The sequence below is a fragment of the Gossypium hirsutum genome, chromosome A11, assembly GCF_007990345.1.
Source record: "Gossypium hirsutum isolate 1008001.06 chromosome A11, Gossypium_hirsutum_v2.1, whole genome shotgun sequence".
NCBI classification, from domain to species: Eukaryota; Viridiplantae; Streptophyta; class Magnoliopsida; order Malvales; family Malvaceae; genus Gossypium; species Gossypium hirsutum.
In genome coordinates this window covers 7,677,089-7,795,038 of record NC_053434.1, presented here as the reverse complement: position 1 = coordinate 7,795,038, position 117,950 = coordinate 7,677,089, and the positions used below count along the sequence as shown (strand labels likewise).

General features: G+C 33.1%; 10 protein-coding genes and 4 pseudogenes across 14 annotated transcripts; 5 read left to right on the top strand and 9 right to left on the bottom strand.

Moving 5' to 3' along the window:
* Positions 1-538: 538 nt before the first annotated feature.
* On the top strand, positions 539-3,875 carry LOC107941747 (Golgi SNAP receptor complex member 1-2-like; annotated as a pseudogene).
* A 7,115-nt stretch (positions 3,876-10,990) lies between these two features.
* On the top strand, positions 10,991-13,266 carry LOC107911900 (axial regulator YABBY 1). The gene is made up of 7 exons (XM_016839882.2): positions 10,991-11,436; positions 11,565-11,720; positions 11,828-11,951; positions 12,383-12,431; positions 12,563-12,638; positions 12,760-12,840; positions 12,926-13,266. Exons 1-7 carry the CDS (start codon positions 11,341-11,343, stop codon positions 12,992-12,994), a joined length of 651 nt encoding a protein of 216 aa, XP_016695371.1. The 5' UTR covers positions 10,991-11,340; the 3' UTR covers positions 12,995-13,266.
* Positions 13,267-18,691: 5,425 nt separating this feature from the next.
* On the top strand, positions 18,692-20,485 carry LOC121209708 (alpha-galactosidase 1-like). Its single transcript, XM_041080890.1, has 9 exons — positions 18,692-18,782; positions 18,870-18,928; positions 19,004-19,069; positions 19,174-19,257; positions 19,335-19,399; positions 19,481-19,563; positions 19,651-19,741; positions 19,832-19,881; positions 19,973-20,485. The coding sequence occupies exons 3-9, from the start codon at positions 19,014-19,016 to the stop codon at positions 20,126-20,128; spliced, it is 585 nt and encodes a 194-aa protein (XP_040936824.1). The 5' UTR covers positions 18,692-18,782; positions 18,870-18,928; positions 19,004-19,013; the 3' UTR covers positions 20,129-20,485.
* Positions 20,486-23,480: 2,995 nt separating this feature from the next.
* On the top strand, positions 23,481-25,531 carry LOC107911898 (protein RGF1 INDUCIBLE TRANSCRIPTION FACTOR 1). Its single transcript, XM_016839879.2, has 5 exons — positions 23,481-24,016; positions 24,117-24,293; positions 24,371-24,445; positions 24,685-24,825; positions 24,917-25,531. Exons 1-5 carry the CDS (start codon positions 24,014-24,016, stop codon positions 25,247-25,249), a joined length of 729 nt encoding a protein of 242 aa, XP_016695368.1. The 5' UTR covers positions 23,481-24,013; the 3' UTR covers positions 25,250-25,531.
* A 1,417-nt stretch (positions 25,532-26,948) lies between these two features.
* On the bottom strand, positions 26,949-29,284 carry LOC107911897 (flavin-containing monooxygenase FMO GS-OX5). The gene is made up of 7 exons (XM_016839878.2): positions 28,666-29,284; positions 28,423-28,493; positions 28,187-28,336; positions 28,012-28,094; positions 27,799-27,934; positions 27,401-27,574; positions 26,949-27,324 (listed from the first exon to the last, which is right to left on the bottom strand). The coding sequence occupies exons 1-7, from the start codon at positions 29,201-29,203 to the stop codon at positions 27,157-27,159; spliced, it is 1,320 nt and encodes a 439-aa protein (XP_016695367.1). The 5' UTR covers positions 29,204-29,284; the 3' UTR covers positions 26,949-27,156.
* Positions 29,285-40,500: 11,216 nt separating this feature from the next.
* Positions 40,501-41,710, bottom strand: LOC107910882 (flavin-containing monooxygenase FMO GS-OX-like 3; annotated as a pseudogene).
* Positions 41,711-44,089: 2,379 nt separating this feature from the next.
* LOC107911896 (flavin-containing monooxygenase FMO GS-OX-like 3) lies at positions 44,090-48,480 on the bottom strand (annotated as a pseudogene).
* A 13,720-nt stretch (positions 48,481-62,200) lies between these two features.
* LOC107911894 (uncharacterized protein DDB_G0283697) lies at positions 62,201-65,288 on the top strand. Of its 4 annotated transcripts, none has more exons than XM_016839873.2 (6): positions 62,201-63,446; positions 63,620-63,718; positions 63,860-63,976; positions 64,085-64,145; positions 64,621-64,745; positions 65,038-65,288. In XM_016839873.2, exons 1-6 carry the CDS (start codon positions 63,039-63,041, stop codon positions 65,104-65,106), a joined length of 879 nt encoding a protein of 292 aa, XP_016695362.1. In that variant the 5' UTR covers positions 62,201-63,038; the 3' UTR covers positions 65,107-65,288. The 4 variants fall into 4 exon arrangements, 2 of the variants coding, with proteins under 2 accessions (XP_016695362.1, XP_016695363.1); XR_001688028.2 differs by having other exon boundaries at positions 62,204-63,446; positions 64,605-64,745; positions 65,042-65,224; XR_001688027.2 differs by having other exon boundaries at positions 62,204-63,446; positions 64,605-64,745; positions 65,038-65,061.
* A 60-nt stretch (positions 65,289-65,348) lies between these two features.
* Positions 65,349-68,378, bottom strand: LOC107911895 (vesicle-associated protein 1-2). Of its 2 annotated transcripts, none has more exons than XM_016839876.2 (8): positions 68,118-68,376; positions 67,913-67,983; positions 67,724-67,805; positions 67,436-67,551; positions 67,199-67,357; positions 67,036-67,086; positions 66,171-66,248; positions 65,349-65,802 (listed from the first exon to the last, which is right to left on the bottom strand). In XM_016839876.2, the coding sequence occupies exons 1-8, from the start codon at positions 68,167-68,169 to the stop codon at positions 65,692-65,694; spliced, it is 720 nt and encodes a 239-aa protein (XP_016695365.1). In that variant the 5' UTR covers positions 68,170-68,376; the 3' UTR covers positions 65,349-65,691. The 2 variants fall into 2 exon arrangements, 1 of the variants encoding a protein (XP_016695365.1); XR_001688029.2 differs by having other exon boundaries at positions 65,705-65,802; positions 66,171-66,551; positions 68,118-68,378.
* A 4,519-nt stretch (positions 68,379-72,897) lies between these two features.
* On the bottom strand, positions 72,898-75,127 carry LOC107911892 (uncharacterized). The gene is made up of 2 exons (XM_016839869.2): positions 74,941-75,127; positions 72,898-74,106 (listed from the first exon to the last, which is right to left on the bottom strand). The coding sequence occupies exon 2, from the start codon at positions 74,056-74,058 to the stop codon at positions 73,039-73,041; it is 1,020 nt and encodes a 339-aa protein (XP_016695358.2). The 5' UTR covers positions 74,059-74,106; positions 74,941-75,127; the 3' UTR covers positions 72,898-73,038.
* Positions 75,128-75,819: 692 nt separating this feature from the next.
* Positions 75,820-77,824, bottom strand: LOC107911893 (SPX domain-containing protein 3). The gene is made up of 3 exons (XM_016839872.2): positions 77,168-77,824; positions 76,582-76,747; positions 75,820-76,490 (listed from the first exon to the last, which is right to left on the bottom strand). The coding sequence occupies exons 1-3, from the start codon at positions 77,405-77,407 to the stop codon at positions 76,114-76,116; spliced, it is 783 nt and encodes a 260-aa protein (XP_016695361.2). The 5' UTR covers positions 77,408-77,824; the 3' UTR covers positions 75,820-76,113.
* Positions 77,825-78,336: 512 nt separating this feature from the next.
* On the bottom strand, positions 78,337-89,703 carry LOC107911891 (uncharacterized; annotated as a pseudogene).
* A 12,614-nt stretch (positions 89,704-102,317) lies between these two features.
* Positions 102,318-104,294, bottom strand: LOC107911257 (zinc finger protein ZAT9). Its single transcript, XM_016839130.2, has one exon. The coding sequence runs from the start codon at positions 103,931-103,933 to the stop codon at positions 102,560-102,562; it is 1,374 nt and encodes a 457-aa protein (XP_016694619.2). The 5' UTR covers positions 103,934-104,294; the 3' UTR covers positions 102,318-102,559.
* Positions 104,295-113,513: 9,219 nt separating this feature from the next.
* Positions 113,514-114,672, bottom strand: LOC107911890 (cyclin-U2-1). The gene is made up of 2 exons (XM_016839867.2): positions 113,973-114,672; positions 113,514-113,870 (listed from the first exon to the last, which is right to left on the bottom strand). The coding sequence occupies exons 1-2, from the start codon at positions 114,380-114,382 to the stop codon at positions 113,606-113,608; spliced, it is 675 nt and encodes a 224-aa protein (XP_016695356.2). The 5' UTR covers positions 114,383-114,672; the 3' UTR covers positions 113,514-113,605.
* Between the last annotated feature and the right edge of the window lie 3,278 nt (positions 114,673-117,950).

The window sequence follows — 117,950 nt, the reverse complement described above, 5'->3', positions numbered from 1 at the left end:
TAAATAATAAAAAAATTTAGAACATTTTTATAAAAAATCCCAAAATGGATTTATAGATATGGAAAGTTTTTTTTAATAGTATATATAGAAAGTTAATATGGGAGTAATGTTATTCCGTACTGCAAGGTCATATAGTATAGTAGGCTATGGTATTCAGTACAGTTTGAGAAATTCAAAAACAGAAAAATGAAATGGTGATGTGGATGAATTTCCACAACTAACACGTATAATCACTAATCAAAAGACGACTACTGAAAAGAAAAGACAAAATCATATGTCATCTCTTTTTATCTCTCCAATTTTCTGTTTTTTTTATTTGTTTACTTAAAAATTAAATTAGTGAGAGAGAGATGTTGAAAATCTCATAAACCATAGAATAAAACCAAATGAAAACATATTTCAAATAATTTTTTCCCTTATTGCAAAAGACACTCCTTATTTGAAAGGATTTGAATTGTGATAAGATATATAATCTATAATTCAAATTTAGGGATGAATTTAATTACACTAAAATAATATTTAATATTTATATACAAATTAGAAAAAATCAGTGTCGCGGGAAGGAGAACCGAGTTTCCACTAAAATTTGGGCTATGAGGAGATACAAACAGGCTAGATCCAAGAATTGCATCCTATTATCCCTTCAACTTCTGCAGTCCTTAATACAATCACTACAATATGCTCTGTACGGGTACCCCTAGAACATCCTCTGCCTCTCTTTCTCTATCAGGTTGAGGCTGAAGCTGATTGAATCAGAACCGGACAACAAAATTATAGAAATCCAAGTCATCAAAGCTAAGCAGCGAAAAGAAGAGGAATGAAAAGAACAACGCACTCAACGGCATTTTCATGTATCCAATTGAATGGTCATTAACTGTAATCTCCATCACTGGACTTACATTACAACTCAGCGCCAGGGAAATTGAACTACCGACATCCAAATGACGGATCCAAATCTGGATCTACAAGAATCGGGTTGGGAGGAACTGAGGAAAGATGCTCGAAAGATCGAAGGCGATCTCGATGTTAAACTCTCTTCATATGCTAAGCTAGGTGCTAGGTTCACCCAAGGAGGTTTCCCCCTTTCATTTAGCTGTATCTCTTTAGAATTTTGTTCCAGACTTCAATTGTTTTTTTCTACGATGTGCATTGCTTATATATTAGTAGATTAATGAAATTAAGAACAAATCTGTTGAAAAATCTAAACATACTCTAAAAGTTTAATAAGATTTGTTTAATTAGTTTCGTTTTTCTATTTAGGAGTTCGTAGCCTTAGGAATAGGGTGATCTTTCCTTTTATTCATGATGATGTTTACCTACATTGAGGTTATGTAGATACTGGGTCGCCAACGCTTGGGTCAAGTAGATCATGGAAGTCTATGGAAATTGAAATTCAATCATTGCTTGAGAAGCTGCTAGACATAAATGATGCTATGAGTAGATGTGCTGCATCTGCTGCACCAACTACTTCGGTAACCCAGAAACTTGCAAGTCCTATGTTACTGTTGATAGGTAAACTGTAAATACTTTTAGCAGTCATGTTTCTTCTAGGACTTATCTACATTTGTTACTTCCATGTTTATTGGCCACGGGTTTAAAGTTTGAACCGATCAACTTACTAAAAATTTCACCATAAGCTGATTCTGAGGAGACAAGCTCTAGCACGCTTATATCATATGCTTGGTTGGTCGGTTTTGACAATCCTTGGTATGATATCTGTACTTTCATTTGGACTAAAGTATAATTCTGGCATTTTATTTCTTAAGTATGTAAGAGTTCATGGTCCTTGATTATTACTTGCCTGGCAATTTTACCTTAATTGGAGAAGAATTCAGTATAAGCAACGAGTAGCATTTGGTGCAAATACTTAAACTAGAACTGTTTTTTAAAATAGCAATACATGAGTATAAACATTTTATTATTTTTATTATTGCTTTTTGCTTTTTGCTTTTCGTTTGGAAAAGTGGATTATTATTTCTATCCATTCGAAGTAATGCTATAAAATTTTGTTAGGAATTTAGGAGAATTAAGGGAAATATAAGCTCAATGAGCGAACAGGCAGAGCTTCTGAGTTCTGTCAGAGATGATATGAGTGAGTTTAAGGTAGTCATTTTCTTAAATTTGTTACTCTAATTCCCAATACTATGTTGTTTCCCAAAGTTTACTATATTTGCTTTCATCTAGGCATCTGGGGGTATGTCACCGAGAATGCAATTACTTAGAGAGCGAGCGGCCATCCACGGGAACATAGCTCATGTAAGATTGAATTTGTTTTGATCAGTGTATTTCTTTGTGCATGCTTTGTTGCAAGAAATTTCCCCTTCTGTTTCCTGTCATTATATTGCAATTACTTATCAGCTTGGAGAGGATCCTGAAATATATGTGTTACGCACTTAACGAACTAAACGAATGAATCTATTGGTCAAAGGTAAAAAAACCTCAAACTGGTGGTTTGGTATGTAGAACCCAAAAATATAAATGGCCAAAATCACTAGTTTCAACCCTCAAGTCTCTGTGATATAGACCTCAAATCCAAATCTCAATAACCAAATGTTAGCTCAAAGCACGAAATACGTAATTCTAAAATCAAGCCCATAGAAATGAAATGAACCCCCACAAAATCCTATTTCCTAAATTTTTGCCTAAAATGAGTATACCTTCAATCAGATGATGGCCTTCCATCATTTTGGTTTTGATTACTTGATGTATACCCTTTTACCTCTTGATTGTCACCGCTGTATCTAAATGAAGTCCTAATTTCTTTCTTGCCATAGAAGGAACTATTTTAAACTTGAAACACTATGTAATAGACTTGTGGCTTCTTAACATTAATTCTTCTTGGTGCTGCTACCTGCTATCATAGTGGGGAAGCCATGGTTTCTGCATCGTATTTATTTTAAGCTGTGGCAAAGGATGGTATCCGACTAAGTTGTAATTTTTCATCCAAAAAAGATACTTTTGTAGCTGGGTTTTTTTTTGGGGGGGGGGGGGAATGAGGAACTCAATGTCCAAACTGATTGTAGAAAGATATATTAATGAGAATTTTAATGGACCTCTCTAAGACATAGAAAAACATGTGCATGCTCGCACAGAAACAAACAATTGTTCACGTGTTTCTTAAAAACAAATTTCTCTAGCTTTTTCTACAGGTAATTTAGGAATCTGACAAGTGCCATACTTCCATTTTTGCTTGACAAGATTGATGTGGCATACAGAAAACGCTCTAAGCTTCCAATTTGTATCATAATATTTTTGTTTACTAGATTTAGCACCCTGTAACGAGATAAACCTGTATTTTTTTAATTGTTGGTGGTTTGCCCTTTTGCCTATTTATGGAAGCGTCCATTTTCCTTACCGCTATGTTTGTTTGCTATAGATAGATGATGTGATTAATCAAGCTCAAACGACAAGGGCTGTGTTGGGCTCTCAAAGAGCTTTGTTTGGAGATGTCCAAGGCAAAGTAAAAGTTCTAAGTGACAAGTTCCCCGTTATCCGTGGCTTGCTTGGTACTTAATTGTGCATCTTTATTACAGAGCTTTTATTAATTATGAAATTATTTTGTATACTAAATAAAATTCCCCTATATTCTAGGTTCCATCAGAAGGAGGCGTTAAAGAGACACACTTATTTTATCAGCAGTAATTGCTGGTTGTACGTTGTTCCTTATTATCTATTGGCTCTCAAAGTAACTAGAGATACGAGTTATTAATAGCGTAATGTTCAAAGTGGAAGGTTTTGCTTTGCTGAGAGAATTTTGCAGTATAATTTGTTAGAACCGATCACATTCTCTGTTAAGCTTGAGGTACCTTCTTTTTGGTGCCATTACACAGAAAATCACATTTTTATTTAATGTGCAAGTCAGTTGCATTGCTCTATCATAGACGGGTGCTAAACCAGGGGGCTCAGATCGAGTTTTTTTCGAATTCAGATTTTTTTGGGCTCAAATCCTTTTGGATTCGATTGATTCGGGCTTGAACTTTTTAGATTTAGATCAGTTCAAGCTAGGTGGGTTCTGATGGATTCAAATAATCTTCAATTTTCTAAGTTATAAATATTTTAATTTTGAATCTAATAATTCAATTTATTTTTTATATTTGATAACACAATTACCCTATTAAAGACATAAGCTTATATATAACATAGATCATGCTAATCGGTATCGTACCAGTTAGTATGTATCAACCATTTTGATGTGTTTTGGCTCGTTTCGGCCAACATCGACTTGTATTGGTGCATATCGGCTTGGTACAAAATTTTGATATTTTAAACTTAACTTTTATTTTTATCTTAAATATTTTTAAGTTATTGAACTTAATTAATAATTTTAAAACTTATATTTGCATATAAATATATTTGTATTAATGTAACTTATTAAGAACCTAAAAAATAAAAATGCAGATATATTTGCATGTATATTATATATAACTAGTTTCTTTCTTGTGCAATGCACAAGTTGATTGGTCAAATTATGTATATATGTTGAAAAAAAAATCTTAGTTGAATAATTATGTTGAAATCTTAAAAATTTATTAATCTACACTATTTTTTGTAAGAGAAAGGAAAATGCTTCTTACAAAGTGTATTTTCACATCAGTGAAAACTTATCATGTAGGACGCATTTTTAGCTTCGGACAAGTATTACAAGCAAAATGGGGATTCAGAGAAGAATTTTGAGCTTCAAATGTAGATTCTTTCGTCATTGAAACCTGCTAGACATGTCATTTTAAAGATCAAGCGGGACAACAATCCGGAGCAAGTGATCGAATGCCATTGCTATAGTGGGAATGTTGTGCTAGAGTCGTATATCGACTTCGTCGAGGAGGATGAAGATGGCCCGAGCTCACAAACACCCTTTCCACCAAATCCTGGACTCACTGAAGAACTTGAAAGTCCCATCACAGGGTTGTGTAGTGGAATGACATCATTGCTACAAAGCTCATACCAAGACCCACCAGAATCATCATCAATGATGAGGCATTCATCGGTTTCGCCCCTCGATCATTGGGGTGGAGGATAGTCGGGGGTAATTGGTCACCGGGCTTACAACACACTCGCTCAACATTCTGTTAGTGCCTTTGATTTTAATTTCGGCACGCCAATATTAAACAACAATAACACTTAGATGGGCACGCAACTAAGTTATTGTGGTGGGTCAAACAGAAGTGGTTTGGGGTTGGTTGTGGGTTTACAAGAAGGATAATCTATTCTCGACAACATCGACTAGCGAGCGCACATCCAACCCTGGATCTGCACAAGGGGTTGATAATGAAAAGGAGAAGAGAATGAATAGGTTGAAGAGGACGATTAAACAAATAGCGACAGAATAGAGGAGGCAGGGCCTTATGGAGTAAAAATTACAGTAATTTCGGAATCGAATCTCATTCCCAGTGAAGTTGAGGATGGTGGATTTGACAGTGAAGCTACGAAGATTGCTCGATGGGATGACCCGGATTTCACAGCTTACCAACCACTACCACACATGCGAACTCTTGATATTGCTGCTGCGGGAGGTTTAGAATTCCCAACGCTTCCTCATAGAAGACTAAGGAACGAGTCTTTGTCAACAACTTTCGAGAATTTAGAGGTTGAGATGAATTTGACACCAAATATGCTTTTCAAGCTGTTGTCAAGCGGTATAGCATATAACCTGGTGTCAACTTCATTGTTACGTGCATTCAGTCAGAGAAATATGAGGTGAAGTGCACAATGCACACGACAAGATGTCTATGGAAAATCATAGCATCTGTGAGAAAGAAGAAGTTATTCTAGACGGTCCGAAAGTTTATCGTGTCCCATACATGTGTTGTAGCTGGTATATACCATGGTTACCAATATCGATTAGATTTCTGACATTTTTTCCCTACATTATACTACGTATTGTGACCCAATTTATGGTGTCAAGTACTGAAGCAGTGTGTACCAGGTTCCGTAACCAAGCTACAAATGAAGCCTGCATATTATGGCAATTGCTTGGTCCTTGAAAAAAGAGTTTTCCACTGTTTTTTTCTAGACTTTCAAGCAGTGCATAACTGCATTCCGATACTATAAGCTACTTGTTCAAATTGACGACACATTCATGTATGAGAGATATGAGCATAAGTTGATAATAGCTGTTGCACATGATGGTAACCGAAGAATCATGCCAATAGCTTTTGCAATAACTCCAGAAGAATCCGGTGATGATTGAGGTTTCTTCTTAACTGACGTGAGAAGGCATGTTGTGTCGCAGCCTGATCTGTACATCATTTTCGACAAGTGCACCAGAATATAGAGCCGCGTCCTACATGTCGCGTTTTCACTGATGTCGCAATGAAAACACTTCTTGTACAATGCGTTTTTCTTTCTCTCTCTAAAAACAACATAAATCGGTAAATTTGTAAAATTTCAACCTACTTTCTAAAATAAATTTTTTTCAGCATATTCTTATAATTTAACCCAAGTTGGTTGTATGTTAAAAACAAAGAAATTAAAATATTATTCTTTAAAATAATTTTATACAATAATTATGCACGTTTATGTAGATTTTTTCAGAATTTTTAAAACTTAAAATTTTATATATCTAATTATCTTAAATTTAAATTAATAACACGTATTTTAGGATAACTTTTAAATTTCATGACATAATTAAAAATATTTTAAAAAAATAAATTTAAATTAAATTATAATGATAATGTTAATGTTAATTTTTTTAAAAAAATCTAATGATAACAAATTTAAATATTAAGATAAATATTTATATTTATGATAATTTTATTTATATTTAAAATAATTTTATACATAAAATTTTGATTTAATTCAATTTTTAAAAATTATTAATAACATTATCGAATTAATACTGTTTATGTTGATATATTGCATATACAGACAATTATATTAATCTAATATAAAAATAAATGTATGTATTAATTTCTTTAAATGCATACATTTGAATCAAAATTAAAATTTTATATAAACACATGAAGTGCAATTTAATTTTAATATGTAGCACCGAATCAAAATTTATATCTTAGATTATATATTTAACCAAAATTTATATAAATATAATATTTATCTATTATATTATTGAATGTGATAAATTATTAAATATTTACAGAATAGAGGGAAAGAAAAGTACAAATTCTGGTTAGGGAGAAATATACTGACACTACAGTTTTATGCCATGTTTATTTGGCTTGTTCCATTGGTCAAAATGAGTTATTTATAAAGGGTGATTTATATTTAAAGTCAATCTTTTGAATTGTCTACCTAATTTTGTACTTATAATAATAAATTTTTATTCAAAAAGTCAAATTAATTTATAAGTAAAATATTATTACCTAATATATCAATTTTATAAAAATCGTGTCAATAGATTGATTATTCTGATTTTTTTAAACATAATTCTGATACTTTGAATAAATTTATAAGTGAACAGAATTTATTATAATTGTTTTAATTTATCAATTAAATTTATTATTTATAAAATATATATAAGCGGATGGATTAATTTAAATATTAAAATTATTTTCATAAAATAAGTAATTATCATTTATTTTTTAATATTTTAAGTAATATAATATAATTCTATTAATTATTAATGTTTGATTGTTGAATTATAAATTTAATTTTTTTCAAAGGAACCAAATCGTTTTAAGACTCGAATCCTTATAAATTGAGATTCTATCGGATTCGGATTATTGTTTGGAGCTTCTATGTTGAGTGTTTGCGGTGGGTTTTGAACCTAGTGTTCTGTTGGCCTACATACATATCCGACATTTTAAACAACGTTACCATACATTAAACCCTTTCTTTGTTCGTAAAATTTATTATTTGCATAGGAGATTCATCGATTTATGTATTTACATTAGAATCGGAATTTGTGAAAAGATCCCCAGAACCATTCCCATTCTGAGATGAAGATTACTTATCAGAACTAGATTGCTTGGAAATCTTAGGGAGCTACTGCTATACCAACAGAGGTTGACTATGTTGAAATGAATCACATGGTCATAACCTCGTGCATGGAAGAATGTTGGCAAACGTGCCTGGAGTAGAGGGCACAGCCCGAATAAGAAGAGTCTAGCTATGGTTTGAGGCTTCTATTGCAGTACGAACTAAGTACTTTTAAAAAAAAAAAAATTTACAATGAAAATGGAACTGTTCAATCTACTAGTCAATGGCTACTATGGTCCAGGCAGCAACCCGAGTACTTAGATGCCGAAGAGGCTATAAATTATAGTCTATCTTTATTGGACTTCTAAGATCTAACCGCAACAGGCGGCCCCCGGGATACGTATATTCCACTCTCTAGTCTCTACGCTACTTAATGTATACATGCCAGCTGCTAAATGATAGCTAAATGGTAGATGAAAGAATATTAACAAGAATATGAGACGGAATTTAAAAGGTTGGCCTCTCCTTGCTAGATTCAGACTGATTAATACAATCATCCTTAAAACTTTTGTATATGCAAGTTGATTTATATATGTATGAATTTGTTAGTTTTTCTCCTGATTGCATCTTTACATCAATCATCTATACCATAATTTTCAAAATTATTAGGTTCATCTTCAGGGCAATCGATCAGCCACCGGTGCAGTAGATTAATTAAAAGCTAGCTCTACCGGTTCAAAATCACATCACCCCAAATGAAAGTGTATACATGGGAAAACTAGAGTAGTTTAATGGACAATCAATGGTGAAAAAGCTGATTAGAAGCAGCGAATGGCGGTGCCTCTACTACGGGCAGACATTCAAAGTTGGCCGTGGCATATGTAATACAAGAGCCACTGTTATTTGTAACAAAGCGACTTGAAATATTGCCTTAATAGGAAGAAAAGGAAAGGCAGTTTGCACACATGGGGGATGGGGATGGGCATAGTATAGTTTTGAAGAAATGTTAAAGAGAGATGACAGCTGCCATCTTTTTCAGCAAAGTTAGGGTTACTTTGCAACAAAAAGTAAAACCCACCACAGATATATAGCAGTTGCCTGCAGTGTAGTGTAGGTAGAGAGTCCCGCCTAACTAAATTAGCCAAACACTAGACAACTCCTCCATCAATGCAAAGACAAAATAGGTAGTAATTTCGATTCAAAGATCTCTGTCTTCTGTTATCACTGACAACTACGTATCTCTGTATGAGAGAGAAATCTAAGTGTGTGTGTGGTCAAATCCATATTTCAAAAGCTTTTTCTTGTAAATACCTTTTTGTTTCATTTACTTCCTCAACTCAACTCAAATCCTTCCTCCTCATTACATTTTTATAATCTCTCTTTTTCTCGTAAATACCTGAAAACCAGTTCCTCTACCTATTATCACCATTCACCGCCTCCCTTATGTAGCCGCTTTACCCTATTCTAAGAGCTGCCACCCACTACACTCTAATTACTCGTTTATTTTAGCCTGTAAATTAAGGGTTTTTGGATCCTTTAGAGCCTCTGTTTCACGGCTTTCAAAGCAATTATTTATTTCACTCAAGTATGTAAATCCAATCTTTAATTATTTAATAAAAAATTACATTTTATTAAATAATTTATTATAATATAAACACTAACTTTCTATTCAAAGAAAGGCTAAATGTAATCTAAGTTAAATAAATGCACAATAATGAGGTAACAATATCAGAAATAAATAACCAACTGATATTTAATCTTCCTTGGCTTTTCTTTGTTGTTGAAATTCAGAGTCCCATTTTCGGCTGTTTGTCAAAGCCACAGTGGCTTTTACCTTTCGGCCATGGCCGCTTAGCTTCACAAGAAGCCAAATACCAATATTTATTAGGCTGTGTTTGGTTCACGTAAATTAACATTTTATCTCGTAATCTCTCATTTTGGATCAACATTTTTTCATTTGGATTTGAAGTATTCTCATCATCATCTAATCTCAATTTCTCAAATAGGATAAATACTTTGAATACCAAACAAATTTGCCCTTTATTCTTATAATTTTAATTAATTTCACCCGTTTTACTCAAAATAAAGTTTAAACTTCAAATTTAATCTTCTTTCTTTAATGGTGAACTAATAGATGCCATACTTTATAATTATAATTACTGTATTTATTCAAATTATTTTTATTATAATTATAATTTATAAATTATGGTAGATGATGCAATCACTTTTAATGAGTTATTATAAATTTATTTTCACATCATATATTTTCTTATTAATATATAAATTATAATAAAAAATAAAAAGAATGATCATAATTTTATTAAAATTGAGATTAAAAAAATTGAAGGGACTAAACATGGTAAAAACCCAATTCTATAACAAGGATAATTTAATAAAATATGCTTGTAGATAACCATGCATTTCATCAATCAATCAGACACTAAAACCTTTTATTTTAGCCAAACAAACCAGCCATATATAACATAACATATTTGATATTTCATATTATAATCTTACATTATCATAATCATATGACTAAAGATAATCTCACATTTCTTAAATCAAATATGCCATAAATTTGTCCCACCTTTGACATATCAAACAGAAAGAAAGAAACCAAGATCATGGAGGAGGACAGACGAATTCCACAGTAGAGTGAGGTGGGTAGGTTGGATTAAGGTTAAACAAATTAGAGATAAAGATGAAATTAAAATCTATAAAGGATACATAGTTACATGGCAATAGGGTTTTAATTGATATATAACACTAAAGATGGAGTTAGAAAGACTTGATATATAGTATGGTGGGCAGAATTGATTGGTATGTAAGTAATATGCGTAGTCGAAAATCCTATCATGTAATCATAAATAAATTATATGCATAAAATGGCAGGGTCGGGAATTTGAGAGAACCGAGAAAAGCTACAGCTTTGGCACCCACCTCTGAAGTATGAAAAGAACAGGTGATGAGCCAAATTAAGTTAATCAGCTCCCATGCAAACGTCCCTTTCTTACTTTGCTCTCCCCCACTTCTGCCGCCTCTGTTCTCTCTCTCTCATACATCGTAAAAGCCAACCATTAATTTTTCTTTTTGCCCTTTATCCTATGCCCTTCATTAAATTTCTTTCGCTTATTTTTCTTTTCTATCTATCTGGTCCCGTTTGCAATGCCTCCACTCCACAAGCTGTACAAAACTATTCAAACTACAACCCTTGAAGCAAATTACCTATTCTTACATTTACAATACAGCAAGTGCAAAAAGAGAGAGAAGCAAAACACATTGAGTCTGAGTTCCATTACTTAGCAGTATCTCTAAACTCTCTCATCTTCTTATCTTTTAGCACAACTCAACAATCAAGAAGATCAGAGATCAAGGAGTTAGAAACCTATCAAAATCCACCCATCAGTCATTCTATCAATCAATCAATCAATTCAAAAGCTCATAAAAATTTCCCCCAAAAAAGAAAGGATGTCGTCCTCATCAGTTTCATTTTCATCGGACCACCTCTCTCCCGCGGACCAGCTCTGTTACGTCCATTGCAACTTTTGCGACACTGTTCTAGCTGTAAACCTTTTCTTTTGTCCCCATTGTGTTTCATCTTCTTCTTTTTCCTCGAAAACCCTTTCTGGGCTTTTTATTTATTGTGTTATAGTATTTAAGAATGCATTCTCTTTGCTTTTGTATCATCTCAGGTGAGTGTTCCTTGCAGTAGCTTGTTCAACAACACAGTTATGGTTCGATGCGGCCACTGCACAAATCTTTTGTCAGTCGACATGCGTGGCTTGCTTCTTCCCACAGCTAATCAGCTTCACCTTGCCCATTCTTTCTTTACCCCACAGAATCTCCTGGTATATACATATTAAGTAGTTTCGTTTCTGATATGAAATTAGGGTATTATGTCAACAAACAAACACTGTAACTATGTTTTCCTCTATCACTACAAAATTCTTCACAGGAAGAGATCCGAAGTTGTGCACCACCAAATATGGTGATGATCAATCACCCAAACCCAAATGACACTGTTATTCGTGGAGCAGCTGAGCTTGAGGAGATAGCCAAACCTCCTGTGGTCAACAGACGTGAGATTCTTCACATTTTATTATTTATTTATTAGTAGCAAGAAAATTATAAGACAAAGTTTCACAATATACCTTATATAGTTGAAGTAGCCTTTTCTTGAAAAAATGAGTTTGTTTTCCAGCTAAAATGAAGGCTAAGGCAAGAAGTGAAGGTTCAAGGCCCTATGCTTTACATGCCTACTTAAATTAGTGCTTTCATTTCCTCTATGTCCCCCCAAACCCTAGGTTTCATGTTGTCAATGTACATTAAATTAGTTAAAAAAGAAATTGTCCTAAATTTCTATTTTCCCCTCCCCAAATATAGATCTAAATAAGAATCCATGCAAAGCAAGATAGATAGATGTGTATGAGAAAAGTGAGGGAGGTGATTTTTTAAAATGTTTAATGCATTTGTCTCTTTGTTTGTCTGAGATGGATGTGTGTATGTGCAGCTCCGGAGAAGAGACAGAGAGTGCCGTCTGCCTACAATCGCTTCATCAAGTAAGCTAATTAACTTAAAATTAATTTACCCTTTTTTAACTTAATGGTTCATCTTATCGTCCAACTTACAAATCTTATTTGAATGGCAAACACACAATGAAACAAATGCTTCTAATCTATCAACTCTACAGGGAAGAAATCCAACGTATCAAAGCTGGGAATCCTGATATAAGTCACAGAGACGCCTTCAGTGCTGCTGCCAAGAATGTAACTCCCCTTTTTTTCTTGAACTTTAAAAATCACTCAAGTACTGCACAATCTAATTTGCTCAGCAACCATAAAATAAAAGATAGGGTTCTAATTTTCATTTTTTTTCCCCGTATTCTAGTGGGCCCACTTCCCGCGCATACATTTCGGACAAATGCCTGATCAAGCTGTTATGAAAATGAAAAATAACGTACGCCAGCAGGTATTTCAATTCAAACCCTAAAGGCGCACTGTTTAGTCCTTGTGTTTTTCTTTATATTCTTTTTGATTCGGGATAATGTGTGTAGGAAGGAGAGGAGGCGGTGGTGAAAGATGGGTTCTTTGTGCCTACCAACGTCGGCGTCTCTCCCTACTAATATAATAAACCAAAGTCAAACTTTTAGGGTTTACTTGTTTCCTCTCCCTCTAGTTTTGTTTGTAGCTGCAGTGATTAGGGTTCGTATTAATCTTACAATATGTTTTCTTAGAAGACAGGTCCAAACTTTGGGTTTCTAATATTATGTTGTTAGTAACTATGGGAATTGATCTGTGAAATTTAAACCTAGTTTAACATTTGTACATTTATGCTGATGAACAGCCTTACCTCATAACTCTTCTTCAAATGCATGGCGAATCCTATTTAATCTTACCTTTATTTTTAGTTTCTATGTTCAATTTGTTCTTTAAACTTAACTAATATACACACATAAAAAACTCCCTAAGAATGAAGATATATATACCATGGGCGGAGGTAGAATTTTTGGGATCAAACCAAATATATATCTAAATTTAATTATTTTAATGAAGGGGCGAAGGCTATTGAAATGATATAAGTATTTGTGTATCAAAATCTTCTACATGTGTGCATACTTTTATTTTTTTAATTTTTAATATTCTTTCAGTCGGATCGATGTTGTATAATCCTTTGAAGTTATAATCTTTTATATGTAAAAAAAACCTTAGAAAAGCCTTACAAATACTTATAATATATGGTAAGCTTTTTGTTAATGCATAAATTGTGGATTTAATCATTATACTTTTTAAATTATGAAGTTCTAGTTCTGACTCGAACGATAACAGTTAAACTCGCTAAATCAAGTTTTGCTACTAGTTTTGTACTATACATAAGTTATGAATTTAATACATGTTCTCCAATTTGATTATTTTCAATCATTGCACTTTTGAAATTTGAAATTTGTAATTTTAACAATGATTTTAAATTAATTAACTAAAACAACGTGATTTTTTTTGCAAGTGTTATGTAAAAACAACTTGGCATAGCTTTATACACACAATAATATGCTTGTAGAACAAGTTTTTAAGAATAGCAAAAGTTAACGCCACACATTTGACGTATATTGTTTGTTCAAGATTGAAATTTCAATATTCAAAAGTACATAAACTAAAACTGAATAAATTAAAATACATAAATGTTGATACAAAATTTCAACAAGGGAGAGGATAAGGAGGAAAAGGTGGTGGAGATAAGAGGGCGATTCACCTATGATAGGTGAAGGAGATGGCTAAGGAAACACTTAGGTTTTTCTTGGGGGAGAAGGCGAGATCCCTTGCCTCTCGCACTCAGAGGTATATATAGGGGTATCTCCTGGCCTCTCGTTTTGTCATGTAGCTAACAATACAAAGGTAAGCCTACCTGTGTGGTCGGTCAGGTGGCAAGGCCTTTATAGGTTAATTGTCACCATATGTGATATTGTGTTGGTAATGTTGTGACATTCTCCTTGTTAAGGTTGTGTGAAGTTATTGTGTCCCAATGGTCTCTTAGTGTGGTCCTCATGGAGAGTCCATAGCAAATCATTTGTAAAGTAGATTAAAGAGGATTCGTTGAAAATTACTCACAGACAATTCTCAACGGAAGGTTGGTATAAAGGGTACCCTCCGAAAGGGTTATTCTCTTGAGTTATTCCCAATGAAAGGTCACTAACATATTACCCCTTACTCTCCACACGTCTTTATTAAGGTAGGAAGTATAACAATATATTAAATCTACAATTTACATATAATACATTAACTAGATTTAAATTTAGTCCACTTTGATTTTTCAAAAATATATATATATTCCACTTTGAATGCAGTTCAATTCAGCACTTCACATTTTTCCCTTTTAAGTAAACTATTGAAATTATTTAATTGATTACATATTGTTTTATTTTTCGCCGTCTGGAGGGAGAGATTGATGTGAAAGGAAATTGAGAGGCGGAGACCCAATAGGGCCACATTAAACCTAGCCCAAGTATCTGAAATTGGCCCACATCACGCATTCCTTGTAGCCCAATGCCAAGTCCAGCAACAAAGCTAGAACTTGTTTTAGGTAGGAATTGAGCCAACCTGGACTTTACATCTCAAATGTCCTACTTCACTCCCATTAATCCTTTGGGGGGGGGGGGAATGGAGTGACATTTTCTCCATTCATCATTATCTATTTGCTATGTTTTATCCATAATTAAAAAACCAAGTTACGTAGAAAAAACACATTATAAAGTTAAAAATGTAAACACTTCAATGGAGTATTGGTTGAGGCTTTGTTTGTAAAGAACAAATATTTATATTTTAAAAATATCGTATAGACTTTTGAACTAGCCCAGAAGCTTTATATTAAATAATTCTGAAAAAACTTTATATTAATGGTTAATCCTTTAGGTTGTAGTTTTCCAAGTCAAAGATTTTGATACCCTCTTCGTACCGCTTTTCGGTGTGCTTAACGACATTTTATTGAGAGTTAGTCTAAAGCATAACCTCAAAATCTTTAGCTTTGCCTTTTCGGATAACAAAAACCACACGATGACCATCTTTTATTTCTATTCATAAGTTTTAACTGGAAAGAAAATAACTCGTTTAAATGTGTTGGAATTTATAAAAATAATGTTACTGCAATTAATGAAATTGGATATTACTTTTTTATGAGTCAGAGAAAATTAATTAATATTATGTTTGTTTCACTTAAAAGAATTTTTGAAAAATGATTTTTAAAAGATTGATTGATTTTTTGAAAATTTTGATATTTTCTTATGGTCTAGAGTCTTGGGTTAGTATTTTAGTATTTATTTATGATTAAATATTATTTAAAAGTCTTCCACTGTGTTTATTGTTTTATTTAATGAAGATGTATTATATTATATTATTAAATATAAATAATTAAATATATGTTTAATAATACTGAATATTACAATATTTGATTTATGTTCATTTGTAAATAAAATTAGTCATAAATAAGTTTTTTTTGGAAAATAATTTATGCTTTATAAAGGGTAAGTAAATTTACGGAAACTCAAGATTAATTTATCATTGAAGTTGAAAAGTATTTTTGAAAAATGGGGTGAAAATAAATTTTTAAAAAGTGATTTTGAAAATTTTGATAATGTTTACTGGGAAAAAAATATTTTTAAAGACATAAAATGTTAATTTTAAACATATTGTAAAGTGATAGATTTAATGTGAGATAAAAAGATAATTTTATTAAAAAGCATTTTTCCAAAAATTAAAAATTTTAATTTTAAACCTAGGTTAAAATCTCAATTTATTTATTTTTTGATCTGAAATGAATGTTTGGGTTGAAAGCCATATTTCTCGTTTACTTGTAAATTTACTTTTTGATCAAAAAATTATTTTCTAGAAAACAAACATAAAAAATATAGATAAAAAAAAGTCGATAAATAAAATTTCCTAAAATAAACGCACTCTAAATCCAGACGAGTAACGGTTCACATAATCATAACCTGATTTGAAACTTCGCTGTCCTGGTTTTGTCTTTTTTTTATTGAAGTCCTTGGATTTCTAGTTTTAAACCTTTCCCATCACTTGCATTGTTTGTTGGTTTGTTGTTTTGCCTGCCTGGATACCCCTCTAAAATCTAAAAGTCTCTTAATTCATTGCTGTCCCTTGTGCAGCTGTTTCCTGGAAGCTGGAACTTGTTCCCAATTTAACTTCCATTTTTTCTTCTTCTTTTTTTATTTCCCAACTTTCACATACTTGAATTGTGGCCTCACTATTTGTCACCCAAAAAGAAAGAAAGGAGTTTCGGCCTGTCTTTTAATTTTTTGAAGATTGGGAGTGCTTGTCGCCAATATATTATATCATGGCTTGATTTGAGTATGAAAAACGGTGAAACCAGGCTTCACTTTCGGCCTATAACTCAGCTACCTACTACCCTAACGTCATTAACCAAATCTTCTGCGGTTCAAATTAATGCCTTCTTTTCTATGGTGTATTTTCATCATTTTTTATTTGAAAATAGATTATACTCTTAAAATTAGCTACTTTAGTCACCGATATATTAAAAAATTCATTTAAAATGGATAAATAGATTTAATAAAGAAGGATATGATTTGGGCGTGAATGGGTTTCGGGTTTGGCATAGTGGGTGCTGTTGCTGTCGCTTACGTTTTTGATGCCATGTCTCAAGTCCTAACCCCCTCTTTGCCTGCGACTGCAACCGTATTTCTTTCGCCTACTTTTCTCGTGTTATGAAATGTCTTAAATCACCCTTAAATTGATAGATAACTAAGCGAAGATATTGTCTATTGCAACTTGCGAGTAAAGGACATTTATTGTATCATCTGACTGCGATTTGGTTCTTTTTTGACTAGCCCATGCCAACTGTGATTTAAGGCATGAAAAATAACCGGAGTTCATTACTCTATTACACCTATGTTCTCGGACCAAAGTTCTTTTGTTTATTATCTATTGCCATTATGACCAAACCTCTTTTCGTTTGAGCTAAATCCCAGTAATTAGCCGATGATTAAATTAGTGAATACTATATCAAAACATGAATTTTGCTGACTTGATATAAATATAATTAAATATAAAATAAAAAATTCAAAACTTGAAAATTAAGAGAATATATATTGATCACAAAATTTAAAATCATTTTATATTCTAAACAACAGTAATTCTCAACCAGGAGTTAAAATAAGTGTCATCTTTACCACCTATAATTCTACTTTTTTTTAACTAATAATGTTTTATATTAGTATTCAAGGATGGTGAATGAAACTCATAAAATAGTGTATGTATAGAGTTCTTGCTCTAAACAAATTCCACGTTGATTTGACCAGTAAGAACTCGAAGCTAGTTCGAATGCAACTCCATTTCGGTTTAATGTCTGAGGCATCCTTCACTAATTGAGCAATGAGCAGGAATTTGATTGGGATCAGTGACGTAGAAGGAAGCCACGAATTTACCCAACACAACTTCTAGTCTTCATCCACTTGTACTAAAGTTGTGGAGCAGCTGATCCAGCAGAGTTTTCGAAAAATGTTTTGCGTAAACTACTTGGGTAATTATGTCTAAAATTTTGTTTTTATTACTTAATTAAGAAATATATAATTTATTAAGCAGAATATCTTTTAGGATATGTTTGGTTCAGTGTATTACCTAATACAATACAGGTCGAATACGCGCGTATTACATGACGCCTCTAATCCGGCGTTTGGTTCGCTGTAATAGGCATTACGGGCGTAAACCAATCCCGACCTAATCCCCTTTTTCGCTGCTTTTGTAATCCCTTCCCAAATCCCTGTAATACCTATTACGTCCGCCTTCCGTCCCCTGCTCTCTGTTTTACCCTCCCTCCCTACCCGACCCTCTCATATTTTGTCCTCAAAATTTCTCCTTCCATCTCCCACCGTTTTTGTTTATTATTCTGTCCACATCGTTTCTTCAGTCTCTGTCTCCTCCCATTTCCTCCCAACCCTATCTGCAACTCTCTACTGCTCTTCAATATTTTCACAAAATTGGAAATACCTGATAGCTGAATCCAGTGAATCCTTTGAAAGTGAAGCGTTTTTCGGGTCATCACCTCTAATCCAATATCGGGTGAGTTTTATTTCGGACCGAAATTAATCTGCCAATTCTTTTGTTCGACAATCTTTTATCAAATATTTTTGCATGGTTATGAATCTTTAGTCTTCAGTAGTTTCTGTTGAAATTGCTATTTTATTTTATGAAATTGTTGCTGATTTCATTGGAATTATTGTATAATTGCACTTGTGGCTTTTTATTCTTCAGTAGTTTAATGTTGATTTCATGGTTATGAATCTTTTACTCTTCTGTAGTTTTAGTTAACGAAAGTTTTTCTGGGTTTAATATCCCTTGCCTGGTTCACTCGGTTTCGAAGAACAGGATGCTAAAACCTTTGCTTCCTGGGTATGATTTTCAGTGATCATTTCCCTTGTTTTAATTGAACCTAAAGCTTAATCAAGTTGGTTCGTGCGATAATTGTTTTGTATGCAGGGTATTGATTATTTGAAGTATGATAACTGTCACCATGATGGATCAAAGCCAATTGAAAGGTGGTGTAGTTGTCTTCTTTGTTTTGATTTGCAGCCATATTATATGCTTATATATTGCTTTAATTTTTCGTGTAGATATCCTGTTATGTCTAAAGCTTTGAAGAAGGCTGGCCGCCCCATATTCTTTTCTCTGTGTGAATGGTACTGTCTAAATCACAGTTTGATTTAAGCTTTTAATTTAAGTAACGATTTTCTGATTCTTTTTTTTTTTTACTTTGCCATGTGTTTGATTTTTTGTTTCTTAGGGGAGAAATGCACCCTGCTGAATGGGGTTTCCATGTAGGAAATAGCTGGAGGACAACTTGTGACATAACTGATACATGGGAAAGGTAAAGATTTGTTAACGTATTTGGAGGATGTTAGGGTCGGCCTAGAGTATAACTTACAATATTTTGTTGCCTGGCAGTATGATTTCGAGAGCTGATCAAAATGAATTGTATGCTCAATATGCAAGGCCCGGTGGTTGGAATGGTTAGAGTTTTCTTCTAGTTCTGCAATTTTTTTTGAACCATATTAAATGTTTTGTGATTACAATTCTTGTTATATCGATAGATCCGGACATGCTTGAGATCGGGAATGGAGGGATGACGAAAGATGAATATATAGTACATTTCAGCTTATGGGCTATTTCCAAGGTATTACAATTGATATTCACCTTTTTTATGTTTGTTGATATGCATGATGTTGCATATCTGGTCTGAAAAACATGAATGCTATTGCAGGCTCCTCTTCTTCTCGGCTGCGACATAAGGAATATGACACAAGAGACTATAGAGATCATTTCAAACAAAGAGGTCATTGCTGTTAACCAAGGTACATAATTAGAAGTACAGTTCTTCAAAAACGCTTTAATGCATCAATAGTTATCGAACTTTTTTAACTTAATGCGATCTTCTGCATTAGATTCTTATGGTATTCAAGCTAGGAAGGCTAGGATGCACGGTGATGAAGAGGTGAAACCTATGCAACAACCCCTTTTGCTTAACCATATGATCATATAACATGCTCGGATTGGTCACTTACCTTTTCGGTGCCTTGTAACAGATTTGGGTTGCGCCACTTTCCAGCTATAGGACAGTAGTTGTCATTCTCAATAGGGGTTCAGTTCGCTATTCTGTAACCGCGTTCTGGGAGGATATGGGACTAGACCCCAACACTGTAGTTGAAGCTAGGGACCTTTGGGATGTACTCAAATTATAGCTACAAGCTTTATAGTATATCCTACTGTCATTTTCCATTGCTTTAGTTCACTTATTCATGCACATATATGAATCTCTTGCAGCATAAAACACTGAAGAACCGATTTGTGGGCAATATTACAACAATGTTGAACCCTCATTCATGCAAAATGTATGTGTTGAAACCAATTTCTTGAACTTAGTGATTCTTGAATTGGGTCACTTTCTTTTCTTTTTTTCTTTTGGATTAGCATTTTGGAATTATGAATTAGTTCTTTAATAATATTTGATGAAGAAAGCTTTCCTCTTTAATGTAGTTGGATTAGCACTTGTAATTAGTTTCTTAATAATATGAATGAAGTAAGCTTTTTTACTCCAATGTCAGATGTGGTTGCTGTACTCTTGCAGATTTTTTTCATATTTATTCATTAGATTCAAGTCATTGAAGATGATAAAAACAGAAATGAATTGGACTTAATTACTACAAATCCAGGTCTCCAAATTGTATTATATATTATGGTTTGAGTAAATTCATATAAGAATATTAATTATTAAGAATTTTATTAAATTATATATTTAATTAAAATATATTTAATAATAATTATGTTTAAATATGATTAAATTATTTATTATTGATATTAATCTTATTAAAATTTAAATAAAATAATTTACCAAAACAAATTTCTGCTAATTATTAAGAATTTTATTAAATTATATATTTTAATTAAAATATATTAAATAATAATTATGTTTAAATATGATTAAATTATTTATTATTGATATTAATCTTATTAAAATTTAAATAAAATAATTTACCAAAACAAATTTCTGCTAATTATTAAGAATTTTATTAAATTATATATTTTAATTAAAATATATTAAATAATAATTATGTTTAAATATGATTAAATTATTTATTTTTGATAATAAATAATCTTATTAAAATTTAAATAACAATAACAATAATCATTTACCAAAACAAATTTATGCTAAGGGTATTCTGGTCATTTTAGTTTTCTCCATTATGCTATTACACCTCTATTACATTCAACCAAACACAGTTTTACTATTACGCCTCTATTCCATTACATTCAACCAAACAGTTGATTTGCTATTACACCTCTATTCCATTACACCTCTAATCCAATCCAATACACCTCTAATCCAATACAGCGAACCAAACGTGCTCTTATAAATCTACAATTAAATTATATATTTTTATAATAGAAAAAAGTAATTTTATAATTTTAATAGGTTATATTTTTATAATTTTTAAAATATTAAACTAAAGTTGTATTACTTTTAAAATATTAAATTGTAATTTTACTATTATAAATTTAAAATTTTATAAATTATTAAATTATAAAATGATGTAAATAAAAAATATATTTTAAAAGAGTTAAGTCCAATCAATCTCCTGACTCCGTCACGAACCTTATTTGAGATTATTTTCTTTGTCACCTCATCATTAAATGATTAACGAATAGATGATGCCACATTTTTTAAATTAATATAATAAAATTAGTCATTAATTTTTATTTTTATTTGTCAATTTTATCCTATTCTATATAAAAATTATAAAAATAAAGATTCTTTAAAAACAAAAAATTATTAAGTTATAAAATGTATATAATATATAAATACATAAAAAATGTACTACATAAATACGTAAAAGTAAAGGTAAACTACAAAAATGATCACTTTTGTTTGCTTCAGATTGCATTTTAGTCACCTATATTTTAAATGTTACTTTTTAGTCACTTATGTCATCATTTTGCTAAGTGGTCACTCTATTGTTAAGCTCTGTTCCCTCCCTAACCGGCGGTTCTACGTGGCAATCCAAATGGGTTTTAAATGTCAACTTAGATGTCCAGTTGTTGGGATGAAAATAGATTTTTAATTAAATAAATTTAATTTGGACTGCCACATAGAATATCCAAGTTGGCATTTAAAACCTATTTAGACTGTCATGTAGGATCGTCATTAGGGAGGTAATGGAGTTTAACGGTAGAGTGACCACTTCATAACAAGACGATAAGGTAAGTGATTAAAACATAACATTTCAAAAATAAAATAGTGACCACTTCATAACAAGACGATAAGATAAGTGATTAAAACATAATATTTCAAAAATAAAATATTAAAATATAATTTGAGGCAAATAAAAGTGACTATTTTTATAGTTTACTTTAATGTAAATAGATAAAAATTAAAAATATATATACATAAAATATTAAAATATAGAAGACATGAATGGTCAAGGAGATAGAGGAATCGGGATCAAAGGGGTGGAGGGAGAGAAAGAGGCGATGATAGGTGCAAAGGTCATAGGCTGCTGGTTGGCAACATGTGTGCAAAGTGGCTAAAGGAAGCATTGAGCCGTCTGCAAGGTGCGGGTAAGGTGGTCACGTGAGGCACTAAGGGTGGCTGAGTGGGCATAGGAGAGTTGGTGAAGGTGATTGTTTTTGTTTCTGAGAGATGTTTGGTGGCTGTGAGCTACTAAGTTGGGGCGATAAGAAGGCTGGCTATTATATGGTGTGATCTTGGTGCTTGATTAGTGTGCTGACTAAAGTGAGAAATTTTCTTTAGACAAATTTGAATTATAATATTTTATTTAACTCAAGATGCAAATTTACTATTATATTAATTTATAATTTTATATTTCTTAAAATGATTAAATTAAAATTTTATAATATTAATTAATATATAAAACTATAAATTTAAAAGGACTAAAAACAAAAAATATAATTTTAATGAGTCTAAGGCTCTTGCTTGTCCAATAAGAGCAATGTCGTGGCTGGTCGGTGGGGTGAGGATGGTGATGGTGCGAAGGTGTGGCGTTAGGGAGGCGGGTGTTTGTTGGGGGTAGGTTCAGCAAAGGATTGGTGTTTGATTGAAAAAGAAGAGGATTGAAGGTAAGAGAAAAAAAAAAAAGAAGGTAAGTTTTAACTGGGTAAAGGCTTTGGTGATTTGAGAATTTAATTGGTAAATTCATTTTACTTGGACAAAGGGTGCGAACCACAAAAAGACGTAAACTTAGTTTTTTTTTAAAAAAAAATTTTATATAGTTTATAATTTTCAATTTATAATATTTTTTATAGTTTTGATGGTAAAATTGATAAAAAAAATAAAAAAATTGAAGATATATTTTATTATTACATTTACGCCACATCATCATTTTATTATTTACTTAATTGTTGGGACTAAAACAATAATTTCAAAAACATTGTTGATTAAATTATAATTTATTTTTAAATAACTGATCAAAATGAAAACTTGTATATAATGAAGTGACTGATGATATAGTTTATCCAAAGTTTTTGTATAGAACCGTAATTCCACTATAAAGAGGCCATTTTCTTAATTACAGCGCCACTTGCGACTTTTCTTTTCCGTTTTCCACCGAGAACTGAGAAAAGGCACTGTTTCTCGTCTTGTCATTATGCAGTTAGCACAGAAGAGAGAGAGAGAGAGAGAGAGAGAACCAAAGGGCCAGGGTTTAAACTTTAAAGGGTTTTGGGGACATGAGCTCTTAGTAAACAGCAAAATAGTATAGGAGAAGGAAAGAAATTTATCTTTGCCTTCGCTTTCCATCACTATTCTATTACTTTCTTCCTTTTAATCTCCAGCCCCCTGTAATTAATAAATCCATTTATTTCTCAAATATACGTGAGAAGATAGAACAGGTCTTTAAAAAAGGCCAAGCCCTCTCCTTCCCTCTCCTTTTCTTTCTCTTGTTATTTCATTGGTAACTGCAAGACCGCCAGCCGCAGTTGCCAGGCGCCGTTTCTCTTTTCTTGAGCTTTCATCTCATGTCCTCTCTCTCCTCAATAATGGTTTGTCCACCATTATATTCTTAAGCCTTGACCAGACTAATATCTCCTTTTTAATTTCAAGCAGGTAAATCATGGTAAGTCTTCTTTTTCTCCTTTTTTTAAATTTTCTTCTTTCTTTCTGCTTTCTCTATCGTTTGTGAAAGCTAAATGAGTTTATGGTTTTTTTTTTAATAGTTGTTTTCTTCATATGTACCTCGTTGGCTTCAAGTTCTTCTGACGGAGAAATTCTTCAACGCTTGTATAATTCATGAAGATGCGAGGAAAAACGAGAAGAATATATATTGCTTGGATTGTTGTATCAGTATATGCCCTCACTGCCTGGCTCCTCACAGTTCCCACAGGCTCTTACAGGTTCCCCCTTGCACCTTGTAATTCTCTTGATGTCGTATGATTTCAAGTGTTTTACTCTATTTTTCTCATGTTCTCAGGTAAGAAGATATGTCTACCATGATGTTATAAGGTTGGATGATGCAACAAAATTAATGGACTGTGCCTTTGTTCAAGTAAGTCATCACCCTTTGCTCCTTAATTCAACTTCAATTCCAACAAACATAGAAGACAAAACATGTTTTAGTTTCAAATTTAGCTTTTTGTGAGTAATTTAATTGCTCTTTGTCGTGTCTAATACTTTCGGCATGCTTAGTAAAAAGAGCTGACATTGCCATAAAGCCAAATGTCTGAGTTATGAAACAAGCCTTCAATGCTGTACTCACTGTCTTTCTTTGTTTTGTTGTTCCATTAGTCATACATAACAAATAGCGCAAAAGTGATATTTATCAACCAAAGGCCACAAACAAGGCATTTCAGAGGCTCCGGCAATTTCTGCACCATCTGCGGCAGAAGCCTGCAAGACCCTTATCTCTTTTGCTCTCTTTCCTGCAAGGTTACTTTTTCCTTTATTATTATTTTATTGCCTTTTTATTCCGAGTAGTACATTTTTTCAACAATTTCAACTACCATTTTCTTCATAGCAGATAGATTATCTGTCAAGAACAGAAGATGGGCTTTCCAAGTTCCTGTTTGAGTGCAATTATTTGCCTTTACCTGATTCTGGTCTGGATGATGGTTTGGTGACGCCCGACTCGGTCCTTGAGCCGTCTTGTTCCACCAAAACGTCTTCTGGGTCTGGTGGATACGATGAAGTGTGGTGCCGGGCACTTGCTTGCACCGCTACAACGTCGGAGATTGTGAGGAAGAAAAGGACAAGCTTAACAGCATGTCGTCCGACATGTCCTCCGGTATCCGAAGTTTCAGGAAATTTAATGAACCGGAGAAAGAAAGCTCCACAACGAGCTCCACTGTATTGAAACTTGATTTCATCTATGGAAGTGAGAGAGGTAAGGGGAGATTGTGACATTGTTGGTATTTATTTATATATATATTTCATTTTCAGTTAATTTACGGATGAAATCTCCCAGTTTTGTTTATGTACTGCCCTCTCCTCTCCCATAGCATAGTTATTTTCATCATAAAAAACCTATTCTTTCTCTCTTCCATATATAGTCATAGGGAGTAATAGTAATACTGACAGAAACTGCTGTATTATTATCATCTGTTATGGGGTTATATATGATTTATATTTCCCAACCTATATGCTTCACTGTTTTATTTTTTATTGTTTAACTTGAACAATATCATGTTATTAAGTTTCATATCACGAAGATGAAAGATGACGATATCAAAATATCAATTATCATCTTTGTAGATTGATCCCAATCCTTACACACAGGGTAATTCAATTATTCATCGGTTTCCTTTCCTTTGAGAAAGGTAATATAATAATGGCTTTTTTGTATTTCAATATTCTAGTCGTAAAATTTCCCATAATGTTTTGTACAAGGAAGAATTTTAAGGTGAAGTATTCTGTATGTTCCGATTAATGCAAATTGTTTATAATATTATGTATTTGTGGAATTACATAATATTATTATAATTTTTATAACATTTTTTTCTTACAAAATTATATATTTAAAATCAAACATTATAGTATTTTAATTTTTAAAGTTTAACATTGGGTAAAATTGGTTTAGTGTTTTAAGCATGTACATTTTTAAATTTCATTTTCTCATCAAATTGTTTCATCCAAACATCCTTGGACTGCTGGGATGTTCATCGTCATTAGATTTTCACTTCTCTCCACCGTTAAGAGTTAAGACATCATCAACCCCATTGTAAATCTCAATAATACTATTAGTATTTGTTTAAGTTGTGAAAAATAAGGGAGGGAGATGAAGTGTGAAGAGGTAATTAAAGGTTTGTCGAGTAAGTGAGAAACAACCTTTTGAAATAAGGCTTTGGTCACCTGATGCAGGGACAAGTGTTGGGCATGTATTGACCCGCTCTGCTCTGGGTTTCCGCCACGTGTCTAAACATGTATTGCCTTCTTCTTTCGTATCTGTACATAAAATACGAAGTTTTTGTACCCTTCACAACAGCATTGAAGGAGCATGCCGACGTTTTTTTAAGAAGCAAAGCTAAAATTGCGGTCACAGTCCTGGTTTTTTCTTTTTTTCGAGATAAATGGGACCACGACGCTCTTGCTCAAAGCCATTGCTTGCACAAATAATAGGAGTTAATTTGGCGTGAAACTCCATCAATTTGTAGCAAAATTTTATGTGCATTTTGCTTGTGCAATATATCTGACAGGAAAAAGTGAAGAGCGAGATGGATTTATATACACGAATCTAAAGTGGGTCCAGGAATTACAGTAAGGTTGCATTCGCATCGACTGCCGTGTTTACACTATGGAAAGGAGTCGGGTAAATGCATTCACTGTAAATTTATAGCCCAATTTCACAAACTCCCCACATGCTGAATGTTCATACAAAAAGTACCTATCAGTTGCTAAAACCTCCAAAACTAAAATGTTGGCCTTGGCCCAAATCCTTGGCAAAGAAGAGGTCCTTTCTTCCTCACAGCAATATGAGAAATTCAATCTTTTGATCATAATTTTGTGTTTTGAGCAGGTTGAACAAAGGTGATACAGACAAGCATTGACATACATAATTTCAGATGAAATTCTACTGTATTTCTGTTTTTTATTGTCTCTGACATGTAAAGCTGGATAAGTGTGTGAGACAGGGAAGTAAGCCCATCTCACTTTCAAATGATAAAAGAACAATTTAGGAATAAAACCTCTGCATGTAAATATAGTATATCTGACATGCAAGGAGTATATATGATGTTGATATACATGATTTATGGTATGAGCAAGTTAATCAGAAGATTCTATTTCTTGTATCCATTTGTCAACATCCCATGTATCTCGAAAATTTTCACCATGAGCGAATATGCCTTTCACGAAGCTGAAAAACCTTAGTTCCTCCCACGATTTCGGGGGCCTGATGTCCAACTGAGCAGCAAGCCAACTTACATACTCGCCCTGCCATCACCCAAACAAAACAAAATCAACAGTAAGCAGACAGAGATATGGCTATGTGAAAGTGGAGAGTTGAAACCTCATCATTCTGAAGGCTATGAGTATGATATTTGGGCAATCCGGCCTTCTCCATCTGCTCGTAAAATTCTTCAACAGAAGCTGCCATTGCTTCTTGTGTTGGCAGCTTCACCTTGCCGGACAAAACTTTTGCTACCCATATTGCTTGTAATTCTATTACTCTAAACACCAATGCCTGATTGTTTAAACATCCAATTCCAATATCAGAACTTGAAACACAGTTTTGAAATATACCATTAAAAATCAATCCATTCAATACTTGGCTAAGCAAAAGCATTGGCTATTAAACTAACATTTGAGCAAAACTCAGATGGACGGCTCATAGCATTAGGACTTGAAACTGCAAGTAACATTTAATTCCCATGACACGTTCTGATCAAATGGAAGATAAAAGCTTACCCTGTAATTTATTCCCACAAAAGAAAGCCCAGGGGCTAAGCTCGGTGGAAATATATGTTTATACAGAGGTCCGACACGGTTATCGTCCACGGTAACTATCCCATTTGACTTGAGAAATGGTAAGTGTAATTTGTACCTGCAACAGATGATTTTCCCTCGGGATGATTGAAAAGCGTTTTTAAATATAAAAAAGGACAATGTATTTGAAAATACCCAGTGCAATGAATAATGACTTCTGCCTCAACAATTGATCCATCTTGAAATACCACTTTACCATCTTCGTGAGCGCATTCAATCTGCATAAAATGTCGCTCTATCAGCCAAAAAAAAAAAAAAAAAGAGACCAGCTTAAACAAACTTAATTAATTGACAAAAATGAATAAGAAACCGGTGAGTGTGGCCAGGCGTTATCATAATTTTTCAGATTTATCAACATGATATCGGATCCTCTGAAAGCCAAATGAACTTGTTTTGCAAGAGGGGAGATATCTTTCAAAATGTCTGTGGCACTTGGTCCGTTCCCGATGAGCACCACTATCTGTCGGTAATAACCCAGAATCATTGTAGGAATTGCGTGGATAGAATTGAAATGTACCATAAATTTATGATAGTATATTTAAATACCTTATTTTCAAACTGTTCTGGAGTTCGATAATTATGACTATGCATTTGTAATCCTGGCCAAGTATCCCTGCCTAATGAAAATAATTATACATATGTATTAGAAACAGACAATTATTACAACATAACAGTTGAATTCGAGATGTGATGACATTTGCCAACAACTGCCGCATAGAGAAACAATATTCATGTATTTGGAAGCAGTAGTAGCTACAGAAAGCTGATGTAACGGCATTAATGAAATACCTGGAAATTCTGCAACTTTTGGCTCTGCGTGTTTACCATTGCAAATAACCACAGCCTCAAAAACCTCTTCTTTGGATTCCCATCTTGACTCGGTCTCTCGAGTCCTAGACTCAACAACCCACTCGTGACTCACCTCATCAACTAGCTCCACCCGAATCACTTCATGCCCAAATCGAATCAACTCCATCAACCCAAAGTCCCGAGCAAAGTCTTGGAGAAACCTGAGCACCTCTTCATGACCCGGAAAAGGCCTTCTATCTCCACTTTCTCTCTTCACAAATGGATAGTCCATGAAACTCATAACCTGCCTAGGAAGGTTAGTTCGAAGGGATTTGTAGAGGCTACTATGAACTATTTCCCGATTCGGGTCGAGGCCTAATAGGTCAGATTCCACCCGTGAATCATAGAGCCATGTACCGCCAACTTTGTTGGCCTTTTCAAATACAGTGACACGGTGACCTTCTCTTTGAAGCTCTCTGGCCGTAACAAGCCCTGCAGCGCCAGCACCGATGACCGCTATGTTATAAGATTGTCCCATTTTCCGCTATCACGATCGACGGTGTACCTCTTCAGTTTTCAAGATCTATTTGGTAGGCCAGGTTTCGATTCTCTTAAATCAAAACTTATTGTTTATTTATATATAATGCTATATTTTGGTCAAACACTCAAAATGGTCAATATAGTTCAGAATTACAAACTTCGACAAAACCGGATTGGTTTACATTAGATAAAAGTCAAGAGTGTTATTTACATCATTGCGGACGTATTTGGTTTAAACAGAGGGGTTTGACAATCCCCTTCATTTTTTATTTAATGAAAGAGCTTCCCACATTTTAATTCTCATCTTATTGAACTCAATTATGAAATTCTTAAAAGGTGATTAAGATTATAAATTATGAGTTTATTTGTATTTTCTACATAAAATCTAAAAAAATACGAGATTTATTATTATTTTTATTTCAATTAGAATCACATTTTACATAAATTTTTTTACTCAGTCATATATTAGATTATATGTAAAGAGTGGGGTCAAACCCTTTTAATTTAATTAGATTATGTGAGCAGAAAAAAAATTATGTGATACATTTATTTATTAAAAATTTATATAAGAATTAAATGATGTTTTTGTTGAAATGATAAAGTTGAAAGTTTAGAAATTATCGTGGTCTTGATTCAAAATTTCTCAATAGAATATTATGGCTTGTTGACAACTGACTTTATCACAACTCAAGCATGACATATTTGGAATGATTGCAAACACTTAGTACGATAAGAAAGTTAGCCCCAGATGGTCCAAAGCGATTAGGCAAAAATCGGCAAAAGAATTGAGCAACTAAACTAGAGAGGATGGTGACAAAACTATCTTTAAAATCACATTCAAAAGCAAGACTACATGCATAAGTAAGAGTAGGCAAAAACTTATAAAAGTAATGACTTATTAAACAATGGAAAAAGAAAACATATAAAACTTAAGACAACATAGGTCTAAACTGACTCATGAAATCATTTATTATTTTGAAAATTTTTCAAACTGAAATAAATTAAGAAACTAACGAAGAGCCACCCACTTTCCAAAAAAAACTGTTGTTGGCCCGTGAAGTTTTAGCTAAGATAAACACTGTCATCTGTCCATCACAACTTGTGAGAACAACAAAGATATCCATAAAATAAATCTACAAGTTGAAGAGAGAGAAGACATATAGTGCGAATGAGATAAAGAAATGATGAAAGAGAGGGTTTATGGGAGGGAGAAAATGCGGGTGATAGTCAGCTTGAAGACTAACATCGCCGCCAAACAAAACAGAAGACACATAGAGTGAATGAGATAAAGAAATGAAGAAAGAGAGAGTTTATGGGAGGGAGAAAAATGCAGGTGATAGTCAGCTCGAAAAGTAACATCGCCGCCAAACAAAACAAAAGAAAAGAAATAAACAACTTGAAAGAAAAAAGAAGAAGGAATTTTTAGGGTTTCCAATCTATCTTTTACATTATGTGTACATTTTTATTGACATAAAAATATAAAAAATAAAAATACCTTTATAATAATAAATTTTTATAAACAGATTGAGTTTTGTATGATTTTTTAATTAAGTTGGATTTAATTAATATGTAACATCAATTCTATTATTAAAATAAAGATAGAGAAACCTTTGATTTTTTATTTTTTTTAATTTAGGCCAATGGTGTGAGAAGGAAGAAAAGTTATCTTGAAAGTTATCTTGTTTCTAGAATATATATATATATATATATAAGAAATTGTATATTATACATACTTTTCAATTATATAAATGCGAAACTATGAGTAAAAATGTGATTGAAACACCTTTGATTTTAAATCAATTGACTTGACATTAATAAAACAAATTGTTGGGATTCAAGAGAAACAAAGTGTTAACAAGTTTTTGATTGAGTTATTTATTTATAAACAATAATTTTAGCTATTGGATGTTACCAAATTGGGTTATGATGAATATGCAACCCCAAGGTCTTAGATCCAAGAATCCTTCACTTTTACCCACACCCGCTTCATTCCTTTATGATCAAAATTTGTTCCGTAAGAATATTTGGTGTTAGACGGTAACTTGAAGGTTTTCTCGCCAACCACATCACCAAGCTGACAAAATTTTAAAGAACTTGACGAGGAACTAGACAAATGGATCCACCAATGAGTCATGCTAACATGTGCGCTTAGAGAATTAGTAATAATATTTTAAAATTCTAATCATTTATAAACTTATATATTAATTAAAATCTATTTTAATATTTCATTTAAATCAAATGTAAAGAAAGAATATAATACTATTAATGAATAAATTTAAAAAACTCGTTTAAGATTTCATTTAAAATTCATTTTTTTTATTTTTTTGTTGTCCAGTGATTGTGCGAGCCTTCAGGTTGGTTACTACCCACCTTTTTCTCCCTCCCACTAACTATTTCTTTCTTTCTTCTTCTCATTCATTCATCATGTCTTCTCTCTTTTTCAGTTTGCAGATTTATTTTGTGAGTATATTTGTTATCTTCACAAGTTGTAATAGACAGATGACGGTGTTTGTCGTTCGTTAAAACTCCATCGGCCACCAGTAATATTTCTTGGAAAATGGGTAGCTCTTCGTTCGCTTCTTCATCTGTTTTTGTTTTGAGAATATTTTAAAATAATAAATGATTTCACGAGTCGATTTGGACTCGTGTTGTTTCAAGTTTTATATATTTTTTGTTTGTTTTTCTATTGTTTAATAAGTCTTCAGTTCTAGAAGTTTTTGTCTGCTATTGTAACACGTTTTTTAGTCCTGCTTGTGCATGTAATATTAGTTTTACAAGTGATTTTAGGGATGATTTTGTTGTCGTCCTCTCTAGTTTGGTGAATACTCGATTCTTTTATCAATTTTTGCTCACTGTTTTGGACCATCCAGGGTTAATTTTCTTATTGTATTAAGTGCTTGCAATTACTCTAGATATTTTGTGCTTGAGTTGTGACAAAACCAATTGTCAACGTGTCATAATATTCTATTGATGTTGAGCTTAAGCCTTTGTTGTGTTGATGGATTTTGGCCTTCATCATTTACAATGAGTGTTTGCTATTTCCCCTTTAAATTGTATGGTTCCATTAATTGAATGAATTAATGAATTTACCTTTCAAAAAAACATAATTGTCTTAATTAATTCCAAAAACTTAGCATGACTTCGTATGAACCTGTAATTAAATGAAATGAGATTTTAAATTTTATGAATGCTTGTGAATTATTTTATTAAATGATTTATTTGTGAGTCACTTTGATAATATAATGTGATGTCACACACTTGGATCTGGTAACGAGTCGAGTGCTGAGTGTCACATAAATTTATTATATCTCCAAAAGGAGAATTGAGCATCTTGTGTCTGACGATATTTATAATCTTTTTTATTTTTCAAATACTTTAAAAAATTTTAACCTCACAAATTTTATGATCCCACTAAAGCTATTTTATTAAAACAAATAATGCTCGTTCTTTGAGAAGGTTGAGTTTGCGGGGGAGAAAAGAACTAGGGACATTGTCTTTGAAGAAGAATATGTTGATATTCCTTAAAACATTATTTTAATTGTTATTGATAAAGATTAAGAACAATTTATTATACATGATATTATTCAAATAGAAACTCTGGTTCAAGATAATGTTGTTAAACCTCCTGATCAAGAAACAAACTTTACAACCTCAAGAACTAATACTATTAAAGAGGTCCACTGGAGAAAAGTTATAATAATGTAACATCTCGATTTTGGGACTAGTCGGAATAGTGGTTTCGAGACCATAAATTCAAAGTAGAAATATTTGTTTTATGATTTTTTGAGGTCTATGACATGTATGCGTGATTGTGTGAAAGTTTCATGAAGAAATTTTATGAATAAGTGTCCAATTCAACTTTTAGGACTAAATTGTAAAAGTTGAAAAATATGAGATTCTAGAAGCTTTAAGTATGAAATAGCTTTGAATTATTAATTAGAAATCCTTAAATAGCAATTTGACTAATTTCTATATTTTTGGACAAAAATGGGCATGAATAGGAAAAGTTTGAAAGAAATGCCTTAAAGGTATTTTTGTCATTTGGTTAATAAAAGAATAAAAAGGGAAAATAAGTCAAAATTTGTGTCCATCTTCCTCCCCTATTGCCAAAATTTCTAAGGAGCCATAGCTAGGGTTTTGTTCATTCTTTCAAGCTCAACAGTAAGTGCATCCCAGCCTCGTTTTTAATGTTCTTTGTATTTTTGAAGTTCTCATCAACCGATCTAGCTATTTCTACCATTTATTTGAGCTAAGGTTCATGTTCAAAAATCTACCCATGTATGATATGCATGAATCTTGATGTTTCATGGTAGATTATGAAAGTTTGATGTGTGTTTAACATTTTTTACTAAGCGATTTTTGATGGAAATGCATAAAAATGATTTATTTGTAAAAGACGTAAAATATGTAGTAAAAATCTGATTTTGATGAAAAATGTGGGCTGATATGAGCATATGTGTAAGTCAGCTAGGCTTGAGTAATAAAGAAAATGAGTACATTTCATTTTACGGGCCTAAGGACTAATTTGTAAATATATGAAAGTTTAGGAGTAAAAAGGTAATTTTGTAAAAGTATAAGTTATGGGCTGGATTGAATAATGTGTGTATTAAATAAGCTAAGTTTGGTATTATAGAGTAAGAAAAACAAGGAGCGGACTTTGATTGGGGGAAAAACAAGGTGTACGACGATTAGGTCCGTTTTTACTATTTTTGTACCGACGTAAGTTCATGTGTAAATAATGCAATGTTGTATCATGTTTTAATACTTTATTAATGTATGAATTTCTACGTTTAATTGTTATAATAGGCGTATGAACGATATTATGGTTAATGAGAATGACATTGTGAACGAGTTCGACGAAGATGTGACATCGAGAAAATCCCGTTTGAACCTTAGGAATAGATTAGGATACGAGTGACATGTCACTAGGAATTATGTAATGTGATCTGGGTGCTGGTCTTGTACGTCTACCAGTGGCTGGGTAGCCCGGCATGTGTTGCGGGTACCTGTTAGCTTATGTGAGCAGCCTGTGTAGTTACGTCCTAACTGTCAACTTGTGTGAGTAGGCCCGTGATTAGCTCGAGAGCGAGCAATGCGTGATATGTGATATGAGGTAGCATGTGGCTACGTATGAAGCACTATGTGCAAGCTTTCCATGTATCTGATAGTATTCCAAGTGTTTAACGGGTAAATCAGTGGGTTATTCGACAAGTAAGTCAATGATGAGGAATTATGAGAATGTGTTAGGAGTTGGTACAGGTATGTACGAAAAACTCATATGAATGAGCTCGGTATGTGATGAACTTTTGGTAATATTGAAAATGAGTTAGTTATGTCTATGAAACTATGATGACATATATGTAAATTATGTTATGTTAATTGTATAATATTCATTATTATGTTACTATTTATTTGCATGTAAACTTACTAAGCTTTATACTTACTCCTTTCTCTTTTCTATTTTTTTATAGTATTGCCAAGCTAACTTAAGGATCGAAGGACGTCGGAGACTCGATCACACTATCAATTGGACATTTGGGTATAATTAGTCTTAACATTTTGAGTATGACATGTATAGGGACTTGGTCTTTTTATTATATGTCATATTGGTTTAACCAAATGTGTTGGCTTATGATTATATTTGATTTATTTTGTGTATGACCATGAGGTATGGCTTACAATGATTATTGGGTTGTAAGCCTATTTATTCAAGCATGCATGTACTCATGCAATTGTGATGTGGTTAATGGTTGTGTATATGTGATGATATGTGTTGTGGCTATGAATGCTTGAAGATTTGATTGGGATTTGTTTAATATGATGATAACTATGACTTAAGTGATAATTGGTAAGATGGGCTTGATAAAGTATGGTGTATTGTGCATGTATAAGCTAACATGATAATGCCATAATCATGTTTTGTTTGTGTATGTTTAAGTGCTCAATTATGCCATGTCAAGTGCCCTTGAAGTCATGTATGTGTTTGTACAAATAAGGGTGGCAATTAGCTTTGAAAATAGCCTCAAAGTTGTCTACATTGGTAGACACATGGGCATGTGTCTAGGCCGTGTGTGACACACGGTCTGCCCTATGGGCGTGTGATCCGGCCGTGTGTCCCCTGCACCCTAATTAGGTAAAATAGAATGCCTAATAGTAAACATACGGGCAGAGACACGCCCGTGTGTCTCAGCCATGTGAAGGACACGGCCTCAGGGCATGGGCGTGTGCCCTAGTCGTATGAAGTTTGCACCTGATTTTTGGAATTTAATTCGCCACATGGCCTAAGCACACGGGCGTGTGACTTGGCCGTGTGACCCTGTTTTGTTGATGACGTCATAAACAGAGAGTTACACGGGTTGAGGACACGAGCGTGTTCCAAGCCACACGGACGTGTGTGACCATACGGCCTACCTACACGGGCGTGTAACCTTCAAAATAAGAAAATTTTTTAAGTTTTGTATAAGTTCCGAAAGTTCACAGTTTAATCTCGAACCACACCCATTGTATGTTTTGGGCCTCGAGGGCCCATATAAAGGACGATATGTATGTTAATGAATGGTTTTAATCTAGACGAAATTATGGCTCGTTTTGTATGAATGTTTATGTTGAGTCTGGTAATGCCTCGGACTCTGTCCTGGTGTCGGATACGGGTAAGGGGTGTTACAAATAAATTTGGTGGCATAAATTGACATTGAGCTCCATTAGATGGATGTCAAGACTGTATTTCTCAATGGTAACATTGATGAGACGATTTATATGGTACAACCAGAAAGCTTTTTGTTCTGTAATGCAAAGTCAATGGTTTACAAATTAAAGAAATTCATATATGGGCTTAAGCAAGCCTCTCATTAGTGGTATTATAATATTTACCAATTGATTATCTCATCCGGTTTCGAAATGGCTTTAGCTAATGGTTGTATATATCACAAGTTCAGTGGGAATAAGAATAGTCCCAACCAATGCCCCAATAATGATTTTGAGATTACGAAAATGCATAAGATTCCCTACATTTCAGTTGTGGGAAGTCTAATGTATGCCCAGATTTGTACGCATTCAGATATTGCATACATTGTTGGGATGTTGTGCAAATATTTGAGCAATTCAGATATGGATAATTGGAAAACAACCACACGATTCATACATTATCTTCAGAAAACAAAACATTACATGCTCACATATTAGAGGTCTAATAAGTTAGAGATTGTCAGATATACAAACTCTGATTTTATAGAATATGGATGCAAAATTTTGTTGCTAAGGCGCAAATTGTGACAATAAAAATAAATGCCAGTCCTTTATTCCAATAACAATAGGAGCAAACCAAAGTCAAAGCACATAGGTTTTAAAATTCTAGTTGTTAAAGTAAGAGTTCAAAGTGGTGAGATGTCTATAAAGCATACTGAGACAAACACTATGATTGCAAATATGCTTACTAAGGGATTAGCACCCAAGGTTTTGATGAGCACACTTCTCATATAGATGTAATGTCATTTCAATATATTCTGTTTTAGTGGGAGTTTGTAATTTTAAATGGTTTTTTGTTATAAACACATTTTTAATTATTTCAATTTATGATTTTTTAAGGTTATTTTCTATAGAAATAAAATTTATTTTATTTATTCACACTTTGATTTTGGTAAGGTTTGATATCACAAAGGTTTAAGGAGGACTAATCGGAAATAGACATGTTTAGATCACATTGTATGTAATTTCCATGCTACATATCCATACTTGATCTAAGTCATTTGGTTGTGTTAATATACGTGATCAGGAATGGATTTAGTTACGATACACGTAACGAAAATCACTTTAGTTCTATGTTAACATAATTTAATGGAAAGATTGTTTGGAATACCTTTTGGATATGATAGTAAAGTTTTGAGCTTATAAGGTTATATAATGGCATGTAGTTATGGAGTCATTAGTATATATTTATGTCGTCCACGTGGAAGATTATTGGATAATATAGACATCACATAGATATAATAAGAAAATTATATGTTAGGCATAATTGCAAAAAAAGCCCTCAACCTTTGGGGGCATTTGGATATATGCCCCTAACCTTTTTATTTTTTAAAATTGGCCCTTAATGTAACGGATTTTTCAGACATCAACCCAGTTCAGACGATAACCGTTAGCTGACCGTTAGTCAACAACCGGTCAAAAAATTGGTCTATGTGGCATTCCAGTTGACTGGTAACGTGGCAGACATTAAAATAAAAATGCTGACGTAGCAAAAAAATTAAACAAATTTAATAAACATAAAACAAAAAAAAATCCTAAATTCTCAAATTCAATAATCCTCCAAATCCATAACCTCTAAAATCTTCATTGAATCCCCAAATCTCTAAATCGTGAATTCCCAACTTTTTTTTTCTCATTCTCAAGCTATTTAAGGATTAAAGCAATTTGAATTTGGTTCTGTTGTTTTATCTATTTGGGATTTTGGGTATTTTTCTTTGTTCTTCCTTTCCCCCAATTTGTTCATAGTTGTAAGTTGTCTAATGCTCTTCGTTTTTCTTTTAATTTTTTTTCCTTCTTTTAGTAAGCGTTTGATTTTCTTACTGGGTTTTTTTCCTTTTCTTTTTCACCCTATTTGTTTTTTCTGCTATTTTTATATATCTTGGATAGTTTATTTTTATAAATTTCTCTTATTAGATTTGATGAAATATTAAATTTTTGAATACTGGAAGAAACGCTAATTAGATCCAATCTTAAAGGTTTAGAAAGCTCATATCTTATCTCAACAACTACAGTTATCAACAGAATGGTCTATTTTACTTATTCACTATCGTCTTCTTCTTCTTTTATTATTATTATTATTTTCTTCCTTACATTCGTTTAATACTATGATTTTCACTTAGATATTATGTTATATGATGTTAAAATAATGAATATGTTTGGCCATTGCAGGGTTCTTGAATTGGTTGTTTAGAAGAAAAAAGGAAGTGTGGCGATTTTCATTGAAGAAAGAACAGTATGCGGTGGTGGTTTTTGTAGGGATAGTTTTTGTAGTGACATTTGAGTTTTTGATTGACCTGAATTGTGGATTTTAGTGCGTGCGTGCGTGAGATTCTTGTAGATAAAATGAGCCAACCATATGTTTTGAAAAAGAAAAATGGTGTTTGGCATGAGAGAAAAAAAATGGCAGCAACCATGTGTTTTGAAGAAAAAAAAAGTGGTGTTCGGCAAGAGAGAAAATGAGAGAATTTTTTTTAATAGATGACGTCATGCGCTTATGTGGCATGTCACATAGGCTATTATGTTGACCTACAATTTTATTAATGGTCAAATCACGTTGACCGTTAAAATTGGACTAATTTCTTAAAAAATCGTAACGTTAAGGGTGTCAATCAAAAAATAAAAAGGTCAAGGGCACAAAACCAAAAGCCCCTAAACGTTGAGGGTTTTTTTGCAATTATGCCTATATGTTATTATTTACTATTATAAAAATGTTAACCTAAATTAGAAGTCTCTAATTTGGTTAAAGTTTATTGGTCTTAAATTATTAAATAAAGTATGAGGTTAATATGTAACTTGGACAAAAAGAAACGAAGTGACTTAGACAAATCTTTTTTGTCGATAACCTCAGACCAATCAATCGGATATTGATTAATACGTAATCGATCGAACATTACTTGAAAACAACTCTTCTGCTCAGAAACGAAATGTTCCAAATGCTCCTGGAAATTTTTTGCTCCCATTGGACCATTTGTATCTATATGCATTAGGATCCCGATTCATGGATCTCTCGGTCCGAGAAATCAAAATAAGAGGATCGAACCATTTCTTCTGACTCTTTTTCAAATTCGATAAATGTTGGTTGATCATATATTTCATTATAGTTCTACGATTCAGAGTATTATTTCCTATTTGATCCCTTTGAATTCCATATTCGAAGTTGCGATCGGATCGATTCTTTTTAATGAATCGATTCAATACATTTCTTATGTACCCATAGGTGCTATATTGGATTTGAATCAGATTTCGGATCAATCTATCTTGATTGACTGCCTCCATTATGTTGTTGCTAGCAAATACCACTATTTTTGGTTTTGGATCTTCCAAATCATTCCCGCAAGAGATCCGGACCCATTTTTTTCTGATCCTTCGATAAAAAGATTCATTTTCTTCATAAAAAATAGGAGGTAGAGCCAATAAAGATTTCTTTTTCGATTCATCCCTGGAGTTGAATACCTCATTCAAGAATTGTTTTTGATCCAATCCATAAGAATCAATAGGAAAGGAAAATCCCTTATAATACACCAGATCCGGCTCGGTTATTGATAGAGTGAATAGATCTGCCATTTCTTGAAATCTCTCTTCTGATTCAAAATCATGGTGTAACGTGTATCCCCTCATGTTCTGGTCATGGAATAGATGAAATAAATCAAAAAATTAATTTTTGTTCAAGAATGAAATCTTATTGGAACTGCCCAGTTCATCTTTCGGAACCATATCACATCCCGGATCTGATGAAATAGGATGAATTGAGGCGGTATTTTGTAAATACGTAATTTTCTTGAATATATTAACTATTTCTTTATTTTCCAATCGCCTGGAAGGGACAAAAGAAACATCTTGTTCTTTCTTCAACAATTTTTGATCTCTAGTGGACCTCTTAGTAGGGTTCGAACCCAGATGAAGTTCTGACCATCTATCAGAGAAAAAAGAACGAATGGATCTTGTAGGATTCCCAAGAAATTCTTCGGTTTCTTCCGGAAGCAGATGATTATTCATCCGCCCTTATAATACACCAGATCCGGCTCGGTTATTGATAGAGTGAATAGATCTGCCATTTCTTGAAATCTCTCTTCTAATTCAAAATCGTGGTGTAACGTGTATCCCTTCCTGTTCTGGTCATGGAATAGATGAAATAAATCAAAAAATGGATTTTTGTTCAAGAATGAAATCTTCTTGGAACTGCCCAGTTCATCCTTCGGAACCATATCACATCCCGGATCTGATGAAATAGGATGAATTGAGACGGTATTTTGTAAATACATAATTATCTTGAATATAGTAACTAACTTCTAATTGATGATGAGCTAAGTAGAAATTAATGTTAATGTGCAAAAGTTATATATTAGGGTTATGGTCCCCAAATTATACATACGTAACTTTTTTGATGTCCCATCTTAAAAAAAAGAGGGAGTCACCATTCTCCAAAATACTCGTGTGTTAACTTAGAATATCAAAACCATAAGATTTTTGATATCTCAGTTACCTAATAAATGGAAAATAATATTTGTATAGAATTATTTCCCCTTTAGAGGGACAAATTATTTAAAAAGATTAAATTATATCTCCTAATAAATACCCAGTGCAATGAAGAATAACATTTGCGTTGACAATTGATCCACTTTGAAATAACACCTTACAATCTTTATGTGTACAGTCAATCTGTAAAAAAAAATCACAATTTATTACAGAGAAAAAATTGACGAGTCTAAAGTGCAACTTAATTAAATGATAAAATAATTAAAAAACCATTGAAAGTTTCCAAACGTTATCATGATTTTCCAGTCTTTTCAACTGGAGATTAGGTCCTGATGAACTTGTTTCGCAACAGAAGCGATCTGTTTTAGAATGTCATGGGCACTTGCTGAATTTCCGATGAGCAGTACCACCTGTCAACTAGAACCAATAATTATTCTAGCAATTTGTGTCTTTTCTAGGTTGATACTGAAGTTTTAAAAACAAATTACAGCAGGGTGATTGTTATCAATATTGAATTCCAATTGTACATGGCACAATACCTTATTTTCAAATTGTTCTAGGGTTCTGTAATTATGGCTATGCATTTGCAATCCTGGCCAAATGTCTCTGCCTAAAACTTGACAAGTTACTACCCAATAGAGAGATTATTATACAAGTAAACAGAAATCGAGTTATCTGTTATAGTGCAATGCGGTTGATGAAAAATCTTTAAGATGGCATTTTGCAAAAGTAGTTATGGCGGTGACAAACTACTACAATGCGAAAGAATTTTTTTGGCATGAATGAAATAACTGAAAATTCTGCAATTCTGGGCTCTGTGTATTTACCATTACAAATAACTACAGCCTCAAACACCTCCTCCCATCTTGGCTCGGTCTCTCGAGTCCTAAACTCAACGACCCACTTGTGATTCGTCTCATCAACTCGCTCCACCCGAACCACTTCATGCCCAAATCGAATCAACTCCAAAAACCCAAAGTCCCTTTCAAAATCCTCAAGAAACCTGAGCACCTCTTCATGACCCGGAAAAGACCTCGGATCCCCACCTTCTTTCTTCACAAATGGATAATCCATGAAGCCCATAATAGTTCGAAGGGATCTGTAAAGGCTACTATGAACTATTTCCCGATTCGGGTCAAGGCCTAATAGGTCGGATTCCACCTGTGAATTATAGAACCATGTACTGGGGCGCCCACTTTGTTGACCTTTTCAAATACAGTGACATGGTGACCTTCTCTTTGAAGCTACCTGCGACCGACGACCGCTACCTTATAAGATTGCCCATTTTTCAGCATTATAGCCATCAAAGGCTTACCCCTTCAGTTTAAATTTCAATTGTCAACAATCTGCTACATGATTAATGCTGGGTAAAGAGACTTAATTAAAGCTACCTTCTACCCAGTATTTGCAATGGTTATTAATTAATTCATTGTGAAAGACATAGAATAGAATTATAATATATTTGTCAGACAATGATATTATATTATTTTCTAATTTTTCACTCAGTGTTCTATGATCTACTTTGTCAGCTTATAAGCACTATCAACTATCAAGTAATTGTTATAACAAAACTTTCTAAAAAATATAATGATTGTATGACAACGGCTTCATGTATAAAAATTAATAGGATCAAATTTCCAACAATTTTTTTTTATATTTTTTTAACAAGCCGACGGCTGCCAGAAAAGAAAAATGAAGGACAATATATATATTTTTCAACAAGCCAACGGCTGCTATAATATAATAATTAGTAAGATAAAATTCCCCTTACTTTTTCTTTTATCCAAGTAAAATGGCTTTTTTATAAAAATAATATTAAAAAATTAATTAATTACAAAAACCAGATTGAGAATAAATTAATTAAGAAAATTGAGTTTTGTTACAGTAATTTTTTTAAATATCGTCTGACACATTGGTGACAGCTGTAAACTTTTTAAAAAAACTGAAAAAAAAAGGAGATTGTTTTATAGTTCGAGACAATAGCCTTTTCTCTTCATTTAATGTCTTAATAACTTTTCATTGCATTTAATGTCTTAATGTTTTTTCTATACGTTTAATTCCTAAAATTATAATTTTTTAATTTAATTAAAGGGGTGTCACCTGACACATTAGCAACACTAATTAAAATATTTTTTCCGCTATATTTTTCTGTCAATTTTTTTTCTTCTAAAAGTTTATTAGTGCTGCTAATGTATAAGGGACACCCAAAATTACTATAACAAACACCCCATTTTTATAATTAATTTGTTGTCCACCATATTTTTGTAATTAATTAATTTTTAATGTTATTTTAATAAAAAAGTAAAGTCAAGTAAAATAAATTAAATAGGGTTAAAGAATTAATATTTTTTTTATGTAACATCAAGATTAGAAAAGTTGTAACTTTCTGTTGAATTAAAAAAATAAGAATAAGTAAATGAAATTTGGAATAATTATTTTTTTTGTAAGAATTATTTTTATTGGATGAAACTTGTATGTGTTCTACAAAACATGTTAGTGAATAAATATATAAATATAAATAAATAAATATTTCTATATAAAATAAAATAAATTGAATAATTTATATTTAAATTATGAGATACAAAAAATCAATAAATAACATAACGAAAATTAGAAATCAAAAAGAACAATTGAGTTTTACTAGATGTTGAGACTTGTTTTACACAATTTCCTTAAGACAAATTCGACCATTCCTACGATATTTGGAGAAACGTTGGTTAGCTTTCCCCTAAGATACAACAACACGATAATCGAAGCAGTAGTATCTTTGCAGTGATTAAAGAACAAGAGTTGCCTTTTTTTATCACCAAAACATTAGAAAATATGGAGAGGAAAAGAGAAGAATTTTGGAGAGTAAAATAAACTTGGTGTGAGAAAATGTGATTGTCCCAAAAAATTCTGAATAATTCTTAGGCTTTTGTAGACATTCAATATCAATGAATTTTAGAAATATCCATGAATAAGGATACAAAATCTGCTTTAAAGGAACGATTAAATCAATTTGATTAAAATCAAATCAAATTGATTGAAATCAAATAAAATCAGGATATATATCCTTTCAAATCAGATTTTGTATATTTGCTAAGATTTTTTTTTTTGGTACAAGTACTAAGTTGTCACAAGATTAACACGATTTTTTCTAATGCATAGGTAAAAGCTAGACCGGCTCATCTCATCACCTCTTCAAGCTTGGCAAAGAGTATGGTTAACATTTTAGTTTTTGTCTTGGCATGTACGTAGGTAATATTAGTTATAAATGAAATGTTTTAATGGACCTAAATGTAGAACTTAGATTTTTTTTAACCTTAAAATCTTAGCCTTAAATGAGTTTGATGAATTATGTGACTTGAAATTGAAGTTGAGTTTATGCAATTGAATTGTGAATTGGATTGATTGAATTTTTAGTTTTTGTACAAAAACTTCAGTTATACTTCGACAAGATTTTTCTCTTAAATTTTCAAACTTCGAACTATAAAATGATATGGATACTTTTTATTTTTGCTAAAATTTTCCGAATATCGAACCTCAAATTAATATGGATACCAGGAAGGGGTATTAATACTTGGGCCAAGATATTGATACCCTATAAAAAGGTGCCGATACTTTAATTCCAAAAAGTAATTTTATACTCAATAAAATGATTTGAAACAAATTGTTACTCGAATTTTTACTGGGATGAATTCAATTCAGAAGATTAATTGAGAATTCTAAGTTTGTTACATCGCAACATTTATTAAATAAAACAAGACTACTAGAATGCGTCTATTGTCGCTCTAGCAATAAATGTAGCGCTCCGAAACTTTGACCCAATAGTCGGATCATGGGCTGTTATATATAGGATGTGGAGTTTAATTGGAACAATCTACTTCTTGTATCCATTTGTCAACATCCCATGCATCCCGATACTTCTCACCATAATATGATTTTATTTTCTCCATAGAGAAAAACATTATTTCCTTCCACCTTTCCGGGGGCCTTATGTCCAACTGAGTGGCAAGCCAATTTTCATATTCGAACTGCCAACAGACAACAAAACAATATAAGCAAAGAGACAGTGAAAGAGAGATTTGGCTTTGGAAAATGAAAAACCTTGTCCTGCTAAAGCGTATGAGTAAGATGCTTGGGTCGTCCACTCTTCTCCATCAGACGGTAAAGCACTTCAACAGAATCTGCCATCTCAGCTTGGGTTGGCAGCTTTACCTTGCCAGACAGAACTTTTGCCACCCATTTTCCTTGTAATTCCATCACTATATAGGGCACTGCCTGATTATGTAAACACCAATATACTGTGTTAAAATTTGAAATTCAGTTTGAAGAATATTACTTTTCAATTCTTGGCCATGCAAATTCCCAAGATTAGTCTCTATATAAGATATGCCAGAGCCAAGAAAATTTGGCTTTGAATCTTTGACAGGGCACAGGAAACAAGAAAATATGTGACAATTAATCAACATTTGAGGAAAACTTAGAATGACTCATAAAGAATCAAGACTTTGACTGCAATTTATTGTCTAGAAACATTTAATGCCTTCAAAATATTTTAATCAGATGGAAGAAAAAAAGTTTACCTTGTAAGGTAGTGCCACAAAAGAAAGCCAAGGGGCTAAGCTTGGTGGAAATACATGTTTATATAGAGGTCCAACACGGTTGTCATCCACAGTAACTGTCCCATTGGACCTAAGAAATGGGAAATGGAATTTGTACCTGCAATAGATTTATTTTTCCCAAGATGTTTGGAATGCATGCTAAATCTATAAGGATAAAGTATTTACGAGATTAAAGCATTTCTCTGGTTTGATAAAAGATAGCTAAAAAGATTCAAGTATTTTTAGAAATACCCGGTGCAATGAATAATGACATCTGGATCAACGATTGATCCATCTTGAAATACCACCTTACCATCTTTACGAGCGCATTCAATCTGTTGATAAGTCACATTCTGTCAGGAAAAAAGACGACCAGCTTAACGTTCAACTTTAAACCAAATTGAGAAAATGAAATAGAAACCATAGAATGTTGCCAAGCGTTATCATGATTTTCCAGCCTTTTCAATTGGGAACCAGGTCCTCTAATAGCCTGATGAACTTGACTCGCAAGAGGGGAGATCTCTTTCAAGATGTCATTGGCACTTGATCCATTCCCTATAAGCACCACTATTTGTCAGCCAAAACCCAGAATCATCTTAGAAACCTATGTGTTCTCTTGGTTGAGATGTATGGATTGATGAAATTAAAAATTCATCAAGTTCAGAAACATATTATCAAGTTTGCAGCTTCATGTAGAGGACTGCAGAGTAATTATAAGTAAAAATACTGCAGATAGGTTGTACTTGTATGTGATCAAATACCTTATTTTCAAACTGTTCTGGAGTCCGGTAGCTATGGCTATGCATTTGCAATCCTGGCCAAGCATCCCTGCCTAATATATGACAAATATCATTATAGCTAAAGATAAAAGTTAAGCATTATTAGCCTGGTTTGTGCAAACAGTAAACTTGTTTGCATTTTTGAGAAAGAATATTCCTGGATTTAGAAGCTTTTAAATAGCAATAGTGATGAAAGTATTGCATTTTTATTCTATATTTCTGAAGCAATTTCTTTATTTAATAAAGTTGATTCAATGATTTCCAATGGCATCAAAGAAATACCTGGAAATTCTACAATTTTTGGCTCCGTGTGTTTACCATTGCAAATAACCACAGCCTCAAACACCTCCTCCTTCGATTCCCATCTCGATTCCGTCTCTCGAGTCCTAGACTCAACAACCCACTTGTGACGCGCCTCATCAGTTAGCTCAACCCGAACCACTTCATGCCCAAATCGAATCAACTCCATCAACCTAAAGTCCCGGGCAAAATCCTCAAGAAACTTGAGTACCTCTTCATGACCCGGAAAAGTCCTCGGATCCCCACATTCTTTCTTCATAAATGAATAATCCATGAAACACATAATCTGCCTAGGAAGGTTAACTCTAAGGGATCTGTAAAGGCTACTATGAACTATTTCCCGATTCGGATCAAGGCCTAATAGGTCAGTATCCACCCGTGAATTAAAGAGCCATATGCTATCAACATGGTTGGCATTTTCAAATACGGTGACTAGGAGAGCTTCTCTTTTAAGCTCCCTGGCTGTGACTAGGCCTGCAAAGCCACTACCGACGACCGCTACTTTATAAGAATGTCTCATTTTAAGAACAATAACGATCGACGGCTTACCGCTTTTCTTAAGAAGCTGGGTTTCACCGTTTGGGTAGCGAGATTTCGATTCTTTTAGGCCAGCTCCAGAATTAAAATGTTAGTTTATCTAAGGAAATAGTAGCATATTTTAATGATAAACAGTTCGCTTGTCCTGGTCTAAGTCCAGCACCCTTTTTTTCTCTCTCTCGTATTTTCAAATAATTTAATCTTTACTTGGTGGGCCAAGCTTCACTGCCTCAATGCTTAGGTCGTGGTTGTGTGGCCAAGATCAAATTTTATCCAAGTTGAAATCAGTTAATATCCATGAAAACAAGATCTACTATCTTACAGTAATAACCCAGTGATAGTTAAAAATTACATTAAAAGAAAAAGAGAGAAAGAAACCGTAACCCTTTTAACAAGAAATAAATTTCCCATTTCTCCTACTGATCTGATTCTGAAATGTTAAAGATGATGGTAAATCATTTGGAAACGTCGACAGCGTCATCGTTGGAGCTAGTGGTAGCGGAGGGTTTGCGGTAGTTTTCTTCAATGTGTTGGGCTATAACAAGGCCGGAGTTGAGGAGCTTTCCGATGTTGGGAACGTTATAGTTCTGAGCTAGATAAACCCCAAAAAGAGTTCCAGCCATGAGAGAAAAGGCACTCCTTATTACACCCATCCCTTTCGATGTAGCTGTTAATTCCCCGTTCCCAATAGCTCTGCTGATTCACTGTTGTGATTTGGGTGGAGGATGGGCAAATTTATACCATGGTTGAACTGGCTCAATTGTCGTGAGGCCCAAGTCTATCTTTCATTTTATTTTTTCAATTGAAGTAACCCCCTACCCAAAGGGTAAAATCTCACGCTCTTGAGTCCCAAGTAAAAAGCAGGTATTTCTTAAATCAAATCTAAAAGATAACTTGATCAACTACGTAACTAGGCTGGATCAATGCAAAAAAAGTCAGCAGTCTGTGTAAACAGGCCAATTTGTCCAGCCCATTAGAAACCCAAAAAAATATAAAATAAATAAATAAATCAATAACCCACAGTCCATTTAATGTCCTTTTACAAACTAAAACCCTATACAAGCCCAAGCCAATGACCCAACACCCAAAAAAAGGCCTAATAAGGCTAATGCCTAAACCAAGAAACCCTAGCAGCTTCTGCTTGCGCCGCAGCAACCCCTGCAGCCTCCAGGCACCGTACAACGCCTCCAGCAACCACGCCAAGCCTCCGTACGCCAACACGGCTCCCGTACACACGCCAACGCGCACTCCGTACCTACAAACAGACAAAACAACAGCAGCACATGCCCAATGCGAAAAAAGAAAGAATTTTGTACTTTTTATTTATTTATTTCTACCATTTTCGACTATAAAGCCATAATTTTAATCTTTGTAAAGGGTTACGCATACGGAGACAATAGAAAGCAATCAAAAATAGAAGGTGATTCCCACTTTCGACTTCTATAATCTTTTTTTCTTTTTCTTACTGATTTTTACTCAAATCTTTCGGCATTGTTTTTTTAAAGAAACAAAAAGAGAGAAAAAGGGGCTATACCATGTGATTTGGCCGACGATCCTCCCTTGCTTTGTCGAAATCGAAGTTAAAAGGGGAGGATTTTGAGGCCAAAGAGCAGTAAATCGGAGCAAGACGCTCCAGACGCCGTTTTTTATGGCGGTTTGGTGCTTGAAAAGTGAGAACCTAGGGTTCGGCCGAGTGGAGAAGGGGGCGTTTAGCTTCTTTTTTCTTTCGGTTCCAAAAGAACCAAGAATATTAGCCCTAGGGTTTTCCTTTTTTTTTTTAGTTTTAATGGCAGACACAAAAACGGTGCCGTTTAGGCTAAACCGTCTCGACCCGACTCGATGGCCCCTGGGATCCGCGCGTTTTCGCCGTGAGGGGATATTTTCAACATCAGTCCCTCTCCTTTCGCGCCTCAGTTCAATCAGCTCACATTTGTGTTTCATTTTTTAAAATTACCCCTGCAATTCGCGTGAGTTTGCATTTTAATCTGCGCTTGTGAGCTGCGTTTTGGGGGCTTGGATTATTTCCAGACTTGGTCCCTGTGCCTTTGCGCATGATGCACGCAGGTCCCTTGTTTTATTTTAGTAGTTCATTTCATTTATAATTTGTCCCTCCTATTTTAATTCTATTTTAATTGAGTCTCCTTTTCTATTTTCTTTTATTCTATTTTTTTTATCTTATGATTCATTATTGCTTTAAAGGCACATTCGACATCGTTATCTTGGTTTTACGTTTTATATTTTAAGTTGTTTTAAGGCTTTTATTTTGTTTCTCTTTTTTTAAATTACTATTATATTGTTTGTTCTTTTTATATCATATTATTACAACACTTTGCATAATATTTCGTAAATGTCCTTGTTTACTTATTTTTTACATCTTGAGTTGTTTTAATGATTTTATTTCGTTTTTTTAATCGCTATTATAATGTTTTTACATACGCTATTACACATATATATATAGTTCATAATAAAGTTAATTTTTATTGCATGCATTCCATTGACCTTATATTATTCTACGCACATGATTCCTTTTTAAATTTATTCTCGTATTGTATCATATAATCCTATGTAATATTTTTTTAAGCTATTATCATTATATGTACATACATTTGTGAACATCCGTATTTAACCTATACATTATTAAACCCATGTATTTTATAACAAAGTTATTTCTATTTCATGCATATCATTAATATTATATTATATACATATAATTTCCTTTAAACATTTTCTTATATTATATTATATAATTCTTATAATATATCTTTTAAATCATCGTTATGCAAGTGTATATATATTTATCGATACCTACCTTTGATCTCTATATATTACTAAATCCATGTATTTTAATATATATTTTTGCTATTCAAATATGCTTTGTATATATGTTTTAAATAAACAAGTTATTTTATATTCATTTACATTAGTACATGTTTTTGATTTACACATACATTATCAAACCTACATTTTATATACATAGTCTTCTTTATATATATAAGTATGCTTTGAAGTCCATCATGACTTATAATATAAATAATTCAATCTTGAGTACGTTTCTATGGTATTTTTTTTTACAAGCAATGATTTCTAGTTTATTTATATACAAATATATATACATAATTTATGATAAAATCAATCCAATTTTTTTATATAATTCATATTTTAATTCCATGTTATTTTGTATATAATTGCTTCAAAATTCACTCATACGTATATATATATATATTTAATTTTTCTTTTATAAATTATTTCAAACTCTAGCATATATTATTTGATTGTTAGTCCATTATTTTTGTCTCGTGTTGATCCTATATCGTTTGGTATCCCATGTGTTAATTATCTTCATGATATTTCTTGTATATTTGCTATATCGTGCTTGCTCATTTTTATATGTTATCACATCAATTATTCTCCATGCATGATTGTAGTCGGATTATATTCCTTAGGTTAGTTATATTTAATCTTTTTTAGGGTCCGTTAATCGATTGTATCTCATACACATATTGCCCCATATCATCGTTTTCCACTTGGTTTATGAAATGTGGTTTTATAAAATCCAAACTTTTATGATCAATTTCGTCTTATTTCAAGTCGAATTAATACGTTTTAAACTAGTTTTATAATTATTCATTTAAAAATTCTTTAAAACGAAGACGAGATTTGATATTTGGCAATTCGCGGAATCGTGGCCTAACGTGCTGGGTTGCAATTTCACGTTTGCTCAAAATAATCGAATACCCCTTCAAAATTTCACCCATGTCTTTTAAAAATTCTTTAAAACGAATGCGATGTTTGATATTTGGCAATTCGTGGAATCGTGCCCTAACGTGTTGGGTTGCAATTTCTCGTTTTCTCAAAATGATCGAATATCTCTTCAAAATTTCATTCATGTCTTCTAAAAACAATCCTTTAAAACGAAGGCGATGTTCGATATTTGACAATTCGCGGAATCGTGCCCTAACGTGCTGGGTTACAATTTCTCGTTTGCTCAAAATAATCAATTATCCCTTTAGAATTTTGTTCATGTTTTCTAAAAACTCTTTAAAACGAAGGTAATACTCGATGTTTGGCAATTCGGGAGTCGTGCCCTATCGTGCTGGGTTGCGATTTCCCGTTCGTTCAAGGATCGAAGATTCCTTTAGAATTTCACTCATACTCTCTAAATTCTATGTTAAATAAGACTCCTATTTTCAGTCAAATTTGAAAAATAATCTTTCAGTTAAACTCTGTTTACTTGTTTCAATCAAACACTGATTAGTTTAGATTATTTTAGCCTATAAATAGGCTCTTTTACAACATTAGAAAATACACCCATTAGAGATTAGAACTCATAACACATTTAGAGAATTTTGTGTTTACGTTTTGTGGGTTCTTTGTTTTCGGGGTTTAGTTTTTATCTCCATCTTTTGTACTCTTCGTTCTTTTTCTATTATAGTAAAATTATCTTTGCCCGTGGTTTTTTTATCCTCTTTGGAGGGGTTTTTCCACGTTAAATTTGTGTGTTCAATTTCTCAATTTATTCTGCTATTTTCTTGTTCGTTACTTAATCGGGTTCAAATCCTAACATTCTAAAATAAGACAATGTCTAACGTCTAGAAATTCGGGAGTCGTGCCCTACAGTGGTGGGTTTCGATTTTCTCGTTGGATCGAATAATTGGGCATCCTTTTGCGGTTTTCAACTTACAAATTTTTGGAAGTCAGAATTAATCATATTTTCGAGGGCATAAAGGATCATGCCCTATCGTGCTGGATGTGGTGCTATATTCCTCTTAAGTAAGAGAATTTTGATAACTAACTCGGGTTATTCAAATGTTATCGAAAAGGAACCACATTTCAAAAACATTTTACATAAGGACAACATTTAATCGATTTGGTATCAATTTTGGGCGTAGTGAGGGTGCTAATCCTTCCTCATGCGTAACCGACTCCCGAACCCGTTTTCTCAAAAATTCGTAGACCAAAATCGTTGTTTTAGTAAACCAAAAATGTTTTATTAAAATAACCTAATTCTTAGGTGATCTGATCACACCAAAACAAAAAGATAGGTGGCGACTCCAAGTTCCGTGTTTTATTTTCAAAAAGTCGATCCTCCCTATTTTTTTCATTAAACCTAAAATTTTAAATAAAAAAAAGGATGGTTTCAACCGTCTGTATAAGGACAAAATTGAGTGGCCTTTTAACTTGTTTGTATTGCATTGGTTATTTCACTTTCAAAGTAGTTGACCATTAGCAATGACTTAACAGCTTGGTTGAAAAGTAGACTAGACTCCGTCCATGAATATTTGTATTTCTTTTTATAGATTTTGAGATTTAATTCATGTAGTTTAAAATCTAAAAATTAAGTGTTCCTATTTTATTACATTAAAAATCTTGATTCAGTCACTAAAATAAATATTTTCTTTCAAAATTTATTAAATTTGATTTACTTATCCTCATATAACCTAATGTAATTTTGGCACGATGATAATTATTGGATTAAAATTTTTAAATTAAAAAAATAAAATTATTGAATTTTTAATTTTAAAATATAGATATTAAATCTAAATTTTATACAAGTACATATATTAACAACATATTTTAATCTTTCCATTGCTTTAACAATATATTTTAATCTTTCCATTGCTATCTTTATAATATTGTACTCGGTTTAATTTACTTTAAATTTAGATCGATTATTTGGCAAAAATTTATATTATTTAAAGACTCACACTTAAAAATATTTTAATATCACAAAATTATTGAAAAAGTGGAATACCATTAAAAATAATATTTGTTGTTATAAAATGGGGGTGAAATTTTGTAATGTATATTACTTTTTATTAAAAGGCTAAACATAAAAGATGGTGTATATACATGAAAACAGAGAACTTGAGTTTTTGGGGTTCAAATGTTATTCAACATGTATGCATGTCTGCTCAAATTATTTTTAAATTGAGTAAAACCCATAAGGAATTTCAAGTACAGTATAAAAAGGACAGTTAAAAAGTAAAAACACACATCAGGCCGAATGAAGCTCGACCCTACATGACCCTCTTCAAACATAATACGATGTACAAAGCAAAACACACCCATGTCTTCAATCACGAGCCAACAAGCGTTGCTTCCGATTGCTACTCCACTTGGGGACTTGGGTTGGCATCAGCAGGTTTGTTTTGAGTTGGTTTGGTGCGAGGGCAGCGCCTGTTTTCTCCCCTGCTACCGCTACTGCTTGTTTCTTTAAGATGGCGGCAGCGATTGAATCCTCCAGTTAAAAGGACACCGAACATAGCCCCCAGGAGAAACGTCGCACCTAGCTTCATACTCATTTATTACCGATTATCACCTTTTTTCACTTTCTGTGAACCACTAAGTTGAATACAAAATTTTAGAAGCGAGATTCGAATGCAACTGAAATCTGTTCCAAGGCTTCTTACAACTCTCCATCATTTATAGTGAAAAGAGTTTACATAAGGTTAACCCCTTCCCCACGGGTCAACCCAATCAGCAGTCAAATGACAATAATAATTTCACATGTGTAATTATTTATTATATTTAAAAAATTATTCAATATAGGTTTTTTTTTAATATGGTAAGAAGTTTGGAATAAAAAAAAATTCATATATTTTGTTAATCTCTCCAAAAGCCTCGTTGCAGAATAGAAAGTATTAGACTATATGAAGTATAAAACTTGATTATGGAAATAAAAGTTTTGATTAATTTTATTTTATATAAAATTTAAAACGAAAATTATATAATTTTTAATAATTATAATAATACAAGATAATGCCACAAGCTGCTGAGCAACGTCTGTGACCAAATCTCACAGAATCTCCCAAGAAAGTCAATTGATTAAATTTGACTCATTTTACTCACTTGGACCGACTCGATTCGTAGAACATAAAAAACAGCTCATCTACTTAAAACTTGATGGCCCAATAAAATACTTCAGTAACTTAAAGGTGTCAAGGTAAATATTCGTAATCCTATGGATAAGATTGTAAAGAGTTCAAATTCATTAGGACTCTCAATATACATTAATCTTAGTTGTTCATGTAATTTAAATTATATCGCTGGTTTTGGGGGAACTCAACTATAAATATAGGTTTTCTCTTTCATCTGTAATCACTTCAGTTGTACTTCACTCTTCAAGTAATCAAACACTTTGAGAGCAATTACTCAAGCCCTTTTTATGCAATATTTTCTAGTGCCTTCTTTTGTTCATTCATTTTTGTTTTGCTTGTGTGTTTGCTTTCGTAAAGTTTTGGTGCCTTAAAGAATTTCTTTGAGATTTTTTACCTTTTTAAGACTTAGGCTGACTTAGGCGAATTTGAAACAAAGTTATTACCTAAGGTCACACAATTTACTAGGCTAAAGTTCTAGCCTCGTGATAATTGGTACAATAGTCAAGGTTTGTAAGGTGTTGAGTTGAGATAAAAAAAAGAAGAAGAAGAGGATCAGAATATCCTAATGGAGACCTGTGGAATGTTTAGGAAAATGAGAAAATCAAGGGATATGATGTCCGCTTTGGAAGGCAGGGTTGCCAACCTTGAGGGTTTCATTGGTGATATGAAGGAAAGTCTCGAGGTAGTTGAGGGATGCACTTTTGAGCTGGATTGAGGAAGAGATGAGCTCAAAGGACAAATGTTGTATGCTCTTAATTCTAACACTAACATGGAGGAGATGCAAGGGGCTCTCAACTCCACTGAAGTGAAGCTAACTGAGAGAGATAATGTTCTTGAAGTCATAATGATGGCTTTGAAAGAGGAAACCAAAACCATTGTGATGGCTTTGAATGAGTAGATAGAAGAGCTCAAGGGAAAACTCACTAATTGTAAAGTTGTTGTGGAGAAATGGGTGTTGGTTGTGACACCCAGGCGTAAGATGGATGTCCCCAAGCCGAAAGACGAGGTTGGTGAAGGATATGGACAATTTTCTCTAGAGAATGGAATAGTAATTCCATGCTATGGATATTGAAGATTATGCCACTAAAGTAAATACTGTTTCCATATTTTTTACTGATATAGCTCTTTTATGGTCACGTCATAGGTCCAGAGATAAGAAATAAAGTGAAATCGCTACTAGATTTGGGAGGACTTCTAGAAAAAGTTCAAGGGATAATTTTCCCTCAAGTATGCTAATGAGGAGGCACAACATAATCAATATTTTAATAATTTATTATATAAAAAATATATAATTAAATAATTTTTATATAATACTTTGTATGTAATAAATTAACAACAAGCAACCATCCAAAATTTATGTGTTTCTCAATAATTTAACTAATTTATTAATTTAGATCAAATTTTGATAAATATAAATTAAAAAATATAATATACAAAAAGTTCAAGCATAATAACATTTTGTATAAGGGCAAATATATATAAATCATAAATTGGATATGAGTTACCTAAAATCACCAACTTCTTAATTTTAGCAAAGTTTTTTATAAATAAATTTGACTGGATTAATAATTACTAAAAAATTGGTACCCAAGACATGACTCTTGGGTTACCCAAGACATTCCGGTAATCAAATAAAACAAAAAGAAAACATTAAATGAAACTCAACCCAATTTAGTTTGCCCCCAAAGCATGTAAAACCAAAAACATTCCAAACTAGAAAAATCTACAACACCTAATACAACAAAACCAGGAGAAACTTCCATCACTTTCACCAAATAGAGATTCACAGATACCACTGTTTTCCCCTATATTCAGCTTTCCCCTGGATCCGGAGCTTCTATCCATCGTCGGTCAATTTCCACCACCGCATTTGCAAAACTAGGCACTCCATTCATCAGATAAGTCTGTTCCATCCTTTTTATCCCTTCGATTGCTAGCAAATGAGCCACTTCATTGGCTGATCTAGATGCATCCATAAAAATGCAAGTCTAAAATTCTTTACTTAAACTCTTCGCATCCTTTATGTAAGCCGAGATTTCAAATTTATCTTCATCATCCATCTGAGCCATCTTCACCATAGTTAGTGTGTAACACCGCTTTCCAAGGCCGGATAGGGTACGAGGCATTACTAGACTTAACCATACACATAGACGAAAACTGGGCCATAAAATTTCATTTAATTCAAAACTTTTCGAACACATGCATAGACTCATATTTAAAGATATATAACGTGGCATAAATGAGCACTTACACATCCATAATCATGCAATAACATGTCATTCACTTTAAACATATTTGCTTACCATCTTGTATATAATATACATTCTTACATTAACTAGAACTAGACATGCTAAATATTATTCTCATTTTATACCATCATAATGTAGTTACCAATTTGTCCATTAAACATCCATATTCAAGGCAACATTACTCATTTCCATTTAATTCATGATCCACTGGCCTGCATTTAACTTACCTGATGTATTACCAATCACGCATAACAAACAAAACTAACTATATCATTACATCAAAACATACGACATGGCATGATTAATTAAACTTACAAACCATAATGGATAAGGACCACATCTCATGATCATGTACGATAACTCAATGCAAACCGATACGTATGGTCAAAGTCATAATAATAATACATATAACACAAACCAACTTCCTATACATGCCACTCACTTGATATTTCTAATATTTGAATTAATTCTCCCAAAAATGATAGCTTAATAGTGTGATTTTGCCTCCGACGATCTCCAACCCCGAGCCGACCTGCCAAAACTGTACAACTTGTAACATAACTCAAAGACATACTCACCAATGGCTTATCTCATTGGGATCATCAATGAATACTTCGCCAAATTACCCGTTGAACACTCGGAATATAATTGGATACACAGAATGCATGCACATAAGTGCCATGCCCACAGCTAGACAAACTCAATAGCCTGCGGAATATATGTGTACCCAAGCTACCATGTAACCCACCCGTAAGTGAACTCGGACTCAACTCAACGAGCTCGGGTGTGCGCATCCATAAGTGAACTCGGACTCAACTCAACGAGTTCGGATGCCTAGTTACATCTCACGAACTCGGACTCAACTCAACGAGTTCGGAACTCAAATATCCTAGTAACATGTCACTTGTATCCTAATCTATTCCTAAGGTTCAAACGGGATTTTCCTCAATCACACATCTTTGCTGTCTTCCACGAAATGTCGGAACCGATACTTGATAGCATTTCATATTTATCAAGTAGCTCACATAATTTGCTTATTACTCAATAATAACCACAAAGCATAATATTTCATAATAATAATCATCATATCATATAAATAACATTAAATTACACATTTCATTATTAAAAATCATATGAACTTACCTCGTATGCGAAAATGGTCATTTTTACCATTTTGTCCACAACCTGATATTTTTTTATTTTAGCCTGAATTTCAATTTTTCATTGCTCCATCATTTCAAATATAGCCTAATTAGGACTCTAATTATTCAAATTAAGCCAAAATCATATTTTGAAAAAATTATAATTTTACCCCTAAACTTTATCAAAATTATATTTTTGCCCCTAGGCTCATAAATTAAACTTCATCCTATTTCCTTATATTTTATGACATGCTGGTCATTTTTACCTTCTCTAGCAACATCAAATTCGCACTCTAACATGTACTTATGAACATTAGGTATTTTTACCGATTATGTCGTTTTACTCGTTTTCACGTAAAATCGCTTAGTAAAAGTTGTTTAACACAATTTAAACTTTATATTTTATCATAAAACATCAAAATAAACACATTTCACCTATGGGTATTTTTCCAAATGTAAACCCTAGGTTATATTATTGCTAGAATAAGCTTAACCAAGTTACCGGGATTTCAAAAATGTAAAGAACTTTAAAAACGGGGCTAGGGAGCACTTACAATCAAGCTTGAGAGTTTGATCAAACCTTAACCATGGCTGCTGCTAGTAGAAACTGTTGAATGAAGAAGATGATAGCTAATTTGGCTTATTTCCCTTTTAATTCTTTTAATTATCAGTTTACCAAAATACCCCTAACTTAAAAATATTTTATTACACCCATTTTGTAACAGCCTAATTTTCAGTGGTGTCGGAACAGTGATTGAGATCACTAAATCCAACAAATGAGTAGGAAATATTATTAATTTAGTGAGTATAAGTTAAATGTGAAGTTAGGAAAATTTTTGAAATAGTGAAATGTACAATATATATATATTAAAATAATTAGAATTGAAAACGAGGTATCGAGACCTCGAGAATTTTAAATCGAGCCATAAATATTTTTATAAATATTTATGGAGTGTTAATAAGTTAGTATTAAAGTTTCGTCAAGAAACTTTAAAGTACTGATAGCTAATTGAACAAAAAGGACTAAATTGTATCAAATGTAAAATTGTGGGAAATGATTAAATAGCTTAAATGATAAAAGGCAAATAGACCCAAGGTCTATTTGGGCTGGACGGCAAGAGCATGAAATCACCAAGAAAATAAGGGAAAAATTGCAAAATTGCAAAATTTACTTAATAAAGCTAGGACTAAAGTGGAATCATCTAGATTTCTCTTTATTTTTCTTTATTCTCATCAAAAAAAACACCATGGAAGAGTTCCCTTAAGCTGGGTTTTTCATATTTTTACTGCAAGTAAGTTCAATTCTTGATTATTTCTTGAAATTTTTGTGTTTTTGTGACTTTTACAACTAGGTCCATTTGTTGAATTCATTAGTTCTTGATTCTATGAAAGAAATTGAAAGTTTCTATGAATATGTGCTAGAAGTATATGATTATTTGACATAGAATTAGAGCTTTAAATTGTTTATATGCTGATTTTATTGAAAGAATTGAATAGAAAGTGAATGTTTGGGACCTAAATTGTAAAAGAGTTTGAAGTTAGAGTTTTATGTGGAAATTCTGAATTTCAATAGTTATGAAATAACTTATAATGTCTAGGAAAAGTATTAATTGAGAAAATTAGTTTAATTGAGGGGTTAATTAAGTTAGGACTGAATTGTATGAACTGTGAAATTTGGGGCAAAATGAAAATCAACAATTTGCACTAAAACAGTTTTGGACAGCAGCAATAGTCTAACTTTGAAAAATCTCCAAAAATTGTAGAAATATAATTAGAGGATGAATAAAATATAAAATTGAGTCTAATTTCTTATAGAAGAAACAGTGTAAGCAATGGAATTGTAAATCATGAGATATAATAAGTTTTGTGAGACAATGTCAGAATGATTTCGGGTTCCCCTGTTCTGACTTTGTAAAATCATAAAAAATTGGAGAAAAATAATTAAGGGATTAAATTTATATGTTTAAAATCCTTAAAGAGTCTATTTTCAATAGAAATAAGCGGGAACATCATCCAAATCTTGTACGATGAGATAATTAATTCTTAGTGAAGAAGGGTCGGAACTGTCAGACAGCAGAATAAGGGCAACTTTAAAGAATAAACTGTACTTATCGGATAAACCAAAAATTCTTAAAATTTTATGGTAATAAGATAAGTAAGTCTAGTTTCAGGGAAAATTAGCGTTTCTTAATTTCGAGGTCTGTAGCTTAAGATATAAATAATTTAGTGGCTATGACGCAAATGGACAATTTTGAATATACATAAGTAAATAGTGAAATTATTAATAATGTTACTTGTTGCATGTTATATAAATTAAGGATGTGGAATGGAGGGAGGAGGAGGAAAATATGTATGAATATTCAGGTAGCATGGCTAATATGTATGTTTTAGGCTCATGGACTAAATTGAATAAAAGTAAAATTTTATGGGTAATTTTTAAAAAAAATGCTAGAAATGACCAATTTGCATGAAATGGATTATTTTATTATTTAAATTACAAAATTGAATGAAATTATTAATTTAGCTCAAGATCAGGGAAAAACATGTTTTAAGGATTAAATTGAAAAGTGTTGAAATTATGGAAAATTCTGACATTTTATAGAATTCATAGGTTGTTATCAATTTGTGTGAGAATAACGGCTGGAAATAAGGATTAAATTGTAATAATTTTATTTTATTTTAACCTAAGGATGAAATCGTCATTAATTAAAAGTTTAGGGGTAAAATGATAATTTTATTTAGAGCATTAGTTGAATGTATTATAACATGAAATAAATGAAAACGACGATCAAATTTCTTTATAAAGATCCGGATGACTTGAATACGAGACTTGAACGTGGAAAAGAAAAGATATCGGATTAATGAAATATCTGATAAATGAATCGGTAACTCTGGTAATGCTCCGTAACTCTATTCCGGTGACGGATTCGGGTTAGGGGCGTTACACATTTCATGTCTATTTTTGTCCAGAAATTAACCAATGGTCTAATTACCATTTAAGGACCTCAATTTAAAATTTCATAACAATTGGACACCTCTAGTATGTAGAACTCAACTTTTTCACTTTTTACGATTTAGTCCTTTTGACTAAATTAAGTGCCCGAATGTCCAAATTTTCAAACGAAATTTTCACGAAATTATTCCGTGAAATCGTAGACCATAAAAATATAATAAAAAATAAAATTTTCATCGTCGAATTTGTGGTTTCGAAACCACTGTTCTGACTAGGCCCAAAATTAGTTTGTTACATAGTGAATCCCCTTCAACCTCTACTGCCTTTATGCCCAAATCCAAACCCATCTGCATTGCCTGGATGCAAGCCAACGCTTTAGGATATTGTGGAAATACATTGCATAATGAAGTCGATCCACTTCTCATTAAAACCCATTTTTGACATGATCCTCCTAGGAAAACTCCATTCAACGTGGTTATAGGCTTTACTCATATCCAATTTTAGAGCCAAAAAACCTTTTCAACCCATCCTCTTTTTTTTTTAATGTGTAAAATCTCATAGGCATGCAATACATTATCAGTTATCAAATGCCCAGGAACAAACACACTTTGCGCTTCATGAATACAAATATCTAAAACTTTTTGAAGCATATTAGCAACAGTCTTAGAGATCAGTTTATAAATAAGTGTACATAGGCTTGTAGGACGGAAGTTTGTTAAATTTGTTAGGTGCGAAATTTTCGGGATCAATACAATATTTGTAATATTAATAGGTTCCAAAGACATACCTCGGTTTAGAATTTCTACACAGTAAGAGCTGACGTCCCATCCCTAAATATACCAAAACTTTTGGAAAAACAGTGTTGAGTATCCATTTGCTCCAGATGCTTTTGTTAGGCCCATTCATTTCAATGCCATATATAATTTCTCCTCATTATATTCTATAGTCAACATCCTATTTAGAGGTGCTCATGGGCCGGGTCGGGCTCAACTAAAAATTCATGTCCATTTACTAGGCCCGACCCCAGCCCGACCCGAAAAATAGGCCTAAAATTTTGTCCAAGCCCGACCCGGATAAAAATGTTAAAACTTGGGCTCGACCTGACCTGCCTGTATTAATTTTTTATATTTATTTTTATATAATTTTTAAATATACATAATACATCAAAAATACTAAAAACATCAAAATAAATATTTCCCAACAAATTGAAAATAAATTTTAAAAAATATATAAACTTAAATAACACTAAGATAAATACAACTTAATAAGTAAATGCCTCTAAAATAATAACAAAATTAACAAATGCCTTAATAATAACAAAATTAACAATAAAATAAGTTTTATACAATATCCAAATAATAACAATAAAATAGTAGTAACATAATAGTAAAATGGTAACAAAATAGGGAGAAAACAACAAGAAAATAACATTAAAAAAAAGAGAAAATTTTTTTTATCTTTTAGGTGAATTCGAGCCGGGCTCCGGCCAAAAATACCTTACCTGAGGCCCGACCCGTTTTTTAAGCAGGCCTTATTTTTTTGTCCAAGCCCATAACCCTCCCACATTTCGGGCCTTCGAGCCAGGCCGGGTGGCCCAACCCATGATCAGGTCTAATCCTATTCATGCTTTCAGTAATACACCTCTTCACTCCTCGAATAACATAATTCAGGTTTTCAATACCTTTCGTGGAAAAAAGTTCCTGAAGATAATTATGTGCAATCTCTTTCCCCGCTCCACCCTCCGAAGTTGCCTTACCATTCTCATCTTGCAAACTACGAATTTTATTCATCTGTCGACGCTGCGAAGCAAAGTTATGAAAAAATGTCGTATTTCTATCCCTCTTTTGTAACCAATTTGCACGTGCCCTCTATTCCCAATAAAAATCTTCTTCCTAAATTTCTGAATTAAGATACAATTTGACTTCCAATAATTTCGCAAATGTTTCCTCGTCCCTCTCCTGATTGTTTAAATAATCTAGCTTCTTTGTGAGGTCATGCATAAGCCCCTTCGTTTCGTTTGGACTTTCCTCTCACAATCTTTCACCTCTTTTCGTTACTCGAGCTTTCCTCCCATAATCTTCGGACTTCCCCTTCACAAGTTTCCTCTAAAATCCACCAAGCCTTAAAATAAAAAATTTTCTTTATTCGCATTACATCTTCTTGAATTGTTTGAATATATAAGGAACAATGATCTGAGAAAGAGTGAGGTAAATGACTAGTCATAAAATTAGGTAACGAAGCCATCCATTCAATATTAGCAACAACTCTGTCGAGCCTTTCTTTAATGTTCGTATCCGGAAGGTTTCCCAATCCTACATAAACCAAGACCCCAAATATCCAACATCCACTACAGAATATTCTTTAAGCACCATGCGACACTTATCCATATGTCTTTTCCCTTGGTACTCCTCCCTTTTTTCATAAGCATACAATATTTCATTAAAGTCCCCACAAATCATCCATGGATAGTTTTGATCCCTTCCTCTTTACTACCAATATTGGGTGCCCCATAAAACCCTGTCATCCTCCATTAAGGACTTTTTCCCTCTTCTTCAATGATCATATCAATATGATTCTTTGAATAGCTTCGAAGTTGAACCGTGATGTCTTCTTTCCAAGCTAAACATAGACCCTTTCACGTTCCTTTAGTTAGAAACACAATACCATTTTGAAACCTACATCTTCTATGCAACTTTTCCACCCGAGAGCTATTTAACTTTTCCAACTTAAGAGTTTTATTGCTCCCGGTCGACTTGTCTATTGGTAGTCGCCGATCTTTGTTGTACTCGAGCGATAATTCACTCATCTGTGGACCTTAACGAATCTGCAGAAACAACAACGCTAAAATCTATATATTCAGACCTGGGCCTTTTCTTCCCATCCCCACTAGAGGATTCTGCCTTAATATTATCAACTTGATTTTTGAATCCTTCCAAATTAAATCTCAATATTGGATTTATCGATTTCCTCGATTCTCTACTCAACACATCCCTTAAATTCCACCCCATATCACACTTTCCCCAATTTGCATTTCTTCCCCACAAAGCCAAACATTATTATCTGTTGTAGCTCTTCTTGTTGAAAGTATTATAAGGGGAGGACCGTCCTAAAATGAACTGAGTGTAAAAGATCTGCTCCAATTCTTCAATAAAGTCGCGCCAAAAATCTACAGGAGAATTAGAAGCCACAATGACGAAACGCCGAATCTCTAATTCTGAATCAGAAGAAAGTGGAAGTGAAGAGATGTTAAGCGAAGAAGAAGAAGATGATGATAATGAAGTAATCCTCAAACAGGAACAGCAAGGTATATCCGAATACGAGAAGCAGAGGCTAGCGAGAATTGCAGAGAACAGAGCCAGAATGGAGGCTTTGGGTCTGCCCAAAATTGCCTCTTCTTTGATGGGTTCGTCGCCAAATACAAGTCGAACTTCGAGCAAGATTAAAGGGAAACGCAAGGTCATTGATGACGATGAAGATTACAGGCCCAATGATAATGAGGATGACCACGACGAAGACGATGATGATAAACTTGATGGTGATGATGAGGAGGAGTTTCTGGGTAGTAAAACGCCTCAAACTCAATCTCGTAAAAACAAGGTGGGTAGTCGGCTACAATTTAGCCCTTTTTTTGGTAAAATAACTCAAAGAAACGAATCCTTTAAGGAGCCCTAAATAAGATGATAAAATTGATTGCTTTATAGTGTAGCTCTTCCCTCGAGCCATCTAGTTATAGTTTAGCTTTATACTTGAATTGTTTCTCTCTTTTCCAGGTGAAAAATAAAGGCTCAAAATCTAAGAAGAAAGCTTCCGTTCAAAAACATTTGAGTAGTTCAGATTACATTGACGATGGTGATGATGAATTAATGAAGGTCCGTTTCGGTGACAGTATGGAGCAAATGCTGTTTCCATTTCTAGGTTTTTGACTTGTTTGAGTTTGGTAACCGCTGAACTTCGTCTATTATAAGTATCTGGTTTTACTGCGAGGCTAAACTTTTGTGAGACATTTTCAGGCAATTGCTCTGTCCCTTAAAGATTCTGGAGAAGTTTTAGGTGCTGTACCTACAGATGTGCAAGATGCTACTTTCACTGAAAGCAAGGGGAACGCTCGATCAAAGAGGAAAAAATCGGTTTGTTCTGTTTCATAATTAATGTGTGGATTTAAAGGATTGACACTATTTGCTTCCCCTAACTCTCAGTTTGCATTCACTTGGTTTCTTTTCATATGTGGATCACAGTTCACCAGCCGCGTGCAGATGACTGAGGATGAAATGGTCGTGCACTTCTTTCACTTTGATGGTAATTTTTTACACTACTTTCATTTCGCTCTCTATCTCCTTGTCATGGATGTGCATCAACAAAGCAAGCCTATTACTATAGAAAGCTTTGAAACTAGGAACTATGTGGGTTTTGCATTAGCATTGCTGTTGCAAAAGAATCTCCTAGCAGAGGGTTGCCTCTCAATTGAGATGCTATAAGATGTTGTGTGTGTTGTTGCATCACAAGGATCTGTTCTATCACAATAATAGCTATTATTTAACATATAATGGCACCTGAGAAGAAATTAATGCTGAATGCTGTGGTAACAGCAGTTAGCTTAGTAGGACTTTTGGTCCATTGCTTACATTGCATGTTTTGGTTCGGTCAAATTAGAATCAGAAACCCAATGTTGAACACATCCCATCTATATAATGCTATGCCCGTTTTTGGTATTATCTCACCATTCTTGAATTTGTTTTTTTGGTCACTGAACAAAAGCATTGTTGGCTATCAGAAGCTGGAAAAGGAAGCATTTCTATGAGAGATTTACGAAGAGTAGCTATTGCACATGATTTTATGTGGACAGATAAGGACTTGGCTGAGATGATCCAATTCTTTGATACCGATGGCGATGGGAAGGTCAGTACATTCTTTTAGTGCTTTGTTTGGAAAGATCGATTTGATTTGAAATTTTTAATTTAAATTTGATTTATAAGGTAAATGGGAAGAATGAAATGCATATATTATGAATGGATTAATTGGGATTCAATATGATATATATATTTAAAAAGTATACAAACATGGACTTACGAAAAATTTAGAATTATGGATAGATTAAATGTGATTCATAAGCATGTGATGGATAATGCGTGACTTCAAAATGTATACGAGTTTAAGAATTTACTTACCTTTCTCACTGGTGGCATTGCAGCTAGATCTTGATGATTTCCGGAAAATTGTCAGCAGGTGTAACATGTTACGAACATCTGACAATTCTTAAATAGGATTCAAGCTTATTCTGTTATAAGATGTACCCTTATTTTGTTATAAGATGTACCTTTGTGAACGGATTAGAATCGTGTAATCAAGACTCGGTGGTCCTTCCTTTTATTCTACAAGTTAAATGCTTCCAACTACAAATGTACAAATTTCAGCTATATATAATTTGATGAAAGTTGGATACACTTTTTCTATGAGCCCGTCAATGCAAAAGAACTATCATTAATAGATTTCGCAAAGAAATGAATGTCAAGCACATGCATTTTTTATTATTTTTACAAAATTCATGGATTAAATGCCGTTCCAAGATTGTTCATAAAGAAGTTGGCAGCAATAATGAAATCCATTCCAGTGGTTGTCACTTGAAAGTTGTACTGTCAATGCAAGGTAATACAATGAACCATAGTTGCTTCTTACCCGTCACACATTGGCTTTGTTTTTTGTGCATTCATGAAGATCAGTAAGTAATATATTTAACAAGAGCTACATACAACCCATCAATAGACGTTTGTTTATCCACTTTTCTTCATTTCATTTTTCTAGCAGTCGCGAGATTTGTCAAAGGAGGAAAGGATAAACTTGGCGGTCATGTTGTTTTCAAGATGTACCCCAAAATGATACCAACCAAGCCTACAAGAATTACATACATGAATGGAATACCACCATTACCTCTTTTGGCTTCACGTCTCAAGAGGTCCTGCAAATTAAATTTCAATGTAAGGCTGCATAAAACTACAAATGTCAACCAGTGGGGATCATATTGATGCTAGAATTATACAGGGATAACAAATACTATCAGCATCCTCTCTCTATTATTATTCTTTAAAATCCCATTTCCTTCTAAACTATCTATAACCCTCTATAGAAGCTCATTTTCATTCTATGTTTCAACCTAAAGAGAAAGATAAGTTAATGACAACTGGAAAGTGATTGCAGATGATTGATAATGCACTGGTATATAGATACCATATTAGCAACTTGGAACTTTTGTTATGAGTTGAAACCCTGAATATTTAATTCCAAAATACACTCAATAAACTCATAGAAAATATGGAGTAACTTTACCAGTTCTTGCTGCAGCCTCTTATTTTGCTGAATGGCAGAGTTTTTCTCCTCAGTCAGCTTGAAAGTGAGAGACTTTGCCTGCAATTAGAAGTATTGCCACAATCTTTTAAGGCTTTCCTTTTCCCTTTTTTGGTAATTGCAAGTTTCGCTAGAAGGTGCTTTCCCTCTCGCATTCAACCTTTCAAGACTTTTCATTCTTCAAGAGGATAGTTCTTTTAACATATCTCAATTAGACTACTATCACATTAAATCATATAGGCAAAAGAGTTATTTATTCATTAACCTGAAGAAAAATATAGCATTTATTATCTGACAAGGTATAATGCCACATTTAAAGCAGATCCATGTTAGATCCTTCTTTATTTCTGACATCAAGAAGATCTGAAAAACCAACAGCAGAAGTTGAATTTCAAAATGTGACCCCAGCACTAGTGATCGGCTTAAACGAACAAACCAAGATTTCAAAGGAGGTTGTCAGCATCCCTAGGCGTGTACTAGTGTATCCCAGCATTGGAATCAAGTAAATGACGGCATGGTACTCTGAGAATTTTTTAAGTTTTGATGAGAATTTTTTAAGTTTTGGTTGATGATGGATTGAAATTTCCACCAAAAGATGCATCATATCCGATATCATCAATGTATTCTTCAACTGGTAATATGTGACAAATTAATCAAGCATTTTCCTAAATTAACCAATTATGGAACTGAAGTCAACCATATGCAAATATAAAGAACTACAATAATGTATGGATTAACCCCATTGGTTTAGTTATAACCTAAAAACATGGCTTACAGAAGCCCATAAAATTTCAATGCCAGAGCTAAAAGCACGAATAACAGAACGAGAGAGAGAGAGAGAAGTTACATCATCTGAGTTGTCTTGATGTTTATGCTGCTCAAGACGAGTTCTTGACACCTGCAGGCACAATTGTATAGCCAATACACAACTCATTACTATTTCAGTGCAACACACTGATCAAAACTAAAACCCTATTCAATGTCAAACACAAGTGACACGGAAAACTCACAGACTCTGCAGCATTCAAGCTACCATTGTCCGAGACAGAAGCCCTAGGTGACAAGCCTTCCTCAGATCCTTCCCGAACAGGGGAAGGCGGCCTAGGAGCGGCAACATAAATAACCCTCAACTTGCACTCCTCAACATGATGTTCGGATTCTTTGTTAAACTAACATATTCAAAAGCAAACAGTTAAAACAAAAACCCACTTTTATTCAAATCAGATATAACAGACTACAATACTTACTATCTCTGAAGTTATATCCTTTGCTGTAGCTCCAGGACTAGCAACCACACTCTGAAGTAAAAATTTATCCTTGCATTGCATATCAGGAGGTGCTTCCTTTTGAGCTTGCATTATAACTGACTCCATAAAAAAAAAAAAAAAGTAACTACTGAAAAAGGTAATTATAAAGTTGCAAATAAAGCTATGATTGCCATGAAATTCAACTAAACATTAAAAAAGAAACATGATTAACTAAAACAATGATAGCTAAGTCCAAATTTTGTGCCAGAGAGGGACAAGGAGAGAGACCAATAACGTTGCACGTAGACCTAGGTAATACAACTCCAGTGTTAGGCCTTACACAGTACTTCTTTGGATTTGTCGTTTTCACCTGCAAAACACACACACACATCCTAAGTAAAGAAATTTTCCTTCTTTTCTTTTACCAGAAATGTTTGAGGAAAAAGTAGCAACTGAAACACGAGATTTCAGAATTACCTTAAAAGCCACATAATTGTCGGTCTTGTTGGATAAGTTTAGAGAACATGAGATCTGCTTTCGCAATTCAACTAATTCAGGAACAAGGAATGTTAATGATTAGAAAACAGTTGAAAATGGAACTTATATCCATGAAGAAATGGATCTGGAAAGCTACGATAAACTGTAAATTCTTTAAACAGGAAAGAGTTTGGGAGATGCTTACAGGGAAATTGGAGCTCTTGAGGCTCGATGCTGAGAAGTTCACCGGTACTCATCGTGATTGGATCAGTGACAGGAGACCACCAGAGATATAATTGGGGGAGGCTTCTACGAAGTTTTTAGAAGGGCCCAAGATTCTGGTTCCCGGCGAAAGCAGAATTATGACAATGATGATCGGTCTTCGAGCGAGAGAAAGAGAGAGAGAGCTGAAAAGCAAGCACGTGCAATAATGATGTTTGTCTTACTCTTTTGACTGCGGTCGTTTCTCGTTCCCTATTTTACAGTATCGTGCGGTTCCTTGTAGGGCTATAATTGTCTATTCGTCTCCCCATAATGATCTGGACTTTCCAATAAAAAGCATTCACAACAATGGAAACCAAATTATTTTAACCCTTAAATGCTAAAAAAATCATTTGAAAAATAATTAAAGAAACAAATTAAGTTTTTAAAAATTATACATAATTAAGATTTTAATAAAAAATTAGTAATCCAACAAATGTATGTTTGACAGTAAAGAGTAATTGATTGAAAATGTATTTTTTAGGATAGTAATTACATTATCTTATAATTACAAAGATTTGTATTTAATTGTTTTAGTGTATATTTGTTGAGTTATTCCCTCTTTGATATTTAACATTTATTTATTACTATTATCTATTGGTCCTTGGCCGAGTTCATCTAAATTTAAATATTCATCATTAAGATGATTAACATCTCCTTTCATTTACTTTTCGAAATATTAATATCTTAGTTTCACCTATAATTAAAGTTAAAAAATATGTAATATACTAATACGAACCGACCTTATTTTTTACGTTATACTAAATTGAAGTTGTTAATATGAAAAGAAAAATTTAAAACAACAAATGTTTTCTCAATAATATTTAGAAACTTTGAATGTCACAAATTAAAGAATTCGCGAACTATCTATGATGCTTGTGTTTAGCATTCTCCCAAATGATATCTATGATGCAAAAAATATTTTTTATTTGCATAATTAGCATGGATCTGATAATATTTAGGTTCACAATCCGTATAATATGTAGGTAAAAACTTATATAAACATAATTTAAAGAAAAACTTATGTTAAATCATATTATTTATATAAAAAATAATATAAAAATTATATATTGTAGCTTTTATAAAAAAATGTTTTATAAATTGTACGATAACTTTCATAACACTTCTTATAAATAATATCATTTTTTATAACTTTATAAAGTTTTTTTAATAAATAAGTTATAATAAAAACTATAACCCTTTTTTTATAAATAAATATATTATTTTTATAATATATGACATGGACACATAAATAAGTGATGTCCATACTTTTTAGCCATGAATTTTTATAAATAAATATATTATTGTTGATGAGTGAGGTAAACAAGAGAAGAAAATTATGGTTGAATGAGGAAAGAGACGGTCTTTAGGTTTGGGTAAAGATCTTTTTGGAAAAAAAAATATAATAATTACTCATGTAATTACTCTAATTTTCAGTCTCTCCTAAAAATTAGAAAGTGTAATTGGGGTACTTCACTTACAGCTAATTCGGTGGACCTACTAATTACAATGATTATCCAAACATGCCACCCTTAAATAATTACAAGCTATTAAACCCTAATGTAACTACTAGATGATTTATCAAACATTACCTAAGTTTTTTAAATTAGATTTTTAAGTTATTTTACAAAAATAAATTATCAATATTAAACCAAAAATTATAAATGATTGTAGAAGGTAAAAAAAATTATTTTTTTTGAAAGATTCGAAAAAAATAAAGTTTTATGTAAGGGAAAATTTTGGATGCACTATCAATAAAATTTTTAGACTCTACAAGAGAAATAAGAGAGTTGATAAGTGTATTATAGATATAGTAAAATATTAAAAAATAATTAAAAAAATACCTATCAATACTTATCAAATAAAATAAAAATACATTATTACTGTCCCAAATATTACCCTTTATGAAAAGTAAAGCTAAGAATTTTCTAAAAAATTATGAAAAAAGATGTAAGATTCTTTATTAAAATCTTTAAAAATAACTTTCAAGAAAAACTAAAAGAATCTTTAAAAACTCAAAAATAAAAAATTCAAAAACTTTTGAAAGATTCTAAAAATTATAAAGGTTTATAAAAAAATCAAGCACGATAAGATTTTTTTAAATTATTAAAAATTTATGAAAATTTCCACAAATTTCAAAATAAAAATAAAAATAAAAATGTTTAAAGATTTCTAGAATTATTGAATGTAAGCTTTTAGAAAAAAAATCAATCAATAAATTTAATATAAATGTATTTACATTTACTTAAATCTCTATAAAAAAAATTTACTCATTCAATTATGAGATAAAGAAAACTAAAATTTTTATAATGTTTTAGAATACAATTGTAACGTTGAATTTATAGTTTTTTTTAATAATCTTATTATAGATTTTGATTATATCTTTTTCTTCTTTTTGACACAATGTTTAGATCTACCCATAACCTCTATCCAACCCATAAACAGAATAATGCACTTCAGCGCACTAAATTTTATATCCTCCTGTATTGACAACAATGCTCATACCAATCGAGCTAAGACTCAATCGGCTTAATTGAATTTATTTTAATTTCAATTTGAATTTGAAAAGAGTGGAGTTACCTAGAAAATTGAATTTATTTTTATCTTTTATCAGCGTTTGAAAGATTACTATGTGGATAACTTGATCCGTCATAATTTGATATGTCAAATTAGGCTCTTTAGAACACTTAATAAGTTTGTTCTCAAGCAATTTACAAGTCTTTTCTATATTTCTTGTTGATTTTTAGTTTTTAGTATTAATGATCATGTTTATTTAATTTTAGTCTTATTAGGCCCAATTTGGCAAAATGGCGCCATTAGGAGCCTAATAATGCAATTGAGTTTGTGTAAGAAGACGACAACGGCCAAACTTTGAGGAGAATGATATCTGACATGAGTGTCGCAACATTGATATTAGGATGTCGCAACATTGAGTTTCCATCACCTCAGATGTGTAAGACTTCAACAAGAAATCAACCTAGAACAGACTACTGAGGGCGTTGTGACACTGAGTTGAAAGTCACGACACCAAGCTTCCAAGGTCGCGATACCACTAATGATTGTTGAAGTGAAGAAGTTATGACTATTGCTGAGGATGTTGCAGCACTAATTAGTCAATGTTGCGACATTAAGATCCCCAAAACCAATATGATATCGCTGTTGAGAGTGTCGTGACATGTCAAGATGGTATCATTGTTGAGAGTGTCGCAACATTAAGATCCCTTAGAGTCAAGATGGTGCCACTGTCGAGAGTGTCATGACATGAGTGTATGATGGGGTAAAGAATACTATAAGGTAGTTTTATATCTAACACAAACACAAGTCAACTCATACACTCTAAGGGCATTTTTGTCAAACTAAAAGAAGTTTTATGATTGAATTTTGGTAGTACAAAAGATGCTTTTGTTGTCAAACTTAAAGGAGATACATATTTATCATTTTTTAGCTTAGTATTTATTCTCTTCTCTATTTTTATGTTTTAGTTCTTTACTTTTCTTAGCTTTGTAGCTGATAGTTTTATTAGTTTTTACCACAACTTTTCGTTTCTTTTCACTTAGATACACAAACTTTATTTTGTATTTTGATTTCACTTTAAAGCCTTTAATATATTCCAGCTTTGTTAACTTTCAAAGAGTAAAAATCTCTACTTTAGTTATGTTTTCTTCTTCATTGTTGCTACTGTCATCTTCTCCAAAGAACTCATCAAGAGTCCCTAAGATTTTTCTAACTTTGTTTTATATGCTTTCTTTAATGAATAATTTGAGCATGTATTTGACAAATGTTTGTGTGTTGATTATGGGTAGTAACTAAATCTCATGGTGGATGGTTAATTATTGGGTCAGAGGTTAAATTGTAAAAACTAGAATTGACGTCTCTATGTGAACATTTAGATAGGTGAGACCAAGAGTAGAGCCTATTGAGAATCATTTTGATTTTTCGCTTTAGTTCGATGAAATCGAGAGATAAACTGGACTAAATCATCTAATTGGGTAAAATAATGATTGAGAGGTAAAATTAAACTAATTAAGAGTTTAAACCCTTTAGATCCCTAATCCAAGAACTAACCAACATGGAAGTCAGTCGACCACTTTTGTGTAGCTAACTAGACTTCATATTTGCATGCATTTTCATTGTTAATTCCTGAACTCTCACGGGTTCGATCTTTAGAATACTCCATTGTTCCATTGTAGCACAAAAATATTACAATAAACCTGTCACACCGGTAGATAAATCATTTTATTTATGATAGTTTTGTGTTAATTTTCTACCTCGATGCATGATCATAAGTCATGATTTCATTTAATTTTTTTATTTTTAAATAGTAGTAAAAAATATTTTTTTAATAAGTTAACACACTTTACTCTTATAGGCTAAATTAGAAAACTAATAAAACTTAATTGTATGAAATTATGATTCTACATTATCTCTATTCGTTTTCTATTCGTTTCCAATAATTTAATTTGTCATTCTCTTATTGGGAAGGGAGGGATAGAGATGACGTAAAATTACAATTTGATACAATCCTTTCTTGTACCGAAACAATTAAATCAACAATATTAGTTTACAAACTGAGATTCAAATTCGTTTTTTTATTAATAAACGAATGAACAAAGTACTAAAATGAAGACCGAATTTCTTAACGATTCTGCAGTGGGAAAAAAAAGGGCTTTTCTATCGTTTGGATTTTTATCATTTCAAACATTCAAACATGCCTTCTCCTATCATTCAAATAAGTAACATTCCATTAAGCTCATGAAACTATAAACAACATTTCTTACACGTATGTCAACTAACTCCTCAATAAATGTACTATAAACCACATATCGACATTTTATTTGATTTTTATACTTTAGATGCTATTAGTATTAAGCATCGGCAGAAGCAGAAGATTGCTGTCGTTGAGCTCGAGCTGTAAAACCAGCAAACCAAGCAACCCTCATGAGTTGCACACCAAGGATCAGTACCCACCAACAGACCAGGCCCCTGATAGTGTGCATCATCCATGCTGGTGCACTGAGTTCAACCCCGAGTTTCAATCCCCTCATTAGCTGTAGCACACGGTAAGCCTCGTACACAACTGGGGTCACCAACCAGATTGGTGACTCCCAATGCCACGTCAACATCTCAGTCAGCATTTGTACCGACAGAAGCAGGATGTAGGGACCCAATAGAACTGCATATGGGATGAAAGGCAGCTGAGGTTGGAGGTAGCCCTTTTGGGATCCAAACAGCATCATCAAGGGGATTGCAAGTCCAGTCAAAGTTGCAACCAAATTCCAGAACTGGTAACTCACAGGAGGTTTGCTCTTGGAAGCTTGTCCCAGGTTCTTTGACTTGGCACAGTAATCTGCCATGAGGAGAAAAAGGGTGCAACCCAGATTGAAGATGCAATCAAGTCCAATCAAGGAAAGAAGGCTCACCACATTTGGGCCAATGAATATGGTGGATATCGGTAACCATAGAGTGGGTACCATGCCCGTGCCGAGGAGAACAGAAGGGCCAAGCAGCCACAATGGCCATTTAAGAAACTGAAGCTGTGCAACTGGTTGATTGGTTGTATCTGTACGATCTTCAGCTTTAGTAATTGAAGCCTCATCTTTGCTGTCAGAAGACTCAGAACGCAGAGTTTCAAATAATTCAGATGATTTATCCAAGAACTTATCACCAGCTTTCTCAGTTAGAGCATATGTGGCCGGTGAAGGTTCCCACTGAGGAAATTTCGTGCAGCAAACAGGGGACCTTCTGATGTGGACGCGACGGAAAGGGAGCACATAAGGCACCTTTGAAGCTTTTAACAATTGTAGGATTTTGGAATGACCCTGAGGAATTCTAGTAATGGACATGGCAGAAGGAGATCGAGCCAGAGAAGCCATTCCTAGGTTCATAACTGAAACCTTCAGCAGCTTTGATAAGATGACATCGTTTTCATTTCACTGAAACATACATATGATTGTTAGCAGGAAAAGTTGAGCTCCAACAACTAAAGGTCCATATTCAAAATCAGATATTTCCAGCAAATTTATGCATGAAATGGTTGAATAGAGGGGGAAGAAGCTAATAACGTAAGCTTGGCATTTGACAAATTCAAATAAAGTTGTTATTATCTTTTATCCTAGTTTCGAATCATTGATTTATCTCATTTCCATTTTAAATGTAATTGTCTATCTTTACCTCTATAAAATAGAAGCAACCAAATTAAAAAGTCTAATTAATAATACAAATCACACTAATTAGACAGGAAGCTCAGTCAAAGAGTGGGCATCTACAATGAAGAAGCTCTTGTTTTTTTGCTTCTAAAAACTAATTTCAAGAATAACAAAGTACAAATTCAAAGCCTAAATCCGGTAGCAACTCTTCCAATAACGAAATTCAATCTTTACCTGCCGGAGACCAAGAGTAGTAGATTTTTCGAGTCAAAATCGATCATTTGAATATGTTACATAATTTTTCCTTACAACGAAGAAAAAGACTATAACAACCGAATCCCAGCAGAAACAAAACACTTCATTTATTCTTTTTAATGAACAATTTTGAATCGGGTCCTCTATAAATTTTATGAATATCAATCTAAAAGTTCTTTCAAAGTCTCTATAATGAAAAAAAGAAAACCCAGAATTACATCACAAAGTTAAATTGAAATTTGAAGATGAAAATTAGAATCATAGAAAATGAGTTGAGGAAAAACAAACCCAGAAATTTGAAAATTAGGGTTGATAACTAGAAAGTAATAAAGCTCATTCTCTAGTATAATTTAATCAGGAAATTACCTCATTTCCAGGGGAGGATGTTGGTATGCTGAAATGGGAGGTAAAAATCCGACAATGAGAAGTCTAGTAAACTCGCCTCTAATAAAACACTTCTTCGGTTTGTCTGACTAGTTTCATTGATATGTAAAGGTGTCAGAATCAGAACAACTGAGGCCGGGCCTTGGTTTGTAGTTACACTTTGTTTCTGTTTCCAATTCGGCTCCTTATTTGATTCACAAGCTTTCAAGGTTCTTTTTCAATTAAGGGCTTAGCCCAGTACCAGCCTGCCATTTGGTCTTGGACTCTTTTTAAGTCTTTAATCATAGAATTCCTTGGCTAGATATTTTGGTATATCATAAATATTTTAGAACAAAGTATAACAGTACAAAACACAACACATAAAGAATAAAAAAAAACCTGAATGATAATCGAAAAAGAAAAGTTAGCATACACATGTTGGACTAAAAACCCACGTACCGTAATTATTAAAAGCGAGACTCGAATTCAATTACTCAAAAATTTAAGATATCTACCTTAGCCAATAAAGTTAAGGCTTCATTGGCCCCTTATTTACTTTTTAATGTTTGTTTTTTTTTCTTTAAATAAGAGTAAAACGTGTTCAGGAATTTCATAATCAAAGTTTTAAAGAAAACAGTCATTTGTCTCATAATTTATAGATTTTATTTGTTTTTACTATAGTTTGACTCTTTATTTTTGTTGGTATAGTCACAAGTATTTTCTTTCTTTTTATCATTGGAGAGCAGTTTTGTTCGGATCAAGGTAATATTCAGGAAAATTCTATTAACATTCTAAACTTGCATACATTTTTTTTAGAATACAATGCATCTTATAATTGCACTCACACTTATTTTATATTAATGCTGAACAGTTTTTAAAATATAAATATAAATCTGTAATTCTAATAAAATAAAATAAGGATATCAATCTGTTTATACAACCCAAAGAAAAATGTATTAGTAATCGACAGCATGCAAGATGCAGAATTGTATCCTAAAAAAAAAAAAAAAGCTTAGAACAATAATGGTATGAGGATTACTATGTTCTAAAAACCCATGCTAACTTTAGGATTTCAATAGCAATCATAACAGGATGTTACGATTTTTTTGGGTGTTCACAACCGTAATAAACACAATGATACTGAAACTACACGTAAATTTCATTTAAGTTGTGTGATCAGACAATGGGGATCGGGGAGTTGAGTTGGAAGGAGTGTATGAGATCAGAGTCTGGCAAATCCATAGGAGGCAGAGAAAAATGGCCGTAAGTAGAACTGCCTCTTCTAATTTCTTGCATGCTCAATAGAGCTGCCACTGTGTTCCTGAAAATCCCTTTTCCTGCTACTGTTATAGCTTCTCTCTGTTCCTTTACGATTTCTTCTTCGTCTTCTTGTTCTACAGGGAACACTTCATCAATGGTGTTTTCACATTCCTTGACGAGCTTCGATACAAGATCGGTTATGAAAAATGGTTGCTGCAGCACTTTCTGTATAAAGGGCAAACGCAATAACCCACCAGTACGCTTGTCATATTTCTTCAGTATCTTAGCCAAACCTACACAACTCAAAACATTGTCTGGTATATTAATCATAACATATTAAAGAAATATATATTGAATGAAAGATTGACACAGTACACTGACTACCTGTGTAATTGATATTGCTGTAATTCACTAAGAGGACCATTTCACCATGGAAATTGACAATATCTTTTCTAATTTTCGCCATTTCGTCTTTATATTCTGCTTCTGAAGGCTTAGTTCCATTGGGACCCCATGTTTCTATAACTCTCTTAATCCTCTGTTGCAATTCCTGAATTTATACATTCCTTCTTCAAACTTCTATATCATTTAACTAATCTTTTCTTTTACAAAGGAAGCAATTGTGGGATTTTCTACAACAGATTGCAGATATTGAGATTCAATTGCTAATATTTCTAAAAAAGAATAATGGTATATAGAAATTTATTTTTCTATTGGGGTGCACACTTACATGAAGCTATCTAGTAAATGTAAAGAAACACCCCAAGAGTATGAACAATCTTTATATTAATTTCCTAACTTTATTCTGAGTTGGCCCTGGATGGTTTGATGAGTCATTTGAGTTGACTCAACCAACAAACAATGGTATACTATATCCAAACCAAAGCAATTGGTATTAAATGATCATCTTTGTTTGTGTTGGTCTATGATATAAAACAGTCGTATTAAGCTTTCCAGTAAATAAACTTACCTTATGGCGGATGATAAAGTCTTCCTCTTGTTCCATGAAAAAAACATTAAACTTATCGATCTCATTGTTCAACAAATGCACAAATTCAGCTTCTACATCTGCCTTTCCATACTCCACACATGACTCCGCCGAAGAGATCAGTCGAACAAGCTTTTTCAACTCTTTGTAAGACAGGAACTTGTCCCGCCACGCTGGCAAACTTTCCTCAATTTGCTGCTTTAATCTCTTCCCAAACTTCATACTAGACACCCACCCAAAAATATAATGGAAGTGAAAACTGGAATTGTAAAAAGAATAATTTTTTTTTTAAAAGAAAAGAATATAAGAGAAGGGTAATGAAGGAGAAGGAACGGTAGATGAATTGGGTTTAATAGCAAAAGAGCATAGAATATGAAAGAGCATATGCTTGGCGTGATGAAGTGAAGATTAGAAAAGGTATAAAAGAGTCGTTTGATGTGAGAGAAATCCCAAGCATATTCGGTCACTGTATTGTAGTCATTCATGCCAAACACCCTTAGTCCAAGGGCCAATGGCGATGCTTTATGGTCGATTCGACTTTTACATTATAATATTAATACAGGTAAATACATATGGGGAAGATGGGTAAAGGAAAACCTAGAGATACAAGCTAGTGAGGTTTTGCACCAATCAGAGTGGAATACATGAGATGGGTCCTAGGTTCCCACTTTGTCTTCATGGGGCTGTCACAGATAATGAATGGGCTGTCAAGGAAACAAAAATAGGGGGATGATTCTGGGAATGATTCCTTAGAATCTCCTATGGAAAAGGAATTTTTTACCAAACCTACTACACGTAACCCAGTGTTTGGATTTACCATAAATCTGCATTGAAAATATGTTCAAAACGTAACATCTCTCTAAACGAATAAGAATGTGCGAGCTTCCTTTTTTTTTTTACCCCTCCTAATCTTCTTGAAAATATCTTCTTTTTTAACCAAATCCCAAAAGTGGGTTTGAGTTGGGCAAGGCCTCGGCTGGTTTCCCTAGACATCAACTGAGGATCTGTTTTAGCACAATGAAAAAAAATAGCATTTAACTAGGAAGTTAAAAAAGGAAACAGACATCAGCTTACAGCCTCTTGCTTCTCCAAAATAAATTATTTGGCTAAATAGATTTGGCACACCTTTTTCATCCCCAAAAATAAGTATATTTCTGTTTAATTAAGCTCTTATTTTGTATAAAAAGTACTAAAAATTATAGAAAATAGGAATTTAATTAGATACAAGGTATTTTAAGAGCTGACTTTAGCAGAAAATAATAATACAAACCAAAGTTGTTTCGACTTTTTTTTTAGGAAAAAAAAAAAAAAGAGCCAGTCTAGGTTGGCTTCACAACCAATATGCGGCCAATGTCTGTACCCAACAAATTTAAAGTTGAAATCCCGGGTCCACAGAATCGCACACCCGGAGCCACAGGCAGAAGAGAAGCGCATATAGGCCCCCGGTCATACAATAGCTATCCTACACAGGCACTCTGCCAGACCTCACAGCTGCCTTCTCCAGATGAAATACCAAGCTAGTAACGAGACTCCGTTTTCACACCTGCTTTTGCCTATGCTGGCCTGCCCTGCCCTTCTTCCTTAATCTCTACATTCAGGCCATCTCACAGTGAATGCCATTAGTCGATTTTCTGATTATCGTCGTTCAACCTTTTGGGGTTGATTGATTACTTTTGCCCTCTGGGTATTTAGTTTTGTGAAGGTTGTTCATAGTTGCATAGGTGGCTTTACCCCGTATCTTCCACAATTTGAATCTGTTACCAAGCCATAGTTTCGTGGAGGAAGGAAATAGGCATCCAGACTGCGTACCTTTGTACCACCAACAATGCCATTTGATAAAATGAACATAGTGCAGATGCTAACCGTGGCCAATGGCACCACCACAATCAGCTGAGCTCAAAATTAACTTCACAGAATATTCAGTTTGGCATCCTGAAATACAAAAAAAAAATAACTCATATTTCCAATTATTTGCTCAAAAAAAAAAACTGGGCACAAAATATACAACGGTGATAGTAAAAAAGCATAAGTTAATTCTCATAAACATATAATGAGACAGGGAATTGTTGTGATAGATTCAAATCACCAGAGAGAAAAATAGAAATCATGCACAAAGGCAAAAATAAAATAGCCTTTTGCAATGTAATATTTAAGGTTCCAGAGGGAAACACATTCAACCATGACAATGCGACAGAAGAAGGCAGCCCAACTGCCCAAGTCCAAATAGTGAATACACTCCAGAGGCACTCTCCCTAGCTCCACTCAGAGAAATGCATCAAAAGTTCAAAAGAGTACGATGTACACAGATTTAACACTAAGATTAAAACTAGAAGGTACAGAGGGATTTACTACATTCCTTAATTTGAACATATAAATTTCAAAAATGATCGAATGATATAGCCTCAGATTTTTACCATTTTGATTGTAAAAGATTTCCAACAGAATAGTGCCTACTTACATATTAACCCTTTCAGTTTTATTTCGATCAAGATTAAACCATACAGCACAACCATTTTTGAACATGAGACCGGCGCATCCTTCACTTGCAAAGATCAACGGCAAGATTAAGCTCGCTGCCTAGCATCACTTCAAAAGATGAGTGAGGCTGTCTGCCACAGACACCATAAATTCCTTGAAGAATCTCAATTTTTTTTAATAAGTTGCCAATAATTAATGCAAAGGAAAAACCAGAAATTAAAACAAATATGTCCATGAAGCATTTCCCTACCTCTGAGACAAACCCTGGGTTGCCATAGTGAAAAAAGATCACCTTAGAGCACATTCCCAAGGGAATTCCAACAAATAATCAAGACCCAATGCTCCCATTAGGGTTAAGACTTCAGCTTTACATCAGTAAAATTAGAATAAGAATATTTCTGATAATCCTAAATTACATCGTACCAACTAAGCAACAATATCATGGGCAAATGAATACCTTCTAGAAGATGAAGATGCTCAAAATAAGCCACTATGATAAAGTGATACTTGGGATGATTTTTTGAAGCAATCTGCATGGTGGGTTAGAAGATGAATTGGTGTTACTTGATAGGCAGCTAAGCTCATCCTCCAGAATAGAATAGGCTTCTGAAAATGCCTGCATTAAAAAATATTGTTCACACATGACATACAGAAAAATATTAAAGATCATGTAAATAAAATTCTGAAAAGCTTCTTCATTTTATAGTTACTCAAAAACAGTGACAAATTAATGCTACCATAAAGATTATGCTCACAATGCACAGTTTATATTAAATATTGGTATGTTACACATTTCATAGAGCAGGAAGCTAAGCCTTTACTTGCTAAATGTGTCAAATGGCTTCCCAAAAATTTTCTCTTGCAGCCTTACTAGTTTCTAAAAGGCAATTATGTGCCTTTATTGTAGAGAAAACCACACTACAATCCACTGATTCGTAAGGTAAGTACTATTTGCCTTTCTCCTCAAAAGAAACATTTAACTAATAACTCTAAAAAAACCCTTGAAAGAAACATCTCAACAGTATGAACAGTGGTCAACATTTAGAAGCTAAGGCAAGTTTGTATAGTGTGTCAATAGTTAATGTAAAGACACCCTATGCCAGACAAGTTTCCTGTCAACAGCTAATAAATCAAAAGAAAAAAATCTCACCAACCTTGATACACTGATGTATCCGGAAGCAATTTCTCCCCACATTATTTGTTGGAAAAAGAGGATCATCTATGTGTATAGGATCAATGCTATAATAGAGAAACCAAATTATCAGCAGTCAGTAGAAAGTTAAGGATATTGAGAAACAGCCATGTTAAACAGAGCTGCCAGCAAAAGAAAACATTGCTAGTACCTATAACCCCTTTCTCTGTTTATATATACTCCACTTCCCTGTACAGAAACACGCATTTGCCGGGGATCAAACACATTCCTGTGCCATCAGACATTGAAACAATAAATCTTTAATTTTCATAAACGTTTTCCAGTTAACACCAGTCAGCTATCCGTTTTCAACTACCAAAGAAATAAATCATTTAAAGCTTTTGACTCACCCAAAAAAGTAAAGAAAATCCATCAGAAGGCTTCCAAAGTTCTGCAAGAAATATTGAGTTCAAGTTACCCGAAGTACTTGTTATTGCCATCAGCACAAAAGAGAAACAGATAGAACATAGTGAAGAAAAGTTAAAAGAGAACATTAAAAAATGGGGATGAATACCTAGGAGGTCCTTGTACTATAAGGTCAGAAGCAATTTACTCCATCTCAAAATAACCAGAGCAATTTAGTCTCTGCATTATTAGAAAGTGAGCAAACAAGGACAACTGATACCGGCATTAATTATTTCCCTTAGTAAACTATAAGGTCATAAAGAAGGCAATTTAGTCCCAAGTTAAGCAAATAAGGACAATTGGAGCATCATTAACCCTTTTCGTTAAAAAAGGCTAAGGTGGCCAAAAGAAAGAAAAAGAAAAGATAAATGCAGCTATGAAAATCATGGCACAATTGGTTGAATTTTACAAAATTAACAAAACTAAAAATTTTTAAAATATATATAACATTAATACAATTTATTAAAAAGTTCAAAAAAAAAAGTTCCAAATTTTGAAAAAAAAATCTAAAAATGTGTTTTAAAACATTATAAAAGTTTCAATTTTCAAAAAGAAAAACTTAACCTTCTAAATTCACTAAAGTTCTTCAAAGAAATTTTCAAATTGTCATTTTTTCAAAATTTTGAAAATATTTATTAAATTTTTGTATATTTTTTATAATCTTTATATTATTGTATAAAGTTTTGATTTTTTTTTCTTTTTAATTTTTAAAACTGATCCAATAAAAGATTAAAACATATATATCTGTTTTTCACAAGTGTATTTATCTTTGCTCTCTCCACTATTTCGGCTTTTACAAACGTAAATATAGTAACAACATTTTCGATTGTCCTTGTTTGCTTACTTCTAAACAGTGGGACTAAATTGCTCCTAACCCAATAGATTATTAATGTCGTTATCAGTGGATCTTTTTTTGCTTACATTCTAATAGTATAATGATTAGATTGCTCTATTTATTTTAAGAATGACTAAACTGCTCCGAACCCTATAGTACAAGGACCTCATGAATAAAAATTTTCAAGTCATTGAACCATATCGAAGATCAATATTTTCCTTATAACATCAAAAACAATACTTCAATCCTAATACTAGCATTGTTGAAGCACCTCCAGCTTAAACCACTTTAAAACAGCTCTACAGGTTGCAAAAGAAGATTAGCATTTAATATATATCATTGTTGAACCAAAGAACAAAAGAACCTTTCAATGGTGAAATTTAAATCCTAATAATAGCATGATTGGAGACAGCAACAGTTCCCTCCAGCAAACAGAATATGTACTAAAATAAAAAAACCACTGGAAAAGAAGAAAGAACAAACATATAAAAAATTCGAAGTACTACATTACTTGATTGATAGGCCGTCCAAGGTGATGCTCATGCTGTAGGAAACGTATAATAAGTAACACCTACAAGATGTGGGAAATAGCAAGAGAGTAAACAAAAACTCAATGAAGTTATTATCAGATAAATAAACAGCTCTGACCAATGGCAGATCAAAGGTGGAACTTCAGTACACATTAAGACCTATCATCTATGCAATAACTAACTGGAAGCTATGAAAAAATCCATGTTTTCTTCATTATTTATTTTCCAATGAAATATGCTGCTCAAACATTCAAAGTTGATATTGTCCAAAAGTCCAAATTCATTCTAAAGAAAAGAAATTTGCTTCAGATTGTATTAGGAATCAGCCAAATGTTACTTTATAGGATATAACTGACCAAGAAGTTTAAGCTAACTAACTGCACGTTTAGGAATATGAAATCTTTTACTGAGCAGGTTAGTAGCAATTTAGTATATCCGATTCCTGTTTTGTCATGTATCATCTTCAAAAGCTTAAAAGACTAAAACATTCTGTTATACAGATCCACAAAAACAACAAATACAGCTAGAATTGAGCTAGTCTATAGGAAAATATTCATATTCAAGTGTAGTATGCAAATATACTTGCAGAGACATAGGAAGGAGGGCTGGATTATAATTTCTATTATAAATTAGTTAGACAGATGTCTCAGTTCACTTCTACAACCAACAGTTACTCACCAGACAATATGAACTTAACCCACCAGAGTAAGACTGATCCAGGCTACGATCTGCTAAGAACTGTTTTAGTACCAAAGCAAGAGGCGTAGCAGCTGGAAATTGCTCCGTCAGCTCTTTCACCTGCAAAGAACAACTTCGAAATTATCAAAAATAGTAAAACATAACAATGCAGAACACCCAAATCAATTATACATTATGGAATTGTATGATGAGAATCTGAAACACAGAAAATACCCAAAAAACAAATGTAGAAAGGAGGAGAAGAATGAAAACCCTAAATGCCTACACACATTTGTCTCATTCCTACATAAATCAGACCCTAAAACTTTTAGGACCTTAAAAGTTCAAAAACATCAGTAAAAGAAATATCCTCCTTAAATCTCTAGGAACGGGGCTACAATTAGCAGTAGAAGCATAAGTCATGGATTCTAATTTCAGGCACAATCCAAAAGACCAATATTTATCAGTTAAGTTGTATCTATGTTACCAGCTCAGTAGTTTGGAGTCCTGTATGTGAGGGCGACTTGAAACTGATGTCTAGACGAACTGATTTGACACCCTTCGTGTTACCATAATTTATTTGCGAGCACTTAGGTGAAGCAGAGTCGTCTAAGGCAACAGTATCAGAATGAGCATGGTCACCATGTTCAGCAGTTCTATCTATTTGCTCGTCTGTGGGTGATTGCACATTAGAGGATGCAGAAGTTATTAGGTCACCAGGAACTTCTACCACAAGCATAATAATAGGAATCTGAATGCCACAAATACAACATTGTGAGAAAAGAGATGGAAAGAAAGAAGTAAAGATATAAACAAAAAGAAAAATAATCCAACAAGGCAAGGCATTACAGCTGTATTTTCCACAGTCTTCAGAGAATCATTTTTTACCCACTCCTGATTGGCAAGATACCTGGCAGCATGCTGGAAAATAATAACTATGTCAATCTTCCAAAATGTTACAGCAATATATAGGATAAGGACAACAATTTTCACAGAAGTATTGCATAGAAACAAAGATACAGATGCAAGATTCAAAACAGTCATACAGCAGTACACCAGCAGCTAAATATAACTACCACAGGGTTATTGTAAGTTATACTGTATATAGAGAGGAAGAAGGGGAAATAGAAATGATGCCAGTACATTAATCAGGAAGAAAGCCATTATAATTAGCAGGGAGATAATACTATATAACAAATCAAGATTTCCAAAATCCAAAGCCTTTACATAGAAAATGGAGAAAGAGAATAACAAATATTTAACATTTTTATAACACAACACATTTACCAGATATTTAGATTTCTACGTAACTTAAAAGCAGTCCAGTCAAAGTCGAGATATCAAGAAAATGAGACAAAATGTTCATCTTACAGCACAACCAATTACAAAGTTACTCATACCTGAAGACAAGTTTCTTTAATACCATTGCGTCCTTCCAAAATCCCAGCTTCTTTGATAGGTTCCTAAAAATGTCTGCAGATGAGTTTCTTACCATAAAGTATAAGCACATAATCAGATAAAAATACAAGGCTGAAGCACTCACCAGATTCCTCACTGGAGGAAGACAAACCACAAGGTCCACATCACTCGATGGAAGAGCTAATCCAGTTGCATTTGAACCAAAGACATTCGTCCTTGACCTAGGCCATAGGACCTGAAGAGACCTTGTAACCCGCTTAACAGCCCAATTAATGTATGGCTTACAGGCCATATTCTCTGCTGCAACCTTGTACACGAACACCATACAAACAGTCAGTAACATTGCAAAGACTGGTAAATGAATGTATAAGAAACAGAGAACTAGAAATTTCTTGCACAAAATAATGTTCAAGATCATGGAAACAATAAAATGGGAAGAAAATAGGATCAGTCATTAGCTTTTTCCTCTTCTTCATTCTCTAGGGATCATTAAACTGCTTACCTGCTTCCAAAAGGAGTCAATTTCATCATTAAGGAAGTTGTGCATTGAAGATAGAGATGTCTTTCGAGCTGGGCAGCTCTGTAACTCTGGAGGCTGTAGAGGAAATGATACATCTGGCTGCAGAATAATCACAAAAATCCAAAAATTAAACACAAACCATAACTGTCAGAACAACATAATGCTGATGCTATACTTACATGCTCTTGATCACGAGCAAGCTGAGACATTGCAATCAGATGATCTTGCAACAAAGCACCTGGTAGAGGATGGATCATTGGATGGGCTGAAAGATTCTTACTTCTCCAAGACGGCCAAACAACTTCAGTACCATCCATGCATACACAAGCATCCTCTGAGTTGGTTCCATCATAGTACAGACCTCTCATACCCCAATGTCTTGGGCTAGAGCTACCAGATCTAACAGTTGGAAAACCACGCTGTTTCCTTGAGTCACTCACAGGAGATGGTGGTGGTGGACGGGGAGCTCGTGGAACGCAGAGCACCACTGGTGATGGGGGCCGTCTTATCCTAGGTTGTTCACGCCTAGTTGGAGCAACACGTGGGCTTTTATGATCATGACCACGCTTGAAGTCAGATTTTGATCTCTCCCTTGATATGTTTGGAATGATTATAGGACGCAGAATAGGGTAAGGAAGTGAATCCCCTGTTTTCGCTTCAACATCACTAGATAAATTGGCGAAAGATCCAGGAGCTTCCTCCTCAGTTGCTGCATCCGGTGTTGCTGATGCAGAATGCAACACTTTGCTAGACACTTCATTTCCTGGCACAACATAACTAACTGCTTGGTGTCCAGGACCCAAAGGATCAAAAGGCGAACAAAATGGAGTAGCTGTTGGCGAAGTCAAACCATTAGTACTATAAGATGAAGAGAAAGCAACCATGTCATCAACAGCCCTACTCATGTCTGCTTCACGCCAGGCCCATGAGCTATCATCGGAGCTAAGGGAAGGAGGTCTAGAGAAACCAGTACCTGGAAGATCAGAAGGATTCCAGTACATCACACCCCCACCAAAATATTGATTATAATCTATACCAGAAACAGCATGCACCTCAAATTCTTCCTCTGATATATAGTGGCTGTCATATTCATCAGCCAGTTCAGATGTATTTGCAGGATCTGGCAAGTCAAAGAAATCCCCAGAATACTTTCTATCATCCTCAAAACTCTTCATATTGAACTGAAATTTTGTGAAGCAAAACTCTGCTGAAAAGCTGTCTGTCGCCTAGAAATAAATCCAGAGTCATAATTGTATGTAACTGATGGAGCCAATCCAGAAGCACTTCGAACCATAGGGGGCCAATCTAAACTCATTGGCATTGGACGAGATAAGATTCGATTGCAACCACTTTCAATCGAAGGATTTCTTGCCTGATGCATGGTGGGCACAAAAGGCTGGCGGATGTGATTGTGCCAATTGTGACCCACATCAAGGTGCAACCGATCAGTGGCTGCTGGAACATGTGAATTTATAGAAGGAAAATAAAAGGGAGCTACACTAGGCCACTCATATGAAAGGCATTGTGGAGTAGGTGCAGTATTATAAAACTTTTTATCTTGCACCTGAATCACAGAAACTCCCTCTTTAATGTCAAGTGCATTCACAGATACACCGGAAGTTGAATTTTCCTGAATTCTACTTGCACTATGTTCATTGATGCCTTCTCCAATGAAAACACTACCAGGTTTTGGGGCAATAGGAGGCAAAACATTACATTCTCGCTTATAATTTGAACTCTCTTGTCTGGTAGGAATGATTTCATTCGCACTAATATCTTTTGAGTCCTGTTGATGCCCTGTACCCTTATGACAGAAACCATTAGTGGAACCAACCTCATGATCTTGCACATGCAGGGCAATATCTTCCTTGAAAAGATGATTATTTGGTTCAGTAGGACTTGAAATTGGTTCAAGAATGTTTGTATGACTTATTGGATCGGTTGGAAAACTGTGTTCTACACTTAAATTGTCCAATACCCCATTGGACTTTGTTGCCTCATCTTGAGAAACAAAAGACAAAGAAGACGACCCAGTGACTGCCTTCTTAGAAGATTTTGCTTCAGTTGTATCATTGATGTAAGAGCGTTTTTTTTTATTCTTTTCCTTTCGGCTCTTCCTTGCAGCAGCTTGTCCTTTTCCACCAACCACTGATTGGGTTTGTACCTGAAGAGAAGAGTACCAGTTATGACAGTATTTAAATTTAAATAATTACCATCCAAATGAAAAACAGTGTGGGCATTTCCACTGGTAACAGAGTCTTTCTATTTACCTCTTTATCATGAGGTATAACATGCGTCTTGGTGGACTCCATCAAATCTGCTTTCTTATTATGAGTCGATTTATATTCAAGATCCTGGCATATTACCATAAACAGTTAACAAAATTTCTCAACACATATGAATGAAAGCAAGAACACATCTAAAGGACTTTCAATAAAGAAAAAAGGTACCTTAAGAGGTTTTTGCGGTGGATGGTCATCCATCTCCATCTTCAGAACAGGATTTGGGTTTTTAATGTTCCGGGGCTTTCCCTTTTTCTTACGGCTAGATGCACTGAACTTATCCTTGGATTTATCAGACGAAGAGTTAAAATTTCCTTCGCCAAGAAGTTCAAGCTTTGTGCAATCAAGTGAAATAACCATGAGATATCCTCGCAGTTTTCTTAATATGCTATCAATGATGGAACTTACAGAGCCTAATGAGCTATAAAACACCTTTCCCACATCACAGTGGTGATGACATGATAGGACCACAGTAACAATATCCTGAAGCACAAACAAACTACTAAAGGCATTGGTTAGGGAAGTAGGTTTTCCAGAATGAGAATTTGCTGAAACAGTCATGCCAAATTCTGCATCCTCAAGGGGTTTTCGGGTGGTCCCCAGCTTTTTTTCACCATAATTGGTATATCTCATCGGTCGTTCCACTGCTCCTGCACTAAAAAGCCACATTTCATTCTCTGAGGCACTACCTGCTGCCTTCAGAACCTCGAAAGTCTGAAAGCCGAAAAAGTTAAAAAATGTTTAGCCACAATGTTCAAAAACTTTTAGCAGAATAATTTCCCAAAAATACAATTCATCCATACATGGGAACTCTTTAAAAATATTGTATACGCATTGTATTATAACATATCAAATTTAAGAAAGATCCTAGAATAAAAAATAGGAGCAATAGGAAGAGGAAATTATGAACCAAAGATGTTACTACAACTGAAGGTTAATTTAGGCTCACACAACGAGTTCATATAATTAGTTTGAACGAGCCCTCCGTGTTTAAACCTTCTCTCGATGCTTACAACTCAATTAAAGCAGGCATTTTTTTTTAAATTAACTATAATAATTATATTATAGGATAAACTCCATCATTAGATTAACATGGAGATAACAAAGTTTTAAGTTATACCAGGGATTTAGCAGCTTTCCCGAAAATTGCATTAAATACTTTCTTCCTTGTTGCATCACCCAAATTTACCCACCAATCCAAACATCCTTTCTTCCTCCAATACACATTTGCAGCTACCCCAGCAGCCTTCATCTTCTCTTTCAACTTCATCCCTCTTCTCTTCCCATTATTACAATTCAACCACGCTAACCTCAACGCCACCTCTAATCTATTTACAACAAAAGCCTGAACACTGTAATACCCTTTTGATTTTAACCACTCTAGTTCAATCCAATCCGATACCAATTCGCTCTCATCCCCTCTCAAAAACGCACCGTTTGAAACTTCATCCATTATTTCAACAAACCGGTCCACATTTTCAACCAACTCTTCAGTCACCGTCATCGAATCGAGACTACTCACCGAGCACGTACAGTCGTCGATTTTTTCGCCTTCTCTGGATCCGAACAACCGAACCGACTCAAAAACTCGCCGTTCCGACTCATTGGACTGGGCAACCCTAGAGAGGAGACCACGTGATTGTTTGTAACAGAGGCCCGGGAGGAAGGGAGGATCACGAGAGGGAAGGTCGGGAAGAATAATGAAGAAGCCATGGCCACGTGTACGAAGCTTGCCGAGCATCTGGATGAGGAGCTGGGTGAACTTGGAATCGACGGTTGTGAGTTGAGCTTGACGTTGATGGATGGTGAGAGATGAGAACCACCTGAGGATCGAAGACCTTGAATTGCTATTAGGGGTAGGGTTTGGATTTTGGGAGAGAGAATGGCAATGGTAGAGAGAGATGTGGGAAGTAAGCGAGTCCATGACTTGGTTCTGAGCCATGAACGATTTGGTCAGAGATTTGGATAATTGCTGGGGAGGGAAACTAGGGTTTGATTTGGACATTATTTGCAGCTTATTCCTTTATTCTTCTTTTTTTAATTGTTGATGTTTCGGTTTTACCTTCTTTGGTAGCAGAAAGACGAAAGGAGCTTTGACAAGAGGGAAGGCAAAGAGAAAAACGGTGGCCAAGACAAACATGAGATGTTTTGAGAGAGATTTGCGGGGTAGGAAGGTTAAAAGCACCGCGAATACACTACTTCATTTTTATTTCATTACTGAAAAATGAAATTTTATTATTTCATACATGTTTTGAAAATAAAATTATTTTATTGCCAAAAAAAGTTTGATTTAATAAATTAAAGATGCATGAGAGAAAATAAGTAAATTTTAACAAATAATAAAATATTTTAGAATTCAAAATAATAATTTATCACACCAATTCAATGACTATTGCCTTACTAAGATGATAGGATTGCTTATTAATGGACAAGTCCAATGAATAATTTTATTTTTATTCAATGCCGTTGAGCAATAAACTGTAATTATTTCAAGAAAAACGATTTAAACTTGTAATAAAAATACGATGTCTCATCTTATGCTTTCCAGCTTCGGACTGAGTGATGCCACACCAATTGAAGCAAAGTGCCACTATTGCTGCTATTTGGAAATGTTGAGTTACTAAAATCCACAGCATCAAATTGAAACAAAGTAATAAGGTTAAATACATTCCGCACTTGTAAAGCAACATGAAATGACATTCTCTAATGAAACAAATTAAATTTCTAGAACAAGTTTGGATAACTTATAAAAGGAGTGTAAAACGTGTTTAACATAATATGAAAAAGAATTACAAAGGATTGAAATATATAAAAAAAAAAAACAGAAATACATTATTTAAAATAACAAATATTTAGATATGCGAACATCCAAACCAACTTGTAAACGCCAAACCATGGTTTCAACAACAAAAGCCGAAATGTTTTTTTGTGCCTCAAAAGCCGTGCAGACAGCAATGCTAAACAAAGTTCTACGGTAAATTGTGACATGAGTTTCGTACAATATAGAAAAATAATAATAAGTAATAGAAATATAAGAATTTTTTAACAAAATCATACTTGGAGCAATGTTGATCCAAGTAAAAGCTCCGAAAAATAAATATTTTAAGAAATCAGAAAGAAAAAAAGATATGTTTATTCAATGGAATGAAATACATTATTTAATTAGATTGAATGGAATATACAATTAATATTATTGTATTGCTTAATTGATTAGAATACATAAAATTAAATAAATGTAAAACGATATATTAACACTTAAATGAAATTAATAATATTTTGTTTTTACATGTTCTTGCAATAATAAATCAATTATATGTAGTCAACATTTAAAATAAAAATAATAAAATTTTAATATCTATTACTTTTTTAAAAATATAAATAAAAGTAATTTAAATTCATATATGTTTTTCAAAATGGAGCAGACCATAGTTATTATTGCTACCTTTCGCCATTGCCGTTCATCGACCCCCATTGCTATTTCAGCCACCAACATGAAGTTTATCCAAATTTTACCAAAAACTTTTTTTATCTTCTCTTTCATATGTTCTTTAGTTTTTTTAAATCTTCCAAAAGCCTAACTACAAACCTTCTATATCAAAAAATTCTCTCTCTTTTTTTGATTACTTTATTTACTAGAAGCCATTAGATTTGATTGAACCTCACTGAAAATGTCAAAAAATCAAAAAACTTTTTCTCTAGATCTACAAAGCTGTATCAAAAAAAAATATTTCTGGTTATGTCGTCTACAAAGCTATTAGATGTGGTAGAAATCCATTGAAAATGTGAAAAATCAAAACTTTCTCACTTATCTATCCTTAAAAAAATTATTTTCTCTCATTTGAAACTCTCATTTTTGTGATTGACATATTCTTATTTGATTTTAATTTTTTTTTCAATTTTGGTTCTAACAAATTAGAAAATGTTAAGACGGGTTAAAAAGGGAAAAATATTTCATATTGTATTCCAAGACCCATTGAATAGGCTTATTCAGTGAGGGTATAATTGAATAGCTCTTGAGCGTTATTATTAAATAGACATGTAATGCATATTCAACCAAAAATAATGGGATTATATGAAACTATGATTCTATGTCATTCTTATTTATTTTCAATAGAAGAATGACAAATCAAATTTTTTTTCCTGAAAAATTTCAAATCCAACTAAATATGGTAAAAATCAGGAAGAAAAATATGATTTCTCATTCTCCCATTGGAAATGATAAAAATGACTAAAACTACAGTTTCATACAATCATTTCTCTTCAACCGAATAAGTTTACAATCAATCAGAGCAGTGAATGACTATAACACGTTGAGTAAGGATTGAATGGCATTCCAACCAATGGAAATGATTATATGAAATAGTGACGTCACATTATTTGTATCTCTTTTTCAATAGTTTAATACAATGTCAACATTTTCATCCTGAACTTCAACGTTTTCATTCTGAAAAAAATTAAATCCAAATGAAAATTCTAAAATTCAGGATAAATTTACTTATGTGACATTAAATTATTGAAAAGAATACTATCGATATTTCATATAGTCTTTTCTCTCTAACCAAGCATAACACTAGAAATTAAATACTATAATCACTTACAATTGGTAGAACTAAAGGTGTTCATGGGTCAGGCTACCCGGCCCGGCCCGAAGGCCCGCCCGAAATGTGGGAAAGTTTGGGCAAAAAATAAGCCCGAAAAATAGGCTTCGACAAAAAATAAGGCTCGTTTAAAAAATGGGTCGGGCCTCGGGTAAGGTATTTTTAGCCCCGAGCCCGACACGGCCTGGCCCGGTCTGAATTCACTAAAGGACAAAAAATCTGCATTTTTTTTAATTTTTGAATGTTATTTTCTTGTTGTTTTGTCCCTATTTTGCTACCATTTTACTATTATGTTACTGCTATTTTGTTGTTATTGTTTGAATATTGTATAAAACTTATTTTATTGTTAATTTTGTTATTATTTTAAAGGCATTTGTTAATTTTTTTATTATTTTAGAGGCATTTGCTTGTTAAGTTGCATCTATCTTAGTGTTATTTAAGTCTATATATTTTTTAAAATTTATTTTCAATTTGTTGGAAAATATTTATTTTGATGTTTTTAGTATTTTTAATGTATTATATATATTTAAAAATAATATAAAATTTAATACGGGAGGACCGGACTGGGCCCGGGCTTTAGTATTTTTATCCAGGTCAGGTTTGGGCAAAATTTTTGACCCGTTTTTTGGGTCTGGCCCGGCCCGAGCTCAATAAATGGGCATGATTTTTTAGTTGAGCCCAGCCCGAACGTAACCTGGCCCGGCCCATGAACGCCTCTAGGTGGGACAAGATAAAATCATATGGATAAGAAATCTTTGAGTATAGGAAAACGAAAAGAACAATAAAAGGGAAATTCTACACCTAAAGATTTTCAAAGTGCTCCACTTGATCCTTTGAAGATAGAATATATGATCTAATAATCCCTGACAACTATGAATTTAAATATTGTCCATAAAACCCAACACTCACCTAAGTAGAACATGCAAGCTAAAGAAATTTTGCATTCGTAAACAACTGTCTTACAATATACATAAGGTGGTAGCCAATGGAAGGGAAACAAGATAACTGCTACATTCTTAGCTTTGTGGGTACCAAAGGACTTTGGTTGAAATTTGTCAAGCAGTTAAGCAACGACTATAATTATGATACACTAACTAAATCAAAACCAACAATGCTAATTAGTAAATCATTGAAGGTTTTAGCATGAAATAAATAAAAAGAATGTGCAAGAATGAAATCACTTAATTCAATAGAGCACAACAACAAAGGTTCTCCCTGCCTACATTCTTGGAGCAACCAGTGAAGAACTGATATCATTCAATCCATAATGTGAAACCCAAAGCAAACTTGTCGCTTGGACGTCGTTGTCTGTTAGTATGCATATTTGACATATTTTAAGTAGACAAAATAGTAAATTTGAGAAATTCTTGTTAGTAATTTTAATGAATTATGCTAATCTTTGATAGGCTAATTTGTGCAATTAACGTATGGTTAGTGACAATATGGCTGGCATGCAGCTAGAAGATGGTAAGCATGTGAAAATTTGTGGATCAAATCAATAATCATAGAGATTATTTTGAGATAACAATTGTTTTTGTATCTAATTATATTAAAAAATCCTATTGAAGAATAAATGCTATTATTGATAATTTTATCATTTTAGGATAGGATAAAACTCTTTTTTATAATGGAGGAATCTGACATCTCTCAAGAGAGACACTTTTAAATATTTTTTTAATAATATTTTTTTAATCAAAAAATCGGATTAGGCTTGAATATAAAACACAAGCAAGGTCTATAGAAAAATAAACCAAACATGACAATTGGCCCAAAACAAGCTGTCTCGGAAAGGAAATAAAAATCTGGTCTTTATGGAAAAAAAGAAAAATCTAGAATGCCATTAATGCCACCGTCCTTATGCCCAATCAGAAAGTCTGTCGTCTGACGATTCCATCGCATCTTTCAATTCACTCTTTAATAGCGAAATCGGTTACCGAGGGGAGCTTTATTCACTTAGACTGTTGATCTAGTCATTTTGAAACTCTTATCTGTCATTCTATCTCCTCTTTTCTTCAATTCGGCTCTCGCACACTCTCTAATATCGTCTTATCTTCAGTATAGATGGGAATGCTTTCGATTAGATACATCTCTTCTCTCCTCTTTAGTGATTTTGTTGCTAAAATATGGGCTAAACCATTCGCTGATCTCGGGGTATATTCAAACCTTAACTTTCTAACTCTGGATTTCAACTTGTGAATATCATGTATATAAGCCCCTATCTGCGATTTATCGATCTCTATAGCCTTGCATTTCTTTATTATCGATAACGAGTCACCTTCTATGATGATTTCTGATCTTTGCATGTCGAGGCCTATCTGGGTTGCTTGTCGACAAGCGATAGCTTCGGTGGCAAAAGCAGAAGACACCCCTTCATGGATCTCTGTGCTTGAGATGAGAATGAGTCCCTTACGGTCTCTGACCACGATCCCCGATGCAGATCGGTGGTTCCTCTCGTCATATGCACCGCCAAAACCATTGCACCCCTATCTGTTGCTTCACCAAACAGCACGCAATCGTCTGCAAATAATAAATGAGATACCTTTGGTCCTTTTTTACTTGCCTTTGCGCCTTTTAACAAACCCTCTTTCTTTGTTATTCTCATCAGAGATGAAAGGCCCTCGCTGCATATAAAAAAGAGAAATGGACTCAGTGAATCACCCTGTCGAAGTCCCCTAATAGCTTGAAAAAGTCTACCCCTTCTTCCATTAATATTAACCGCAAAAAAAGTTTTGGTAATACATTTCATTATTAATCCCATCCATTCTCTTGCAAACCCCATTTTAACATCACTTCTTTTATAAAATCCCACTCAACTCTGTCATAAGCCTTACTCATATCAATCTTTACCGCCATAAACCCTTTCTTCCCTGTACGCTTTTGTTGAAACGTGTGTAAGATTTCATAAGCTAAAAGCACGTTATCTGAAATAAGTCGCCCTGGGGCAAATGTGCTTTGTACTTTATCAATACAACTGCTAATAACCTCTTGCAAGCAGTTTGCTATTGTTTTTGCCACGATTTTGTACATGACTGTGCACAGATTGATAGGCCTGAAATTCACAAGTTTTAAGGGTTTTGAAACTTTTAGGATGAGCACAATATCTGTCATATTAAGTGATTCAACCTCCTTGTTGTCATTCAAAATTCCTAAGCAATAATGAACGACATCCTTTCCTACTATATGTCAGTACCTCTGAAAGAATAATGGTGGAAACCCATCCGGTCTAGGTGCTTTGGTGGGTCTCATCCCTTTTAATGTTGGCTGAACTTCTTCTTCCTTGAAAGGAGATAATAAACCTTTATTTACCTCGTGAGAAATATTTCCTTCAATGCCTGTTAACAAATGACATGGATCCCTGACTCCCTTTGTTGCAAAGAGCTCCTGAAAAAACCAAGCAGCAGTCTCGTTAATCTCTGATCCATCAGTGATTTCCCCCCCGTCATCCAATACCAGCTTAGAAATTGTGTTGGCTCGTCTACGAGCAGATGCACACTTATGGAAGTAGGCAGAATTCTTATCCCCAAGCTAGAGCCAATTTGCTCTAGCTCTTTGCTCCGAATACATTTCATCTTTATCGATCTCCATGTTCAGGTGGATTTTCGTGTCAATAATCCTTGCCAATGTTTCATCATCCCTTTCTTTCTCCAACAGGATTTCAAGCTCCTTAGTTAGCCTCCTTTTTAGACCCTCTCTATTTCTTCTGATATTGCATGCCTATTTTTTTAATCGAAATTGCAATCTTTCTAGTTTCTCAATTAGCGGTCCTGTAGATGACTCCCAAGATTCCCTAATTACTTGTTCGATAGACTCCATAGTTCACCAGGCCTCGAAGTGGAATCTTAGACTTCATGTGTATTCATTAGCACTTTCTGTATTAAAGAGAATAGGACAATGATCTGCTGTTGAATAAGGAAGATGTTGACTGCTACCCATTAGAAATAGAGTTATCCATTTTTCATTTGTGACCCCTCTATCGAATCTCTCCCTTATGTTTTTTTCTGGCAGATTTCCCATTTTCCATGTGAACCAAACCCCCGAGTACCCAATATCCACTAATTTTCACTCCTCTAAAACCTCCCTAAATGCCTCCATTCTCCTTTGATCCCTTTGCATTCCACCACTTTTCTTGAAAGAATACATAATTTCATTAAAATCACCACCTACAAGCCAAGGGCAATTATGTTCTTGGCCTAATCTTCTAAGCAAAGTCTATGCAAGATTTTTATTTTTTAGATAGGGTGAGCCATAAAACCCTGTAAACCTCCACTCTTCTTGGACATCGTCCTTCTTTATCATAACATCGATATGCCACTTAAAGAAGCTCTTCACAGTTACCTTAATGTTTCATTTCCATGCTAAACACAGCTCTCCCCAAGTCCCCTGTTTCAACGTCAATTCTACTCATAAAACCACAGCTCATTCTAGCCTTCTTCATATGCTTTTTGTCTAATTTCGTCCCTATTAAGAAGACCATGTTGCTTAAGTAAATGTTGCAGTCTCCGTACCGTCCGTGAACTCCCTAACCTATGAACATTACAACATATATTTTTCATTGTGTCCGGTCGACTTGCCTATTGGCAGCTGCCGATCCTATATTGTTTGAATCAACATTTTGTTCCGAATTTTCAGTCATTGCACCCCTAAGAACCCCTTCTCGATCGACCATACCTTCGTACTTTAACCTTTTTGCTCCATCTTCATATGACACTTCTGTACAGTTTTTGCCATCAGCATCTTCCAGAAATTTCCTCTTACCTACAACACTTTCACTCTTTCGATTATCTAGCAGATTCACTGGAACTAGCTTTCTCCAGCTTGACTTCTTGGGAGCTGCTGAAAATCTCCCCACCTCATTATTACTTTCATTCGACACACCAATCTCCATCATATTGAAATCTGCCTCATATTCCTTTAGCCCTTCCTCCCAACTCGTCAATTGTCGTCCACCTTGTACATTTCCCTGCGTGGTTATAGGTTCTACAACCTTTTCAGTTCCATCGAACTCTTGCTCCAATTTACCTATGTAAGAGCATTGGGAACCCAATTTTTTTGCAAAAGGATTTAACTTCATACTCTTCTTCCCAACCAAGTTTGATTCGATTTTTAGTGCTATAGTGTATGGAGGATCATCTCTGACTTTTTTTTTTCTGCAGGACTTATCACCAAGCAATCGTTGAGACTATGATCCATTCTATCACACCTAAAGCAGAAGATCAGTAATTTCTCATATTTGAAAGAAATCCATGATTTAACACTATTATCACTTGAAACAAAAATACCTCTCCTAAGGGGTTTCTGCACATCCAGGTTAATTCTAAGTCTACAAATATCACCATTAATTTCAGACCTGATTACTCCTCTGGATGTACCCCCAATGGCATGCAGAAGATCCTTTTTATGAAATTTTGGTAAGCATGAGCCAAATTTTATCCAGAACGTCGAGGAAATAAGTCGAATCTGATATCACTCAATCGATCTGCTCAAACGATCGAATAAAATAAGATATTTGCGGAATAACCAAGGACGTCCTTCCATAACCGTCTCCAAGTCTTCTTCTGAATCAAAAACAATTAGGAAAAGATTTTTCTTTACCAACTGAATCTTAAACTTTTTCTTTGTTTTCCATATGCTATTCAACTGTGCCCTAAAACTCTCCGGATTGAAAGACTTTTTTGTCTAAACTGAACATTTCAAAGTTGGTTCAACATTCAGAACCACCATTGATCTCTTAACTGATAATTGGATGAGCTCTTCTGCTAACAAGGAGATCTCCTCACTACTATCCCTCTCCTCACCACCACTCTCCTCCATCCCAAGCTGCAGCAATTACTACTTTCTCTAGTACTCTATGAAAATCACTATTGGTTTTCAAGGGAGACTCTCCCCCTATTATATTGTATATTATTTTTAAACAAATATTTGTGTTTTAAATTTGTGATTTCTACATACATATACGTATTTTAATAATATTATTTTTAGTGTTCTTACCAGCGACTAATTTTCATATTTTCTAACCAATGGTAGATAGAAGTTTCGATTTTAGTAGGATTGTAAGATTCAAATGTTTTTTTATTATCTTTATTATTATTATTATCATTTGGCATTTAATTTACTTATTTTACATAGAAAAGATTTTAACCACCTCTTGTTAAAATTTTCGGTGTCCTCTCAAGTGGGCCCCTTTTTAATGTTTCAGATAGTAAATCGTTATCTAGAATAACTAGATCTATAATTGTATTTTTGTTCTAATAATTAGTTGTAACGACCCAAAATTTACGGGTATTAGAAAATTGAATTTTTGGGTCATCATTTCTGCAAAATGAATTCGTAAATATTTATTAGAAATATTTATGAAGCTAGTAGTGTGGTTAATTAGATTTTTGGTTAAGTGAATTAGCTTGAATTAAGGCTAATTTAGTGGAAGGACTAGATTGAATATAGGGTAAAGATTGAATTGTAGAATAAAGAAAAGTCAAAGGACTAAATTAGTAAATAAACTAAAAAGAAACAAGTGTATGGTAAAAATATGGCACACGTGTAATACACATGTTTGCACATTTGTAAATACTTATATGTATTTACTTATTATATAAGTAAATAATAATTATTACTAAATATAATATAATAATATAATGAAGTATAAAATAAAATAAAAAGAAATAAAGAAATAAAGTAAAGAAAATAGAACAGGGAAAGAAACGAAAGTGGGGGAAAGAGAGAAGGAAAGAAAAAGAAAATGAAAAATAGGGTTTTGAGGTTTGAAGCTTAATTGGTAAGTTAATTTAGTTCATTTTCATGTAATTTTGATGTTTTTGGAATCCTAGAACAAAACCCTGCTTGAATTATGCTGAAATTTAGAAAGTTAGTGAATTTTTAGATGTTAATTAAGTTGAACAAATAAATGAATTATGAGATAAAATGATAGAAATTCAAGTTAAAAGTAGGAGAATGATTGAATTGTAAAGGAGATATAAGTTTTGTTATAGTAGGGACTAAATTGATAAATTTTAAAATTAGTGTTTTATGGAATAAGTTAAATGTTAAAACTTGTTAAAGATGGATTAGAATGAAAATATGGGATTGGTTTTGAAGAAAAAGAATTAGCTATGGCTTAAGGACTAAATTGAATTTTAAGCAAAAGTTGTGTAGAAATTGAAATGTATAGTGTGAAATGGTACATTGATAATTTTTAATTGTTTAATTTTTCACAGCTAACGTAGTACCGGAAACGTCAACAAAGAAAGGAAAAGAGAGAGTGGACGAAGAGTAACTCAAGAATTACGGTTTGTATTTTTATAAACTGAGTTTCTAAGTTAAATGTTGTATATATTGCTTTATTATGTATGGTAAGTAAATTAAAGGTAAGTATTGTTAAATTTGAAATGTATTAACTGTTATACGAAAATTTTAAAGTGAAAACCTTATTAACAGTGTCGGGCTAGTCGGATATAGTTGGCATGCCATAGGATTGAAAGTGTTCCGGGATATTCCGACTTTGTGTCGATGAGGCACTATAAGTGTCTACTACTGTTACTGTTCCAGATTCGTTCTGATGAGGTACTCTGTGTACCGCTACTGTTACTGTTACGGTGTATTCCGGCTTCGGCCGATGAAACGCTGTATACTATCCCGGTGTGTGGGTTGGATTCGTGTACCCGTCTAGGTCCGAGTTATGTTAATAGGGGTAATTTAATGTACTGAACTATTGAATGATTGCGCCACTGTATTGAAAATCGACTGTTTCTGACTGATATCATTGAACTGAACATTTCATTGAAAAAGAACTTTAAATTTAACTAGTGCCAATAGATTTGAATTAATTAACTTAAATGCATTTTATGTTAATATTTGTTTAAGTGTGTTTATAGAAATACCACTGAGTGCATACTCAGCGTACGGTTTGTTTTCTATGAGTAGGACTAGGTACGAAAGAAAGCTAAGGACTCAGCATCCAAGCCAATCCCAGACTCAAAGTGGTTAAATACTTTTCTTTTGGTAAAATGGCATGTACCTAAGTTGTTAAGATGTTGTTTTGTAAATGATAGAGAATGAACATGAAAGATGTGGAATCATGTTATGAAATATACATATTTTGGAAGTTAAATTTACATGAATTTGATCAGTATGATAATGTAGTATAATTTCGATATAAATTATGGTACCAATGAGGGTACATTGGTTGGATGATTTATTGTTTAACTGGACATGTATTAAGTGTGTTTAATCGAGTTCTGGTTGCGTTAAAAGTTGAGGAAATTATTAGCTTGAAGCTTAAGTTATGCAAGGTTAGTAAACTTGAGACAAAAGGCTCATTTTGAGTCCACAGGGCCTGACACACGGGCGTGTGATCAGACCGTATGTGACACACAGTAAGCCCACGAGCGTGTGATATGAACGTGTGTCCCCTGCATCCTTAAATGTGAAGTTAGGATAGTAAACGGGCAAAAGACACGGCCATGTGTCTTGGTCGTGTAAAGGACACGGGTTTCAGGTAGAAGTGTGCATGGGCCAGCTACCCGGCCCGACACGAAGGCCTGCCCGAAAAATGGGAGGTTCGGGTAAAAATATAGGCCCGAAATATGGGTTTGGGCAAAAAATGATGCCCGTTTAAAAAATGGGCCTGGCATCGGGTAAAACTTTTTTGGCTCGGGCCCGGCCCGAATTATATACTAAAAATATTTTTGAATTTTTAATCATATTTACATTTTATTTTCAATTTTAATATAACAACTTTTTATTATATTTTGAATTTGTGTATTGTTTTAAGAATTGTTTTAGTCACATTTTTTATTTATTTCTTGTTTTAATATTTGTTATTATGTTTTTAAATGTATTTGATTTATTATATTTTAAAATTTTTATTTAATGAAATAAGCTAAAAAAAATTTAATATGGGCCGGGCTCGGGCTTAACAATTTTATTTTGAGCTAGGCTTGGATAAATTTTTAGGCCCATATTTTGGGCCGAGCCGGGCCTGAGCCTAGAAAACTGGCCTAAAATTTTGCCTAGGTCTGGCCCGAACCCGGCCCGGCCCGGCCCATGCACACCTCTAGTTTCAGGCATGGTCGTGTGTCAAAATCGTGTGAAAAATGTGAAAAATCAGTTTACCACACGGCCTAGCCACATGGGCGTGTGCCTAGGCCGTGTGCCCCTTTGATGCTTAAGAAATTATAAGTCAAAATTGCCCACGGGCTGGCCACACGGGCATGTGCCCCTAAGTTCAAGATTTTTTTTTAAAAGTTTTCCAAAGTTACCGGTTTAGTTTCAAATCACTTCTAAAACATGTATTGGGCCCCGTAGGCCCATATTAGGTCTTTATGGTAAAATTGAAAAGTTTTGATTTGGAATGCAAATCTATCTCGGTTTTGTACAAATGCTAGTGTATAAGTCCAGTAATGCCTCGTAACTCTATTTCGGTGACGGATACGGGTTAGGGGTGTTACATTAGTAAGACGTTAAAACAACTTGATCGAATTTTTCTAATTTGTAAGGCTCTTAATGAATTAATTTCTAGAAACGTCGTTTAGGATTGTTGAAGATTATTCAACTGAGAAAAGACTAATTATAAAAAATGTTCTCAGCAATTAATTTACACATCTCCAATAAACAGCAACCATAAATCTTTACTATATAATTATCTTAATTTGCTATAAAATACCAAGCCTTTTAAACAATAAGTAATAATTAGTACAGTATATACAGATAAACACGAATTCAATAAAACAAAGATTTTAAAAAAGATGATAATGTAATTGCTTAAGCAGCAAAATTGCGCCAATTAACTGGTTTTGACGCTTGACACCTTGCATCTACCAACAAACATTGGGAACGAGTTTCATGTTTGAAACTATGATTCTAATCTTTAGAAATCCAATTAAAATACGATTTCTTAAATAAAAAAGTACAATTTTTCAATATGCATATCTCAAAGACTTAGACAACTTTAATATTTTGATAATTACCAATTTTAAAAAAATATATTTAGAAATTAAAATTCAAGATTCAACCTTATAACATGTAAAATAAAATGAAAATAAATGTAGTCATGCAAAAGAATCTTTAACACGAGGAAGTGGTGCAGTTAGTGAAACTTTTAGCTTAATTCAACTCTTACGTGTATATATAATTATACATTTATTTCATATACTTTCAAAAATAAAATATCAATACTAATGTTTTATTTAGTGTTCAAGCGTATATAATGCTTACAATTATATCAAATCAAAACATTAAATATTACATCAAAATTCTATAATTTATCTCTAAATTAGTAATGTAGTTCTAAATTTTATAATGAATAAAAGTTACAGATAAAAGAAATCAATTTTAGTTAAACAGATCGTATAAACATATATATACCAAGGACTCTTGAAAATTCTTAGGGGGGGAACTAGGTCTCCTCTATAAGTACCATCCGCCTCTATTGAATCACGAAACTTAAGGGTCAGAACCAATCCCAACTTGCAGCCATGGAGATGAACCTCCGCTCATATTGATGTCCTTTAGTTCACTTAGTTTTGCCAACTTCAACTTACTCTTTGCCTTGTCTTCCTCATTTTGCTTAGAGTTATTACAGTTGTTGTTAGCATTGTCAACTTGCAGATGGTTTTGATTATCTTCCTTTTCTGTGGCATCAATGCTACTGCAAGGCTGCAAATAGATTTTAGTAGAAACATCGAAACTCGATGGATGGATGTGGTTCCGCCGTACAAGCTTATCAACTGGAGCAGGAAGATTGAGATCGAGCGGCTCAGAATCGTCAACAAAATTTGGTCTTTGGGTTTGCTGAATCTGCTGTACCTGGTGTTGAAGCTGATGAAACTTAACCAAGGAGGAAGTCTCAACAGGTGAATTTGAAGTGATCCAATGACATCTTTTATGCCCTCCCAATGCTTGTCCCGATGAAAAAACACGGTGACATATTGAACATTCATGTACTTTTGATTTCTTTTTGGATGTGGAGGCCAATGTATTATCAAACCGAAACGTTGATGTTGGTTTCTTAAGGAAAAACCCATGGTGGTCTACATCAGCTAAACTATCATCAACTCGGGCTGCGAAACATCCCTTAACTTTCTTGTGGCTAGCTCTATGTCCGCCCAGTGCTTGATGGGAATTGAACACTTTCTTGCATGCTTTGCACTCAAACAGCCCTTTGGCCTTGACCGTAGGTACCCTAGGCCTACATGCAATGGCATGAGTGCTGAAATTCATCGTATTCCTTCTCTCATCTTCTTTGCTGGCAGAAGTACAAGATTCTTCAGGCTCGGTAACTAAAGGGACAACGGTTGCATTAGATAACATCATCAAGCAATTGGCAAGATCTTCTTCGCTTGATGGAGAACTGAAGGCGTTGAAATTACCAACTTCACTTCTCAATGATCTTTTCCTTTTAGAGCAATAACCAGAGGAGCCTCTCCTTGTGATGCCATCATCATCACCTTCTGACCCTTGGGAGGAAACAAGAGATTCAGCAATATCCCTAGGCCTGGAGCTACATTTTCCATGCTCCAGAAAAGATTTCCATGAAAAGAACTCCTTGCCACAATTCTCACAAACCCTACAGCTCTTTAATCGATTAGGGTTTGTTCTTAATCTGTACATGCGCTCATTGTTAGGTGGCACAACGTTCCCCTCTAATAATTTGTCTTCCCAATCACTAGCAAGATCATCGTCATCGATGAAGCGGCTCTCGTCGCCTATTCCATGCGCCATCATATGCCCACCAAGTGCTCTCCCACACCCAAATCGTTTGTTGCAAATTTTACAAAAGTATTTGAACTCTGATTGTTGATCCACTATAAAAGCCATACAAAAAAAAATAAAAAAATAAAAAAAATCTGGGAATTAAATTTAATGAAGTGAAAAAAAAAGAATGAAAAAGAAGGGTGAGCTGTTTGTTCTTGTACAGTGAAAAGGTTTGTCGAGGAGTTTTATGGTGAAAAATTATCAAAGGGACAATAGTCCTAGTTTTTAGTAAGAGTAATGGATTGGTTTAATTTGTGGATGAAAAATATATAAAACATATATAGATTAGGGGGTAAAAAACACGAGAGCAATGGTGAGTAGAGGTCGAAGAGTGTAGGTGATGACAAGTGGTAGGAGAAGGAGAGGGTTAGAGACTTTTTCTACGGCTTTGTGGTGGTGCGCTGCTGGTGGCGCCGCCAGTCAAACCAATTATAATATTACAAAAAACCAATGGAGTTCCGTACAACTAGTGAGTGTAGTGTTAAAAGTTAATTTTGCGTCTCTCTACAATGTGTGAGATGGAAAGAGAGTAGTGAATAATGAGTGAAAGACATTTAAAGGTAAGAGTGCTTCAAACCAACCAAAAAAAACACGTGCCCATTTATGCTTTCTCCTTGTCTGTCGGTTGGTTCTATCTCCTTTTCCACAGAACTTTTTGCCTCTCTCTGTGACTCTGTCTCGCACATTTTAATTATTACCTCCCCTATTATTATCTTCTTTTTGTTGGGCAAAGATTCATCAATACCCACAAAATTTACACACACACACTTGAGTCATAGTTTTGTCTCTTTTCTTTTATCCAAATATGAGATGAAATTTATGTTTAATGTGAAGATATTTAAAAGACTTGAATAACATATATTATTAACCATTTTAAAAGCTCCAACAATGCATCAAATTGGGGAGAGGGAATTCATAATTAAGATATAAGTCTGTGTTGCTTAAATTAGGCAATGTACTAATATATACAAAAAGACAAAATCGTATAAAGTTGAAGAGAATTTGTTATTTGAGCGACGACTCTGCTTTCATCAGTATGACAGTGCGGGGTTAGTCGCCATAATCAGTCTATCAATCAGGTAATGATAGTGATTTAGAAAAAAATGGGCGCCGCGTTAGTTCAGACCATTTCTATTCATCAACTGCATTTTGAGCTCAACAATTTCACGTCCATGAATTTGGGACCATTTCCGGTGGTTTTAATATAAACATGTACCTATATGATTAAATTTGATGTTGTATTAGGTTGATGAAAGCCACGGGTGCATGGAGTACTTGCTTAACTCGATGGGGTAAGGCTAATTGATCTTGCTAAAGCACAGTAACCAGTTTAGGACCTGAAAGATCCAGTGTTTTTTGGGCTCTTCATCCCCACTATTAAAGCAAAGGGCTTGAGCCTTGTTACACTATTGATACAATCTCTTATGGCATGACATTACTCCTTTTTTTTCTTTTTTCTTTTTTTGGTTAAAATGTCCCATCTCCGTGACCAAAATACTATATTTCGGTTTATATGTTAAAAAAGTTAAAAAAGTTTTTAAGAAAATGAAAAAAAAAATCAATTAAGTTTATGTATTAAATTTGCATCCAATTAAGCCGATATCGTTACATGTATAGTTTACCCTTTGTATAGTTTACCATTTTTTATAATTTTTTACCATTTTTTATAATTTTTTATGATTTTTAAATTATTTTTATGAGAAAAATATTATATTAAACTAGAAGTCCTCAAGTGTTACCATTTGATCGGCTTGTCAATTTATTTTAACAATCAACGTGATCAATGATGAAAACCGTTAAAGGAGGGGCTTAATTTATTACTTTAGTTTACGACAGGGGCTTAATTGAGTGTGAATTTAATATAAAGACTTAATTGATTTTTTTTTCTTAAAGGCTTTTTTTGACATATAAGTATTTTTTTAACGGTTGTGTTTTATCGTTTAAAAAAATCAATTCTTTTGAGATTTATAATTGTCTATTTCAACAATATATTCTCTAGAATTCGAACTTAAGTTTCCTTATTGAAAGTACAATATATTTTATTATTATACTTAACACTTAATTATGTTTCGTTATTTTTTAATATATAAATCATTTTATTTATGAATCATGAAAATTAATTTTGTTAATGATGATTAAATTCGTAATAGATATTAATGAAATTAAAAAAAATAGAAATTGGCTTGACGTGTTGATTTATTGCGTATTAGTTATATTATCTTTAATTTAAAGAAAAAAAAACATTTATGTCTAATGCATGTTTATATGAAAATGGAATGTAAATATTTTATATAATAATAGAAGTGAGGGATGGAATCGTAATAAATGAGTGTCATTCACAATTTCATACAAGTTAAATATAAATATTTTAAATATACGTTTTTTTTTTAAGTACATTTGTCTTATATATAAACCGACTAATTAAACAGGGAATAAAAAAGAGAAAATTAAAAAAAGAAAAAAAAGAATAGAAGGGGGGAAAAGGTAATTTAATTAATTAATAAAAAATGTTAATTAGGTTCCCGGAATGCATGAAATGAAAGTCTAGTGGGACATAAAATCACAGTTAATCAAGCAGTGCAATTATTAAGGTTGGAAGGTTAGGTGGGTGCTGATAGACATGGCAACATAATTTGGATTTAAAATAAACCGCATGTTAATTTAACTCACTGCAGTTTGCATAAACAAATACAACTTTATATGATTAATAATCAACATCATCCATCTTTATTCCTTCATATCCGATACCACACCAATATCAATAACTGATTTATTATGTCTACACAAACTACATCAAATATTCTTTGTCAACAATAATCATATATACAAGTTAATCATATATATATACTTTGAACATGACCAAATTTTCATGCATGCATTATTATGTGAAGGAGACTTTTAATATTCTATTCGCAAAAAAGAAAAAAAAACATTATACATACAATTTTTATTTTTTTTAAGTTATCTTTAATTGAATGCAAAAAGTGGTAGAATAAGTATATACATATGCATATATATAGATTTTATTTTAGCTTAAGCTTTACCATGTATAGATAATGTTTATACTTATTCTGATTCATAATCTTTCAATTTATTTGTATATTATAATGATTTATTCGTAAACTAATTAAAAATTCGATAAAAGTAAGTGCACCTAATAATTAACAGTATAACTACGGTGAGTAAATATATCGTTTCCACGAGGACTAAAAGTACTAATAATTACTATGTTTCTATTATTTAACCGACAGATTAAAGTGATTGATTAAAAATTAAAACTAGCTAATTAAATTAACTAAAGAACATGACAAAGAATAAATCGAAAAATAATTGAGTAAACAACCAAGAAGTGAAACAATACCCAGGAAATAATTCACTTAGACTGTTTCTAAATTATGCTAATATCTCTTTTGAGAGTAAGAGCAACTGACTCTAGGTTGATTAATTGGAATTTATTTTTAATTAAAACCCCTATTGTCTCATTAACTCAACCTATAGATCCCCATATTAGATTTGACTCTAATCCGATAGATTTATGCCGTCCTATTTCTAGGATTGCACGCAATTCCACTCAATTATGCTAGATCTACTATCAAACAAGGTTTATTCCTCCTCTGATTCAAGCACATCAAACATGGATTAATAACCTAAAAATATTAAACCAAGAATTAAGCATACAAAATTGAGAATAAGATCCAAGTATTTATTACGTAAAATAGAAATCAAAAGACAAAATTTATCATAGTGTTCATCTCCCTAGGTATTTAGAAAATTAATTCATAATCACAAATAAAAACACTTCTAATACAGTATAACCACAAGAAATAAAGAAACTCATAATAAATTTCAAAGGAATCAAATTGGGGTCTTCAATCTTAATAGAAATCTACTTCAGAGTAAACTTTAATGGTGTTTTCTGAGTCATTTTCTTTAATATTCTCTTATGGCTTATTCCCCTCTTCTTATATTTGGTATATATAGGTATTAGAATGCCCGAAAAATCTAAAAATTGCATTTTTCCACATTTCTGGAGTGCAGTTCGCGAATTCCGCACGGTCTGGCACATGGTCGTGTGGCTCACACGGTCTTGTGCCTAGCACGTTTGGGAGAGTCTAGCGCGTGTGGCTTTTGAAAGTTGCTTCGATTTTTTCTCTTTTTGCTCCAAAATGTTCTTCTAAGTATAGAAACATGAATTTAAAGGATTAAGAGCATACAATTCACCATCTTACATCGAATAATCATCTAAAACGCATTAAGAACGAGATTAAAACATATTTCTTTTATCACTTATCACCGACCCCTCAAATGGAGAGGTCGCAAATAGACATAACCCATAATCTCTATGTTGGACCAATTTGATCAAATAGTCATCTTCCTGATTTTCTGTAACACCCCTAACCCGTATCCATCGCTGAAATAGGGTTTCAGGCATTACTAGGATTTACATATCATTTAACAAAAAATTCAATTAAATACTTACCGTTTCTTTATAAGTATATATCGTTCATTTCATTATATCAATATTTCATGCACCATCATTTCCATATATTTTATGTATATTTATTCCGGTAATAGTTCATATCAAACTTAACATAAATTATATTCCATGTACCTATACTTATTTCGTTTATCTATCTTCATAATTATTTCATGCAACTATTTTGTATATATATTTCCATATGATCAATTCTTGTAAACATTTCACACAACCATTTTGTACAACCAATTCATATAACCATTCATCATTTGATACATATTACCTGAATATCAATTATTCAACAGATGTCATAGCGTCTCCTATCCACGGTCTTATTTATCTTCGAAATGATGCCATAGTGTCTTTCAACTATGGTCTTATTCATTTCATGTCATGTTGCCGTGGTATCTTTCAACCATGGTCTTATTCATTTCCTGTCATGTTGCCATGGTATCTTTCAATCATGGTCTTATTCATTTCCTGTCATGTTGCCATGGTATCTTTCAACCATGGTGTTACACATTTGAATCGCGATGCCATAGCGTCTTTCAGCTATGGTCTTACTCGTCTGAATCATGATGCCATAGCATCTTTCAGCTATGGTCTTACTCATTTCTGGTATGATGTCATAGTCCAACTACGGTCTTACACATGTATTGCTAAGGCCCAGCCATGGTCTTACACTCGTGGTGCCATATCCCAAATATGGTCTTATCATCAGGATGTTATAGCCTAACTATGGTCTTACACATATATTTCCACGGCCTAGCCATGGTCTTATCCGTCAATTCATCACTGATCACTGAATGGTCATACTCAATTCAACGTTTTGCTCAATTTGAACTTTTGATCTGATTTCCATAATTTAACAATATTCATAATTCAATAGCAAAAATATGAAATAATACATTATATCAGTCCTAATTTAGCAAATAATCATGAAAGTTCAATCATATGAACTTGGCTAAATTGCAGAAATACCAAAATTTAAGGGCATTTTAGAAATTTTCTATTTTTCTTTATTTTCCACCCAATATTTATCTAAATTGATAATTTCATTCAATTTATTAATTTAAATAATAAAACAATTCATTTCATGCAACTTGGTCATTTTTTATATTTTAATAAAATTGCCCCTAAAGTTTTACTTTTATTCAATTTAATCCCTGATACTACAACATGCAAATTAGCCATTTTTAATGTAATCCCATGTTAGCTGAATATTCACATATGCTTTCCTCCTCCTCCTCTCCATTCCACATCCTTGATATGTACATAATTCCACTATATAATTATATACTCATATCAAGTTGTCCACTTGAGTCATTGTCACTAAATTATTTATATCTTGAGCTACAGAATTATAAATTGAGATCTGCTTATTGTTTTAGAAACTAGTTATTTATACCATAAAAATTCTAGAATTTATAATTTAGCCAATAAGTACAGTAAAATCTTCAAATTTATCCATGTTTTGCTGTTTGATAGCTTCAACCTTTCTCTACTAAAAATTAATTATCTCTTAGTACGGGATTCAGATGATATTCCCGTTTGTTTCTCTTGAAAATAGACTCATTAAGGATTTTAAAATATAAATTTAAGCCCTTAATTATTTTTATAAAATTTTTAATGATTTTTCCAAAGTCAGAACAGGGGAACCCAAAATCATTCTGACCTTGTCTCACTAAATTTATTATATCTCATAATTTACAATTCCATTGCTTACACCGTTTATTCTATGAAAAACTAGACTCAATAAAATTTAATTTCGTATTTTATTCAGCCTCTAATTCAATTTTCACAATTTTTGGTGATTTTTCAAATTTAAACCACTGCTGTTGTCTAAAACTGTTTTAATACAAAATGTTGATTACCAAATTTATAACACCATTATTTCCTTTCTCTACGATATTTTCCATCACTTTCTCTTATTTCCCTTCACTAACATATCAAGAACATAAAACTTTATATAAGAAAACTCTACATTCACATCATTTCCTTGCTTTTTCAACAATATTACTCTTAAAAATATATTGAAATCTTGATATTATTACCTTATTCTATTAATTTCAATCTCTAACTTTATTTTCTCTCTCCTCCAGCTCCTATTTATTGAATCTAACTTGATATTCTAGCTCCCCATAGCCTTCTTGTCATCTTTCTCTCTTGATGGCTATGGAAATTCTTTTGATTTCTAAGTGAAAATGGTGGATTTTTTGTAAAATGACCAAATTGTAAAGAAAATAAAGTTTCTTTCTTTCTTTTCTCTTCATACGTTGGGTGCGTGGGAAAAAGATGATGACTCTTCATCTTTCTTTCCTTATATATACTAAATAAAATAATAAAATATCATTTAAAAATTAAATTAAAATATTAATAAACTAATATTTATTTAATTAATCTAAAATATCTTCAACATCATCATTACGTTCTAGATTTCTCTCTCATTCTAATTGATCATTTTGCCCTTTATGATCTTTTAAAATTCCATCATTGAGTCGTCATTTATATTTGGTAAAATTACAATTTAGTCTATCATAATTCTTCACCTATTCAATTTGGTCCTAATTCATCCATTTTCTTTAGTTTCTAGATCATTCCACCCTTAAAATATTTACACTATTAGTCTTTTAACTTTTCATATTTACACTTTAACCCCTCAAATTTTGAGTATTTACTCTTGTGCAACAAAATTTTTCTCACTTTTACAATTTAGTCATTTCTTGAATTAATATATCATAATATCCTCCCTAATGTTGACATAACTCAAAATTTCCCTTTTTGTCACTTTATTTCCTTATTTTACTATATCAATGATAATATTTTACTTTAAAAAATTTTCGGGGTATTACATTTTCCGCTCTAAAAATGTGTCTAATTTCCCACTGTTTAAACCGCAACAATATTTGATGAATTCTTCAAACCAAAGCAGAGTTGAGCCCTTCAGAAGATCACTGTTGAATAGCTATAACTGCTTTAAGATAGTTAAATTGGATCACTAGACAGTCATATCCTTGCTTCACAATCAAAGATAGACTTTTCAGAATACCCCATAACTCAGTATAAAAAATAGAATAATTCCCCAAATACTTATTGTATCCAAGAATTCAACTTCCGTTTCGATCACCTATTACTCCCCTACTGCCACGAAGCCAACTTCCTTCATATCGGAACCATCTATACTCAAGAGGACATATTCATTAGTTAAAAATGGAGATGGTAACTTAGCTTGTGGGATTTAAGAAGTATTGAAAGACGTGCATGTTAAAATCCAAAATGAAACTTGGATTTGAGCATGTAAGGATGGAGCTGACAGAGGGGGGGAATTAAATTAATGATAAAACTCCGAAGGAGAGGGTTGACAGGGAACAGCCTTAGTTGGAAGAAATAAAGTAAGAGTAGTTGAAAAAGGATGTTGTGGGAACAACCACACTAGATTAGGAGAATGGTGACAAATTTAACCAAGCTGTTAGGGACACTACTCTAACTCCTTTGCTTGTCGTTTCCTTACAAACCCAACCTTCCATCTTATTTTATAACACTTGTTTTTTCTGCTTGGGAAATGGCCACTATTTTCAACTTTTTTCAGCTCCACCATACCCTATAAAAGGATTCTATTTGTCTTTTTGTCATTCCGTACATCACGTCATAACAACTCACTCCATTTATTGGATCTTAATTGAGGTGGTTTTTAGTAATTCCAATTAATTTAATTTATTATTTAAATTGCCATTTTTAATTATATATAAATTTTAGTATAAAAAATTTCAAAATCATCTAATACTCTAGCTAAGTATATATATATAATATTTGTTTTGAAATAATAACAAATTTAGTATTTAATTTTACATTTTTTAATTAATTTAACTTTTATTTTTTAATTAAATTTTATCTCAATCTTTTTTAAAAAGAGTTAAAAATTGATCATCATCATTTTTTTAAAAAAAATTGAGATGATGTTTTTTAATGGAAATTATGATTATAACGACAAATTTTTAGACATAACAATTCACACATATATATATATGTGTGTGTTGATTTTTTTGAATTTATGAACTTTTTGTTTTTTATTTTTTTGAATATTTTTATATAATTTAAATTATTTGTTATCATAGCATGTAAGATAAATAGTGTGATGTCAGCATGGAGTACACATAAATTATCACACAAAAATTGTAAAAAAAATTAATTAATATTTCTATTTAAAAAATATTAAATATTTTTAAAAAATTAATGATAAAATTTTATTAAATGTAATTCGTAAAAAAATTAAATTTATCATTATCACTTTTATTCTTTTATTTGGACTCGGATTTGATTGACGTACAAACATTTGTGTAAAAAAAGAGAGGCTAAATTATATAAAAAAATTTAGTTGGGTATGGTCGCATAGATGCAGTGTAGTTGCCCTTGCTGGACAAATTATGAATAACAAGAATAGGTGAGGTGTGGTCGTCGGTGGGTGGGGGCGACCAAATCTTCAGAGAATCAAAACATTTCGACTTATTCCAGATGATCACAGCAGCGGGCTCCTATCTAATGCCATTAGATTGTCATTACATTTGCCCAAACAAACACCTCTTTCTTCACATCCTAAAGAAACTGAAGTAATGTTTACTTACACCAATCAATCATTTCCGAATTTGTGACCTTTTTCTTTTCCTTTTGGAAATACAAAAAAGATGCCTCCGCTTTCCTATTGTAATAAATTATATATAATTAAATGAATAAAATTTTCAATTATCGTTTTATGCAAGTCAAAATACCTTCTTTTTTGGGTTCAATGTTTTAAATAAAAAAATATAATAACATTAGGCCTAGGTTATTTGTATTGTGTTAAACAAATATACACATGAGAATGTGATATTTTAATTATATAAACAAAAAATTATTGGATGATTATTTAGTATGCTATATGAAAATAAAAAACCCTTATATATCTCATTTATTTTATTAAAATTGTATCAAATAATTAATAACAGAAATGTTACCTCGAACTTTTCTTTAAAGAAAAAAAATGGACCGAAGACATCGGCCTTAAAGACGTAAGAGTATTTAAAAAAAAAAAAGGGTAATTCAAATTTGAAGCAAATTGTAATAAGTTATTAGTTAGCCATCAAAATTCAAAAACACTTTTTGGAATAAAATTATACGGTAGTCTGCACCTAATTTCAAACAAACCATCAAATATTTACACTTACAATCTGTACAAAAAGGAAAACCGGGGGATGAAAATTCCCAGATTGTTCATGTAAAAATTACAACATAATGCGAGCAATCTGACTGTATCTTCGTTCTTCAATTTGTCTTGATTTGATTTCTTCAGCGCATCTTAGAGTCTTCTCGATGTGGTATCCTCCTCCAATGCTCACTTCCCTCTCTAAGTGACTGCAATAGCTCTCGAACACACTCACATTTACATGCAACTTGAAACCCATCAGGAACAAAAATTCAAGCTCCAAATTATTCAATTCGTTTGTAGTCAATCCCCCAACTCGTGCAAAGTAAGAGTTTCTGTAATTCCTGTTCAACCAAAAGAAAAAGAAACCCCAAGTCTATCAGAACATTGGCTTCACATATCTAAAGCCTGAAAGTTGTAATGAGGAAGAGAACTAATATACTCACATGTCTTCAACATATTTGGAAGCCACCATGATCGTTGTGATGAGAAGCCTGTGTACGTTTCTTGCATTGATCCGAAACCCAGGATTTGCCTGGCAAAACCGATCGATATACACATAAGCAACCACATAAATCGAGGGACCGGCTTTGGTGTATCGGAAAATTCTCTCTAGGTAAGATTGAATCGTCATGTCGGGTGTTTCGTGGCAATCGAAAACCCTGCTCCTGAAATCTTTTCTCGTCAATGCCCATTTACAGTTCTTGACAATCCTTTCGTTCCTTGCCATTGTTCTCTCGATAAGAGAAGCAAGAACTGATATAACCAGTGGGGTGTTTGCATCACGTTGATAGGAATAACAGTAGAGATCGGATCGAAGCTTTCTTGGGGAGATTATAAGGGAAGATGCAGCCATTTTCTCTGTTTTGTGGTAGTATATGCTTGAAAGCTATGAAAAAGGATTTTTATACAAACAGAAAAAAGCCTTAGCTACTGGGTGTGGGGTATTGCAAAAAAAATGTGAGGTTTAATGAGGATTTATAATAGGGGGATTGGGCTCAGATAATAGCTGTGAAAGTGAATAAAGAAAGGGGAAATGACAATGGTTTGGACCATTTGGAAGGTGGGTGGAAGGCTAGATAATAATACTACCAGTATCGTTTCTCAAGGATTTCAATGCTTCCTCCTTGTAAAGCCACAGTACAGACAAACCAGCTAAGCTTTCAACATTAAAAAAATACCCTAATTTTCTGCATATCAAACCAACCAATGGGTCAAATAAAATAGGGTCGCCGACAGTGCGTTGAAGGGCAATGAAATGACCTAAGCAGCTTCCTTGATTAGGCTTGGACCCACAATCAACTATACCGCATTTATTATAGCCATACATGTACTTGTAGTGTAGTGAAATCAAATAGACTTGAGTCTCTTTAAGTGGGACTGCTTCTCCACCAGTTACACACGTGCAGTAGCTATTTTGCTATTTGACTTCATCAAATCTTGGTTTTCTACCTGTAGTTGTACCACGTGCAGTTTCTTCTTTGCAGCGCTCATGATGCCGGCAATTCTTTGATCTTCCTCGTCAGGCACAGATTGTAATTAATCCCACCTTCGCTTTCCCTTTGGGTTTTTTGTTTTTTTCTTCTTATTTTGCTTGCAACTTGAAACACACCGGCCGACACTATATTCTACTCTTTACCTTGATGTAGCTAAGCTTGGCTTGTTGTAAAAGATAATGAAAAGCTCCTTCTCCGGTTTAATTTCACAAATATGAGAATCTATTTTTTTGAATAAATCAGTGTATTCGAAAATATAGACAGGTTAATTAATAATTTCTTGGAAGAAGAGATAAAAACCAAAGATTTAAAAAAAAAGTTTTTAAAATCAAAATTCAAATTTGTTTTATATAAAAAGTTGAAAATTATTAAATTAAATATCAACTTTGTCAGGTTAACTCATAATAGTAGTCAATAGGGAAGATCTAACACATATATATATACACCAAGATTTCTCACATATTACTACCAATTATTATGTCAAAAGCATACGTATATGTGTATAAAGAAAATTTATTTTGTAATGCAAGTGGACAAAGCCAAATGATGTTATGATTCAGCAGCATCATTTAGATTCTGAGCCAGAAAAGGTAGAAAAAATAAAATGATGAAATCCCGATGTGCTGTAGATTGCATGAAGATCCAGTCGAGCAATGTGGGTCAAGCGGAGTCTTCTTATTGTGATTGAGATGACAGATCTTGGGTACTCTCTTCGTATCCTTAACCAAATAAGTTTGCAGATATTATATACTTCCAAGGGATTTTGGTCGACCAAGAGAAAATATCTAACCAAAATTTAAAGCTTATAATAAATATCTAACTCTTATTAACCCCCCCCTTTTTTTATATCATATGAATATCTAACTCTTATTAACCCCCCCTTTTTTTATATCATATGAAAGTAGTAAATATATCTCTGTTTTGGAACCGACATTTCACTCAATCATCCATTCTTCGCCAAAACACTTGTCTGCCTTGCTGAAACCATCAATATTCTGTCTCGAAAATCGATTCCCATTGTTCTGTGTGATTCACAAAATTTGTTGAAATTATATCTACTGATAGAATCTTATACACCCAAAGTTGTTTTTTTTTGTATAATATTATATATCAAATTTAATTTAATGTAATTATATATTTGAAATTTTAATTAACACAAAATTGCAATGTTTGCTTTTATTTACTTTGTTTGGTAAGAAACAGTAAAAGTCATGTTGGCAATCCAAAACTGGTTCATTCTTTATTTGCATAGATTAAATGTTTTGTCTGTGTAGAAATTGGGATATGATGTATTGAGTGTTGCTGATTTTGTAAATAAAGAGGTTGCTTAAGCTTTTAAACAGTTACTATATAGCAAGATTTTGCATCTTGGACGACATTCAATTTATTGATCCAAAAAAATTGTTAATCTGGTATTTTATTAAATTAAAAAAATATAATTATTTTCACATAATTTTAAATTATGATATTCATTTGACACATAAGTTTGAATTATTTCCACACTAATGCAATGACAAAAAATTGACCTTTAAATCCTTGGAAATAATTAAAATTTATTAATTTGTTTTTTTAGTTTAATAAGATGCCACGTTAACAATATTACTTAATGAAAAATATAAGCAAAATAAACTGTTTTTGAGCTACTATTGCAATAAATGTATAAAATTTACCCAAGTCGGGCCAAGACAATTCAGTTTCCTAGGCCTAACTTGAACATTAGCCCAATGGGTAAGAAATCTTAACAACTAACTCGGAGTAACACACTTTCTGAACCAGATTTACATTTAAATTTGTAATTATAAAAAATTATCTTTTACACAACAATATTTAGAGACCATAAAAAACCCTTTATTATTGATTTCTCACATCCAGTTTTTGCCCAACATTCAGTTTCCACCAGGCCCGACAACCTTTTATTTTTCGGAATCATGAAACAATATAATATAAATATAAAATATTTTAAATATCTTTTATTTGTTTTCCGAGTGTTCCTACTCAAAAATGGTTTGGAAGGAGGTTTTGCAATTGTTCTCTTTGCGTTGACAAGTTTTCTCATGGCAGCAGGTGATAAGGGTAAGGCATTTGTTGCTGTTATTTTACGTTCGGCATGGAGTGCACATATATATTTGGTGTGGCTAGAGAGAAGCAACAGGCAATTCAGAGGAAAGCAGAAAACCCAACAAGAACTGATCAGCATATTAAAGACATCTGTTAGATTTAGATTGTTGTCAACAGTCAACTTTGTAAAGCTTGGGGGATTAGTTAAAGTATACTGTACAGGGGGAAATATTAATTGTATGATATAAAATATGGGACAATGTTGAAGTTGAATGTGTAAATGTTATATATAAATTTTGATTTTATGTAATTTTAAATATTATATGTTAATTAATTTAATTTCGATAAATTATTAATACAATTATCTATATAACATTATTTTATGTTAAAATATTGCATACATAAATAATTCAATAGAATAATAAATTAATATATTTATTTTTTAAAATGTGTATAATTAAATTAAAATTTATACATCAAATTACATATTTAACTAAAATATATGTATAGCTTTGATATTTATGCTATCTGAGTTATTAGCCAGAAATATTAGGCGTCAAATATGGCTAGATTTTTCAAAAGAAGAAAAATGAAAGCATGTGGTAATCTCATCGCCCAAGCGTTTCAGTCTCCAATCATAGACTCTTCTTCTACATGCTTTAAACATGACATGGCTGCCTATCACATTCACATCACTGAGGTTTACAACAGCTAATTTGTAAAATCTTTTGGGGGTCCCTTTGTTGAAGTTTTTTTCACATTTTTTCCAATTTTCGTGCAAAGCATGAACAAAATCAACTAACAAAGAGGTCCCATGAGTAATAGTCCTTGTTTAACAAATTCTACTTCATTGTTTTTTTTTTTAACTTA

What these genes read in the sequence shown, in the direction of transcription:
- LOC107911900 (XM_016839882.2), top strand. Translation starts at nt 11,341, where the DNA reads ATGTCGTCCTCATCAGTTTCATTTTCATCGGACCACCTCTCTCCCGCG. An exon ending in TTTGCGACACTGTTCTAGCT is followed by an intron (nt 11,437 to 11,564) that starts GTAAACCTTTTC and finishes GTATCATCTCAG; the next exon opens with GTGAGTGTTCCTTGCAGTAG. An exon ending in ACCTCCTGTGGTCAACAGAC is followed by an intron (nt 11,952 to 12,382) that starts GTGAGATTCTTC and finishes GTGTATGTGCAG; the next exon opens with CTCCGGAGAAGAGACAGAGA.
- LOC121209708 (XM_041080890.1), top strand. Translation starts at nt 19,014, where the DNA reads ATGTCTAAAGCTTTGAAGAAGGCTGGCCGCCCCATATTCTTTTCTCTG. An exon ending in TTCTTTTCTCTGTGTGAATG is followed by an intron (nt 19,070 to 19,173) that starts GTACTGTCTAAA and finishes TTTGTTTCTTAG; the next exon opens with GGGAGAAATGCACCCTGCTG. An exon ending in GGATGCACGGTGATGAAGAG is followed by an intron (nt 19,882 to 19,972) that starts GTGAAACCTATG and finishes GCCTTGTAACAG; the next exon opens with ATTTGGGTTGCGCCACTTTC.
- LOC107911898 (XM_016839879.2), top strand. An exon ending in GTTCCCACAGGCTCTTACAG is followed by an intron (nt 24,294 to 24,370) that starts GTTCCCCCTTGC and finishes TCATGTTCTCAG; the next exon opens with GTAAGAAGATATGTCTACCA. An exon ending in TTTGCTCTCTTTCCTGCAAG is followed by an intron (nt 24,826 to 24,916) that starts GTTACTTTTTCC and finishes TCTTCATAGCAG; the next exon opens with ATAGATTATCTGTCAAGAAC.
- LOC107911897 (XM_016839878.2), bottom strand. Translation starts at nt 29,203, where the DNA reads ATGGGACAATCTTATAACATAGCGGTCATCGGTGCTGGCGCTGCAGGG. An exon ending in CAGAACAGTTTGAAAATAAG is followed by an intron (nt 28,337 to 28,422) that starts GTATTTAAATAT and finishes TATTACCGACAG; the next exon opens with ATAGTGGTGCTCATCGGGAA. An exon ending in TTGTGGGAATAAATTACAGG is followed by an intron (nt 27,575 to 27,798) that starts GTAAGCTTTTAT and finishes TTAAACAATCAG; the next exon opens with GCATTGGTGTTTAGAGTAAT.
- LOC107911894 (XM_016839873.2), top strand. Translation starts at nt 63,039, where the DNA reads ATGACGAAACGCCGAATCTCTAATTCTGAATCAGAAGAAAGTGGAAGT. An exon ending in CTCAATCTCGTAAAAACAAG is followed by an intron (nt 63,447 to 63,619) that starts GTGGGTAGTCGG and finishes TCTCTTTTCCAG; the next exon opens with GTGAAAAATAAAGGCTCAAA. An exon ending in GATCAAAGAGGAAAAAATCG is followed by an intron (nt 63,977 to 64,084) that starts GTTTGTTCTGTT and finishes TGTGGATCACAG; the next exon opens with TTCACCAGCCGCGTGCAGAT.
- LOC107911895 (XM_016839876.2), bottom strand. Translation starts at nt 68,169, where the DNA reads ATGAGTACCGGTGAACTTCTCAGCATCGAGCCTCAAGAGCTCCAATTT. An exon ending in AGGATATAACTTCAGAGATA is followed by an intron (nt 67,358 to 67,435) that starts GTAAGTATTGTA and finishes TGAATATGTTAG; the next exon opens with TTTAACAAAGAATCCGAACA. An exon ending in AGAGGCTGCAGCAAGAACTG is followed by an intron (nt 65,803 to 66,170) that starts GTAAAGTTACTC and finishes TTTAATTTGCAG; the next exon opens with GACCTCTTGAGACGTGAAGC.
- LOC107911892 (XM_016839869.2), bottom strand. Translation starts at nt 74,058, where the DNA reads ATGAACCTAGGAATGGCTTCTCTGGCTCGATCTCCTTCTGCCATGTCC.
- LOC107911893 (XM_016839872.2), bottom strand. Translation starts at nt 77,407, where the DNA reads ATGAAGTTTGGGAAGAGATTAAAGCAGCAAATTGAGGAAAGTTTGCCA. An exon ending in ACTTTATCATCCGCCATAAG is followed by an intron (nt 76,748 to 77,167) that starts GTAAGTTTATTT and finishes GTATAAATTCAG; the next exon opens with GAATTGCAACAGAGGATTAA. An exon ending in CAGCAATATCAATTACACAG is followed by an intron (nt 76,491 to 76,581) that starts GTAGTCAGTGTA and finishes TGAGTTGTGTAG; the next exon opens with GTTTGGCTAAGATACTGAAG.
- LOC107911257 (XM_016839130.2), bottom strand. Translation starts at nt 103,933, where the DNA reads ATGGCTTTTATAGTGGATCAACAATCAGAGTTCAAATACTTTTGTAAA.
- LOC107911890 (XM_016839867.2), bottom strand. Translation starts at nt 114,382, where the DNA reads ATGGCTGCATCTTCCCTTATAATCTCCCCAAGAAAGCTTCGATCCGAT. An exon ending in TCCAAATATGTTGAAGACAT is followed by an intron (nt 113,871 to 113,972) that starts GTGAGTATATTA and finishes TTGGTTGAACAG; the next exon opens with GAATTACAGAAACTCTTACT.